Consider the following 144,179-nt stretch of genomic DNA (forward strand, 5'->3'; position numbering starts at 1 on the left):
CAATTTTTCTACATTCAAAGATTATATCTCAGTTTCTAATATAGCTACAGAGTTCGTTTTGATTTAAGAACACTCGCTGAAACACCTTCTTTCTTTCGAGTTTTTGATCACTTAAATCGGTTAAGTTGGAGAGGAGCTAGGCGCGGACATTCAATGTGGAGTTATGGATTTTTGTAGGTTTTTGGCAATTTTTCTACATTCAAAGATCTATATCTCAGTTTCTAATATAGCTACAGAGTTCGTTTCGATTTAAGAACACTCGCTGAAACACCTTCTTTCTTTCGAGTTTTTGAACACTTAAATCGGTTGAGTTGGAGAGGAGCTAGGCGCGGACATTCAATGTGGAGTTATGGATTTTTGTAGGTTTTTGGCAATTTTTCTACATTCAAAGATCTATATCTCAGTTTCTGATATAGCTACAGAGTTCGTTCTTTTCTATTATAATGATTTCTGATACTTATTTAATGGATTAGATGCGAGCGAAACCGCGGGTAAAAGCTAGTCACCTTTAATTCCAAGAACGAGAAATCTGAGGAATACCTTGATGAATAAGATCAACAAATCGATTTAGAACAGAGAGAAGACACTACTACTATAACCTAAGACTTAAAAGAAGAGAATTTTTGGAAGAAATACCTTTTTATTTTGCCTAACACTGTATACTTAATCCAATTATTTGACATAAATCTAAAAGTTTGGACGACTATTCTCTTTAAACTGAGTACCAGTTCAACTATTGTTAGAAACTGAAGATAAACGTCTCTGAAGACGATTATTTGGTTATCGAAACGTTAGACGGATACTGTGCAGACTCGATAATCCGAACTAATAAAAACCAAGGCGATTCGGATTAACAAACAATTCTCTATTTTTTATTATGAAACGCAAAAAAAACAGTAATTACGAATAAGTAACACTAAAAAATATATGTATAAAAAAGTAAGAATATGGTATGTATTAAAATCTAATGTAATTTGTAATTTTCGGTTGCTTTACATATCTTTGAGCAGTGTATTTTAGGGCCTCTAATATCTTAGTATTATATTTTATAATGAAATGCTGGCCAGATGTTAATTTAGTGATTGATTTAAATTTGCAAAATATGTCGAAAGTCTACACGTCAAATTGATGATGAGTTTAAACTGCTCAAAAGAATAAAATTGATTTTTAGATCGTACGTACATTTTTAGGAACCATTTGTACAAAGAAAAGCACTAAAATTGTTTTAAAATTATTCCTACCTGTCGATTTTAAACTTTTTCTGTTTTATGTCACAGATTGTAGATCTTCCAACATCATACTCAGCGGCCAAAACTTTTCCACTTTCTCCCTTGTCAAGTCTTTCAATAATTTCCCTTTTTTGTTTTATGTGTTTTTTTTTAAGGGGCATTTTTATTTAAGCAAATATTAAAATAAAAACCCACTTCTATCACCTAAAAGGGCATTACAAACATGGCAGCAAAGTATGTAAATATCACTGTTCAAAAGCGTATAAAAGCTGTGAAAATGCTGCACACCTGTTCAATGTGAGTCCCAGATACAAACAAAAGGGTAATTGGGGAAATCCCTGAACATCTAGTCATAATTTCTACAGGAAATAGTCCTAAAAGTACAGGTTCGGATTAGAGAGTATCCAATGTATTGAAAATGCTTGTTCGGACTTCTGAAGAATTCGGATTATCATTGATTCAAAAGAAATATTGAATAGATAAAGGTATTATTTATGAAAATACTCATTGAAAGCCTGTCTTCCTCTTGAAATCGTGAGATTCTTTAACAAATACCAGGACGATAAACTCGTAGCCTCGATTGGGACATCTCTTCACAGAAACTCAATACTTTATTACTAAATACATTCCCAACTTAAAATTACAAGAATTTTATATATTTTGTTTTGAAATATCACCTATAATTATCGTCATAATCATTGTTTTTCAAACCACAACTCACTCAATAACCATTATTATTATCAAAAACGAAATTGCGTGGAATCTCAAAATCCAATTTTATCTATAGGAAACTAACATAACCATAACAACCAGTGCCGGGAATAGGGTTTCATGCAGACTGCAAAAATTATTAGGCTAAACCAAAAATCAGAACCTTAAAACATTCTTGAATACAACGTGCTAAAAATGTGTAGCAATTTATTAACTACGTATCATTACTCAATAAGTCGTGTGACTGACACATAGATGGCGCTGCCATTGTTAAATCCATACGACGTTTATGAAGTACCAACTTTCAAAAGATTATCCGTCAAATTTCGTGATATTTCGATTAGTTACAAAGAAATTAGAGCCATTTATGTGGAGATAAAACCAGAAGTATGACATCTCTCAATAAGTCGTATGACTGACAGACAGATGGCGCTGCCATTGTTAAATCCATACGACGTTTATGAAGTACCAACTTTCAAAAGATTATCCGTCAAATTTCGTGATATTTCGATTAGTTACAAAGAAGTTAGAGCCATTTATGTGGAGATAAAACCAGAAGTATGACATCTCTCAATAAGTCGTATGACTGACAGACAGATGGCGCTGCCATTGTTAAATCCATACGACGTTTATGAAGTACCAACTTTCAAAAGATTATCCGTCAAATTTCGTGATATTTCGATTAGTTACAAAGAAATTAGAGCCATTTATGTGGAGATAAAACCAGAAGTATGACATCTCTCAATAAGTCGTATGACTGACAGACAGATGGCGCTGCCATTGTTAAATCCATACGACGTTTATGAAGTACCAACTTTCAAAAGATTATCCGTCAAATTTCGTGATATTTCGATTAGTTACAAAGAAGTTAGAGCCATTTATGTGGAGATAAAACCAGAAGTATGACATCTCTCAATAAGTCGTATGACTGACAGACAGATGGCGCTGCCATTGTTAAATCCATACGACGTTTATGAAGTACCAACTTTCAAAAGATTATCCGTCAAATTTCGTGATATTTCGATTAGTTACAAAGAAATTAGAGCCATTTATGTGGAGATAAAACCAGAAGTATGACATCTCTCAATAAGTCGTATGACTGACAGACAGATGGCGCTGCCATTGTTAAATCCATACGACGTTTATGAAGTACCAACTTTCAAAAGATTATCCGTCAAATTTCGTGATATTTCGATTAGTTACAAAGAAGTTAGAGCCATTTATGTGGAGATAAAACCAGAAGTATGACATCTCTCAATAAGTCGTATGACTGACAGACAGATGACGCTGCCATTGTTAAATCCATACGACGTTTATGAAGTACCAACTTTCAAAAGATTATCCGTCAAATTTCGTGATATTTCGATTAGTTATAAAGAAATTAGAGCCATTTATGTGGAGATAAAACCAGAAGTATGACATCTCTCAATAAGTCGTATGACTGACAGACAGATGGCGCTGCCATTGTTAAATCCATACGACGTTTATGAAGTACCAACTTTCAAAAGATTATCCGTCAAATTTCGTGATATTTCGATTAGTTATAAAGAAATTAGAGCCATTTATGTGGAGATAAAACCAGAAGTATGACATCTCTCAATAAGTCGTATGACTGACAGACAGATGGCGCTGCCATTGTTAAATCCATACGACGTTTATGAAGTACCAACTTTCAAAAGGTTATGTGCAAAATTTGATGACATTTCGATTAGTCAGAAAAAAGTGACTGTGTTATTTTCAAAACAATGGATTCAAAACAATTTCATTGCTTCTTGATGATAAAAAAAATACTGTACAAATATATATATCACATCAATGGCTTTATATAAAGGTGTTATCCGGACTCTGCTCCATCAAACAGAATCATTTGTTATTAATTTGCTGAATTAAAACGAGGTCGTACAGACACCAATCATGGTGAACGATCTGGTCATCCAATTACTTCAGAAAACATCGAAAAAGTCCAAAAATTGGTTATATCTTATCGTAAATTGAAATAGCGTGAAATAGTTGGGGGTTTAAAGATATCAGAAGGCAGTGTGTTCCCAATTATACTCGAATATTTGACCATGAGAAAGCTTTTTTCAAAATGGGTGCCGCGTTTACTCAACAACGTATTGTTGATTTAGAGCGGCTTTTGGACGTGTTTACACGTAATAAATCAGATAATGGATGAAACATGTATCAAATCATTTTACTCCGGAACCAAAACGATCATTATGTGAGTGTATTGCAGCTGGTGAACCAAATCTAAAGCGTCCAAAGGTATAGCAGTTAACTGAGAAAGTTATGTTGAAATGTATATTGTTCTATTATTTGATATAAAAAATACCGATTTACAAAAGTTGTTAAATTGAACGAATTACACTGTATCTAGATGCTCTAGACTTTTGTATCCTAGAAAAAAGAAATGCTGGGGACGTGACGAAATGGGTACATCAATTGTAGATAAAAAATAAGAATTTGATCTCCCTAAAATTGGTTTTATTGATCCGATTTGTTCGATAAGACGGTGCAGGTTCAATTAATGACGTTAATATTTAACCAGTTCGTGAAAATAGATACTTTTTGAGGAAAAAATGGTTTCTAAAAATAATAAGGATAATTTAATGTGAACACTTGTTCCACGTGCTATATTTGGATAAATAGATTATCTACATGACCACTGGTTTCACCGATTTAAATCCTGTATCACCTCGTCATGATAATTCCGAAAATCATAAAGCTACAAAAATTTTAAACATATTTAAAAATATAGAATAATAAAAATAAGAAAAAAGAGTTTAAAAAGAAAAAGATAAATGGAAGCAAGTGGTAAAAGTTGCTGCATTAGAAAGAAATGATCGTAGTAGCTGTGAATTAATTGGTCATCCAAATAGTGGAAGATTTCAGAATACATTAGTCTTTAGTAGAAGATAATATTAGAAAATATATAATGGGTTACATTAAAAAACCAAAATAGCAATAATGAAACATGTTTGTAATTATTCGTTCAAAAATTTTTCAAAAAAAATTTCATTAATTTACATAATAAAATAACAAAATAATTTATATCAATTTTTTAAAAAAGCAATTAATAAAAGCTACGTTATAAAATAATTGATACAATTTCTTACTGTTTCCTGTATTTACCTTCTAAATTACAAGCCGTTGTCATTCAATAATGTAATACAATAATCCTCGAAATGTATTCATTTACCCTACTCTATTTAGTTAGCTACCACAAATACTACGGACAGTGTCGTTTCCAGTTGTTCCAAAGAAAGAACTCGTTGAAAAATAAAAAAAAATCAAGACGAATTAATAACGTATGCAATAAATAAATAAATTTCTTGTAGTAACTAGTGATACTGGAAAATTATTATAATTAAAACATACCGTGTGGAATAGAGCCGCTTATTTACTTAGAAATTTGATAAATAAAGTAGTAGAGTTTGAGTTGCATTCCATTTTTTACGAGCAGATCAGTTGTCGTTTTCTTATTCTAGTCTATTGTTAATTTTTTGCCCATAGGTGGGGTGGAAGCTAATGCCTTCCTCACAACGGGCGGGTGCAAATGCTGTGAGTTTGTGAGGGGCTTTCACCCACTAAACCACCCTCCTCAATCCTTGGTACGCCGTACAACACTTAATCCTTTGGATTTTTAAGCTGTTTCTTAGCTTCACTCCTCTCCACCAGTCCGTCAAGACGGCACTCCATCAACTTCAAGGTCTTACAGCTCCCAGGAGTGGGGTCTATTGCTAATTAATCTCCATGCGATAATGTCCTTTCGATTTTTCAGATAGTTCCATTCAAGTATTTCTCTATTTCCTCGAACTACTTTGACCTAGGTTTTCTCCTTTAATTTCCTGACTAATATACTTCCGCTTGATCTTCTTTAATGTTCTAATCGCTCCATTCTTCGTGTTTTTATCCTTTTATCTTTCAACCTTTTTCTCAAGTTCCTCTTTTGCTTAATTATTCTATTATATGTTTCCTTATTGGACCCAATGCTGCTATCATTATTATCTTCGTTTCCGCTGTTCTTAACTTCTCTTTTTCTCTTTGTCTCTACACTAAATATATGTAATATCACTCGATAAAAACGATTTTATTCATCAACGTAATTAATCTCTTTCAAGAGTAATACAAAATCATTTCAACGCTTCTCTACTTTTTCCATGCCGTCCTTGTAGAAGAATTTACCTTTTTCCTCAAAATAGTCTTCAGTTTCAGCAATTGCTTCTTCATTTCAGCTGAATTTCTTATCGGTGAACATTTTTTTGAGATCAGCGACTAGAGCCAGTAGTTACAGGGGACCAGATCTGGACTATACGGTGGATGAAGAAGCTATTCGAAATGTAATTCGTTCAATCAAATTAGTCTCTCCCTTCTGTAGACAGTCGATGAGAATAATTCCGTGCTCATCCCAAAATATTGAAAACATTAGCTGCGGACGTGGTTCATCGACTGCAGTCCACTCAGATGATGTTCGTTTTTATTTATTGTCACATATCGACGCAAAAAATTTCATTTATCACGTGTAAACAAGTCCAAAAACTGTTCTAAATCAACAACACGTTGTTGTTTTTGATCGATTGTGAGTAAACGCGACACCCATTTTGAAAAAACTTTCTGGTAGTCAAATGTTCTTTCATAATTGTAAACGCGCTGCCTTTTTACACCTTTACAGCCTCAGCTACCTCAATTTACGACAAGATATAACAAATTTGTGGATTTTTTCGATGTTTTCTGGATAACCAGAACGTTCACCATCATCGATGTTTGTATGACCACGTTTAAATTCGGTAAACCAATAACAAATGGTTCTATTCTATGCAGCAATGTCCGGATAACACTTTTGACGCCATTGATGAACTTGTACAGTATTTTTTTTGTCTAGAGGCAATGATAAATTAACACACGAAGTTGTTTTGAAAATAACAGAAGTAGCTTCATTTAAATGGCTGTCATTTTTTACTGACCAATCGAAATGTCACGGAATTGGACACATAATCTTTTTAAAGTTGGTACTACATAAACGTCATATGAATTTGACAATAGTGGCGCCATCTGCTTGTGAGTCACACGACCTACTGACTGTTGTAATTTGTATATAATCGTTTTGGTCTTTTTAATAAGTATTTTTCTTATAATTTTTTCTTTTTTCGCTATTTTCTGCTATTTGTACCGTTTCCTTCCCCTCGTAATAATTGAAATTAGTGAGAAATGATGGTAACTTCAATAGATAATAAAATATTCCCTTAAACAACTTGATAATGTGGATTTTGAATAATACTTGAGGGATTTGAGAGTGTTTTATCTTATAGAAGATAAAAAAAAGTATGGGATGAAATAAAAACTCGATGCAAAAAACAATATAGAATAAATATTATGAAATGATTACATCATAATAGTCTTGGAAATCTTTAATTCGGAACCCACAATTCTTTATATACAATACTCCAATTTTGGAAAAGTACACCACTGGCATTATTACATTGTTTACTACCACCAACCCCAAACTGAGACTGAAATAATGTATATATGTCCGCAGCCGTTATGTAAAGGCGAAATCGTAGATAATTTTTCTTGTGTACTCGAACACATTTTTCTTTGTAAATTTGGCACAGTAGAATTTTTCGAAATGGCATAGGCTCGCTAAACGTGACCAAATCAATGAATGCTTGTTCCTTTTGATGTCAGTCTACTGAAAAAATGAATAAGTATTTTAGTTGCTACATATTTCAGGTTAAAATCATTCAATAAAAACTTTGAATATATATTTTCGCGTGGCGACTTGTCTCCCTCGGGTGTTTATAATACAACATAAAGAATTTTCTGATCACGATCACGATTGAACAAAACTTGGTGGTGAAACGTCTAACGATATAATTATAAACCATAATTCCATGAATTTATTGTTAACGACGTTAAGCTAAAGTAAAGAAAAATCAGTTATTTTGATAGTTTTTTTTTTCAATAATAATTTCCCTAGTATATAATTATTATTTCTCTATCGCTGCTATCTTCTATGGTAAAAATGCGTAGTAAATCCACCGGAATAGGTAATTATCAATTCTTTTTGTTGCTATACGTTTGAATTTTAACACTTTTTGTAGTTTTCTTGAATACCCAAACAAAAACTGTCGAATTGAATACGGCTTCGTGGTTTTCCAAAATATTACTCATCGGGATCAATACACTTTTGTATATGTTTGAAACATGTGATTTGAACGTATCAACCGCTTCTTCAGGTGTAGAAAAACGGCGACCTCGCAATGTATTTTTGATCTGCCGGAGGATTAGGCCCCTTTCACACCAAACGAATCCGAATCAATCTGGATCGCTCCGAATCAAGTTGAATCTGATTCGTCATCTCCACTCTTTCGCACCAGCTGAATCAACCTGAATAATTTTTACCTGGAATGTATAATTCTTCGCCAATAACAATTTTCCACGTGGTGGCCCGTCAAAGTTTCATGCAGCAAAGCGCAAGCGATCGAAGTAGAAACCCTTTCGAAGATTAAAATCCCGTCTTCACTGAACGAGTACGAACAAGTATTTTCTTTGATGTACCGCCTTCATCTCGATCTTTTTTGAACACGAACAAGAAAACGTTCGCTCGTACTCACCAGAAGATTATTGATGCAGAATGATCGCTCGCCGTTGTTCGCTTCTTTGGTGAATACGCACATTAAGAATTGACCGCTCTAAGATGCTCTAATGGAACGGATGTGACATGTCCGATTATACCAACTTTTGTTGAATTTAGCTCGATTTGTTCTTTAGTTTCATGTTCGTATGCGTTGATCCATGATTCGTCGCTCGTCACAATCTTATAGCCGCCGTTTGATAATAATTATTGTACCCTGTAATTTTAATTGTTAATAGTGTCGTTTTGCTTTTCGTATAAATTATCTTTTTAAATACTGACATTTGTAGCGGTAACTTTCATTTTTCCGTTGGTTTAATCCTCTCAAATCGATTTAGATCGTAAATTTTTTGTAGAACACCCGTAATTAGATGTTTGATTTCCCGTATTTTTCGACGGGGTTGTTTCTTGCTGTTAAATACCTCGAGTTTCTAAATAAAAGAATACTCCTACATTTTTTAATAGAAAGAAGAATCGGGAATATGGCCATCAGAGTAATAATAATAAGCCTCAGAAACAAATCCCTATTCCCCAGCTGTACTTCAGAGCCATCAACATCCTGCCGTCCTGCGTTTGCCTGTCAAACATCAAGAGGAGGAGAAAAGGACCTTCTATGAATGCACCCAGAATACTAAATCGATACGGATTACGTACATTAAATAGGAATGAGTATCTGATCCGAGTGATCTTGACTTGAAATTCTTTGAAATGTTTTCAATGACCCGACTCAGTTCGTACTCCGAAGGCTTGTTATACCATTTTCTTTTCAATGCTGGAATATATTTGTTGTTCGGTTTGGTTTTATATCGAAGCGGTTCGTACTTTTAAAACCCGGCATATCATTTGATATTATACGAGGGTAGTTCATATATAAACGCCTTTTCCATCTCGATATCGCATTACGAATTGGAATATTGCGTCGTTTTGATCAGTAGACACGTTTTTGAAGGTATAACTTTCGATTTAACTGGTGCGCCTTCATCTTTATTTTCCTACTCCATAAACGTGCGTTTACCTCTAAGAATGCATTGGTGTACCTTTGTCTCGTTTGTGGTGAATATTCATTACAATAAATTGTCTCCTTCCTCTCCATACCACTGCAAGAGATGCGCGCAAACTTCCCAACTTTATGCTCAATATTCAGATATTAAGTTACCTGGGCAGTTCATGGATTATTTGCTCAATACTACCTACGATGATACCCAACTCTTCGTATCATGTTCTGGGGAGCCTCGTATATGGCAAATTTGCATCCTTGCCTTAAGTATTTGTCCATATTGATGAATTCAGATACTTTATTCCTGCAAACTTCATATCTTTATATGGTAAGTTATGGACGACCTTTGTGAGGTTATGATTAATGTCTGTACCAGCAAAAACTTACCTATCAATCTATTTCTTTCTGTTATACAGGATGTTCTTTAATATAGGTACAAGAGGTTAAAGAGAAAAGACGATATCCAAGAGAGGATGAGAACCATAGAAATCTAACCTAACCTAACCTCAATTAACCTAACCCAACTTTAGAGGCATTGTTAAGACAAAGAAACACAAATTTGCCAATAGATTGAGTATGAGGTATTATGTAAACCTCATTAAGACGTTATAGGTGCTACATTATCTATAAATCGCGAGCAAATTTTCTCAAAAAGTGTTAATTAATTTGAGAAAATTGAAACAGACCTTTGTCTTTTTATAAAGTAAAATCATACTGTATTCGCTAAAAAATGAAAATTTGAATGAAGTACTTAGTATACTCAGCAAAAAAATGGATATAGCGATTAATTAGGCGGTAGAAAACAATCGTTATAAAATTTTACTCGATATAAAGCAAAATTTTCGGTAATAAGCTGCCACAAATTCCAGTTATACAGTTAGTTTTATAAATAGAAAAGAGTCGTTTCAAACGAAAAAGAGGCAGTATCTCCACCTCAACAAAAATTCCATAATATTTCTTGTGCATCTGGATATTTTTTTCTTTTTTCACCTCAATATCAGTACATCTAATACACCACCGTCTTTCATCTAAACTTGCTTCTTCACACAAATTGATTTACCGACCCAAAGTCGTATTGGTCGAACGGAGATCACGTGACCACGCAAGCGCCACATCTTGTGGGAGGTTGAGACAAAGGAGGGCGTGGTTTCAAGATGATGTAGCTTCAGATCGTTTCCAGCATCCAAAATGGCCCATGAAAGAAAAAAATGCTATTCCACCAGTGGTAGAAACATCGATTATGAAAAGACACTGTAAACATAAATATCTTTGAAAATCGACACAGTTATGGAATGTGAAGCCTAACAGAAGATGAAATATATAAACTATAAACAAATTAGAAAAAAAAAACTATGAAAATAAGACTGAAGATATTTAGGAAAAAGTAAAAATGTATTATGAAGAAAATCGCCACAAATTCCAAAGCGAAGACGATTACAACCACCGTATTGAGAATTCACGCTTCACGTGTGACAATAAATATTACGATTGTTATTTATTTAGTTTCCATCGTTAAACTTAAAACAAATGATACTACTTTCACTACCGTTGGCGCAAAATGTTTAGCCGATACTGATCCGGCTTCCACTCTATTAGATGACGATCAACTTTTTGTAATCGAAGATCATTGGAAAGTTTATTGAAAATTAGAATAGTTATTTAAGTATCGCGTAATAAATCTGCAGATCATTTCTTATTTACCTACTTAACAGATGGTTTTATTAGACGATAATAAATTCAGCGAGTAAGATAATTTGCAACTCTTCTTGTGGGTGTTATGCGTGATGCTTTTTGCTTGAATGTCTAGAAATTATTGGAAAATCGATCTAGGATTTATTTATGTTAACGCGTACATTTTGTTTTGAGGGTTTAATATACGAGGGGCGGCTATTAAATAATTAGAGTTATAACACGCATCTATTGTTGAAAAAGTATTGGAGGTCATCTTATATATTAAACTTTATCACGTTTTTATACGTTTATACTTCATTTTCCAGCAACAACATGAAATAGAAACAAGTCACAGGGGGCAACGACGGGCGAGTACGTTGGATGATACTGATTGGCAAATTCTCTAACTTCTTCGTCTTATAGATGCTTGAACGACGATTTTCTGGTCTTATGTGACTTTGCTCCTTCCATACTTAAACCTTTAGGTATATGTAGGATAAAGATTAATTCCAATAGGTAAGTACATTAATTTCAACAGGGGATGAGCTTCTTTAGTAGTTTAGAGTCATTCAATAGATTTGGTTGGTTTTACTAAGGTGACTTGTGGCCTAATTTACTACGACCTGTGTCTATAAGCTCCCATAGCTTTTTTCCAGTGCCTTTTTCACCACTAGTCTTCGTTAAACAATCATTTATGCTCTGCTATTTCTTTATATGGTTAATAGAATCGATGCAAGGAATCTTCTGTTAAACCCGTCAATTTTAGATGTCTATTAAGCAATAATTGTGACCATTTCTTGTCGTTATTTGGTAGTACTACCGTTGATTTTGGCGATTGTCTTTGGGCTAGTCAGTAGAAAGGTTTATGTCCCAAGTATAGCATTGACGAAGCTTGTTTTGAACTCTCGTCTACTTTTTAGTACCTCTTTTGACTTTCGTACCCCGATATCCAGAACATCGAGCGTGTTTAGAGCACCACAGTAGCTTACAGTTAATCTCTATACAATTTGATATTTAAATAATTTGCCGAGAATACCATCAACCCTGTTGTTTAATACTTAATACGACGGCTGCTCCTGAGGTTTTGGGATATGGAATGATATTTGAAATGTCAATATGAATTTATTAATTATTTGCAAAAAGTAATGTTGTTTGTACCTCCAGGACAATTATTAATATTTATTGGATTGGTCATGGTTAAGGTTATGCAAAATCATCGAACTGAAACTGTCAACTGTCAAAATTAAAGTTGTCTACTCCAGAGCGTTCCGAAAGTGTTTTGCAGTACGGAACTGTCACTTTCATTACATGGAACACTCAAAACGCAACTTTCGGTATGTAAATGAATACAGAACGAACAACTTTAAGATGGCGTTGTATAAAAAACATTTTAGTTTGATGATTTTATATGACTTTCGACGTTGATTAAATCAACAGCAGTTATGCCGATCAACTTCGATGGTTTCCGGAATTTGATTTTAATATTTCCCATACCATATACTTTTTAGTACGAGTAGTGTTTTTGGAAAATGGATGTTTTTCTTAATGTCTTAATGCAAATAGTCGACTTAGTTTTATTAATCATAGGTGTATCTAGCTTATATTTTTCAAAATATTTTTAATGTTACCGGAAACATCAAATGTTGGAATTTTTGAAAATTATACAAGTTCGAACTTTGAGTAGCGACAATTCTTTGCTTCCAAGAAAATTCTTCGACATTTCAGTAAATAACAGAAAATAACTGGGAATTTATTCAAAAATAGATTGAACTTTTGAGAAAAATACAAATTTTAGAAAGTTTTTTTTACCTATGAACCTCAACTTCACTCATAACGACCTAACCTATAAATGTTAATGTCATTCATGAACTAACCAATCATTCACACCAATTTAACATTATCTAACCTATAAAAATTCATTTTTTATACATGTATACATATTTTTATGTTGTTTTTGACCATAATTTCCTAGTCCTAGATGATGAATAAATAATATTATGAATATAATTTGAGTTTCTGTCAACCTTGTTCTCTCGTCAGTGCAACTAAGTTCATATTGGACTTTTTGACCTTCCGGGTTAAAAACCACCACAACGGCAAAGACGTATGTGACAAGCTAAATACCAAATACATAAAACCAAAGATAAACATTTAAGGAATACGTCAGAAGAGAAAGAACGAAATAATTGTTACAGAGCGTATTTGAACCTCTTGATAAAAGAATGAATATCCTAAACGAACAACGATGATTGGAAGTCGTTAAACTTTTTTTTGACCTACAGACTAATTACATCAAGTCGTGGTACCGCTAATGATTCGAGAAACCTCGGTTAGATATCAAATCGGAAACTGTCTTTGTCGTTACTTCCTCTTTCTCGATTAGTCGAATATATCTTGAATGCATTTCGTGTACAATGGAAATCTTAATGATTTGTCAACTGTCATCACGATTTCGATTGTATCTCGAGAGTTCAATATCGATTATTTCGATTGTAGGGTACAAGTAACTTTAGGAAGCAAAATGAATGTTACTAATTACGAATCAGAAGTTAGTAACGAAGATAACAGAAATGTCGAGTTATTTGTGTAAATACAAACTTATCGTGATGCATGTAACAAATTTGAAACCAGTTTTCTAGTAAAAATAAACAAATTGTATGTATAAACGATTATCATTATTTAAAATAGAGCTTTAAAAATCAACTAGTTCACAATATTATTATTTCATCTGTATTTATGTACATACTGAAATATTTACGAGAATATTATTTTTTTATGTAGTATAAAATGCGTTGTTGATGAACTATTTTATTTTAATAACACAATAAATTGTTACTATGGCAATATTTACATATGTAACCAATCCGTGTTATGTATATTTATAAATATGAAATTAACTTTTGATACAACTATTGCGAATCCTATTTAAAAATAGATCATTCTTTGTGCTTTTATTATTTTAACTATAATTTTTCCTCAAGTTCGTCTTTCGCTTCATTATTCAATTATGATTCTTTATTGGACCCAATGTTACTCAATAAGTCGTGAGACTAACTAAAAAAACACATTTTTTGCTAAAAAAACAATCATTTCAACGCATCTCTTCCTTCTCGATGCCATCCTTGTTGAAGAATTTACCTTTTTCCTCAAAATAATCTTCAGTTTCAGCAATTGCTTCTTCATTTGAACTGAATGTCTTACCGGCGAGCATCTTTTGAGATCAGTGAATAGCTGGTAGTCACTGGTGACCAGATCTGGACTATACAGTGGATGGGAAAGTGTAATTCATTCAATTTAACCATCGTTGCAATCGACTTGTGAATCGGTGCAATGTCTTGGTAAAACAGTTTTTTCTTCGACACATGAGGCCGTTTCTCCTTATTTTTGTATCAAACAATCCAACAACTCTATGTAGATTCCAATTCGTAGACTTATTTGATGTTTTCTGGAGTAATTGGATGACCAGAACGTTCACCATCATCGATGTCTGTATGACCACGTTCCAATTCAACCAACCAATAATAAGTGTGCCACAGAATGTAACCTAGACATATAAAGTATAATCTCCTATGTTCCCCTATTTCTACAATCATAAATTGGATTATTCCCCTAGTTAATCGAAATCGACGTATGAATTATTCCTCACTTCATATAAGAAAATGATTTTCTCTGTTTCTTAAAATCTGTGGTGCCTTTGAAACCATTCTAATTCTAGTAGCTTTATCAAATCTACTTCATTGGTGAATTGCAACTCTTCCGGTCACAAATCACATCCACAACTACCCATGTAGGAGTCTTCAGACGCTAGTAAATCTTGGCAAACCAATAATGGCTCAAGCCCTTTGAAATCTGGATAACTTAGCTCCGGCCAATCTATAGTCAGCCAAGCCGGGTTGAACTCTATGTAATCTTACCTTGGTTATCCCATCCCATTACAAGCAACCAGCCTGGCTTACGGTTGCAGACCAGTCTTGGGTTTATCTAGGCAACCAGGCCTGGTCCAGGTTTGCTAACCAAGCGATGGACATTGTTATCATCCCAGGGTCCCGCCAAGCCAATAATGGCTTCCAAGTTAGGGCCAGAGTTGTACATACTTGGCCCAAGTAAAATCCTATACCGTTTACGTATTGATTTTTGTAGCTATTTATTTTTTTGACATCGACATATTAGTGATTATATATCAGTAGTCGTTTTTCAATTACATTGTCTAAAGTTCTAGTTATTTTTTAATTTGAATTTAACCCAAAAGTTTTAAGCAACTATCACTCGGAAATAGATGGTACGCAAGTGGCTATTCAAATTTTGAGATATGGCAACACTGATGTGAATATGTCAATTCCATCACAAAGTTTGACATTTCCAATGGTGAACGTACTTAGAACGTGTTGTCATACAAGTGCTTTTTGAGTAAAATCGCGAACAACATCTTGCAATGATTCTTTATGACTTTTGATGTGGATTAAACCAAAAGAAGGTTTTAATTTTGGTGATGAAACGCCACCTAGAGCCATCGTGTTTTGCTGGCTTTCCGAACTCAATTGAGGTCGCACTTCGCTACAGACTGAAGGTCTGCAAGATCAGGACATAGCGTGTCATACATATGAACCCGAAATTTAACAACACTATGGGTATTTCAAGACGAACCAAATTCAATAAAAATTTATCGCGCGTGAAGTACTTCGAAGCAAAAAGACTGTACATAGAGCTACCGTTCCAATGGAGAGCAATGTAGAACGATCAATTGTTGAATGGTACACCAACATTTGTTTGCCAAAACATTAAGGATATCAATCGCAGAAGACAATGCGAGCTCTTCCATATCAGCTCAAACAAAAACGTTTTTGAACTGTCAAAACACCGAATTGATGTTCCATTCGAAGTACAGTCCTTGTTCGGCACCCGATGGGTTCCTCTGATCTTCTGACAGGTCAAAAATCTACATCTGAAGAAGCGATTGAAGTGTTCAAATCTTATGTTTTGGAAATACCTTAATGGGAATGGAAAAAATCGGCTCAATAGCAAGTTGTAGTAAAATTTTTTGAATGACAATAAAATTAAACACAATAATAATTATTTGATTTTATTATTTTTTTTTTTTTATTTATGAAGAAGTTGTTAGATTCAGTTTCCGACGCTGGTCGAGTTACTCGGGTATGGAGCGTCTCTAGATAGAGAGGCGGCAGCGACGCCTGTACCGGTGCACGTCGAGGTGCCGGCGGCTCTTCGGGCCGAACTTCACCGATATCAGCGCCGCCTGCGGGGGGGCGGGGCGTGGCTTATGTCCCGAGCCACGAAAAGTGAGGATCAATTCTACTTATTTAATACAGCTTTCGTATTAGGAGCGTGTATATAGTTAGGAATCCACTGTAAACCGATTTGCGCTTAAACTCCCGGTTTTATCTACACTAAGTACTAAGGCTTAACTCGGCATTGTGTTTGACTAAGTGAACAAATAGATGGAGTGATATATATTGACTTTTCATTGTGCTAACAATATCTCATCTCCTTTTTGCTACTGTTTGACTTTTTTACAATAACAAAAGGTGAGTTTTCGCTTTCTATACTCGATTCCTTTCCGCATTTGTCACTCGGATGATGTGAATTTTATGTTGCTCTTCGTATTTGTTCTTTACGATATTAATCATGATAATGTAGAATCAATTTTTATCTCTAATTGATTATGTATGTATCGGAATCAACGTTTTGTTGTTGTTCGTGAAAACATTGAAAGCTCAGAATATCAAATTTAAAATTACAAAACATCCTAGGTATGTACTAAACAAATTCTTAAGGAATTATTCGTCTAAATTAATTTCACCGAAGATTTTTGAAGAGTTTATTAATCAAATTATGCTTGTTCTAAGATATAAAATTCGCCAAAATTGAATGTACCATTTTTCGAAGTAGCGGGACACCTTAAGGCAGCGCCGGATTATGAATTATTGAGGCCTAGGGGGTTAAATTAACCCGGGGCCCACTCAAGAAAATCAAAAAATCTCGTACTATTTTAAATGAAATATACTAGTTTCAAATTATTAGTAAAAATGAATTAAAATATTATTTCATCAACTTTTTATTTAATTTAAGTTTTTCTCGATTTAGTTGTGGCAAAATTTTCAAATGTGTCGTCAAAATTCATATTCTGTAACAACTCATTTTCAATGCACAGTTTTGTTAATGTGCAGCGATGTATCTACATTTTTTTATTATTTTCACAAAATTATTTATTTTATTACTCAATTCGGGTTGAAGTTTGATTAAATTAAAGTTGTAGATCATTCAAATATATTTCTACTAGATTTTACTCCCACTTGTAATGCAAAATTTACATCTTGGAGAGATAGAAAACTGAAAAATATTTGAGGTTTGCTTAGTAAAAAATTTTCGTAACGCCATCCGTATTTTTACGATTTTGCCGCAACTACTGGCAACACTGTATTGAAATTTTATACGAATATGTTTTGGAAGTTGATACATCCAAGGAATTTGTTTTCATGTCTGATTCTCATAGAGGGCGCTAGTTACACAGTTCGTACCAAGTAATATTAAACACAACGTTTTCAAGTCTATACTTTTTATCTAAATTATCTTCTAAACGGTTGGGAATCAGCTATGAGGTCATTAAAGTCAAGTTGAATTGTGTCTTTCAATTCTTGAGGTGAATTTACCTCTGTGGCATAATTTTTTTCTTCAAGATACCTGCTGCGAATTCGTGCAATATCTGCTTTTAAATTAAAACTCTTCGGGCCTTATTTATCCCGATTCCTACAAATCACTGCTGCTCAAAGATGCTAAATTCCGTTTCCTTAACTATTTTCATGGTTTTGTCAAAGCACTCGACAGGAATTTATATGAAAAATGAGTGATAACTACGGGATTAAAGTTATAATAATAAAATTTTTAATTATCTCTTTCGAAGTTATTTAAAAAAAAAATACATTATACTGGCATTAAAATTTTCGTTCATGTATAAAATATCATTTGGTTATGATGAAATTTTAATCGATAAATCATGAAAACGCATATTCCAACGAATTTCATCATGGATGCAGTGAATCGAGCGACTCAGAACTTTCGGAATTAATATAATCCTTTCTGATTTATAGTTATTTTATTTGTTATTGTTTTGGTGACCTTTATGTCGTTGGACCGATGTCTACTTGCCTCGGCTGGTTTTATTTTATGTTATAGGTATTACAGAATAAATAGAAATACACACAAATTAGTTGTGACTTCGTTTTAGTTTCTATGAGTTTAAATCTTTAAGTTTACGGATACCAAATTATTCCTCTGACCCCTGTAGCTGCGTGCTGTGAAAGGATCCAACATATCATAGACGTCTTCACATCTGTTCGCAGGAAATAGATCTGGCATGTAGTGTGGATTATCAAATACCTCCTAGTAGAATTTCGTGAAAACGATAACTGTGCGTCGAACCGTTTGTGGACAAGCAATAAAAATGTTTTCGAATCTACCAGATTGCACATTGAATCACCCTCTTCGTTATGATGTAGCGCAACACCTGCAGTTAGTATTCCACGCCACGTTATGAATGGAAGAGTTTCATGCGATGCGTTGTGGGTTGAAAACTTCATCATCGACCGAACCTAGAATCAACCTAATGCAATACTAGTGTGGACCACCTCGTCAGGAAAACCTGACGATAAATTAATTTATTTCAAATATTTACGTTCAGGTTTGTCCCAATAAGGGTAACCTTGTTTTAACCTAAAAAGTGGGGAAGTAGGACTTGTCTGGCTGTTGAACAGAATTATTTTTTCTCTCCAATAAAGAAATAACTTCTTTTATATCGTCTGAGGACCGAAGAGACTAAGTACTAATACTTCATCTGATGCTATTCTGGTTAAGATTGAAGAAGACTGTGATTAAAATCGGTGTGCGACAAACAATAAAACCAACAACACTCCTTGAATCACTATATCCATGGGAATTGTTTAAGAGAGCGAGCAATAAAGGGTATGGGGTGTATGAGTATGTATGGGGATGGTTTTATTCAAAATATAACCTTTTTTCTCTTCTTCTTGATGTTGAGAAGGCCTAAGTTGACATGGCTATTCAGTCTGTTTTTTAGTGACTTAACTTCAATATTTTATATTAAATATTGTCTATTTTCAAGAAGATCAGTGGACAAGGGTTAATCTGACCTCATCGTATTTACAATACATTAAGCATATAGATTTATAAATTTCAAAATAAAGATCGTTCAATCCCTGCACACCACTGATTTCGAAGTAATTGTTCACCACGCAAGTAATAATCGCTGGTGGCTAAATCTGGAGAAAATGGCGGTTGTTCAGTTGATTCAAAGCCATTCTACAATGTTAGATCTGTGACTATACTGATACAAAAAAACTTTGATAGACATTTTTATTTTTGCGCCACACTTAACTTTGAAACTTTTTTTTTATTTAATTGCAAACTTACAATCTACTAAAAAAAATGCAGAGTAATAAGTAAATAATATGGTTTCTTGCTAAATAACTTGAGGCGGGCACCACTGGTGGGTCTTCGTAGATCCCTCTATGATGTCTTCTGACCAGCGTCTTTTCAATCTTCTCTGTTCCATTGGATCAGTGTAAAGCTTGGATATTAATGGACTTTGGTGGTCGAGGTCTGTGTCTAATGTGTGGTTGTTTATAAACCATGAAGCATTAGCTATTATGTGAAGTATTTTAGATTGAAAAGTTTGCAGTACTTTGATGTTCGATGATTTACTGCAGCCCCATAGTTCTATGCCATATATCCATATTGGTTTTAGGATGATTTTGTACTTAAGTATCTTATTTTCCATTGTTAACTGCGATCATCTGCCGATTAAGGTTTTGTTCATCGTTTTTTCCACTCCTTACTTTGCATTGTTGTCTTTATATCATAGTGATGGATCCAGATCTATTATACCGATCCTCATTTTGAGATCCTAACGAGGATTATTGTATTATCCTCGGTATTTTAGAAGTATACAAAGTTTCAGGTCGATTAAGTTGATGAAAATCGTATCCAAAATTTCTTTACGTAAACATATATATAAGATTAAACTAATACGACGTCAAAGCATAAAGACGACAAATTTATATGAACATAATCATTGATCAAAAACCAATTTTAAACTAGTTCCATACTCTCATTGATTAAAATGAAATGTGAGAAGTTTGAATTGGTTACTACAACTGCTTTAGTTAGATTGCGTTTTGCAGAATAAAACATTAATATTGAGATTTGTTCGGCGTTAAAAAAGTAATAAAAAAGATGACTGGAAATTCCAATCAGTCTATAATAATGTGTCAACTTTCTACGAATGGTATGAACGAGCTGAAAATGAGGGAATTCAGAACGAGAAATAATCGGGATGACTTTCAACCTCAAAAACAGCTTGGTTTGTACAGTAAAATTCAAATTTTATTGAGAAATATAAAGAAGAGCTCAAGCGCGGATCAAGAGGGGTATCATGGGGGTCATGACACCCACCAATCCTGATTATTAATTATCTTGGTTTAAAGTCGATGAGGAATTGAGGTTTAAAGTAAAAATTGAGTAAAATTCGTTATTATACTGTCAAAAACAACGTAATTAACTTAAATTTTGTGAGTAAAGGCTTGTGTTTAAGGGAGGACTCGTCCTAATACTAATGACCACCCTTTGTCAACATCCTGAATCCGCCCTTGGACTAACTAAGGGCGGTATTTAGAATGACGGTAGGAATATATCTTTCTAGAATAATTCGACGTATTTTCTAACACATCTCGTATCTGAACAGTACAAAAAATTACGGAATCGTATTAACAACTCATTAATTTAAACGATTTTTTACATATTCAGTGACAGCTTACATTTTTTCGCTTAATTTGATTGATAGTTATTAGAGATATACTTCAAAATTTTATTTGAAATTATTTAATTTTTCTACTTATGTCACCTTAAGCTGAGCTTTTAAAATCCATTACATCCATTATTATGTAAATCCTTTTAATATTCGCGAACACGCAACATTTTTTGATGTCTACATTTATTAATGTTAGGTCATGACCAACGAATGCTATGTAAAGCTGCAAAATATTCTTGATAGGTGCATAGAAATATATAATAATTGCGAATTTTGAAACAAAACGGTAAAAGTGCGATAAAATCGTCTGTAATTTATATACTAGATTTTAATTATTATGCAGGTGGAGAATGATACGATTTTTATTTTGTCACTTTTAATTAATGGGGAATTTTTAGTCCAGCTGCTCCTACAGAAATTGTAACAGATAAAAATTACAATTTTTTTTAGAAGGTTTCGCTTCCAGTATCTATTGTTTGAAGCATCAATTTTCAAAATACTCGTTTTATTAACTGAAAAAAAATTGTATTTGACAGATTGTATAAAGTTGAAAAATTATATTTCATCGAAAAAGCTGCGTTTCATACAAAAAGTAATTCACTCAATGACCCATCCTAGTACGAGAATGTTCCCATAAGCACCTGGCCTGATCTAGAGATGGCGGTAGTTGCTTTAAAATTACCACTGTATCAAAAAGTACACAGTAACAGCATCGTGAAGAAAACAATCAAAACAATGGACTAAAAATGGAGAACCGATTTCAAAGACGGCAAAGAACCGTTTTATCTGTAGTTAATCTCATGGGATGCTTATGAGATTATATTGAAAAAAGGAAAACTATTAACGGCGAGTACTATGGGAGCTCATTGAGCGAATCAAGCAAAAACGACCGCATTTGGTTAAGAAGAAAGTGTTGTTTCATCAAGACAATGCACAAAGAAATAAAACCGTTTCATAACCATGGATGAAGCGTGGGCTCATCACTTTACACCCGTAACAAAAAAAAACAATCAAAACAATGGACTGGAAAGGGAAAACTGGTACCAAAGAAGGCAAAGACTACTCCATCTGTCTGAATCCCGGATTATTCTCTGTTCAAAGACTTAATTTACCAACAATAATCGTTTTATCGACAGTTAATGGCTATTTTAAGAGTATTTAATGATATCGAACTTATTGAACATCGCTGGGAATAGTTTATGGAGCTTAAAGCAAAATTTTCATGTTATCTTTGTTGGGCCAGGGATCTTTTGCCGCCTCCTTTTATCGCCGTTGCTATAATCTACGGTTCTCTTCAGAAGCCAATCTTTTTTGCTAGGTGAGGTCCTAGAATTTTCATATGTCTCTTAATAAGAGCATGACAATTGTATTGTCATATCTGTAAATATCTGTGCCGTACCAAATTCTGTCAAGTAATTAGGCCTACCAAAGTCTGTGCATCTAGTCCATTCGTTTGGGAAATTTTTGTCTTTCCCAGAGCTTTCCCTTGCAGATTCCGGGTCCTGTCGGCGCCTAAGTAGCTCCAAGCCTTATCAGGTCGCCGATAATTTCATTGCTCAATATCAAGAAACCTAAATCAGCTCACAGAGTGTTATATAGCGTTCCATAATTGGTGCTTATTATCTTCCGTAGCAAACCAGACCATGGTCAATATGGACTCTATCTCCGTTTGCATAACTAAAGGTATTACGAACTCTCTTATTTCACTAATTCCCTCTGCTGAGAACTAATTCTTCAATCGAGCAGCGAAGTGAATGGATTTCGAACAAGATCTAAGTCGACTTTAGTAGAACTGCGTTGCTCCTAGAGGCAAAACACGCGCAGTTCAGCTCTACGATCCTCTCTTCCATCCTCGACCCTAAGACTCTCGCCCATAGACGTCATTATCTTAAAACCAGCTGACCTCAATTCCTTCCTGCAGGAAAGGAGATTCCCTCAGCCCTCGGCTCCTTTGGTCTTTTGGTCAGTTTGACAGTTATATTATGTCTTCAGTATGGAGTAACTTGTCGAACAGGATAATGAAACTGTATGTGTTTGTATTGTGGATTTATTCTAGGTTATTTATCTAGGAAATACAGATTACTTCGTTGCTTATTTATCTTTCCCGATCTCCATCTATGCTTATAATTTACAACTAAGAAATTATCATCTTATAGATTATCACTTAAAACGTAGTTTATGGTAATTTGAGGCACGTCTCTGGGTCACTGAATATCCCCAACGTAACCCAACGAAACTATAAGCATACCGCGTAACTTTGATCCTGGAATCGGATTAGAAAAAGAGGCAAAATTCACACATAAGACGATTAGTTAGTTAGCTAGTAAATCCCGGGATTCGAGTAAAGAGTATTATCATTATATTATGATTATATTGGATTTAGTTGTGCCGTTTCGAAATAGCGGGGCAGTAATTCAGTGCATGGTCGCCTTTTATACAAGACAGACACATGAACAAAATTAAGTGAAAAAAAAAAAAAAATAGTCCTGTCGCTTTTAAATATTTGTTAGTGTACATAAAGTATATGTGAGTTGTGAGGTTCGACGTATTATGTTAATTTATTGGTAAATTATGAATCTACATTTGTTGTTTCATGAATATGTTGAGTTTTAAATGAATGAAGAAATGTGCGTTTTCGCTGAGGATGTATGTAAGTAAAACATAAACTATAGCAGGTACTTAACACTCAATTTTTCTAGTGTTTTTGTCACAAAACAATTTATTTTCAACTTAATTAGTTACCACCAATAGAATCATCTCAATCAATTACGATCTAATATTTATCTTTCGAAATTTTTAACCTTTCCATTTTTTTCCTGGTCCACCAGGATGGGGGTTGAGGTATCGGGCCAACTCGTCGACGTCTGGAGGATCAGGATTTTCTATCGGAGTTTTTCCTCCTAGATACATTTCCTTTTCTACGGCTAAGGATCTACATCTGCCCTACTATTGCTTTTATACTATCCCTAAAAAGTAGAGCCTGAACAAGGTACTATCAGCCGGAACCAGCTGAAACTTGGTGTTGTACACCCCGATGTCTATAAGAAAGACACAGTTAATCAACGAACGGCGTAGCGTCGATTTAATCGTTTTAATAGTGGAGACTTGACGCTTGAAGATCCTTCGTCCTCAGATCGTCTAGCTGCCTATCTAAAGATAACATACGAGTATTGTGCCAACTAAGAAAACACAAAAAGTTCGATACCCTTTTTATAATAAGAATCGTTAATCTCCTCAAAATAGTCATTAACTATCGACATCACTTCAACATTGCTAGAAAATCTTTAACCACCGAACCATTTTTTCTTATAAAGCAAACTCAATTTATTAATTTTGACCATTGCAATAACGGTTGCTATAGATGGAATAGCCTTCTTTGGTGCCCATCTTGCGTACAGCTTTCAATATGCGATGTACCCCAATTTTTTAAATGTCTACAAGCCTCGCACTTTCAGTCGATCATCATCCCGAACTGCTTCGTGGTTTTTCTTCAACATTTCTGGAGTAATCGCCTCATTTGCTATCCAATATTTTACTGTTAATAACTAAGTAGTAGGCTTACCCAGACTAGAATCAAGTTAAGCTTTTATATTGATTCAGCTAATGCCTTTCAAATAAAAGTAATGTATGAAATAACGATGATTAATTTTTTTTTATGTTTACAAATTCATTAGAAACGTTCACTAAAGTCTTGTTGTGCGTCTTGTGGAATTGTGAAGGTTTAGGCTTTTTCCATCTAAGTCCAAATAATGGTTTACCCATGGTATCAGAGAACTTCATGGGGCTGGGTCAAAATCAAAGAATACTGTGGGTGACATTTCAAATTTTAACCCTCTCTTATTGTATGTTTATTTAATAAACAAAGCGAAAAATGCTAATCGACATTATATATGAGATAACTCGAGAAAGGCTGACCTATTTTCCTGGTGATTAAATTTCAAAAACCACTGAAGCCACTAATTATCAAACCAACAAATCCAAGTTTATAAACTCCTTGGATTTAGCTGATTTACCACCATAGAATATACACCTGAAGGAAGGCTCGTTATTCGAAATCCAAACTAACTAAAACTATTTAATAGAACTGAGTAATATGTTTCATCAACGATACTCAATTTAAATATGAGTTAGCTCTAGTTTCTGTGGTTCCAATGACCCCAACGCACAAGCCCCGTTGGTCTTGCCGATTAACAGTAACAAATTACAAGACCAGAATGTTTTCCATCTAAATCCACGTTTTTCTTACAGTCAGTTGTACATGACATGGTCACGAGGTGTATTCATTGTATTATTTCAGTTCTACTCATTTTTAATATAACTAGCTCAAAGTGTAATATTTAATAAAATGTTAGACCGAGCTATTAAATTATAAACCCCAATACAAAACCACAGGGAGTAGTCAACTAGTCCTTTGTACTCGAAAGCAGCAATCTTATTGTTTGTTCTGCGCCACATGAATACTTATTGCCACTTGAAAACTCAAAATTACACGATTCCGTTTTTATATGAGCACTTGTACACGTGCTCAAACCTCAAGTTAATAAACGAACAGAAAAATGAGCATACGATAGCTCTTGTGAAATCGCACTATTGGAAATTCATTCCTATATTAAATCGAAATACACATTGCGTGGAGCTTGAGGAGGTGAATTAATAAACATTATCTCTTACGATCTCAATTTATTTTTACACTATACGCTACACTAACTTATAATAATTCACTTATCACTTAACTAAGTTAACCCGAATTTTATAATTCCTCTAAATCCAGACAGGGCCGACTCTAGGGCGGAGACGAGTTTGTAGTAATAAGTATATTGAAGCGAATAAATCCATACATTAGTTAGTAACTTTTCAGAAATTGATAATTTCGTTAGTTTATGATTTTACCTATCAAATTCTACATAAACCTGATGGATAAATCTGTCTTAGTACTCATATATATAAAAAATATTATTCTTTATGTGGTAAAAAAGTTATGAATTCTTTTTATGTACCATATAATGATTCGTAATCGATTTTCTGCCTTTAAAAGAAGCCATATGTCAAGGATGATATTGGATATTGAGAACCGTCGTTTACCGTAATTACTCCAGAAATATTTAATGGAATCCGTGTTACGAAGTAAATATTCCAACTGAACGAGAAATATTTTACACCAAATGTTGGACATAAAAAAGGTAAAAACCACGATTGACTAATGCTGATCAAGAACTCTCTTGATCAGCCTAATCCAAGATGAAACTTGGCAACATAGTTATGTCCCAGAAACAAAAATACATTAGAAACAATGGACTTCATTCGAGGAATGTGTTCTTTGGTCAATGAAAGTTATACTTGATGCTTATTGATTATTTAGAAAACAAAAACGATAATTGGCCAATTTCTTGTTGATTTTTTGACACGTTTTTATGCTTGAGAATGACCGCATTTGTTGAAAATAGAAGACAGGTGAGATAAAATAAGAAGAATCAAATATAGAGCAGGTCAAAAGCTTAAAATACCTTGGCATAGCTCTAAAGCAAGATGGAAGATTGGAATAAGAAATAAAAGAGAAAATTTGAGATTATTCAATGCAATTCAGACAGTTTCTAGCCAAAATACAGAGCTGATATTTCTAATAATAATAGAGAATAAATCAAGATACGACAAAATAGAAAATAACACAATTCAATACAAAATCGAAAAAAGACAATTAGTATGATTTGGACAGAAGATATATGAAACACGAACTTACAAAAAAGGAAAGGAATACCGAGGAGGAACTGGAGATATAAGATGAGAGGGGAAAATTAAGAAATAAGATAGCAGGAAAATTGATAGGAAAGAAAGAAAACCGAGCTCATGTAAGAAGTCCTCAAGATTAATTAAGTAATTGTTGAAAAGAAAAGTTTTGTTTTAACATGACAATGCGTTTGGCCTGATATGCAAAGTACGTGACTATTTCCTGAGACATCCTCCATATTCACCTGGTGCATCATTATAAAAGCGATTTTTCAGTGAAAACACAAATTATTTCGTTTATACAAAACAGCGAACGGAACATATCTAGTTAAATTTTATAGTCTTAAAAAAAGCGTTTGACTCGATAAACCATAATGTGGAAAATTTTAAAAGTATACGGGACGAAAGCCAAAAATCAGAATCGAAAAAGGAGTAAGACAAGGATGTGTCCTGCCCCCAATCCTCTTAAACATTATAATAAAAAGGATAATAAGAAAAAAGTTGAGGAATTGACTGGAACCTATTACTACTCCAGGTGGTTCTTGAATTCGGGGTTAATATAGTTAATATACGAAGATGGTCTCCAGAAGTTGAAAAATATTTGACTACCGAGTCATTTTGTCAAATGTGGGAGCAGAAAATAATCCAAGGGGACTAAATCTGGTGAATAGAATGCATGATATAGAAATTCATTCATTCATTGATTGATTTTGGTCATTGCAATAAAGGATATTAGAACCGGTGTATTGTCTTGATGAAACGATGAAAATGAATGAAAAAAATCGAAGAGGTGCGAGAAGAGGGGAAAATAGTGACTAAATGGCAATGTTTGAGAATGGAATCGAACGAATGAAAAATGAAGTCACCTTTGCCCCAACAGGACAAGAATTTTATTGATATTGGATAAAAAAAATATCTGTAGGATAAAATAAATATAAGGTTCTGGAATGTGAGGAGCAGGAGCTCATTGGTCGTCAGAATCCTGAAGATACCATCGACTGCCATAGTGAGGAATGAGGATATTCTCAGGCGTATCAATAAAGACCGTGAACTCTTTAACATCGCGAAGAAACGAAAGATTGCGTATCTTGGCCATATAAAGCGAAGCCATAAATATCAATTCCTTCAGCTGATACTCGAGGGCAAGGTTGAAGGTAAGAGAGGATTGGGACGGAAGAGGATGTCATGGTTGCGGAACGTGAGGCAGTGGACGGGTATACAAGATATTCAGACATTGATCCATATCGCTAGGGATAGACAAGCCATGAAAAAAGTGGTTGCATGTGGGTAAGCATTAAAAGAAGAAGATTGGTTGTTGCTAATTGCTGGTACGTTTTGTACAAACATTGCTAATCGCGGGTAGATTTTGTCTCCCTGGAAATACTATGCGCACTATTGCCAATAGAAGGTAGGATTTGCTAATCAGCTGTATGTTTTATCTAAGTATGTGCACGTTCATTCATGAACTTGCTCATAGAAAACGAAAGATATGATAAAAGGAATAATACAGGCTTTATTCTTTTATTACTTATACAAAACATTTTAAATTTTAAAAAGCGAGATTTCTTTTCCTTTTTGCCAGTTGCTAGTCGACTGCAGATCGACGCTTACTGCCTCTAGTTACACCTGTGGTTTCCTTCTGGAGATGAACGTCGGATGAACTCTTATTGAAGCACCAGCTTGATTGCGTAAGTTAAAGGTACTACCGAGCGTACAAAACAATGTATCCCAACAATTTTTTTTTAGTTTATGTTCAAACGCATTATCATTTTTGCTTTATGGGACTGACAGTGTTCCAGTATTTTCATTTACAGCATCATAATTTAAACTTATTTCATTTAAATCTGGATTAATTGAGCAGCTGATGGACTTCCTAGCTTCAGTTTCAATGTTTCTACAAAACGTACCAGCGATTAGCAACAACCAATGAGAAACCTTAATTTATAGCTTATTGCTAATCAATAATAGATTCTGCCTAAATGCAGACCTAATAGACTTTTAGTATCAGGTTTTATAGCGATAAACGAGTTGCAAAATTTAGCAGCGGATTTCGAAGCCATCCCTGACAGAATTTATGAGTTGAGAATAATAGGTAAGTTTAGAAAACCAACTCTATTGAATGTATCGACATGGTTCTATAAAAACAGCTTTGCTCAAAATGATTATTATTGATTTATAAATCAATAATTATTGATTTTGAGTACACCTCAATTTCTGTAATGGTGCTTCTAATAATCCATAGTTTTTCTACAACATCGTGTATATAATTCCTCAATTATGCATATATTGATTTTATAGATATTTCAAGAAAATCAAAGTTAAATGTGGAATATGACTAAGTCTCCGAGTGTATTGAAAAAAGATTTTTCTCTGTACTTTATTTTTCAACAAAATTGAGACCCTAATCTCTTTATTATTAATTTTTTCTCGTATTTATCGATAACTTCATTAAATACATTCATACAGTACACTATTTGGATAGTAATCGGTTGGCTAATTAGACTGTTTAGAATGTTTTTAAACCCAGATTGGTTTGATTAGATATAAACAAGGCACGATATGCGACAATCCCTTCAGCTGCAACCATTGACTGATTCCAAAAAGTTTCTTTGAGATGTTATCGGTGTCGAAGAAATCGTGTACATCTCGAAAAGGGTCTCGCAAGTTTACATCAATTTTCTGGTGGTTTGCACACTCGGACGCAACCGCCCGGAAATTTTACTTTACCAAAAACGGTCTAACAATGCACCGACAATAGTCGACAATTTCCAAAGGCGGCTACACAATATGAAATCGTTAAAAGTACATTTCTCGTTAATATTCTTCGGTTTAACAAACCGTATATTGATTTTAGTGGACGTAGAAGTGAAAAAAAGCAATTTCTAGTACTATTGAATGATCCGTAATAATTTTTATTAAAACTACAGAATGATCGGTTTATTTTCTAATTATGGTGCACTTTTCAAACTTGTTTTTCTTACACAGAAGACAGTCAATTTGCAATACTCTAGAATCTTGACTTATTTTAAAACATTTAAGAACGCAAAAAAGGATACGTCTACGAGGTCTGGCTATTAAATAACGAGACTGGTTACGAAAAAAGGTTTGATTATAATATACTCCCCTTCCCTCGCCACATACATTCCGATACGAAAAGGACCCGATTTGAGTCGATGGGAAGCGGTAAAGCAAAAAACGGCAGAACTCCTGAAGACCCTCACCAAAGAAGACTTCCAGCACTGTTTGGATCAATGGAAAAAACGTATGGAAAGACGTGTGGTGACGGGAGGGGAGTATATTGAAGGGGAGCATTCGAATGTAAAATATTTTTTATAATAAAATCATTTTTGTTATTTAATTGCCAGACCTCGTTTGATAAACAAATTTAATAGTATCCCTACAGAATTCTTTTAATATGTGGTGCATGCGCTAATATTTCCAACCGCCAAATTATTATTTCCAAATCATTAGAATGATTTGGTAGTTTGGTTTACGGCAGTTACTTAACCTTACTTCTTAAAATTACATTTAATTATTTATTATTTATTCTGAGGCTGACAGAATATTCCCCGTGTGGGAATATTATCACCATACTACATTAATTTACTCTGTTCATATTCATATTTTTTATTTTTTCATTAATTTGCATTCATTGAATCAAAAATCGTAAAAAAAAGCGCAGTAACGTGTCATTTTTTAACGCAATTATAAAATTATTTTATCAAAATAACAGGCGTTGAACGCTTTCCTTCTCGTGGCGATTCGTTTCTCCGATAAACTTTTTTTCCTCATATTCGTTCAGAAAAATCCGTTGTGTGTCTAATTAAAAGGATTATTAGTGATGTTGATTCGCCCTAAGAAATCCAAGGAACAATATTTGAAGCCTTTTATTGAATAATGTACTGAAAAAGGCATAAACAGCTTCACAGAAAGAGTGTTAATAATAGCTTACTTTGAAACTAAATCCAAAATTTGAAAGTCTTCAATATTTTGGTCGACTTATTCAAAACAAAACATAGTTTTTAATCAATTATATATTTTCCATTTTGTTCAATAAAGCTTCATGATTCCGCGCAAGTTCATTTAATGTTTAACTAGTTTTTTGGACATTACAAACAATTTCAACGTAAACACAATGCACGTTAATACTCATAACAACGAATTTATCAGTTGATTATTAAAAATTAATAGTTCCAATATGACCAACTTTCCTTTATATTTCTATACCTATATGTTCATATTATACTTTAACTTTGTTATTTAAATCATTCGCGAAGAAAAATATTTACGCCAGAAAGTTCATTTTTTACAGTGTTTGTAACATGCCATTCGACTTTTTACGTTTTTCTTCAAACATTTTGAATTTTTGATTCAATAAAACCTCGGAATGTATTCGAAATCGTCCTCTACGTATCTACACACCAGTTCTTAAATTTGTGGTGGAGTTGGGCGTCTTAAACAAACCTAAAGTATCCAACCGGTGCATAACAACTGGGAATTCAGTTGAGGGCTGCAACCATCCCTGATGAGTTGTTTTCAATTTATAACTGCTTTTGATGGTTGTGCTCTTTTCGATACGCAGTTAATTGAACCAATCGCGGGTGTTTTAGGGGTCAGGTTATATTCTTGCAGTATTCGTATATGTATGTCCATTGAATTCGTACTTACCTTGTTGTACTAGAACGGTATTAAGGTGACGATTTCTTAATATTGTTGACACAATAAGAATTTAGTCTTCTTTGAAACGCTGCGCCAGTTACGCTGATTAAGTCCATTTTCTTTTATAATCACCATATAAATACGTCTCATTTCTTTACCGATTGCTAAGCATATAAACGATAAGCCATGCTGATAAATTTATGCTCATAGTAAAGCATATCAAATTGTCTTTCGAACAGCATATTTATTTTTTTGATCTGATGAATAATTTCAATAAAAAATAGTCTACAGTGGACTTCGTCGTCGAAATCCATTGTTTATCAATTAATGAGTGGAAAATATAAAACAGAAAAAAGAACACGAATAAGAAATCAAAATATATTTCATTATAACTTTTTTTAATAAAACATTTTTCGACTCGTATTTGCAATAAAGTTTATCACGCACGATTGATTTTACAAAAGGATTTTTAAACATCTGCAACGGTCTCATGAATAGCATCTCCGTGGCTGACGAACTGACGATATAAAAGGCCATAAGCGAGGGAGGAAGTAGGTATATTTGTATTTTGAGCAATATTCGATGAGATGTTCCAACGGATATTGGTTTCGAAGTTTACATCCTCTTTAATGAGCCTTATATTGGAAACTCGCTCGGCTGTAAATAACGCTGCTTGATTCTTGATTCGTTTAAATAAAAAGCTCTTAAAGTTGCCGACACGACTAAGAGGCATCTTAACTTTTTTTCTAATGTTCGCAATTTTTCCTTTTACCTGTTTAGGATTGCCAACTGGTAATTGATAAGAGTACGGACGATTTAACATTCGAAAGATGAGATGGCACTCAATAAATTAGAGTTCACAATATTATCACAGCGAATTCTCCATAGTTCAAATATTTTTCTCTCTCTTTTTTTTCTATTATATATAAGAACTTGACTTTTTAAACTTTGGTACGGTAAAATTACTTTATTCAATTTGATTATTATAAAGTTTAATTTTACAACAAAAAAGGACACACAGATTTATGATTGAGAAACCAAATTGATATAGCTTTGTTCATTAACTGTATTTTTAATTCCATTTCAATCTACAGTAGGTTGTGGTACAAAGAAAATATAGTAACTAGTGAGTTTATTTATCAAAAACTCGTTACTGTCTGCTAAGTATTCAATTGTTTTATTTAGTTCATGGTTCATCTTTATTTTCCATTTTTTCTGTAGCTACCTTCAAAATTGTATCGGGAACAACAGCTGGTTCAATTTTTATTTCTGTCCTCTTAATTGTTTTCTCAATTTTTTCAATTGTTGTAATTATCTTGGTACGACTATTTTGTCTTTTCTGTTTCACTTCATTAGTTTCGTCTTGTATATCTTTAATAGCGTTAGCGGTTAGTATAATTTTAGGCTTGTCTTTTTTGATAGAATCTTTCATTTCAATAAAAAGTTCCTCTTTAAAAACTGGCTCAGATTTTGATGTTAGATATTTTCTACTGGTATAACGTCGTGATATTTGTCAATTTCTTCTTTGAGAAAAGCGGTAGAATCAATCATATCTTTGATAACAGTATCTGAAAAAGCAGGTTTCTTTTCGTCAGCTTTGCTTATAATCTATAATCCCAAGAATTTTTTATCATCGTTAGATTTACTTCTAGTTCTCTTAATTTTAGTAGATTTTGATTAATCTTTTTGTACAGGATTTCCTCAGATGTTTCTTTATCTTGTTTTTCGATTACTTCTATCATCATCAGAATCGTCGATAGAAATTTTTCCAAATATACCAAAGAGTTCACCATTTGACTATCAGTTATCTTATTATTAATTTCTTTACCTTCTAGTTCTTCAGATGGAATAGAAAGTGGTTCGAATATATTCATGAGAGTTGTAACCTCTTGAGAATGTCTCTATTAATTCCATCATTAATTCCTTCCATATTTTCCTATCTTCAGCTTGGTTTGACGTAAAGAGGTTGTCGTGTGACTCTAGTTTATCTCATAGACAATTGGCCTCTATTTTTTCTCTTTGTATCTCTCATGCTCAGTTCAATCTAGAGAGGAACATTCGTAAACAGGAGATCCTACCTCAACAAACACCTGAAGATGCTACACCTAGCAGATAGTGCAGCCTGAGGAGTTTGTTCTTTGGAGTACGAAACCTCTATCCACATTCTTTCGAAATATGAGGAATTCAACATTTTAGAGTTTTTAAAAGGAGTGGGATTGATCTATCAGTTGACCCCAAATCAATACATACTTCTTCTATCACCTCGTTTTCTAGCTACGTGACCAAAATATTGGAAAACTTCTCTTCATGCTTGTTGAATGTTTGATGTCATCCATCAGCATTTTCTGGACCCATCTTGCATATTCCAAGCGGTCTCCATAATCTCGCTGAAATCCCGAACCGTCACCCTTCGATCTTTCAGCATTTCTTTCTCAACTACTTCGTCCGAAAACGATAGCCGGGCACAACGTTGTTCATCATGGACATCTTTGAATTATTAAGCCTTCAACTTTCATAACTACCAAGACAAGAATGAACGTTAAATATAGCTTGTTGGGGTGGGAACTGGAAAAAATGGAGCCAAGGAACACACCAAAATCAACCATAGAAGATAGGAAAAGGGACGAGTGGAGAAGCATTTAAAAAGTTATAAATATTAGAGAAGAGGTATCAAAACTGAAATGGTAATTCACATCATCAAAAGGGCGGAAGAAAATAATTATAAATAGAGACCCTGAGAATACAAAAAAGCAGAGAAAAACGACAAATAAGATTAGATTATAATAAGATACGAAAATGAAGGAAAATAAGGAAGATTATATTGAAAGATGTAGCCATCGAGGATAATGAACATTATATATATATAGACTCAGTATCAGATTTCATCTGCTTCATTTGGGTTTTTGTTTGGTTTGAAACATATCCTAGTTTATTGTTTGTTGTGAGTCATTCAATTAACTTTTAACATTAAAATTGGAAAAGAACTACCAAAAATAAGAAAAAATTTATCCTTTTTATAGTTACGGTAGTTACTAACAATGTTGTGCTTCAAAAATGGCGTTTATGTTTTGTAAGTTGAATTAAAATGTGTGTGATTGATTGCATCATATTAAACTTTAATTGCATTATATTTGTTTGTACATAAAGAATAAATAGAAAAATAATGAATCCAATTGGGGATATTAGTCAGAAATTATATTTTTATTTAATGTTACAGGGACCAAAGTAGATGTGGCCAAACAGCCTGACATCCGGGTAAGTAACAACAGAAATAATCAACTCGCTTTGTAACAATAATTTTCCACGTTCTACACACTTCTTCTTCTAATTTTTCCTCTTGCGATCTCTACAGCGTTGGAAATGTATTTATTATCCATTTATCCCGTTCTTTCATCTTTTTCTATCCTTTGATTCATTGTCTGTTGCCTTTGTAATTGCTATTTGTCCTTTCCATCCTTGCCAAATGTACAAATCCGTTTAAGATTCTCTTCTTGTGATGAGTTTTATTTGCTCTTCTTAATCTATTAATTTGACTTTATTCCTATTTTTGCTTTTCATTTGTAGTTTTTCTTTCTCTTCTATCCAAATTTTTGTTCTTCCATCTTTCCGTGATTTTCTGCTATAATTACGATGTCATCTGCATATATTAAGTTTATTGGGATCATGTCGAGGTATCCTCGTTCCTTTTTTAGTATTTCATCCATTGTGATCATCCACAATGAAATAAATAAACTAAAATTTAAGTGATTGCACAAAATAGGACGATCATTTCCGATAAATGACAAAATTCTCTATCTATATTAGAGATTATGTTTTCTAAAACTGTAATTGAATTTATACCAACCCCCAAGTCGTACCAATAACATAACAAAAACTTTGGAGACAGCGTGGTACCATCTTGAATTTCATGATATAATGAAATTGATCATCTATGTAGAAAATACTGTTATTATGTTGGATTTAGGACGGTGAATTTCTAAAGATAAGTACACAAAAAGCGGCCTAAGCTTTGTCTAGCCGACAAAATATTAAACTGAATGTTTGTACGTGATTAACTTAAAAAAAAATGTCTCGTTGGTGAGATATTCTTAAGATTTTCGATATTGAATAACAACTAAAAGGAGGTATAGCTATAGAAGGGGGTAGCTGAAGGATAATCACCAAGAGGTTGCGACAAACCTTCAGGGATCATTCAAAATTTACACCTGTACATAATTCAATTTAAAAGGTACTTTTATTAGTTCCGTCGAAGAGTTTTTAGTAATTTACTATATTTTTAAATAAATATTAAATATTGTCTACTGATAACCAAATTATCGTCTTCTGAGTGATGTGTATGAAATTAGCTGTGGTGATTGTGACGGAACGTATATTGGGCAGACTAAGAGATCCGTTATTGTCCGGTTTTAAGAGCACATAGCTCATTTGAAATATGGTTAAATAATAATTTGTTGCATAAATAAATGCATTTGAAACCATTGAAATTGCTAGATGTAAAAGCTAGTTATATACGGACAAAGGGCCAATTCTTTACAGCCCACTCAATAGTTTAGCAGTTAAGAAAGATTTCCGCCAAGGAGTTTTTTCCCGCTGGAATTAATTTTCGCGAGAGAAGGTTTATTGATGGGAAAATTTTATATAAAACAGGAATGTCTAATCATTACATTTTAGTCATATTACATACAGTCTTTGAAGACGATAACTTGATTATCGAAACGTTCGTAAGACATAGTAATCGTTAATATTGGTGTAAACAGTGTATGAATATCTCCAACGGAAATTCCAGCGTACCATTTGAATATCTATTAATATAGATGAGAAACGATTTATCGAAATCCCATATTTAACTTTTCGAATTTGCAACGAATGTGTCGAAGCTCGTTAAATCAACTTTTCTAAAAACGAGATAACTATGGTCGAAGTTTTGTTGCTATCTACACTTGATAAACAGTGTAATGAATAGTAACTGAAAATAATGATTTCAATTCAAGAGGCATACTTGTCAAAATTTTCGGTTAATCAATCGTTTTAACAATCTTACAGGTATATTATTTTGGTCAGCAGTGGTTGTGTTGTCTTCGATATTAGATTGAATCATCATTATAATGAAACAATGGATAATTAACAGCTATACCCGCACTAACTTTGTGATAAACTTTTTGAAAAGGTAGGAAAGAGTATTAGAACGAACTTCCACTAAATAAAATAGTATTACGAAGTCGCGAAATGGGTCCTTAGGCCGGCCCCATCCAGTGGAATTTAAAAGTTGGGCGAATTCGCGCAGCGTCTTTCATATTTTTCCTAATTAATCGTTAACTCTAGCAGTTGCCTTATATTGCTTAAGGTAATTGGTCCAATACGTCTTGCCGTCGAACGTTGAGGCCTTATCTCTTCTGTTTTGAGTTGTGCTTGTATATTACTTCTCTTCTATTGGAATGTCTTTTGTTCTTAAATCTACCATCTTTTTCTTCGACTTTTTGATTTTCTCGTTTAACTGATTTTTCATCGTTGTCATCGCATTCTTTATTTTCGACGTCAGCGTCAATGATCTTCATAGTCGAAATATCTTGATATATTGACAAAAATATCATTGTTCAGAGTTGGAATATCTTCTTTAAAGCTGACAGGCATATCGTCTTTCATGGTTGATTGATCTTCTCGTCAATACTAACCTAAATGTCGTTCTTCATTTCAGAAATTGATGAGATTAAATTGGAAGAGTCGTTCCTGGTACCCGTGGTATGACTTTTCCTGTTGAACGTCCCATTCTTTAAAGTTTTGCTTAGTATGCATTATAATTTCCACATTTTCATAAATTCTTCATTCCATCATATATTGCAAATTTTTTGCGAAAAAATAGATATGGATGCTTTCCTGAGAATAAACCAATTATATTTTGGCATTTCAATGAAAAATTTTGATAAATCTAATTGATACCATGTAATGAATAATCCTTATTATGTTGTTAAACCAAAGTAGTTACTGCATCGAAATTATAACGAGTGGATAAAAAATGTCAAACGGGTCCGTTCCTCCTTGTTCGCTTTGCGCGTGCGCTGCGTCTCGGCGGGTACTTTTGAAATAGTGTTTGTTCATTGGTAGAATATTATTTTTATTGATCAAAACATTTCATGAAATTGAAATTTATTCGAAAAAACTTCAAATATAGCTTTGTTCTCATCTATTTTTTGTATATTATTCAGTTTGATTTTGATATTAATTTACAATAACATCCTTCGATTACAATTTGAATTAGTTGGTGATTAATTTTGTTTCATTAAAATGTCGATATCAAAAATTGATATTTAATCAGAAAATTTTTTCGATAAAATTTGGATGGACTTTTGTTCTATGCACTATTTTTTTCTAAAATCAATTCAAACTGTTTTGATATTACTAACACATTGACAACATTCCCTTACAATAAATTGGATTTATATTCATTTGTTAGTTTTGGAATTATAAAGTAAAGTATTAAATAAAGAAATTTGTGTATATTACTATTTTTTTTTTAATTCAGATTGTATAAATTTTTACAACAAATAACTTTTCCTTAACGTAACTATTTTTCTAGACTGTCATTAAAGTAGTATAGCCCTTGAATGAAAATTTACATACGAAAATATTCGAAAACTAAATATTTTCACACAACTCAGCATTAACCACGAAAATAGATTTGGAAAATTTGTATTTATTAATTAGATATTGAATTTGTATATGTACATAGAAATCTGTAATACATACAAACATAACATTTAACAGAAATTACTTAAAAATCAGAATAATTTAGTTACAAAATACAAGTAAAATTGGTTATAAATCAGAAAGAATTAGTTATAAAATTGAAGTAAATTAGTTACAAGCCAAAATAAATTAGATGTAAACATTTGCATGAATTAAAATAATGCAGAACTTGTTGTCCATTTGTGATAAAAATAAATATTTGCATGATTAAACTTACTCTAAACATGTTTCAGATTTTCCTTTATGTTTTATGTCTAATTAAATTGCTATAGAACGAGTTAAACATTCCTGATAAAGTAGGCATAAATTTGTGAGTTAATGTCCATTTTAGAATGCACTTCATTGCAATGCCTAGTTAAATTAGTCTTGCTGACGAACTTCCGATGACACTCAGGACAATTAAATAATCCAGTCTTCAATTCCTCTTAATTCCCACTTTCCATAATAAATAATTCTAATTCTTCTTTATTCTACTTTGAGGTTATAAAAAATTATATTTTAGTTAAGTAATATTATACATACAAAGTTTCTACCTGGGGCGTTTGACATTTGACAAGTGTTGACCGCGCAGACGACGTTACGTTCCAGAGCATGCGCAAGCGAGCAAGGACGAACGGACCCGTTTGACATTTTTTATCCACTCGTAAATTATATACCAGTTTAGAGAAATTGTATAAATGAAATCAGCGATAATCAAATTAATAGCAAAAGCTATTTTCAACCAAACAACTAATTTATTTACGGTATCATTTTTCTCTTTATACCAATCTTTCTCTGTTGATTTATTCACCAATTAATAAATCTGAAACAACTATAGCTCCCCCATCCAATTTAAGCCCTTAAGCCGATTTATATTTTTCTGACTATTATGCAAAATCTCGCAGATAAAGGTTCGCGGACGGGGGTTTGTCTAGTTAACGGCAAACGGTACCTAACCGATAAAAGCTCGTTGTTGTTTCCATTGATGATACCAGATCAAACATCCACACGTGTCTGTGTTTGTTTGCTCTAATGATCGATATATCAATTGGAATAACGATAAGACTTCTTCATATGAGGGTGTTTTACCTTTACTATTATTCATTCACCAGGTTAAAGAAAAAATTTTAATTACCGTAATAGCATTCGGGAAAAAACATTTTATTTTATTTGAGATATACAAAGGAACTAAATCGTTTTTCTTGGTTTGAAATAGTTCTTAGACAATCGTCGTGCAAATTCTGATTTCGCAGATTTTTAAAGGATTTAGAAACCGGTTTCAGACAGTTCACTCAGTCATACGAAATATGGAAATGGAAATATATGTATGTCAAACTGATGATTGGTGATTGATGATGACATTGGCGTTGGTAGCAGTCAATAAACAAATAATCAATAAATAAATGGTTTAAATGCATCAATCGCTTCTTCAGGTGTAGAAAAATGTTTAGCTCGCAATGTATTTTTGATCTGTGGAAATTAGAACTCATTAGGTACTAAGCGAAGTACTGTACGTCGAATGAAACATCAATTAGATATTTGGACTGTTTTGTTTGACATGATGTCGTGGTATAGAACACGGTGGTTCGAGATGATGCTCCATTACCTAAAGTCGAAGCTGTTGGTTTCATCCACGTCAAAAATTATCGCACGAAAATTTTTTTCACGTTTTTGACGGTTTTGATTGATGTTAAAATCAATAGGATCAAATTTAGATCTAGTTAGCTATCGACTATTGCAACCGGAGGGCAACCAAGTTTTTCAAAAATATAATCAAATATTTGAAAAATGTATTAAGTAATTTCAAACTGATGTCCATTCTTACCGAGGTAAGTTAGCGTCTTCTATCCACTCATTTCTGATGTGTGGTTCGATTTTGATGAAGTTTTCTTAAAAATCTTCATTTTTATGGTGAATTTACGAAAAAAATTATGGGAAACATCTCACCTGGAAATTTCATATAGCTTTATGATTTTAAATATCACCATAAACGTAATTCTTTGCAGTTCATATAATTTTTTTGTGTTAATCTACACAGATAAACAATATTTTGTAAATAAAAAAAGGAAAAATGTTTTTTTATTCATTTTTTATCTCAAACAGTCAACCTCAGTGAGATAACATTTTTTTAATGGTGAAAATTTTCAATTTTTCAAAGTTAACTTTTAAGAAAATTTTTATAATTTTAATAATCACGTTTCTAAATCTTCTTGATTTTAGGTTTCTTCTGTTTCAAAATTAGTTTTTTTTAAATAATTTTTGAAAAATAGTTATAATTGACGTTTCGATTTTTGATAAAGACTCAAAGAAAAGTCGAAACGACAATTTTATCTATTTTTCAAACATTATTTAAAAAAATTAATTTTGAAATAGAAGAGATCTAAAATCAAGAAGATCTAGAAACGTAAACATTTCAAAAGGTTTAAGAAATAAGAAATTAAAAAAATTTAATGATTACCTAATAAAAAACGATTATATATGAGAAAAGGTCATTTTCAAGAGAAATTGTTATTATTTTTAATTATGAAAACAAGATAAATCATCATTTTTGTATAAATTTTCTATAAATTTGTTTGTTTTTTTGTGTAGATTATGAAAGAGAATATAACAACAATTATACTCGAATGAGTGCATTTTCAAGAACGTTTTAAGCAATGAAACCAATTTAAATTTTAATTTTTTTCTTAATCCCATAATTGTTTTCATAAATCCGCCGTAAAAACAAAGATTTAAAAAAAATCATCGAAATCGGATGATTTTTCAATTTTCTAGAGTATAAAATTACAAATTTATGATAATTTTTACACATCCTGTAAAGTAATTTTTAGTAATTTTCTAATATCCTATCTCAACAAACTGAACCATTTGTCGAGGCTTTTATAGTATCTATATAACCTAAAAGTTATAAACTAGAAAGAATTTGCTCTCAAAACCTTTTTTTTTTTTTTTAATTGTAAAACTATCCCTTAGAGCACAAATTTCTCAATCCAAAAACAATAAACACAGAAACTCGATGTTCTACTAATAGAGTTGTCTAGTATTTTGGTGTGATTGAAGGGCTACCCTAATTTTAGCGGTAGCACTTCAGCCCTTACGGTTCTTATCACTGTTTGCACTCAAGTCCCTTGATGGCCATCACGGTTATTTTGCCTTTGCTTCTGTAGTCTTGAGATAACAACAAATGACTGCTCACCCTTATTGGTTGTCTCTCCCTTCTGTTATGGGTTTCTTAGTCGACAACGACAAATTACATCTTTTTTTTCGAAGGGGATGAAATAAATTCATAGAACGAGATTTTATTGTTTCAAGATTATAATTTTTTCAAGAACTGACAATAAAAAAACAGAAAAAGTAAATATGTGATACTGAAACGTAATTTACATTTTTAATGATGCAGTCAAAATTAAAGGTTTTAAGTTCAATGAAAAGACATCTAAATGCGTCTAGGAGGATGGTCCCAAAAAAACCTGGTCTGACCTAAAGATGATGGTGGCTGCTTGAACAATACTAATGTATTAGACGTCGTTTAGTATTTGTTTGACAGCCATCAATAGTGAATTTGGTAAACATGGAAAAAATTGGACATCGTTATATGATACTATACTTTTATTTGGAAGGCTTTAGTCCAACCAATATAAAAGTTGAACCAGATTATCAAAAGTATAAGAGAAAATCCATGAAGAGGTACTGAATGATCTTCGACTGAAAGTGGCATTTCCAAAAGGCCATATTAAATGAAAATTTGGACATGAGAAAGCTGTGCGCGAGATGGGTGTCGCGTTTGCTCACAATTGGAAAAAACAGCGTCGTGAAGATGTTCCATCGAATGTTTCATAACATGAATGGAACGTGGGTCCATCATTTCACACCAGAAACAAAAAAAAACAACCGAAATAATAGACTGAAAAGGGAGAACCGCCTCCAAAGAATGCAAAGACCGTTTTATCTGCAGGCGTCGGTTTTTTGGGATGCGCGTGAGATAATTTTCATTAACTTACATTAACGGCGAGTATTATGCAACATTTGAGAAAAGAAATCAAGCAAAAAAGGCCGCATTTGGTTAAGAAGAAAACGTTGTTTCATCAAGACAATGCACCAACTCACACTTTCGTTATAGCAATGTCAAAAATTGTTGAATTAAAGTTTGAATGCTACCTCATGCACCGTATTCGCCAGATTTAGCCCCACCGAACTATTTCCTGTTCCCAAAATTAACAGATGGTCAAAGATTTTCCAAAAACGAACCTAAAAGGAGAGTACGTTGAAAAATTTTTGTTTTTCTTTGTAGTATATCGTAGAAATTTGTTACCAAATCTAATAAATATTGTCAAGTACTGGTGTGGATTATTTTCTATATTAATCCAAAGAAATAATTGACTTAATACTGAAAACAATAACAGGAAGATGTACTCGATAATAAAATTACAGTGATTGGTTGAGATTTTGAAATATTGTTTTTATGTAGGCTGCAATTTCAAACAATGAGTTTTTTTATAGTCAGCGAAAATGAAGAGACAAGTTTAAAATGTACATAAATGAATATTTAATCCCACTTTACCGATGAAAGAGACAATGGGGTTTTGTTTCATCCGGAAATAAATTTTTATCGGTGAGACAAAAATTAAATTCATAGAATATAATCATATAATAAACAGTCATTACTCGTTTCTTCCATAAAGATTCACAATATTAAAGATAGAGAGACCAGCAGGGCCGGATTAAGCTAGGGGCTTGGGGGGGCTATAGCCCCAGGTCCAAGAGGGCCCCATCATTTGGAAATCATTCTGTATTTTTTGATGTGTTGATACCACAAATCTAACGTATTGATATTATTTTGTGAGTTTTTCCGGGTTTCCGAATTCCTTAAGGGGCCCCCGTCATTATTTTAGCCCCGGGCCTTATATATCTTAATCCAGCCCTGGAGACCAGCATTACACTATTGGAAGAAAAGGAAAGGAATATTTAAAAGAAAATTTGTTAATTTCTTCTATTGCCGTCTCCATCACTCGAAATTTCAACATCATTGCGATCAAATCTCAAAGCTACCTCGCTATCTCTATCTTCAACATTAGCTCTATGGGTTCTTCTCGCTTATCTCCACTCAAATATGAAAGAATAATCTAAATTCAAAATTAGTGATGAAGAAGATGAAGACGAAAAACTAAACAAAGTTGCACGTGCCGAATTTCTAGAGCTGCGTAGCTCCGCTAAGATCTATAAGCTCGACATCCGCTTGTTTCGCTAACCCGAGAAAGAGTCAACTCACAGATCGATCTAACATCTTGCCTGGGTTTGTTTATTCGGAGGCGGTGTCATCAAATATCCAAAATGGAATGTAGAAGGACGTAGTTATGTTGGTTTTTCCTAAAATGTGCTAAAAGATTACATTACATGATTTTAGAAGGTTATGAAAGAATGGAGGTCAGTCGGGATATCTGTATTAAGTATTTATAAATGCGAGGGCATATGGAGGGGTCGCCCCTAACCTAACCTAACCCATTTTGATAACTTTGAACCAATCGAATTCCTCGATCCGAACGCCGAAGATCTTGCTGTTCCTTTACGAGGAAATCCATCAGCTGTAGTTGGTTATCTTCAGACTGCTGTAGAAGGCTTAGCACTTGAATTAAACGTTGGGATGTCATTAAGTACGATGCAAACTTTATTATATTGATCTTAAAAGTTATGTGTTTTGTCCAAACAGTTACATTTGATCGAGAAAGTGATAAATCATCTAAAATATCAAAACGATTATATGTTTTCAAAGCTTCTATGGTACGAATCTTCATGATTGCTTTCCCAAGGATTTAAACAGCATAGAAACACTTAAATTGGATTCAATTTCTGAAAAATTGGTTCCCGTTTTTAAGAAAGGCAAGCTAAAACTCCTAATAGTTGACGTTAATCTTAATGGGTGTTTTGCTGCTTTCCTATCGCTGAGGAGAAAAACTACCACCTGTATATCTAAGGGTTATAAATAGAACAGGACTTCGATCTTGTTTTTTCATGTATCACAAATCTTGTTCTAACTACATTAAACAGTGATTTGTGATTAAATTGTAATGATTGAATCATCAAATTCAAATGATATCTTATAGTTTACAATGCTCCGAATTGTTGTTGGGGAGAATAGAAGAAATGGCAGTCTATTTAACTCTATGGTTTATAACAAAGCAATAACTCAAGCTAGTTTTTGATATTTACAAAAATGACACTAACATCATTTTATCGTCGATTAATCCTTTCAATAAAAAATCTTCCTATAAGCTCGTTCATCGTAATCCAAAGGACGTTTTCCATTATTTAATTTGCGAAGAGTTAATACCCAAAGATCCCTAGCGTATATGCCAATTAGCGATGATGTGATTTAAATCAAGAGTTTTTGATGTCAGTTCCTGTCCCTGCTGAAGCCTTATTAGGGTTAAGCAGAGGGTGGCAATCGAATAAAGATGATCGCCTTGATAATATTAATGACGGCCCATTAGGCTGATTGCCAGATACGCTATCTTGTCAATTAGTAGATGCGTATTTTGGTATATGTTTTAGATCAAAATATCAACAGTCTCTCATCGTATAACGAAGCTGCCATTCAAGATGATTTTGCATTTTGTAAATGTATTATATGAAAAAATACAATGACACTTCAACTACAGCTAATACTCAAATTGATCGCATATTAATGACAAAACCTAGGACCTAATACTAGTTGAAGTGTTGATATTTTGACCGGCTTATTCACCAGATATACCGCCGTTAGATTTTTTTGTGTAAATATTATAACTTTAACTTTTCCTCAAGATGGAAATTGGAGGCCACCTGATTTTTGACGAAACGAAATTTAAAAGAAAAGAAAAATTTGAAATAATTAAACTAATTAAATTTGCATTAACTTCATATCCAAGATAGCGCAATTCAAACTTTTCCAATCAATTTAGACTAAGTGATAGATGACACAGAATTAATTAGCAATTTTATATAATATCGTCGAAGACTTGGATAAACTAATAAAGATTGTAAAGATTTTAATGACAAATATAATAAAATATTCATTATTAAGTAAGGCTCTAATGACATTTTGACTTATACTGACTTTTTACATTTGCAGATTTGTTTTGCATTGATTTGCATTTGTTTGAGCAGATGGTGAACTGATTTCATTCATAAAGTTGATTTAGAATCCCGTGCTTAGTGTCTAATATATACATTCTGTTTCCTGAGGAATTTTGACCACGACGTGTATTAGCAGCTAGATATTTTAGCGAAGATTGTCAAACTTCTTGTCTTTTCATCCGGAGTAATGATCTACAGGTTTTTCTGTCGGCTTATTTGGTATTTGATTTTGTTCAATCAATGTTTAAAATTGTAGTATCGCTTTCTATGTCTTTCCCTTTATTCATCAGATGATCGGTAATATTGGGCTCAATTTCCTCCTCCTCATACAACTACTTTCGTCTTCATTTAGACAGTAGACGGTTCAACTAGCGCTGTACAGCCAAGTACAGGGCATTTTCTTCACGTCTTGGTTCACTCTTCCAACAAAACCTTTTGATTGAGAATGTCGAAGCATAGCATGTTCGATTTTTGATTCTGGTCACATCGCACAGACTTTTTTGACCACTTCGAACTCACTCCCATTATCACTTTACAAGAAACTAGGCGGTTTAAATGTCAGCTTGTGACTGCATGTCTATGAGGTCAGCTTGGCACCTTGAATTAAGCTTGTTACTGATAATCGGGTTTACGATTTAGGTAAACTTTTTCCTTACAAGATTCACATAGCTTCAATAAACTATGAAGACTTCAGCTATAACATTTTTATATCTTAATTTCAAATCTTTCTTAATTCTGATTCTACCAGCGTGTCCAATACTAATAAGACAATTGTGGATTAGCTTCTTCAAAATGACCATGGTAGAGAATGAGACCCGGAATGATTAGTTTTTCTGATGTTCCAATTTTGACGACATCATATCTTGTCAGCTGCTGGCCTTTTTACTAATTTTGTTCTTTGATTCTTTCACTTTTATAATTAAAGACAAATCTTGATCATTTGTGACCAATAGATTATTTTTCCCTTTACTTGCCATATTTACGGTGATAGTTTGGTACAAACGTTTTTTATTTCATCTGCCATCATCAGATATCGATATGAACGTAAAATATCGGAATTAAGAATTTATTACATTGGCTGGCAATTATTTTGTTATTATATATAATGACCAGTCTTAATGTGTAAAATGTGTAATAGCTGTTTAATCACAATAACTTTGATAGGATTTGCAGCTAGCTAAGCTTCATCTATATGTTGGTTTCTTTGTTTGTAACTCTTCTTTGTACTACGATCAAGTAGTTTATCACTGTTAGTATATCCCACTACTTTAATTATGTACTTTAGCCGAGCGGACTAAGTCGTCAACCTCTGGATTCGCCGGTCGTGGGTCAAAATCCCCTTTGACAATGAGATTTAATTGAATTTTTCCAATTGAACGTGAGGTCGGCAAAAAACTTGAACGACACTAAGTAAATAACGAAATAAGAAAGATATTTGAAGAAAATTGTCTTGTTTTCAAGTACCTACAGCAAAATAATAGGAAATTGGTATAATTGAATTATTACCCCAATGGAAGAATATACAAGTTGTCTCATGAAATTTTCGAAAACGATACCATGTGCTCTGAAATTTGACGTTGCACTTTTGCAAATTTGTAATGACAACCACGGTTTATAACTTAATTATAATATCGTAGTTAAGGATATTTCTACTAATCGAATTATTCGAACTTTTTGGAAATAAGAGATGTCTTTAGAGAAAAAATTAATAAACCTCAGATTAAAATGGTTTTTTGAGATTTCTTTATTAGAATCTTTGAAAATGTAGTAAGCAGTGGATCCATCTCATTTTCATTGTAGGTGCTAAAGAAGGAAAAGGAAATCAAGTTTTTTTCCAAATTCCATACTAGTAGCATGCTTGGGATCAATTAAAAAAAGCTACAGATAAAAGTAAACAGCTACAAGAAACCATAAAGGAATTTAGGAATTTTCTTTCATAACTTTGGGCGTAAATCTTAATAAGTTTAGTGGAAAATTGAGTTGATGACATCCCAAGAAGATGTGCTGCTGGAATGGAGGTCATACAATATATTACCTTTTGTTTAAATATTATTTTTAGCAAACAGCAACAAACTTTGATATCTATCGTATGTTATGAAGGAGCTAAATTGAAAAAAAAACATTATCTGATAATTGTAGTAGATAAGGAATAGGTAATCAAGTTTTTTTCCAAATTCCATACTAGTAGCATGCTTGGGATCAATTATAAAAAGCTACAGATAAAAGCAAACAGCTACAAGAAACCATAAAGGAATTTAGGAATTTTCTTTCATAACTTTGGGCGTAAATCTTAATAAGTTTAGTGGAAAATTGAGTTGATGACATCCCAAGAAGATGTGCTGCTGGAATGGAGGTCATACAATATATTACCTTTTGTTTAAATATTATTTTTAGCAAACAGCAACAAACTTTGATATCTATCGTATGTTATGAAGGAGCTAAATTGAAAAAAAAACATTATCTGATAATTGTAGTAGATAAGGAATAGGTAATCAAGTTTTTTTCCAAATTCCATACTAGTAGCATGCTTGGGATCAATTATAAAAAGCTACAGATAAAAGCAAACAGCTACAAGAAACCATAAAGGAATTTAGGAATTTTCTTTCATAACTTTGGGCGTAAATCTTAATAAGTTTAGTGGAAAATTGAGTTGAAGACATACCAAGAAGATGTGCTGCTGGAATGGGGGTCATACAAAATATTACCTTTTGTTTAAACATTATTTTTATTAAAAGATTTTGTTATAGTTTTCTGTATTAACTTTTAATTCAATTTTCACTATTTCTAGATAAAAAAAAAAAGATTTTGGTACGATTATGGTGTTCATTAACATTCAATAAATATAAACCATTTAAAGAAAAATCATAAAAATTTTTCAGTCCAATTATTATAATCAAAATTAATCAATATGCTTCTTAACTTATAAACATTTGTTAGTTTTCGAAATATACACTTAAGGGACGACGTTTATAATTTCAGATATAACACTTTTTATAAATATTAAAAATTTTTGAATTCAGAAACGATTTTTAAACATGCAGAATAAATTAAAACGTTGACCAGACCATCATATTCTTAAGTGATATATGTTATCAAAAGACAGTTTCCCATACTTAATAACACAATGACAATCCCTATAAAACGTTTCATTCAATTTCTAGACGAATAAAAAAAATTTAGATAAAACATGTCAAACCCAGATAACAGAATCCGAATAAAAAAAATATATAAGAGCTTATTCGAAATAAAAAATAAAAGAATGTTGTCATCGAAATTTGGGTGTTCGTTTACAAACACGCAGACAGAGAAAAAGTTGGACCTTATTCCCATTGATGGTAGGATCAAATTTCTTGAAAAGTTACCCAAAGGTGTTAGTTGCGACATAATCCTAGGACACAAAAGGAAATTGTCATGGCCTGCCGGATTATGTAGGATTAAAATACGTTTTAAACAACTAATATGCGGGGTGCAGTGTTTTAATTCTCGAGTGACTGGACTTGTCTTGAGCTCGTTGGAGATAGTTCATACGACCTTTGTTTATTTAAGCTGTGACGCAGACTTAAAGAAAGAGAAAATGTAGCCCTAACTTTTAACTATTCCACAGATAATATTTTAGTAACGCTTAAATTGTAACGATGGTCGAAATATTTAAAAATTATATCTGAAAAATAACAACAAACTTTGATATCCATCGTATGGTATGAAGAAGCTAAATTAAATAGAAAAATCAACATCAAAAACTAGAAATTGAGACCACGACTGCCAAAATCAAAATATCAATTCTTTTCGACGTTCTATAAACAAGTACTATATACGAGGATTTTTTAAAAACTTTTCATAATCATTTCTATTTTCAACCTTCACTTAACTATACACTCAGTCCAACGATGCTGCATCCTTCTTAACTCTTCCAATAGTCCTCTGTAATTCTCCTCAAATTAGGTATTTACCTCTGCGTCTGACAAAAATCTAGAAAACAGGTAGAATCGCCGTGGTTCAGGCCTGGTAAAAATAGTGAAAACTCAACCAACTCGAAATGTGATTCATTGTTTTATCCTTTTGAAGATAATCGATGTTCACAATCCCAAAAAAAAACGGTCATCATCAATTTCCAACCGATAAAAGTGGTACAATCTAAACAGTCATCGCAAGAGTTACCACCCCAGGGCTCCATTTTCGTACACTACCTTCCTCATATTTCTGTTTACAAGCTTAGAGGATTCGGATTTGGGATGTAGGGAGAGTTTGGAAGCGTTCCAATGTTTCTACTTGCCAAAAATTGTTGATCTCCCAGTCATTGTTCGTTCTTGTGGTAGAAGCAAATGAATATGGTCTTCATTTGCGACCACGACATTCTGTATTTTTGAGAATCCACAAATTACTCTGTCACCGGCATCCTGTGTCATATAGGAAGAACCAACTTTCATCACCATCTCCGTTCATCAGGTGAATGCGCTCACAACTCTTTTGTTTAACATTTTTCCACCAAAAATCATTATAAAACATTTACGGGCAGTTTCTATATTAATATTGAATTCGGCAGCCAACATACAAATTATAAAACAAAGGTCACAATGGAATGACCCTTTTAAGCGCTCAACATCTTCCGCTTTGCCCTTTCATATACATGGGGAGTCGCAAGCTTTCCCTTCCGTCCACTTCTTCCATTTTTTCAAAATTAGTGATGTATTCTTCAATAATTTTGTTGAAAACGAAATAATTTTTTTGCTGGTATGAAAACTAAATAAATTTTACTCATCGAGTTTCTGTAGCGGACGAGTACTGTGCGTTAAACAACTGTAGTAGTTGCTTCCAAAAAGCATCAGTGCTGAGGAAGAGAAGAAATTCGCGTTATTTAATCTTTGATGGCAATGAGATGGCAATGTCGGCCACACTTTAAAGGTTTTCCTATCTATATGAGGCAAGTTTATCTCGTTAGGATGTCTTCTATTATCTCTATGGATCAGTAATTCTGGTATCTTCGAGATTCAGGGGCGTCTAGACATTATTAGATGGCCATCCATAACTGCTGGATATCAATGAGACCTTTGCCGCCATTTTGTAGACCAATTTTGTCTCTCTATTGCAGGTTATTTGTTGTAATTGGTTTGCTGTTATTTCAAAAACTGTTGGTGATACTGCACAACTTCTCTGTGTAACAAGAGTTTCTAAAACCAAGTTATCGTCTTCAGAGAGTTTACCTTTAGCCTCTGGTGATCGAAAAGCGTTGGTGTGGTGGTAGTATGAACAATTGTGTCGTTGTTATTTGCAATGTTTTTAATATTTAATTTAGAAATATAATAATATGCTTAAAACAGCAATAGATAGGAAGTAACGGATTCCATAAATCAATCATTCAAGATGTTTCCGATTTGTTTCCAGATGCAACCCAGAAAGCGAGTTATCATTTCCGGGATTTGGAAGCGGTTGCGGCGGAAGCACTTCCAGCATGGCCTACTTAAAGTCTACACCTTATCCTGTACCCGGACTCGGTCTACACGGATTACCAGTGGACTCGCTGCATTCATCAATGACAGGTTATCCAGGAGGTAAAGAAACTAAAGTTTTTTTTTTATTTTCCTTTAATATATCTACTTCAAAATTTTGTAACGTAGTGTTAACTAACGTAACAACAGGTTTTATCGGTTTATTCCAATATAGAAAAACTTGAACATTATAGATTTCGTTTTATGTTCAAGGCCAGCTTTAGAAGCGAGTTCCAGCAAAAATTATTTTAGTAAAATTTTCTGAATGATCTACGTTATACAGGGTGAGCTATAAATTTTTTTAACTTCAGTAACCGATCTAGCTTAGGAACCGCGTGGAAGTAGAGGTCGGGGCTACTCTTTCTCGTGGTTCTTAACCTCTTGGAAATTCGGTCAAAATGGATCGTTTCATGAGAAAAATATGCTTTATTTTCAAACAATTTTACGTTCAGATGCTTTAGCGATACCCCGAACAATTTTGCGTCGATTATAGAAGTCAGATTTTGGACTATAAAACACGAAAAAATTCCTCGAAAAGTGACGATTTTGGTAGCAATATCTTCATATTTAGCCCGTACTTTTTGAAAACACAAGCAGCGATTTGGTGACTGTTAACTCTGCGGAATACAGGAAAATGCTAAGAGATTGTTTTCAATCAAAGTTATGTCATTTTAAGTGTTGCAACAATAGAAATGCAGCAAAATTGTGCACAACCTATCTTAGTTTGTCGAGAATTTACTCATTGTTATAGGAATATTATCATAGCCTCAATGCAGTCCAGACCTATTTACAGCTGATTTATTTCTATCAAGCTTTTTAAATATCGGGTTTACGTGAATGAAACAGAAATAATAGTCCAATTAAAGGAGACTTTTCGTCAAAAAATGGGAGCTACTATCTTTTTCTCATACGAAATACAGCTAAATTGGAAATTACATCTCTATATACTTGAATTTTAATCACACAACGATAATTAAAACTTTATTTACATAAAAGGAAATAAATATTGACTAAAAATCGAAGGTAGATGTTTTAACTTGGTCCAGTTGGCTTGTTTATACTATAAATTTTACGAGGATGGTCCTAGAAGGACCTGGATAACACAAAAATTTTCACAACTATGTTCAATATACCCTTTTTATAGATAATAATCGTTATGGTCCTCAAAATAGTCATTAACTGCCGACATCACCTCTTCATTGTTGTAAAATCTTTAACCACCAAACCATCGAGGCTAAATCTGGCGAATGGGGTGCATGAAGTATCAATTCAACCTTTTATTAATTAATTTTGGCCATTGCAATAACGAAAGTGTGAACTGTTGAACTGTCTTGATGTAACAACAACTTTCTTCTTAACCAAATGCGGCCGTTTTCATCGTTCAAATGTTGAAATAAGTTCTGATGATAATTTTATCTTTTTCAAAATAAACAATGGAAATTATCCCACGCGCATTCCAAAAAACCGACGCCATGACAATCTACAGATGAAACGGTCTTTACCTTCTTTGTTTTGGGTGTGAAGTGATGGACCCACGTTTCATCCATAGTTATGAAAAGGCTTTATTTCTGTGAAACATTGCCAAGCACTCGATGGAAGCCTCTTTACGACACTGTTTTTGTTTCATTTTGAGCAAACGCAGCGCCCATCTTGAGCACAACTTTCTCATGTCAAGTCCAAAATTGATATGTGATGTACCCCACTTTTTGAAATGCCTACTACGTCTGCTAGATCGTTCAATTTCAGTCTGGGATCTTCCAGTACCGCATTTTGTATTTTCTTCAGTCAACTCATTGTAGTATTGTATCAAATAACGATTTGAAGTAGTTTTCCATGAAAACGTTCGTTATTGATAGCTGCCAAAAAAATATTAATGAACGTGGCGTCTTCAAACTTCTGTAGGTTCCCAATCTTTCATAGTAGAGAATTGAGCTTCGCTTAACACTTAGGATTTTCCCATATTGTAGCTGATGGTACTTAGAATCTCTTATGCAAAAATAAAAAATTGCGGCTGGTGTTTTAGTGTCGAATACTGTCATTTCCTGTTGTGTATTAAATTTTAAAATTATATATTAAATTCTAGAGTATTATCGTTTTTTAACACGTCGTAACATGGTGCGGTCCATAGGCCCGCAATTAAACTTTCCCTACAACCCAGAGCGATCCCGTGGACCGTACGACATATTTCATTCCAAACCTCCCCAACGCCCCAAGGAACCGTATTTAAATGTATTTTACAGTTTGGTTGGATCGTCTTGGGTCTTTGGAACATTATCCTACCCTTGGTTCAATTGATTTTGTTTTGTGGTTTTCCAAAACAAGTAATCATTTTTTTTATTTTGGATTTCAGAACAATTTTTTTTCACTTCACCCTACATCATATAATCTCACCTTTTGACCTTCATTCTTCACTAGGCAATGGGTTTTTTTGGCGTTTTTTTTTCTTTTATGAAGAATATGGGAATTTACCAATGCTGTACCATAGAAATGCTCAATACCCATTTTCCTATACAACATCAACGTCTTCTCAAAAAAGTGTTATAATAAATTTTTTATCAGATAGATGTATAGAAGATGAAAACCTCACGATCTGTGACCTGGGGAAAGTTTGCCTATGAACCGCACACAAAAAAATTTTTTGGGCCCAGAGAAAGGTTCATAAATTTTGATTGGGGCTCAACGTGTTATTAATTATTTATTTCAGGTAACCAAAGGAAGCAACGGAGAGAAAGAACAACATTTACAAGAGCTCAATTAGATATATTAGAAGCGTTGTTCGGAAAAACGCGATATCCGGATATATTTATGAGAGAAGAAGTGGCCTTGAAAATTAATTTACCGGAATCTAGAGTTCAAGTAAGTTAATCCCACAAATTATTACCAAAACCATTATGAACAAATTCTATTTGTATGCAGTTAGTAATGGAAATGTCTGTAACATGATATTGAACAAAATTTTTCTTATTTAATAAACTTTGAACAAATAAATAACACTGTTGAACAGTGTGTTCGTCACATGAAGATTGTGAGGATTTTTATTTGTTTTGATGTACTCTCGTTGAAAAAATATTATTTTTATTTCGCATATTCATTAACTACAGATACTTATAGATATTATCGTATCGTATCCATTGAAAAATCAATAAAGGAGATTCTATATGCCACATTACATGATAAGTCCTTTATTGGATGGATGAATGGACTCATAATCGATCCTAGAGCTGGATGGATAGCACGTATCCATTGAAAAATCAATAAAGGAGATTCTATATGTCACATTACATGATAAGTCCTTTATTGGATGGATGAATGGACTCATAATCGATCCTAGAGCTGGATGGATTGCACGTATCCATTGAAAAATCAATAAAGGAGATTCTATATGCCACATTACATGATAAGTCCTTTATTGGATGGATGAATGGACCCATAATCGATCCTAGATCTTTTGGCTTGCCAGTAGATCGAATTATTATCATTTTGTTTCACTAAAATCCAGTGTTTTTGTGATATATTGTAAATATGCTGCGAAAATGTTCTAATAACCTGAAGAATTCTTGTTATGTGTGTGGAGAATCAACTCTTGCATCTTAGTATCGAAAATTTACGCCATTGATTGAAAAGTGCCATTATCGTTTTCCTGGGCACCATCAAGATAAATCCCGGGCTCCACATATATGTTACGTAACGGGTGAAGATTCCTATTAGGTTGGGCTAAGCAAGAATCCAGACATTTGCCTTTTGGTATACCAATGATTTGAACGGAACCAAAAGATCATGTAAGTGATTTTTATTTTGTTTGATTGAAACAAAAGGCGTCACAACCAAGTCGTCCAAACACAAAGTCACTTCACAAAGAAAGTGTGGCCCAACAACTTACTCCAGAGCAAAAGAATATTTTAAATGATCCTTTAGCGAACCCTGAAGACATCTTTCTACTACCGTTGAAGCTGATAAAATATTTTGTGATGGACAAAAATTGAAGAGGGAATAATTATTGGACCACAAATACGAGAACTATTGAAGGATACAAACTTTCAAGGAAAGGAACAAGTCAGTCGTTTGGGGATGTTTTGTGAATATTGTCCAAAATTTTCTAGGAAACTATTGAGCGGAAAATGAAGACTTATAATTTCAGACAAAGCTTTGGGATATAATATGTAATACTGTACTCTCATTTGGATTGCTACCCCGAGAATTCGGGTCTGTGAGTGATGAACAAGGAAAAAGATTTCATCAGGACATTTCCTCAATAGAAAAGCGCTATCAAGGGAAAAAAGTTCAGATGCTATCAGATTACTGTTGGGGATCTACTTGAAACCAAACATTCACGAAAATCAAAACTATTTATTGTACATTAAAGAATATTTTTTCCAAGTGTTATTGATTTCTGTACTGTTTACAAAAATATAAGTCTTTATGTCACAAAGAAAACTGAAATGTCAATTTGATATTTTATTGTTTACTGGACGTAGTACATTCAAAATTTGGTACATTCAAAGTTTTAATACAAATATAAATATACAAATATACACCATAGAGGCACGTATCCATTGAAAAATCAATAAAGGAGATTCTATATACCACATTACATGATATGTCCTCTGTTCTCATTTTCCACATTCGTAAGGATTCTTTTTACGCTAGAAATATTCTCGTCATGAGGCTTTATTGATTTTCTTTTTAAACAGAAGATCTAGGATATACATTACACGTAGCTGAAAATCACGCAAGAAAATTTATACTTATAGAAAATATACTGTGGGCATTCACAAGTGGAAATCTGGCGTCGAACACTTTGTTAGGAAATAAATGCCTACAGGAAATTAGGGGATATATTGTGAGGTTATTTTATATATCTTTTCGATAGATAGAAATATCAAATTTGGTCGATTAGCCCATTCCCATATTCCCAGTCACACCACAGAACATATACCAATAGCAAGAAGAAAATCAAAATTAGTTGCTATTCATGGCGGATTTTCGATGCCAGTGCCCTCGATGGTACGTGGTAGAACTAATCAATTTTGGCGGTTTATTTAAATTTAAACTGTATTCGATGTTATTAATTTCCACATAGTTATGATTTCACAGTTTCCTAAACTTTACTAAATTCGTCCCATTTAGAATACATCTAATAAACGCCTCTAAAATTAAAAAAAAAAACGTTTATTTATTTTGACAATTGACATTGACAGTAATGACACATGTTAATTAAACTAGCGCAACGATTAATAAGTGTCAGAACTAAATTAGTGTTGCCAAAATTTACATGCAAGTTGACCCTCTTATTAAGTATGTTTTGTGCGTCACGTTATTTTTATGTAATTAACTTGTACTAATTGAATTCTTTTGGTACATCTCTTTATCTCAAGGAAGTCCAAAACCTTTGTCGCAGCAAATGAACTCATGTATTTTTATCGTGGATTATCTAAAAGAGGTTCAATAGGAGTTTCAAGGTATCTCGTTATATCATTAATGCGTTGCTTTATAACTGTAGACGAAATTTGGGTCAACTACCTTGAATCTAAACGAATCAAACAACTCCGCTGCCAAAGAAATCCTTCTAACCCTCTGGCAAACCAATATACGGTCTATCGGCTCTCAGCTCAATAGGAAACTAAAGCGCGTTACACACTACCTTATTTGGTTGGGCCGACAGGATAATTTGGTCAGATCAGACGTCATATCAGGTCGTGTGTAGACGTGTCGTCTGTCTTTAATCCTGTCGGGTCTTGTCAGGTGGCCATACCATCTGATCCTGTCGGCCCGACCAAATCAGGTAGTGTGTAACTCGCTTAACTCCCCTATCTGCTTCTCCGGCTGCTAGCAACGACATATGAAGACCTTGCAGGTTTTCTGCGGTTTCCCTGTAGCCTGGTGATCCGGTTTACTAGCCAAATGGTCGAAGATAAGGAAAAATGCAGCGGCAGCTTACAAAATATCCCCAAACCGAGAAGAGTCGTTTTTTCTTACATCATCACCCTCTTTTTGTCTTATTCTGGCGTCCTTTTCAGCCAGGACAGCGAACACAACCCCAGCTCTGCAGAGGAGTAGCTCCTATATCAGGGCCAACTCCAAAAAACCTTCTTATATAACAAAATTTCGCTTATTCTACCTAAAAACTTTCCAATAAATCTCTCTATCTCTATCTTTTGAATGTGAAAGGATTTTTCCACGAGTGATGGTGTCTGTGAACTCTCACAAATAAAAAATGATTTAGTCATAATATTTTTTATATTTATAAATAATACAATAAAATATAATTTTTGTAATCATAAAAAGCAAAGATTTATTATTTCTTTGATATACTATGAGAGCTTTAGCATTAAAATTAATTAATTGGATGAAAAATTGGGCATCAAAACAACCCCAATTTGTCAACGTCAACAAGGTTCGTCAGAAGTGAAAAATATATTAATACAGGTCCGGTTTTTCTCGGATGTAATGATTATGAGTTTCGTAGGTATGTCTTTACAATGTTGAGGATCGGAGAGAACTAACTACCTATCACCTAAACTTGATATATTTTGGGTTTGTATTATCGATTTAATATTTAAAAAACATTAGCCCTTAAAATGGACTCTGTCTCGTTTAACTTCCAGCAATTGAACTCTTCCATTGGTATACCGTCTAAGTATCATATGCGGCTAAGTGCTACTTCATAAGTGAACACCAAAAACTTGAATAAACACAGCATAATTCACCGTATAGTTTGCATCTAATATATTTAAGATATATTCAATGTTTCCAGAATGGAATAGTTAACAATCGTTGGTGCTTTTGAATTCATTTTATCGTTTAAATCGATTTCGATTAATCCGATGCTTCACTGTGCTCAAAAATCGATTCCGTTACATATTTACAAGCGAAGTTAATAATACTGAATTAAAAATATTCAGAGAATCAATAGAGTTTTTTTTTAACTATCAATACTTAAATTTTAGCGATTTTCATCTTACAAGGTGTAACAGATTTAATGTCCAAACATAACCTCTCTATTACGAATTCTTGACTATGTAATATGTTTATGTCGGTCAGTTACATGATAATCTTTGAATATATGTACAGAATTATACGTTAAACTATTAGTGAGAATAAAAAGAAGCTATTGAAATAGTTAGCTGTACAGGAAGTATTATATCCCAATCGTTATCTTATCTTAATAATGCATGGTTCATCGCGAGAATTGCAATTACAAGATTTAATGATTAAATATTGTTCTCATTTGCGCACAACCACAACCTAACCTAACCTAACCTAACCTAACCACGTCAGCGCAGTGTAAAAGTTCTACTACACTACTCGTTCCAACGCATCGACGAAGTTAACTGAAGTTAGAAACGTTACACCAACGAAACATACCCAATGAGAATGTAAATTTCGGTAACACTAATTTAGTTCTGCCATTTACTACTAGTGGCGCTTATGTAATAAAAGTGTGTCATTACTGTCAATGTCAATTGTCGAGATAAATAATTTCAATTTTCTGATGTGCGTTCTGAATGAATTTATGAAACTCACTGTAATGCTATAAATATAATAAATAAATAATGTTAATGCCTTAATATCAGGCAATAGATCGCAACACAAATTTAGTTTTGACACTTATCAATCGTTCCGCTACTCATTACTGTCAATGTCAATTGTCAAAATAAATAAACGTTTTTTTTTTCAATTTTAAAGGCATTTATTAGATGTATTCTAAATGGAATACATTTTGTGAAATTTAGAAAACTGGGAAATCAGAACTGGAAATTAACAACATCGAATACAGGAGATATTCTGAGGTGTAAATTTGAATAAACCGCGAAAACTGATTAGTTCTGTCACGTACCATCGAGGATGCTGCATCGAACATCCGCCATGTTGCTTCCACTGAAGTTTGCTTTAATTTTATTGGTTGATTTTAATGTTTCGCTTTCCATTAATAGAGCTCTTAATCTCAAAACCAGATACGCATTTAAGAGAAGCAAAATGAAGTAGGCCGAGTAAGCTTCGTGCTTGAACTTCGTTCCACTTCGAGTCCTTTGACGATGATCCCTTATTAGTCTGGTTCCAGTTCTACCCAATATAGAATTCTAACAGCTAATGAACCGTTGAAAGCTTCATATTCTAATAAATATGAGCCAGATATCATTAGAAAAATAAATGTTCAGAATTTTTAGTAATGAAATTAAGTCCAACTTTTCGTGAACCCGATCCTGGCTACATACGCCCTCGGGAGCTACCGTGTTCGCTTTTCCAAACGACCCAAAACGAGAGGGTGTCAGAGCAACCAAGTATCACAATAGCCGTGGGCGAAACGTGTTGCCGCATCATCCTTGTAGGCTAATAAGGTAACAATCCTGCATTCAAGTATTCAACGATGAAATGGATCGTTTTCTAATGCCTTCTTGTTTCTTGTATACGTAGTTGATTTATTATTGCGCTTTCTGTTGTATTGTATAGTTTGTTCTCGAACGGTCATTCAGCAGGTATTTTAATGTTTTATTGTTGGCACGTTTGTCTATTGTTCAGATAATGATGTAGGTACACCCTCCGTTTTATCGTGAATTTATTGTGGTTCGTAATTATTGCCTTTAATCGAGGTTGTTTCGCAATAATAGTTTCGATTGTCGTCTTTAGCGGTTTCTTATAATAGAATCAGAAAAAGCCACCGCAAATAATGAAATTACATTTGGAATTTTCTGTCAGTTCCTTCACGCGCCCCTTTTTCATTCACATCTTCAACAGACTCAAATATCCTCCCTCTTGATGTTGATTTAACCTTAGGACAAAGATAGAAGTGGCATGACGCAAGATCCTGTGAATAAGGTGGGCGGTCTAACACTAGGATGTGGTACTTGGATAGAAACCTCTATGGAATGAAGAAGAATCTACTACGGCTTCTTCTTCCCCAATTCGTGACGTTTTTTTCCCTTATGCGTTCAGTCATAATGTGAAGATGATATTGTTGGTTCACAACTTCACCTTCAGGAAGCTAGTGAAGGTATATAAATCCATCAATATCAACGAAGAACAATCTTCATTGCTTCAAATTTTTATTTGATTTGTTTCCCTTTTTTGGATCTTTGTTTTAGGATAATAGATAAAAAATCAAGATTCGTCACATGTTATTACTTCGAGTATGAGTCATTTTGAATCGCATTCAAAGTTTCAATACAAATATTTTTTTCGAATTTCTCGTCGAATACACTGTTTACACCCACACTCACGATTACTATGTCTGACGCGCGTTTCTAAAACCAAGTTATCGTCTTCAGAGGCTGAAGGTACATTAAATCTAATGACTTCTGGTTTTAGACTAAAGTTTCCCACCAATAAACCTTCTCCCGCCAAAATTAAGTCCAGCGGGAAAACCTCCTCGGAGGAAATCTTCATATTTATTGCTTGACCTCTAAACTATACAGTGGGGATTAAAGAATTGGCCAATTCCTCTCGCCTACCCACTGGAATATTTTCAAAATTTTTTGTTGAGAAGAGGATAAAGGGTCAATTTCTTACAGCCCACCGTATAGTTTAATAGTCAAGGCACGAATGTGAAGATTCCCTCCGAGGATGTTTTCCTGCTAGACTTAATTTTGGCGGGAGATTCAACAATCGCATGAATTCGGATCAACTTTTCGATTTTTTCATATTTTAACGAATAATTTTCAACATCTTTCGGCCATCTTAAAAACGCTTAAGCCACTGAAAAGCACGTGGACGCGACGAAAATTATTTGTCATATATTTGTCTCAATAAATTATAAGTTTGAATTGTTTGCATTCAAGGTTTCATGTGAAATTTCACAACAAATCGTTTCTTTATTTTTACGTCGATGATTTTTAGGGCAAAACGAAAAAAAAATCAGTCCCTATACAAACGAAGGCAACAGTCGTTAACCCTTAACGCAATCTAGAGATAATATAGGGTTTTCCAATAAGAGGTGTTATTTTGAACAGCCCGCTATTTCAGTAAATGTCACTTTTGAAGCTGTCATTTTTTGACATTTGACAAGTAGAAACTACGCCATTAATGAAGAACGATACACGTTTCAACAACGCATTGAAATTATTAAAATTCACTATAAAAATGGTGAAAGTTTGGCAGAGACGGTTCGTAAAACTAAAACATTTTTGGGTCGACGTGAAGCACCTTCTCGGATCGCAATACAGAAATTGGTGGAAAAATTTGAGCTGTGGGGACAAGTTATTGATGTGAAGAATAAAACCCGTGCACGTCGCTCAAGAACAACTGAGAATATTGCTGCTATAGCTCAAAGTGTTGAAGAAAACCCAGGTTTGTCCATTCCTCGTCGTTCTTTGGAATTAGCCATTCCACAAACGTATTTTGCATAAAGACTTGGATCTTAAGGCACATAAAGTTCTGTCGTTTAGTACAACTCTAGAACTGGAGGATGAACTGTAAACAGTCTAGCGAGGGAGTACACAACACACTGTTAATGTTGTTAATGCTACCAACTAAGTTATCTTAATCAGAAAAGCTTAACTTCTTAAACTACACACACCTAACGATGATGTGTATTTAGAATGAATTGGTTGCAGAAAATCCAACTTAGATTTCGTGGTACTCAATAGAATTTTGAGATATAATTCAATTTAATCTAAATGGAAAGTCAAATATTTCACTTAACAGTCATTGAAAGTCTATATAAACTACCTCCATAGTTATTTTTCTTTTCCGTAGAATAACTATGGGAATTGTCGACGCTATCTATCATGAACCACCAACCACCATAGACCATGTCCCTCACGCGTGTGAGGTGTTGAATGTCAAACTTTCCCTCAAACTGGAAAATGTATCAAAGATAATTTTGTTGAATTTCTAATATGTGTTAAGAACCATTATTTCCAAATTGTAAACAACGAAATATTAAAACAATCCGTTCTACCTACCTGTTGTCGTTGACGCTATAAAATATTTCAGGTGTGGTTTAAGAACAGACGAGCAAAATGTCGCCAACAACAAAAACAACACAACCAGCAGCAAAACTCGGAAAAAACCACCAGATTAAAAAACAAAACTACCACCAGCCTCATTACTAAGTCATCTCCAACACCAGTTTCTGTTTCAAGCAATAATAATACTAGTACCAGGTAAGAAAATCCATATTTATGATCTTATATAAACGCTGCGATTTTAGCAAGTTGATTATAAACTATACGGGGCGATTCAATGTTTTTGTTGCGTATATTTAAATTATTCAAAAAAGTGAATGTCCACGGTTTACATATACAATATTATCCAATGTATATTGGAATAAATACCAGTTGAATGAAGATTAATCGTACAAAAGTAAATAATGACAATATTAGTGAGATAATTACTATTTTACCTACTGAAACCATAAGATTCATTCAGCTTGTGTAAAAACAATTGGTTAACGAATTTTTGTGTCATATAATAGAACCAATATTCACGTCCATATTTATGCTATGCTCCTGACATATTTATATACCAAAACAATTATTTTTCATCATGTCATATTATAATTAATATGAGGTAGACACATGCTAGAAACTATCAAGTTTGTGTGCTTACGTTAGAACCATGAATTCGAAATAATATCAAAATGGATTGTATGAAACAACGCTCGGTGATTAAATAGTCACATTTAGAAGAGATTTACTCCAATGCAAGTTCGCAAAGATTTTACGGATACATGAAAAATAGTATCGTTTAGCATCGACGTTTGGGATGCTAAAGTTGCGACTTTAGTAGAATACCTGCAGCATTGAATGACAGTTATAGGTGCTTATTATGTCAATTTAGTTTCAAAATTACGTGGAACGTTAAAAGAAAGAAGTTGTGTAAAGGTTCTGGGTAATAGCCCAGGCAGCATCCCAAATTAGTTGAGTTGAGCATCCACCATACTCTCAAGATTTGGCTCTAATCTTTATATAGACTGCAGAAGCTCTGACAACTGCTTTCAAATTAGTTATGTCTGGGTAAAATTGCAATAACTGCAAACATTCTTTGTCTATCGCACCAGGATGTCAATTTTTTATTGCAAAAATTAGAGTCCATCCTTTTTTTTGTATCCTTAAAATATTCTCGTAGAGTAGCCAAATATAGAATAGTCTAAAACACTTAGGAGTACTCTACAAGATTCGATAATTGCGGAAAGAAGTCTCGTTGAACTTTGTATAAATATTTTGAACTCACACAATCTGAGTATCTTAAATATGAATATATGAATTTATGTGTATATTGTAGGTTTGTCCCAAACTAGTTTGGACCATTCTTGAAACAATATTTGCTATCTACCAAGTATTGAAAAGACCACAAACGGTTGGAATCACAAAATACTAAATCTTTATTGCGCAGAATCGTCACGGTACCAAGGAAGGTTTTTTGATCGGTTGGAACGAACCTTATATCATATATTTAACGTCGTTTCTTGGCTGAAAAGTTGTTCTCTATTATATAAAAATACTTGAACTTTTTTCTTTTCTTAAAAAAGAGCTAGTTTTTTATTTTCGCCAATATTCACTCCAAATCAACATCTTAAAACTGTTGTGAACTTATAGTTTTGAAAAAAGACATTTACTGTGATATTATGTTTAATTATTTTCTTTCTAGTTCATCGGGAAGTCCACCTTCTGTACCTACAGCGCTACACCTTAGAGACAGTCCGAACTACGTCAAATCTCAGCTACTTCCAACATGTGGCAACACTAGTTCACCAACGGTAAGCTAAAGTTAGTCTGAAATACTAATTTCCTTTATAAAATAACGGCGAATCTAAATTTAATTGTTGGCGTGTAATTTAAATTATTTGAAAGTTACATATTTTGCCATGTTAGAACTAATAAATTTCCAAATTCATGTTTTTGTTTATAATATTTCTCAAAAGTTCATATTTTTAAAATACATTTATAAAGGCCGTTTGACATGGTGAAAGAAATTGCATGGAATTTTTTGCAAGGTCAAAATATTGCACGTCACACGTCACTTGTCATTGCATCATTGCTGCCACTAACAAAAATTCAATTAGTGAATTAAACAGTAACTAGATTTCTCCCTAGAATTGCAGCTTGCGCGCATTAAAAATGGCGCTAAATTGTAAGTGCGAGATCTTGCATGAAAAAATCAGCTGAACTTCATCCGCGCATGCTTTTAATCAAGAAATATTGCACCTGGCATAGCATTGCATGGCTTTAAAGAGACCCAGAACTTTGTACTCAAGGAAGTGAAGATTCTAGTTTCTACCGCCCTAATCAATCTTTACACCCCAATTGTTCCAGATGATTTAAGCTTTTTATTCCGCCATAAGATATTTATCGCTTATGTTTTCTCCAAAAAGAGGAAAGAAACTGAAATAACGCATTAGTGCATACAGTGCACAAGACTTTTGATTTGATAATTTTGAATAGTGATTTTTTGGAAAAGAGACTTATAACTGTGTTTTATATTTTTAGATTCCAAGCTCCACTTATACCAACTCGGCAAATTCCAGTATATGGTCTCCAGCGTCTATAGATTCGTTTTCTTTAGATCAACATAGATGGTGTACGTCTACACAACCTTCAGTATTAAGTAGTACCAATTCGTCAACTAACTGTTATAATAATTACTCGTACTATTCTAATATGGAATATTTAAGTTCAACACCGATGAATCATTCACAATTTGTAGTAAGTATAACATTGAAATCGATCGATCTAAATTTTGGGTACAGATCAATGGTGGATTTACACCATAAAAGGCTAAAACCACACAGTAACCCTTTACTCCATCCCCTCTTAGAACCCCCAGCTGATAGAAGACTCAAAAGGAACTGGCCAGCTTATCTAACAAACGAATGAAGAAGTCTTATCACTGGAAAAGACCTCATCACGCCAAGAGGAGCCCACATGGTTTTGATTGCTATTGCCGATCTTTCCATAACTGAATAAGATAATTTTAAGTAGGTAGCTGTTTCGAAGAACAGGTCATGGAATTAAGCGTATATGGTAAGAATACACCAAAGAAATGAAAAAAGACACCGAAGAAGGTTTGATGAAGCACCTGATGAAGATATTGGATTGGCTGCGAATGACAAAATCAAAGTTAACACGTTTATCATTGTCATAGGTAGACTCAGGATTCAAGATATTTATTTTATTGTTGTTAAACTTTCTTCGTATTTTACGGGGGTTGATACTCAAGTTCTAAGATATGGCAACAATGATATGAATATATCAAATCTGTCAATAGCATGTTTGGCAGGTTTTCCACAGGATTAATTGCGTAACCGTCATCGTAAATCGACTGTTGTGTCAGAAAACATCGATGCTATGAGTAAAGGCGAATTCACACCAACGGACACAGTCAGATCAGGTCACGGTCAGAGACAATCAAGTCAAGATCGCTGCCTCGGGATCTCAATGACAATGCTTTAACTGGCGAGCACGGTACGGGCACAATCAGATCTACCGCAGCCACAGTCAACCACCTGTCTTCAATCTCTTTATTACTGACATTGCAAGATCTCCATGTGACATCCCATGTGATTGAGACATGAATATTTTGTTGTCAAAAAGATTTGTTCGCGTTGACAATGCTGAAAAAAGACGAGTTGTTCGCGCACAAAGCGTTCCAAAGCAAATAGTCTTCTGTTTTTTCGGAATCATTAGACATGTCGTCACCATTCCATTAGAGCGCTTAGAACGGTTCATTCTGAATGAATTTATTCGCGAAAAGTCAGAGAAAGGAATCGCAGAAGACGTAACATTCTCCACTACGACACTCGCGAGCTCTCGCAAATCAGTTCAAACAAAAAACGTTTTGGAACAGTTAAAACTTGGAATTTGTGGGTCATCCGTCGTACAGTCCTTATACCTGAAGAAGTGGTTGATGCGTTTTGGAGGTAGGTACCTCAATCGGAATACTTCGACAATTATTGGTTCAAACCAATTCAAAGTAGCAATCCTCCTGTTTATAGTATTAAATAAGTTACTTGATGATTTTTCGTTGTAATTAAAGTTTTTTCTGTAGAGGTAAGTCTGTAAATCCGCCACTGGTCCAGAGAGTGTTATTTTTACAAGCTATAAAGACCCAAGTCCAAATATTTATGGGACTCTAGATTAAAGATTCAAGTATTGGTTGGGCTCTAGAGTCTCCTTGTAAATATAGACTTTCTAATGTCCAAAGGTAAAATCTCTCATACTGAATACAGTTCGAATAATACCGGATTAAGTTCTTCATTACTATGGAGGTTTCAAGCTACCCAATTAGTTTCTCAAACGTTTTTAAAAGGAAAATTGTTGGTATTTGTCTCAAGATCACAAACGAAAATGACAGATTATCAGGATTGTGCATCCTCAAATTGCAAATCTGTGCAGAAATATTTCTGCGCCAATTTGGAAATGTGGATAAACTACGTGGAGTTTCTTGTCGTATCACTGAATCGTTTCCGTTGAGATATCGGACCATTCATAGAAGATTTAAGACACGCTTAATAATTATGACGAAATAGATTCAAAAGTCATCAAATATGAGTTTCATGAAACTGGATGTTGATTTTAGTATCTGAAGCTGAAGTAAACTGTCACCATATATGTGAACAATATTTATAAAAGTTTTGTTACTTTTTCACATTGCCTTCTAGTTTTACTTTTACGCCATTGCTTGTAAGGATCTCCAACATACTCGGATCTAATTGGCTTTTGTATAAAAATAGTTTCATGTATAAGCTTTCTTCTTTTCAAGAAATCTCTATGCCCTTCTTTTAACCATTTTTTCCACTCTTTGCTACTTCATTCATCTGCTCGATTGTTTTTCCTTGTCTTCCTAATATTACATGTTGTTGGATGTTCTTCTGTCACTTTTCTTATCAAACTTTGTGGCGTTTCTCTCTTTATGTGTCCTTACCAGTTATTCAGTTTTCTGTTTAAGCTTTTCTACAATTAATTCATTTCTTATATACCCATCGTCGTTTTTCCTGCTATTTTCCTTAGTTGTTCCATCTCTTCTGAGACTATTCTGTTCAGTGTCTTATTGTCTTATTAAGAGTCCCCTAGATAGTTAAAAGTGGTTGCTTTATGATACCCTCTTTTTTTTATCCACTACTATCCCTTTGCTTTTCTAGATATTTACTTCCATTCTTGGGTGTCTTTGTCTACCTTTTTCCAATTTTCTTGAACGTATCTGCTACGGTTTGTGCGAAATATATAATATTAATATTTTTCTTTTGATTTATAGGATAATAGTTTGGAAAACAGTTGGTCCAAATCTCGGGACGAAGCGTCGTGGTTATACAACAGTACCTGGGACCGAAAATGAAATATCATCAAGGTCAAAAAACTTGGAAAATATTTCTGAAAAAACCCAAATACTCATCTTCTATCATTTTCCAATTATAGAAATAGATATTTTTATTTTAGAATAACGAGATCGATCGATAGATAATGATTCGTTTTTAATTACTTCTATCTATCAGTGAAAAATTAGCTAAACTATAGCTATTTTCCATTTACCTCTCAACTCACTCAGTTCCTTTTCAGTCTCACGAGTGAGACTTAACTGAGTTACTACCAGCACAAGCTTAAGACCTTTTGCTTCGATGAGTTTTGTGGGCCGAGATTGAAAGTGAGGTTAAGGACAACACGTTGGCTTGTCATCAAAATAAGCAAGTTCACAATATTAAATTATTGATCTCTTCTGTATTGAGTCGAGCAGCTTCAGGTCATGCTTGAGAACCGACCAAATCCCGAGCCTCATTTGGAAAAACAGCAGCCTGGATTCCTGGGTATTACCACCCCATTCTAGAATGTTTTCAAGATCTGTATTGATGGTAGTGATTTCTTATACTTAACAAATTATTATCTGTCGATTGATCTACAAATAATACTCTTAAGTAACGATTTTTAAGTACCTAAAAGTTTAAATGTGCAATGGGAAAATATCCATATCAAAAAAAAGGTTCTCCACTGTATATACGTCTAAAAACTCTAATTTTCTGACCAATACAATAATTTTATCGAATTTAAATTTTAGTACGTAAAGGCTCTATAATATACTAGTCAAATTTTATGTGCCAATAAAAAAAAAATGAAAACCAACGAAAATATCTTTAAATAATTTTGTACAGAGTTATGTATAAAGTTTAGAATAAATGTAAATCGAAGATACACGATTCGTTTATTTAATTTCCTTAATTCCCAAACTCTTTGATTGAACTTTACTTCCAAAATTTAGGTTAGGATTGTATTGCTTAAACGCAGCTATTGGAAGAAGCGCGTGAGGTATGTCAATTGTTAGCGCCATCTAACTGTTAGATACTACAACTAGGCGTCGGCCATATTGTTGTTGCGTTTTTCTTAAACAAATCATGGTGATCATAACATCATACCTTCATCTTGAAAGCAATGAAAGTGGGTAGAAAAGTTAATCGGACATAAAGACAAAATTTGATAAAACTTGAATCCTGATTCTAGACGAACAAGACCTACTAACCTAACCTAACCTTACCAAGCACTATCACACAAAGAGGAAATATAAAGTTAAAGATGAGGAAAATGTTATCTAAACTCTTGTAATTCTTCATAGCTCCTTTGGTACTGAAGTTCGCGCGAAAAACTAAGTACTGCAGTCTATAGGAGGTAGACTGACCGGCAATAGAAAGATGGCTAAGGAAAGGACATAAATAAAGTGACAGGAGAGGTGCGTCAAAATGGATTCCAAGGCCCAAAGAATTAAAATGTTAATAAGAGACATTAGAATCTGGGTAAACTGTTAACACAGGTCCACTTCCTATTTCAACACGAAGAAAAGGGAAACAGAGAAACGGATCATGAAAAATGTGAGGTTCGACGATGATATGACATTCGATATTCTCCCGGTGTACATCACCCCCTTGGAGAATTCAGAAGGGGGTGGTTTAGTGAGCTGAAAGTCCTGCACGAGCTCATAGCATTACTGCCAAGAAAGCATAAACTTCCACCCTACCTCTAGGGGCAAAAAAATAGTTCTTTATATCTTCGTACCGTAGCTCAAACGTGCCACAACCACACTCCTGAACTTTTTTCTGGTAGCGCTTACGGTCATGATTATGAGTAGATTTCTCACGCATCAACAACATAATCGATTCCTCGTTTTCATGAAGTTCAATAGATATCGCTCGCGTCGCCTTGCCGGGGTTTCATGCACCTCAAGAACAGAGCGTTTTTAGAGAGCGGACTGTGCGTGAGTTTTATAAAAACGGTAATTCGGCGCCTCTAGCGCGTAAACAATTCTGAAATATTCGCAACGTTCGTCATTTAAAAGATTGGAGAATGAGTCGGGAAGTTTGAAAAGACCCGATCAACAATGGATAAATCAAAATACGAATATGTAAATAGTATTACTGGATATGACCTGATTTGTCTATTCGAGACCGTGATTTAAGGCTGCACTTTCACAAAATTCAGTTGGTGAAAGAATTGTACCCTCAGGAAGCTAATTGTAGGTTTGACTTAGTGAACCAGATGATTGAACGCTATTCAATATTTATAATTTTCGGATGAAGCTCATTTGCATCTTAATGGATACGTCAATAAGCTGCTATTGGAGTACAACCAATTCAAAACTTAATCATACTTCTACATACGCCTAAATTGAGAGCATGAGCTGCGATACTTTTTTGGAGATGAAAGTTACAGTGAATTTAGAGCGTTATCTGCAGATATAAGACGTGCCTGAACGGCAGAGGTTTGATGGTTCCATGGTTGCCGTGAGCGAAATTTTTCCCGGCAAATTGATCTTTTGGAAAGGTGATATAAGTTGATTTCCGCGCATTTCCGATTTAACACCTATAGACTTTTGTCTGTGAGGTTATGTCAAATTTGAAATTTGAACTTTTTTTGGATTCATCGCATTTGCCGTAAAACGTTTTAACATACAGTGGATAATATTAGACGCTATTTTTTGTTATAATGTAATAATTTATTTACAATGACAGTTTTTTCTGCAAACTAATTTACTTGATTCCTTTTAATATTAAAAACATTTTTTTTTTCAATTTACATTGTATAAAAGATATTCTACAAGTTCTCTTCGTTGTTTCCTATCAAAATTTTCAACAATTTCCAAAGCTTCTTCCGGGTTTTGGTCATCTCTTCTGAAAATTTCACTCATTTTAACAAGATCCGGTACAAATGTTGTACAAGTAAGTTCTTTAATCGGGAGATCGTAATAGATGATAACCTAAAAATGTAAACAAATTATTTAGACAATGGATACTTGCAACGGTGGATTAATCACAAGGCTGAGTAGGCTGTTCTCTTCTCAGACGAAACCTGACTGGCTTGCATAGTAGCGATAGAAGAGAACGAGCCTATATAAGACCTGGAGAAAGTTTCGCGTAGCGATGAATGGAAGAAAACGTGGCTTTTGGATTATATTGCTGGATGGTTTGGGCGGGCATTCAATTTCGTTTGTGGCACATTAGTCACACTAGTATATTCACTGGTATGTTTTTCTTTGCTTTTTTTATTGTGCACACAAAAATTCCTTTTGTTTTAATCTGTGTTCCCGGTACCTTCATCATTTTATTTTTTTTTCACGCAGTTCTACAGCTGCCAGGTTGGGAGTTTCAGCCACCAGACTACAAATTCAACTCATTCCAAAAACTGGGAATCTAGTTCAGGGCTGCAACCATCATTGATTTCCATATATAAATTTGTCGCTGAAATTTTTTTAGCAATAAAAAATATTAAAATGAATAATCGGGGATAGTTTTAGATTATTTGTCATGAGGTGTTTCTAGTTTTTTCGTCTTTTTTATTAATTTTTAACGTAGTTCGTTAAAAAGCTAGTGGTGTCCAATTTAATATTAATTATTCACCCCATCTAAGTACCAGTTATTTATATACCTTTAACTGAGACTGTATACCACTTCCTGAGGAAATCTCCTGCTGGGGAATTTGAAGTTATAAATTGAAGCAAAACCGAGAAAATGGCGGTCGAGCGGGGGGATACAAAGAAAAAAAACTTTAGAGGATCACGCCAGTCCCAACTCGTTTTATCCCAACGACAATGACACATAGCTTGAGAAGAATTGAAGCTACAAATTTTTTGATAGACAGTCGACATTATTCAATATTTATAATGTCATCTCTTTCATTATTAATTATCTTTTTATTTTTTTCATCTCCCATCTTTTTGACTTTTTTTTTCTATTGAAATGTGTCCAAGTTTTGTATTTATGAATGGACAATAAATACTAATAAATCCCACTTTCTTGAAAAGTACATGAAATTCGCTGGTTTCTAGAAAGACAGTCACAACTCGAAAATCGCATTTTATTATAGGGTCTATTAAACTCCATTTCCCATAAAATCGACATAAACTTTAAATAACAACCGCTGCACGTCGCTTTTGACGCGCAAGATTGTCCTAACGTTTATTTTGAAGAAAACAGTCGCATGTTGAAAAGTACCGAGAAAACTTGGTCCAGATTTCGAGGAATAACGTCATATCTCTCGTTTTGTAGTAAAAGTTTTCCGGGTGAATTTAATTTCGGATAACGAAATTGTTTTCGGAAAAAAAACACATTTATCTATGGTTTTTCAGCTCAGATTCACGTGGTGTCGGTGTCAGAGGGTGAAATTTCAAACCAAGCATCCAGGTTACGGTTTTGCAATGGTAGAAGCAAGAGAGTTGAAAATTGAAACCAAGTTAAAGATAAATTTGATTTGATTTTATCGAAACGTGGTGGTCTTTTTCATTTTTTCGAGATGTACTTACAGTATTTTTGAAATTTACATAAACAAAGCAAGTAACATCGGGCGCATTTAGAGTAATATTATAGTATCCGCTATGGAAAGCTTGTACAGCTTCACCTAAATGAAACCTAACGGAATTTTTCGCTTGGTCTAGTATGTACGTTTCACCGTCCCAAGAACAAGCAACTATATCATCCGATCCATTTCCTGTTACGTCTAATTTTGTTAAAGCGAAAAGTTGATGGTCCACTGCTATCGCCCTTAAAAAAAATCTCACTAGATCTGGTAACGAAGCAAATTCCTTAAATCTTACCATAGAATTACTTCATCTTGAACCAGCATAATGGTGCCATCGAGAGTTGCTAAAGCGTAAGGTTTTCCTTTGGCAGTAGAACCTTCCTGGGATGTCTCAAAATTTTCGACATTATTATACTGGGAACATTGAAGATCTCCCAGAATTTCAGTGGATATATTTTGATTTCGCATCCGAGATATTCCAAGAAATTGATAATCAATGGAACTAGAAATATTTTCGGTAGTAGAACTGCTAAAAATTGAAACAGAATATATAACAACCCTTAAGTAGTTGAGACAATATCAAAAATAAACCGGAAGGGATTATCTGCCTTTTGGAGTGGTTAAAGTGTATAAAAACTTCTTTCGATTCCTGGAAAATGAGTTTTTCTTTGCAGCAATTTCGTTATCAAATTTTTTCGGCAGGAGGGTTGCCAATAAAACATATTTGAATCGAAATGATCAGAAAAATATGTTGGCGAAACGTCTCCTAGGGTGTAACTGGACCTCAGAAAATTTTGCGAGAAATATTAACCCTGGGTCCGTGATTTTTCGATTCTTGGCTTTCTATATTTTGAAAAATCACGGACTCAGGAAGGAACAGTCCCGCCAACATTTTTTTCTGGTAAGTTTGAATAAAATTTTGATTGGTTTAGTTCGCAGAAATCGAAAAAGCACAGAAAATCGATGATTTTCCTTGCTTTTGCATATATTTCAACCATTGAAGCATTTTTCCCGTCAAAAAGAATTTGTTAATCAAATCTATGATCAAATATCGTTCTATGAACAGAAATCAAAAAATTTTTTTGGAAAATTTGATTTTCCCAATAAAAACTCAATAGGAGTTTTCCACGAATCGTAAGTACTTTCTATACTCTTTGAGTATACAAAATCGCGAAGAAACTTCAGCCTAAAAGTGTAAAAATGAATAAAATGCAGTAAAGTAAGACTAAAGAACCACAAAAAAATCAACTTGAAATGTGTTATTGAGAAAAAAGACAAAGAAAATATGGGGATATGGGGAAACAATCCAAAACATGCATGTCATAAAAAATTGATACGCAGATGAAAAATAGAAAACAAGAAAAGAGATAAAAAATGATATTGTAAACACTAGCCGATAGAAGAAGGATAGGAAGCCAAAAAGAAAGGAGAAACCATAACTTGTGATAAAGAAAAACAGGCAGTAATAAAAAAATTAAACTCTATTAACGAAACAGATTTTAAAAATGCTGTACAACTCAGTAATACAAAGACAAGGTAGAATAATAACACACAGTATATATTTTCAAGTACAGTAAATATTAATTAATGCTATTACATATTAATTAATTAATGAATAGATTTTTCAATCTTTCATCATAGTTTGCTATTTATTCGTAATCCATAGCAATGATTTCACTTTATCTTGCAACCAGGAAACATTTTTGCGTAACCACTGGATCATCTTCGTGATTGGTGAAAAATTAGAGGAGGATCCCAGCTGCCTCTTGTCTGGATCTGGAACAAATTCTTCTTGGTTACTATCTTCCTCTTCATTAACAACTTCCACTGAAACTGCAGCTGTGCTGTCAACTGCTTCATCGACGGTTTCATAATCCTGCAGCTTTTCAGATTCATAAACACTTGGAAGCACAAAGTGTTGTGCGCAAACTCATAAAGTCAAGTCATTATCGTCATCTTCTTTTGTCGCTTGGTTCTCCATCAATCTTGATCGAATGTTTTATCGTCTTTTCTATCACCCCTTCCTCCATCATGTTCTACGGTTAAAAATCTTCTTCGGTTCAAGACTTTCTTTGACACTTTTGGTTTATTGGTTCCACTGGTGGTGTTGACTAGTAAGAAACAATGTTCTACCTTTTTGAAGATCGACGGTTAAGCTCAGAATACCATTCTCTTATTCCTTCTTCAAGAATTTGAGAGGTTATCCACGCGTTGTGTTTTTTTTACCAGTCATGTTTACATTAAAGTTTTGTTCAGTATCAGTTTCGACAACATTGAAGATTTCTTTTGCAGAATATCAGGACACACTTTCTCCAACTAGCCATCTATAACATCACGAACATCTCCACTAACCTGACCATAATTTATGTTGAAACGTTGCTTCCAAACTCTGCTTTTGTTTTGAAAAGTGGTCGAGAAATTTGGATGAAGTTCATTCGCTACTGTTGAAACTAGCATAGAACAGCAAGACCTACATTTTTGGTCTGTGATTGACGCATTTTCTTCTTATCGCTCCCTTGAATCAGGCCACTTTTTTCTATCTTCTCAAATCGTAGCCACAGTGGATTGGGGAAGTCCTGTACGTCGAGAACATCAGTCTGCTTCTAACCTTTTTCTATGGCTCTTAACAAAGTCACTTTTTCTTCAACAGTAAGCACGTTTTATGGAAAGTAAGCACGAAAAAGCAAATGCACTGGCAGTAGCGAACATTGACCTAATGGAAAACTGAAAAAACGTTTTAAACTTTTGCAAATGTAAAATTAGTTTACCTGCTCGAATTACTACGAATTGAACTTTCCAAACATTCTTCCGCTGTTATATCATCGAACTGACATTTGATTCTCATGAAAGTTCCTCCTGGTTGAGCAATTAGTATTGATGGTGTTCCATCTAACGCATGGTGTAAAGTTATGGACCCTATTTGATTGGCGCACTCCCATTTATTCACCGCCACAAATTTTCCTTCGAGAATATATCAATGAGAAAATAAATAATGATGAGTTGTATAGAAATTTTTTGTATCTCAAACATCTCCTTCTACTAGGGAGAGGAACTCTCCTTAGTGGTTACTGAAGGAAAAAGAATCGAATTACTTTTTAGGCAATTCAAGTTATAGTTGTCAACATCACCGCAAATCCGCTGGTTAAGTGTTGAGCTGGGAGCAATATGTCCAATTATGAATTAGCTGTGGCAGCTTCAGAAAATCTTGGAGCACTTTTTGAGACCCAAAAGCTACAGACTACACTTCTAATCCTTATAAAAGGCTTAGATTCGACTTCGACTTATAGGCTATCCAGAATTGACCAGAAACTTAGCTTAGACCATAGAAGAAAGGTCGCTGATCTGATTTTGTTTCACTGATACTACCACGGCAGATGCTCTGAGCTATCCAATATAATTCCACCTAGAATGGAAGCTACAACCTACAGAAGTTCAAGATCAATATCCACAGGCATCACTACATGGCAAGCACCTTTCATAAAAAAAATTATCATTACAACATGTTTATATTGAAAAGTCAGAAAAGAGAAGAGGAATATAATATAGAGAAGACAAAAAGTTCATAGATAACAAAGAAAAGGAAACAATAATAGAGATTTAAGAAGAAGAAGGAAGACAAAACGGACAAATGACAAAAAGGAATCTACTAGATGCAACAAATGGAAAACGGTAAAGATCAAAACAAAAGAATAAGAACAAGGGTAGAAGCAGAAAGACTGATAAATGAAGAAAAAAGAAAGCGAGAAAATCCAAAAATTAAAAAAAAATGGCAGATGACGAAACACAGTAGAATATGAAACAGCTGATACATAACAACAAAGATCCAAGAATTAGTATTATTACAAAAACGCGCAAATGACAAAATAAAATCACAAAAAAAAGAAAGACGATAAAGATGACAATAAAAGTGGGAAATATATGAAATACACAAAGAAATAACGAAGACATACTATAATGGAAGAAACAGAAAATGAAAGAAAACTGATTGAAGATAAAAAGAAAAACTACATTCAATAGAAAGCATTGGAAAACGACAAATGTGATGAAAGAAATTGTTAAAAAATTTATTAAAGAAGCAACAAAAGACGGAAACGTTCATAGATTATCAAAAAGAAGAAATGAACACGACAAAGGATAACGAAGAAAGACAAAACGAACAAAAAAATTGATGAATGATGATAAAATAGAATCAACTGATGACATAATTAATATGAAACTACAAAGGATAGAAAGATAAAGAAGTCAACATTGGAAAAGACAAATATGACGTTAAAATTGATAAAAAAAAATATTAAAGACACAACAAAAGACGAAAACGTTCATAGATGATCAAAAAGAAGAAATGAACATGACAAAGGATAACGAAGAAAGACAAAACGAACAAAAAATTGATGGATGACGATAAAATAGAATCAACTGATGACATAATTAATATGAAACTACAAAGGATAGAAAGATAAAGAAGTCAACATTGGAAAAGACAAATATGACGTTAAAATTGATAAAAAAAAATATTAAAGACACAACAAAAGACGAAAACGTTCATAGATGATCAAAAAGAAGAAATGAACATGACAAAGGATAACGAAGAAAGACAAAACGAACAAAAAATTGATGGATGACGATAAAATAGAATCAACTGATGTCATAATTAATATGAAACTACAAAGGATAGAAAGATAAAGAAGTCAACATTGGAAAAGACAAATATGACGTTAAAATTGATAAAAAAATTTATTAAAGAAACAACAAGAGACGAAAACGTTCATAGATGATCAAAAAGAAGAAATGAACATGACAAAGGATAACGAAGAAAGACAAAACGAACAAAAAATTGATGGATGACGATAAAATAGAATCAACTGATGACATAATTAATATGAAACTACAAAGGATAGAAAGATAAAGAAGTCAACATTGGAAAAGACAAATATGACGTCAAAATTGATAAAAAAATTTATTAAAGAAACAACAAAAGACGAAAACGTTCATAGATGATCAAACAGAACAAATAAACATGACAAAGGATACGAAGAAGGTCAAAACGAACAAAAATTGAAGGATGACAATAAAATAGAATCAAGTGATGCCAAAAAAAATATGAAACTACAAAGGATAGAAAGATAAAGAAGTCAACATTAGAAAACGACATTATTTATAAGACACTCTCTATATAGGGGCCATTCAAGTATTACATTATTACATCACTAGAATTACTCACTCCATCTTTCATATCAGTCAAAGTTAACAAAGTTTTTATCCACCAATCAGTGGGTTGTTTAAAGTTCAAAAGGTTATAATAGAGCCCTAAGCTCAATGACAATATTCTGCACTTAATCAGCTACCACTACCCCAACAAACCAAGAATCAATACCTACAAAGAGATATTCAACTTTTCAAATTAACATGTCATACCAGATCCAGATTTTCATCGGCTTGCACCAGTCGAAGAAAGGTTAACATATTTTTATTATGACTTTTTCCAAATTAACAAAAATCTAGTTCGTTTATAAAAATTATCCCCTTTTATTGTGATATATTTTTAGTTGCTCAACTTTTTTATTTCATCTTTCTTCTGGAAAAATAAATCGTATTAGTTTGAATAGACAGATCTGATCTATAAAGTGGCTGGAATATTAATTATGTCACGAATCGACTGTTTTTTAAGTTTTTTAAAATTGTAAGGATCGCAGAAAACGAAGACAATCAAATTGAACTAATTAAATTTTTTATATAACTGGCAGTTCAGAGTACATAGAACCATATACAAAAGATGAAATTACTTGATTAACTATTAAAATAACATACCTAATATTTTATGAGAAGGATCGAATTGACCAGTTATTCCACTTATATTTAGTGGCGACAAATTTTGATTTGAGATCCATTTGTAAGATCTAACAACGCGATCAGTGAGTCCTAGCACCATCTCCACATTACCATCACCATCAATATCTCCAATTACTATATCCTGTAATAAGAGTTTATTAAGCTACTGTGTCATTTTGGGAGGTAGTCCAGTGCTGGTCCCTTTCTCTTTTTTATTTAAATAAAAACGCTACAAGAGATGAATGTAAAAAAGCGAAAACTAAACGATTTGTCGTGTTTGTTTTTTGATAAAGCGAAAGCCCAAAAGTACAAATGTATATTAGTATTGTTACGAACAAGTTCGCAAAATGGTTCCCTAGTTCAGCTCTCTCCAGCTACTACGGAATTTTTTTTTTATAAATGGCGGAACTCATTTGATATTTATTTGTACATAATTTTTTTTAATATCAGGCGGTTTATTAACATCATTTCTTTTATTTCTTTTTGTTCTAGAGCTTTGTAGAATTTTATTTAGGTATATAAATGATTTGTGTGAACGCAGTTAGTAAGTTTTAAATAGTCAGTTTTAACAAATATTTTTTCTAGTTCCATTATTTTGACAACTGAAAAAAGATAAATTCATTATTATGAATTATAAACTTGTTATTAATTAGAATAGAAATGAATATAGCGATTTCTATTTAACTATTTTTTTTTCGTAGTTTTAAAGATTCCAAATCCTATTTTGTTGAACATCTTCTATGTGAAGAGCTCAGGTCAGGATGATGCTTCCATCTACCAGTATTTGACAAACGTTCAACTCCAAATTTCGACTCTAAGATTAAGATGAATAAAAGTTGCGAAATAAAAGCGAGATCCTTGCATGCTCGGTCTTTCAATTTCCGCGGGGCAAAAACTATAAAAAAAAAATGTTTGTTAAATTTCGCGCGCTTTCTTTGAGTGACCGAAACAATATGTCCGTTTTCCTAATTGCCACTCAGTTACCGGATCCGCACTGAATTTTTAGCTACTAACTCAGCTATAATGACTGACACCATTAGAAAGATTAATTTCTTACCAATCAAAACCATATACTCATATATCGGGGAAATTCCGATGTTATTTGTAGTCAAAAAATTTATCCATGGTTCCCTTAAGAACCCACGTTAAAGAAGAATTCTTCTCAGATTTCTTTAGATTTCGATCGATACAGTGTTTATATCTCTCATATCAATCACAAATAAAAAAAAAACATAATTTGAAGCTATAAGTACTATAACCTTTGTATTCGCAGGAATCCTTTGTTCATGGATACAAATAAGTTCAGCCTTCTCCTTTTTATAGGCCGGTGATGGAGTAGAAGACACATAAACATTTCTAAAAGCTTCAGTACCCTCAGATACAGATAAAGACTGAAGTGGACCATCGACCTAAAGGATAATCACGGTGTTTATTTCAAGTCTATAGGATTAGTATTAACAAAATTACGAAGTTTATAAGTACAGTAAACTCCCGGTTAACCGAGCCTGTCATTCAAAAATAACAAACATAAATAAAGATCTTAACATCTACAGTAACAAGAGCCGTCGAGTCGTAGACGCGTCTACTGGATGTTGCTAGGTCGAGCTGTCATGTCGAGGGAGGGGGAAGATGACACATTCTATACTCAGTTCGCTCTGAACTCTGTTGGTGTTAGTCGCACTCGCGCTAATTGTGGTTATATTGGTGTGTTTATGTTTGCATACTTTTTCCACAGCAACTCTTATGCGCATGCGTCTATCATAACTTTTCACACATAGATAGATCTTGATCAGATCTATCGAACAAAGTTATCCATGGTTCGATATCTGTTGGCATTCCTGATATAATGGCCACTGCCGATATTTCCGGAAGTAAATGTTGTTATTAAACTATTGGACAATAATGAATCGATCAAAAAGGTGGCTGCTGATTTGGGGAAGTCACTGTTGGCGATTGGAGACGAAAACGCGAAGAAATCGAAAAATATGTTAACAAAAGTTTGGATATATTTTATACCGCATGATATGCGTTCCAAATAGGTAACTACGTCATCAGCGCCGATTGTGTAAGAGCCCGACGAGCCTGTTTGACAAAATGCTACTGGCTAGAGTAAACTAGTCGGTATAGTAACGACAAAAATTGATTTCTTGATAAAAATGGAGCGAGGCTTTCTTCGTGGTACTTCAGACATCTTCCCCCAAATCAATTCCCTAGTTATTTTGTCCCAAATAATGATTTTTTGACTGTAAAATCCGCAGCAAGGGCCCGAGAGGACTCTAAATATGTCGTGCGATCCATAGGACCGCTCTGAGCTGTGGGAAAAGTTCAGTTGTGAGTACAAGTGCTCAACGTGTTAAGCATAAAAGATTTTCAATATATCCCACTTACTTCTTCTACTGCTTGGTCCGTATTATTTGATGATGTTTCTGGATAAGCGTATAGGTAACACCAACCATCAGCAGTTATAATTATCAATACATTTTGATTCTGATTCATAATATCTCCAACAGCTACACAACTTATGAAATTCAGTTTAGAAATAGTTTGTATTTTTTCTTCACCCTAAAAATGAAACGCCCAAGGTACTTGCATTTGTAAATCTAGTCAAAACTTGAAATTTCAAAATAAAATTATTCATCTTCCACTTCGACTGTAGGCAGAATTAGGTGTGATAGAACTATCCAATTAGGACATTATTTCCCTTCTAAACAAAAATATTTGTATGGCTCTGAGTAATATTTTCAAAATTTTCTGTTCAGTAGAATCATTAGTTGCTAAGTTATCGTCTTCAGAGACTGAAGGTAAACTGAAACCTAATCACTTGACTTGACCTGTTTTATACTAAATTTTCCCACCTTCTCCTGCGAAAATTATTTCCAGTGGGAAAACCTCCTCGGCGGGAGGAATTGGCCAATTCCTTATGACCCACTCTATAGTTCAGTAATCAAGGAATGAATGTGAAGACTCCCGCCGAGGTCTCTGAAGACGATAACTTGATTATCGAAACACGTGTCATTCAAGTGTAGCTCATTCAATTCTAAGTCACATTTAATTTTACTCAAATTGGATGAATCGAGATATTTACCTCCCCCCTTACCATTGCAGCACCAACTTTTGTTTTACAGAAATAACTCACTTCAATTATAAAACGAATGATAGAAAAGATTTGCGAATTTATTTTACTTTTACATTGACAACTGCATTTTAATTTATAATACAATGAACTGAATTAATGACTCAGTTTGTCATTCTATTTGACCCACCATATCAAAGTAAGAACAGGTGATCTGATTCTATCAGTTCAATATGAAATAAATCAAATTATTCACAAAAGGAAAGATATGATTATATCATAGTGACCACGTACAATTTGAGCTTAACAGAAAAAAATTCTGGTTTTTAAGTAGTTCACCAGAGGCTTTCGATTCAGATGAATCTCTGAACTTCTCAGTGACACTGGAAATGAAATTGGTCCATCTTTGCCGAAACAGAAAAAGATAATTTTATGTGGCTTCAGATCTTTTTGTTAAAATTTTTGTTTCAGGTTGTTATTTGGGGTAAATCTGTTTATGATACTGGAAAGGTAAATTTATGTTACTTGAGATCCTTTTCTTAAAATTTTTGTGGCTGACTTTTTTGAGAAAATTAACCAAAACCATCGTCTTCTTAATATTTTTGCAGCTGTATTTAGTATGTAAGTTATTTCTATGATGGTATTTTCGAAGTTTAATATATATTAAGAACAGAACAGCTTTATATTCAAATCTGACTTGTGTCCGTTTTTCCTTCATTCTGGTTTGTTCTTTTTAGAAGATACAAGATCAAACTATTCAAAATAATAAGATAACAGAAAATTGGGTCCCTATAGACAATAGCGAAAAGAAACTACAGAAGCTACAAGAATAAAGCTTAATGGTGATCCACTGATCAAAATAGACAATTAACAATATATAATGCCCCTCTTCTATTAAATGGCAAAAAAAGAGAGGACCTAAAAAAGTTTTGCCTTTTATTAAAAATTTTATGGGGAGATATTTAGTAATGGTGTTGACAAAGAGCTTACAGAAAAAAGCATAGACCCTGTATATCCATATAAATAATATATATGTAGATTAATTTAAGCGCTGTATAATTAATTTAAAACATGGGAGGAAATTCACACTATTACACTTTTTGCAAATCTCATAGATAAATAAATCTAATTTTTTTTCAATATTTTGGAAATGTGGAAAGCACTTCATTTTATTCTCTAGAATGTCTCCCCCTTTTTGTTATACATACTTTAAATATTGATACAACACCATTTTGATTTCCTACAATTAATTCATTATATCCATCATTATCAATATCTCCTAAAGTCAAAGCTTTCCTTGCTATATTGCCAGTAAATTCAAATTCTATTCTCTTTATAAATGTAACAGCTCTCATTTTTGGTACTAAACAATTCCTATAATACTCCTTTTACTTATGGAACGTTTCAAATTTAAAGGTTTCCTAGATTCGGGAATTAAGGGCTCAATAAACTGCCACCTTGAAGGAGGCCACACTATACAAGTTGCTTTAGCAGTAATAAGACCTAGAGATACTGGACCGAAATTATTTGAGTCCATAGAGTGACCTGTATGGTCACCTTCTATCCAACAATGTCCTTCTGGGATTCGGACAATATCCTTTTTGTATCGCAATGTTGCTATTACATCACCTAAAAATATGGAAGTGGTAATATTGCTGTAAAAAATATCCAATAAATACATACCTTCTAATCCTATTACCCTTTTAATAATCTTTTGAGAAGGATCTTTAGGTGATATTAACGAGATAATATCTCCACGTTCGATTTCATATCCTTTAACTGCCCACCTATTTAAATATACATAATCTCTTTTATTCTTATCAGGATTTAATGCTGGTTGCATGGAAATTCCATCCACTCTAGCTATATAACCAAAGGTATCTACAATTGTAATACCCACTGGAATTCCATATAAAACACTTTTTAAAAAATTTGGAATTTTCATTTATTGTTTTTTACAAGATAACCTCAAATTTTGATAAGCTTAAGGATGACATTTGTTTATGCTTATACTCATCTGTAGATGGCTCTATTAAAACCATAGATGTAGTCAAGAGCGTCTTTTCATGTTCAAACCATAGATTTAGTCAAAATTCCAGATGCATACTTATCAGGTAAATAAATGTGTTTAGCTAATTAATAGATTGTTTTCTTGAATTTTAAACATTCTCTACTGCAAATAAAAAAAAAGAAAATTCGAGCACGTTATCGATCACATTCGTGCACAATATTTCGGAAGCCTAGCAATTTATCTGCTACATTCATATTTTACTTTTTATCTAAGCCAGCGCCATACTGGAAGGTTTTGAATTAGGTTAGGTTAGGTTCTCCCTACCATCCATACGTTAAAAAAACTTTGGAAGCTGATAGCAATCTCGTCACAATTAGGATCAGTTGATTAAGAATCATAGTTTCCGAATAATTTTAAAGGAAAATGGAAACAGGATTCTTGAATATAATTGCAATTATTTTCTTAAAAATATAGAGCTACAGGGAAAGCTTATATCTTCTTCAACATAATTTTTGTTCAAATGTAGTTTTAAGAAATATTGCATGGATTGTCAGGCATTACCTTCGTTCACTCGCGAAAAAATGGTTTGAAGCTACGACATACGATTAGATTCAAATGAAATTTGTGAAACAGGTAGTTGAGTCTTTTGAACGTTATATTTAAAGCACAAAATCGTTTAATATGCCTCTCATATCTTTGGTCGATATTTTATTCCCTTGTATAAGCTATACTGAAAATGGCTGAAGATAAAGCGAAAGAAGATTTTGGTCACATTTTGACTAAATTAAACCGAAGGTTCGAAGTTCAACTTGTGAAATGGGAGGCAGATTCGAAAATTTTCGATATCAAAATAAGAACACAAATACCAAAAGACAACGAAGACTTCAACACGTTATGCGATGAATGGGTAGATTTATTTTCACAAATTACGGATACCGTTTGGGCCAAAAAGACTTCAAATACTGGACCAAAAATCAGATTTAGAAAATTATATCAATGTTGGACCGGAGAAGGGAAAATTATAAAAAAGGAGTTATTATTTGATCGTACTAGGTGCAAAGGAAGTTTAGATTTAAAAGTTTTGTCAGACAATCCTCTCTCGAAAAGAAAAAGTAAACACGTCAGAAATGGAATGAATCTAGTAATTAAAGTAAGTAGCTTTCAATACATATATATCTGGAATTAGGTTCTCAATTAATACAGTTTTATTTATTACCTGAATTATTTTCTTACTATATATAAATATATGTTTTTTTGTTTGTATACTTGACGATTAATTTTGAATATGCTTAACAAGGAATCAAATGTTACAGTAGAAGAATAGCTATGAATAAACAGTTGAAATATAATTTTTTCATAATGAAAAATCATTTTGTTTCTCTCTTCAAATATATTATTGTTAGATGGGACTTTAGAAGAATTTCATAATGGAAATTTTGGAACTTATTTTGCAGATTCTGTCCTTGTAAATGAACTCCAAGAAATATAATATTAAGTTTACATTCTCATTTAAGTTTAATTAAACTTAGAATTGAAATAAAATTGTTAACAAATATTGAAATTATTTGAAATAGATCTGTAACTAGAAATTGTACTTAAATTTCAATTATTGAGATATTTTTCTTAATGTTGTAAATGATATTCAATATACTTTTGTAGGCAACTTTTCAACATCTACACTCCGTGGATACATCAGCTACAAATGCGTTTTTTGTACATCAGTGCTGCCCTCAACAAAATATTCCTCCACCTCCTATTCAGCCCAATATTAGACTTCCTCAACTAGTAGCGAATATGTTGAATAACGGACCCGAAGTATCTAGAAAAGCAGCTGAAAAAGCTGAAAAAATAATGGCAAAACTCAATGAAACAAATTCCTCAAATACCGAAACTCCAAGCCAACTCATAGTAAACTACGAGGGAAATATTCAACAACAAAAAACCCAGCAGCCTATTTGTATTGAGGTAGTAGGTAATACTACCACCTTTGACCAGGCAGAACCCGTAAAATTAGAATCTCAGTTAAATGATCAGCATTACACCCAGTATGTTGTTAATGCCCCACAATTTGACGTAACCGATCAAGTTCTGATGTATCAGCCTTTTTTACTAGATGTACCACAATTTATTTCAATAACCTCCCCAAATTTAGCATCGCAATATTTGCATCTACCTCCAAAAGTTGATATTAAGAATCACAGTGGATCTGCTTTGTAAACAGTGACTGGATATGTTGTGCAATTTATTTTTTATATTTATATGTGGAAAATGGAAAGATGAAGAGGAAAATGGAGAACAGAAAATAAATAATGATATTAGTTATAAACTAGTCCATGAGATAAAATTTTTCAAAAAGTGAATACTGAAACAAAATCCAAAGTGATAGCATGATTATTAACACATTGATTACCAAGGAAATTTTCACAATTTAATTTAATCATATCAAATCATTGAAAATATTAATTTAAACACAGAGTTGTTACTGAAAGGTATAGAAAATGAAGGTTTTTTTTTGGAGTTGTTGGACCTTTTCTTCTTCATTCGTTCCCGAGACTCGCCAAGATTGGTTGTTTGCAACTCATCCATGTAATGACAGTTCTACCACAAGCAGTAACAAATCCAGCTCTTGAGCGTCGTGTCTCAGGGTCGTTTGCAGAATCTGAATCAGTGAAGTACTTTAACACCAGGGCTACACCTCCACAATACAAAAGACCATAATGTGAAGTATTTAAAGATCCATTTTATGGCTTCCCAGTCAGATACTTTTGGACAATCCAACACCTCTGAAACTATACTGACAATATATGATAAGTCTGGATGAGTAGTCATAGTTAGGGCTGGGCAACCTACAGAAGATATTTGGAAGTAAGATTCTGATATTGAATTATGTTGAAATAATTATTCAGAAAATAAATTTTTCAATCGTTAAATTGATTATTATATTATTTGATTATTTTAACGATTATATGACAAATAGTGTGTATTCCATAGCCGCGAAACTCTTTAACGACCTCAAGATTATCTTGCCTCGGCCGTTTTAAAATGGCTTCAATAACTCTGTGTGTGTACATCGCATGTCCATGTATTCAACTCCCAACAATTCACAGTTGGCATAAATCTGGACCCATAATTTTATAATTAAAAACAACTACACGTGCAAATAATAAATAGATACAGAAACGTTTCCATAAAATTCTGGTATTGAATTTTTCACGGGTGGTTATTATTCTAATAACAAAAAAGAATCATTCATTCTGAATTACAACTTGAACTATAACTTGGAAGGCATTTCGTCAATAATATTAGAGATTATTTGATTATATATTTGTTGTTTCCCCAATGGTGACATAATTAACACGTTGGTGGCTATTATTGTCATTAGTTTATCATTGTCAATGAATCATTTGATTTTTGTAAGGATTTATCAATAATTACATACCCAGTTTGGAAAGTGATACATTTAGCATTCGTTACTGTTTTGCACGAGTGCTAAAACGAGTTGTATACACTATTTTTCCCATGATAATGTGAAAAATTCTTCAAAAAAACGTATTTTTTAAATAAGAAAGTCAATTAAACAATATCACACATGTGTTGAAAAGTACATAAACACGTGTGCTGAAAAGTTAAAAAATTTTAGAAAATATTTTTTATTTTGTAATAGTAGAGATGACAAAATGAATAGAATGATTATGAAATAATTTATAACTGAAGAACAGAAAAACAATAAATGTTTTGTAACTATATTAGACACCTAACAAGAACTAAATAATTTTCAATGATTTTGTTTTACTTTTTTCTTGGACGTTATAAAAGTTAAATGTAAAGTTGTTATTATAATAATTACTTAATTGCAGTGGATTTTGTAATATTGCATTATTGGTGGTATTTGTTGCCTCTTGTTGATTTATAGATGAAGCACACAAACTTGCATTGTTTTTGGGTTGTGCAGTGTCAGTACGTTGTACAGCATTTAGTTCAATACTATATTCAATGTTTCTTTTTGCAACTTCTTTGTTAAATGTGCTCGTAGACACTAATATAACCTCAAAAAATCATATTGTCTACTTCTTCAGTCTTCTTAAATTTGGCCTTTTGCCTTTCGGCACCCAGCCAGATTCATGTTGTATTCGCCTATTCCCTCTATCGTTCGAGACCATATATAACATAAGAAAAAGAATCATTTCAATACATGTATGTTTTGTTATTTTTTAAATATATGTAATTCTCCTATATAGCAGTTGGTATGCCGAAAATATTCATTTTCATTCGTACTCATACGCACAGGAAGCACTTCGAAGCAATGATTGGTCATCCACATGTTTTGGAGGTACCTCAATCGGAATGGAAAAAATGTTTCGACGTTTCAGGGAACGAATTACAACAGAAGTGGTCCTAAGAAACACTAGATTTTTAAAATTAACACAATTAAGCGGCATCTAATTATGCAAAAAATTCTGCGCATTTTGAATTTCACACGTTTTATTAGATCTCTTTAAATAAAAGATAGGGGAGAGTGGGAATCGTGTTATGAAAAAATATCTGTAATTCTAGTTCTGCTTAACCGATTTTTATAAATTTTATATTGTTTCAAAGAGATTTTAACCAGTAATACAGAATCTTAAAATTTTAAGCGATTTAATTAGCAACACGAATGCTAGAGGGCGTTGTTTTATATATTTTAGATATTGTGATTTCTTTTAAGAAAGTTTTATTGGTCTTCTAAACATATTGGCATTTGAAATATAACATTTTAAAAAAAATATTTATCTCCTTATTTCTTACTGATTACTAATACAAATATTTCAATTTCTCTTTATATAACGAAGTTCTCACAACTTTAAAATTTGTTTTCGTAATTCACATGTAATAAAACAAAAGTATCTCGTATGTATTATTATCTTTGATGAAACTGAAAGTAGTGAGAACCACAATTGCATTCATGCACTTTAGAAAAAACAACATTTGATGTTTTTATTTAACCGTTTAATCGTTTGTGATAGTTATAAGCAGTCAATTGAACGGAAATATTATGGTAAGTGTCTATTTTTATTTATTTTTTTTAAGTTATAGTCAATTACAATTAACCCTAAACAATTTAAAAAGATTTATTATTAGAAACAATTTTAACGTTTTTTAAATTACTGAAACGTATTTATGTTTTACTAACAAAAGTGTCCTAATCTACTTTGTAGATTCGATCTAAATTTTATAGATTTTCTTCAAAATCCTAATATAATATATTCGTGATTCTGAATTATTTAAAAAAAATTAAACCTCTGTTCAATTCTTTAAAGTGAAATTGTATACATACAACATCACTTAATAAGTCATGTGTCTGACACACAGATGGCACTGTCTTTGTCAAATCCATATGACATTTTATGAAGTACCAACTTTCAAATAACCAAGTGTAAAATTTCAGGATATTTTTATTAGTCAGTGAAAAATGACATCCATTTAAGTGAAGGTACTCTTTTATTTTTATTTTCAAAACAATGTAGAGAAAGAACCATTTATTATTGGTTTGCTGAATTTAAACGTAGTCGTACAGACAACGATAATTGTAAACGTTTTTGTCGTCCAATTGAGGTGTCAATTTTACAAACCAGGGTAAAACCGGAGATTAAACTAGAGTTTAAACCATTGCTTAACTCTAGTTTAAACCAATAATAAAAGAGGTTGCTCTATTTCAGAGGTTACAGTTACACAGACATTTATCTACCAGTACTTGCCAATATAACCTATTTAGATAGTTTAGGAAAGTCTTATAAATAAAAATAAACAAAGAACAGAAAAAATCGTGTAATTTCTTAGGTTAACCTCGTGAAGAAATACAAAGAATCAATCGAATCTAAAAAAAGTGATACGGAAACTTGGTTGGAAAAGGAAAAAATTATAAGAGTTGGCAAGGGAATTTATTGATAAAAATAACATAATCATGTTTTCGATAGAACCACAACAAATTTTAAAAACAATTTGAGAAAGTTAGGTTAGGTTAGGTTAGTTTTATGTTAAACTAAAGTTTAAACTACCCCTAGACTGCTGGTAGCGTTTAAGCCGAAATGTGTCACTAATCGCCATTAATAAAACGCGAAAAAACAACGGTATCTGTAGTTTTAAACGTCGTTTGAGGCTTAAGCTTCACTTCTAACTTTTACCTCAGAAAACATCAAAAACATCTATAAATTGTTTATATCTAACCTTAAATTGAAATTGTATGAGATAGCTGAGGCCGTGAAGATATCAAAAGACAGCGTGTTTACAATTATGGATAAATATTTAACCACGAGAAAGCTTTTTTCAAAGAGGATGTCGCGTTTACTCACAGTCGATCAAAAACAACAACGTGTTGATGATTCGGAGCAGTCTTTGGTCATGTTCATGGTCATCACTTCACTCCGGAATCAAAACGATCATCATCTGAGTAGACTGCAGTCGGTGAACCACGTCTGAAGCGTTCAAAGGCGCAATAGTCAGCTGGGACGGTTATGGCTTCAGTATTTTGGAATATTGTTCATCCAAAAGGTAGAGACAATCAGTATCGAATACTACATGGAGTTGTTGGATCGTTTGAATGCAAAAATCAAGGAAAAACTGCCTCATATGTCGAAAAAAACCACTGTTTTACTAAGACAAAGCACCGATTCACTAGAAGTTGGAAACGATGGTTAAATTGAACAAATTACACTTGGAATTGCTCCTTCATCCACCAGTTAGTCTAGATCTAGCCCCCTGTGACTAATGGCTATTCGCTGCTCTCAAAAATTGCTTGCCGGTAAGAAGTAAATATGCGATGTACCGCACTTTTTGAAATGTCTGCTAGCTCGCGCTTTATGGATTTTCTTCAAAATAACTGGAGTCGTTTCTTCATTTGAGACCATCCTCGTAAGTAATTAGCACTTATTAAAAAATGGAAAATTCTCAACCGCGATCTTTGGAACGAGAAAATTGTGTTTAGTAATTTACAGAGTTGACTCTGGAATAAAAATTAGGTACTGATCAAAAACCAATAAAAGGTGGGGGAAAATGAATCATCTGCTGAAGATATTTTTTCATAATGCAACCCAATATATTAATTATATAGATAAGGACAACTGTAATTTGTTTTCCACTATATTTTATACTTTCTTAAGTAAACAGCTCAATGATTTCCATCGCGTTTTTCATTTTACCAAAAAACGGTATATTTTTTCTAATTTGAATTTATTGTTTCAGTTTTACAAAATAATTTTATTCTGTTCACTCCACTGCGTTCTTTCAGTTGAAAAACCTGTGCGAGAGCAAGATTTAAATCCTCATAATTACAATCAGCACTCATATCAAAGTCCCTCTGATAGCAGATCGGAAAAGTTCGGTCCTGTACTATTTCTTACTAATGAAGATGTTAAAACTGATCCCGTCGTCAGTTCTCCAAGGGACAACCGCATACAAGACGTTCCTTACCAGAAAGTTAAAAGGAAATATAAAAAGAAAAACATAGGAAGAGTAGATATTCAGGTACATTAGTCAGATGAAGTCGCTTTCTATTTCTGTATTGCATATTTTCTTTATACAAAGTGTTTAAAAGGTGAAAATGTGTAAGATAGATGGAAAACTGAAAAATAAATGTGGGCTGCTCAGTCAAAAATTTTCGTAACGCCATCCGTATCCAAGATAAAGGGCTTTATATAAAAAAATACTTCAATTTCTTAGACCTATAAATTAATGCTTCTATAAGTTCTTGATTTTAGGTCTCTTCTGTTTAAAAATTAGTTTTTTTAATCATTTTTGACGTTTTGACTTTCCTATTTTGATAAAGACTTTAAAACAGAAACTGATACATCCCTTGAGTCCGTTTTTATATCTAATTCTTATAGTGGTTGCTAGTTACACAATTTGTATCACAATTAATTTCAAGATAACGTAAAAATCAATTATCCAACAATTATTATCAATAATTAGAATGCATTATGCGAATTTAAAATTTTTTGTTGCTTGATTGAGACCTTATCGATATATGTATTTATGTTAAAAATTGGGATTAAGGGTTTTCGTTTCTTCTATGGTTCCACAAAAATCCATTCATCGATATATTTTGTTTTTGTCATGGGAATCTTTCATTTATTGATAGTTATGAGGATAAGTCAGCTCTAAAAAATTATGCTCAATTCTATTGGAAATTAATATTACGAACGACTTCACGCAACTTGTCTTCACCACAACCTAGCCCCGAGTTACCCTTAACTTTGTATGTCCGTAGATATGGTGGTGTCACACACCTACACCGCGACCCAAAGGATCTATTAAACCCACCTTTCTTGTTGAGATACTGGGGAACCCAGTGTTAACTGTTGATCTGTTAATCTCGCTCCTTTTAGAAAGTTCAGAATCTTCGTCTTCTATTCCATACACTCCCAGGTGTAGTGCTCTGGATTTCCTTAGTGTTCAACACTTCGAGAGAATGTGGATAGAGGATTCCTCTTCTTTGCAACAGAATCCGCACGCCGAATTATCAGTCTAGCATCTTCAGGTGTTCATAGAGGCCACAGTGCGTCTTTTGGTGTAAGCTGGCTAACAGAAGTTGCAGCTTTTACTTGCACATACCAATTTGATATAATTTTTCATAAAATATTATCATTAATATATATTTTTTTGATGCATTACATTTATTATGTTTGTTATACAATAATGCAACATTAGTCTTTTCAAAATTTTTGCCTTGCTTGATAATATGAAAAATCAAAGTCTCTACATGTTGTGTCTCTAAATTAAACAAGGTTTATTGGACTAAAGCGACGTTGTTGGCACCAACGACATTGATCGATATACAAGAAAAGTTTTAATCACCAATTTCTGAACTTTTTTTAAAGGATAGCATGGAAAACAGTCTTCAGTAATTGATTTAATAATTTATTCATGTAACTAGTGTGTAAAATAGCGTTTTTTCGACGAATGTGAATATTATGACAGTCAAAAAAATACCTTTACACACGAATTGTATATAATATTTTTTTAACCATCGAAAATTTTATCAAAATATAGAATACAGAAGGAATTTTCGTTATAAAATTTATTTATTAATATTTTTAACATTTTAATCAAGATTAGAACAAATTAACGAAACAACATACAAATTTGTGTTATTAAATTTATCAACTCTTCTCTTCGGCGTGTATAAATTCCACCTGAAAATAATTACTAGTACATAAGTAGAAAAATTACATCAGCGAGATTTGAACCTGGGACCTCCCGCATATGCGCCTCGTTCTCTACCCACTACAATGCTTATAAAATGAAAAATTTATTAACAGATTTAAATACGTCTGACCTTATTTAAGGCAACCGAATAGAAACCTTTTTCATATCTTTAAGGGTATCCTTTTAAAAAAATAATTTATAAGGGTTTGCAACGATCAAATTTTTTACAAAAAAATTAATGACTCAAAAAGTATGCATTTTTCGAGAAAAGTTTTATGACAAAAGTATACTAAAATTTTACGTAAATTTCAAAAATGTATTAATATACAAGGTGTTCTATTCAAAATAACGAATTTACAGTCGATTTCCGATAGAACCGGAAGTCGTCCATCTTTTACGTAAAAAGATCGTATCCGAAAACTCAAACGTAGAAATTTTCATGATTCTACTATAAGTATTTTGCCTTATACCGATAGTTTTATCTCGTCGTGGGACACCCTGTATATTAGTTGAGATTTTGCAATTATGTCCACAGTTTGAGATCGCAAAAAAAGGGAAAATTGATTTTCTCGAATATTTGTTCACGATAGGCTAAAAGCATTTAATGCTACTGTCAATATCGAAAAATTATTCACGGGCCAATTTAAAATTGCATCATTGTTGTTTCCCACTGTAAATTCACTCTAATTCTGATTATTATCTACGATTATGAAAATTATATTGCAACCCTTTATTTTTCATTCAAAATATTTCGTAAAAAGTTTAACAAAGAACAACGGAATGCTGGTACAATTATAACGAGTAGACGTTTACGTATTCGATGTAATTTTCTTTTTCATATTGCATTCGAAGTTGATGTGTGAATTTATTCTCTATTGTAGAAGATGAATATTCATGCCATGCAGAAATTAGTCAGTTCATTTTGTAAGAATCGTAACATGGTGTGAATTCTTCGATCACATAGTCTGCTATTTGAAATCTAGACACGTTTCATCAAGTGGAGATTACTCAATGTTGTTTAAATGTTTACCGAAAAAACACAGTTGAAAATTTCTTTAACCAGATTTATTAAAACATTTATATAATTATTTTCTACTCCATTGTTGTTTTTATCTTTAGCTGTATCAATTTATTACGTTGAAATTACGACATTTTGGATAATAAATATTGTCAAGAAAATAGGTTTCTTGTAAAACTATCCGGATTTAAGGAGATTTGATCTCGAAACAAACGACCATAAAGGTATATTTTATGTGTTCTAATAAGTGTAACAGACACCAGAAGTTTACTATGAAGAAATTCGAAATCAATTTATATTGCACACTCTTAACTTAAAAGCAACCATAGTGATATAATAAAATAAAGGATTTCTACTATTCATTCCTGAAATATTTCAATCAATATTTCGAAAATGTATTCCGCCGTTATTGAAAAGGAGAAAACAACTACTTTCCTGGCTAATACCTCGACCTTGGCTCGCAATTGGAAGGAGAAATTGTCATCAGAGTAGTTTAATACCCCTCGTCCGGACTTGCGACCCGAACTGTAGACAACGTCGAGTTTGCTATATGTAGTGAAACATTTTCCAAAAAACGCGCCAGTGTGGCGTCATCCTCACTTCCAACTGCGAACCATTGGTCAGGTAGAAATCTAGCGTAGTAGCCGATAATACGGATCTCTACTATTAACTTCTGCATTAATCTTCTTAAACTGTTCTGATGAGACGTAATAACGTCGAAACTAGTCAATAGTTATAATTACGAACCTTCAGAGGTGTTGTGAGTTAATATTCGTAGAGGGATTAGCCAGGAAAGTAGTTGTTTACCCATTCGAAGAACGGCGAAATACATTTTCGAAATTATATATGGCTACAACAAGATGGTGCCCACTTCACTATGCGTGTGGGGTGAGATAATACCTAAATAATGTGTTTCCCAGAAGATGGATTAGACGGCGTGGTTTTATCTAATAACCCCCGAGATCACCCGACATGAATTCTTTAGACTATTTCCTGTGGAGTCACTTAAAAAACATTGTTTATAAAACAAAACCTGCCAATATACAAGAATTAACAGATAGGATATGTACAAGACGTTTCAGAGATAATTGAGACGTTCCATACATTAAACTCACTTTGTATGAGTTTCAAATTTTAATTGATTGAATGATAATAAATTTTGATTGTTAATTTTCATCTCCAGTTGAAATTTTGGTATTTTTGAAATCAAATTCATGATTTTCGTTTTGTTCATGTTGATGTAATGCATTTTTGGTATATTTGTGACCATTTATTCTATATTCTAGATATTACATAGTCATTCCCATGTAATTTATTGGACAATTTAAGCATGGTTTAGAGCAGGAGTCGGGGCTATCTTTTTTCAGCGCAGATTAAAATCAACCAAAATAGGAGTATTGGGTCAGAGATATTTTCGTATTAAAACTTGTGACGTTTAAATTTTTCTTTTTCTTCGAAATGTTCACTTTAGATAGTGAATAATATAAAGTTCTTTGATTTTATACTATGATTATCGTCATCGTTGCCTTGAATATTATTACGTTCTTAACGAACGAAACTTTTATCGTTTCAGATGCAAGACGAAACTTATTTAATTAATTTACTTCTTCATTTTTCGACCATGTACTTGGTTCAGTACAAAACTTTTAAATATCCATTCAAACTTAAAAGTGGTTTCGTTTATGTTGAGCAGGAACCGAGAGGTTCATCACTATCAAAAGAAATTACATTTCTTTTAGTAAGTGACATGATTTAATTGGAGAAATAATTTTTAAGAAAATAAAATATAGCTGTCAACTAATATAAATTTTAATAACGATTTAATGAAAAGCGAAATACGATTTTCATTTATTTAATAGGGGCTTCTTTCATATAAGGGTGGAAAAGTAATTTAATTTGCCTCTTTGGACAATATTGAAATTAAAGGAAGTTTCCGTACGACAATCTTGAAGCACTGATTTTCCGAATGGGTGAATTTTGCTTTTCAAACATTCATTAACACTGTCAATATTAGTTTAAGAACTAATTTCATCCTAGGAAGTTGTTCTTCTCAGCATATTATATAATAACACAGGGATACTGTGTGAGGAGTGATGTAATGACTTTTTAATTTTTGTCCGATAGTGTTTACCAACGTCTTTGTGGTTATAAGTTGTGCTGATAAAAACCCATTACCATTTTATGAATCTCTATCAGACGATACTACAATTTTTATTTATGTACCAATACATGGTAACCAAATCGGTTCTTCTTCTTCATCGTACGTTCATAGTCCAATGTTTGCATCAATGGTTGCCCAGCTGCATCTGGGATGATGAAGAATAGCTTGTCTTCAAATAACCAAAGGGGGGCGTGGAACAAAAAAGCTTGGGAACCCCTGGTCTACATTCTGATCGTATATTGCGATTTTACATCTTCTCGGTTCTCTGGATACTGTAGAATATTCGGTTTTCTTCTTATTTGCTTCACCAAATCGGTTCTTGATTCCAATTCGGTTTGAATTTACTTAGGCTGAAGCTCAGAAAACAGAAACTCATCTATTGACTTTAAATTTTTATGAGACACTCTGTATCTAAAAGGATTTTTGGCGTCTTAAAAGGAAAAATACGTGGTTAGGTTACATAAATTTTTATATTGACGCTTTGAAACAAATGTAAACAACTGATAATTTCGGTAATTATCTAGATTAGGTTACACCCCTTCGATTTTGTTAAAATTTTAGTATGTTATAGAGAAAATTATGGGCGCGGAAATCATCCCTTCACATAGTGTTTCAGCTTTGAAGTTCCAGAGAAAGAAAAATAATTTATACATCATGATGACATCATGTATCATAAAGTTTGCAGAAAATTTAGTCCAATTTGTTTCCATACGACTATCGTTAGTAAATCTATCAATATTTGTTTTTTTTTATTCGTGTTTGACCATGAAAAAGATAAAATTCTATGAATTTTCGTGTATTGCTGTTTATCGATTGATTTTCTATTCTTAATTAAAATTAGTGGTTAGGTTAGGTTAGGTTAGGTTAGGTTAGGTTAGGTTAGGTTAGGTTAGGTTAGGTTAGGTTAGGTTAGGTTAGGTTAGGTTAGGTTAGGTTAGGTTAGGTTAGGTTAGGTTAGGTTAGGTTAGGTTAGGTTAGGTTAGGTTAGGTTAAGTTGGGTTAGGTTAGACATGCGAAACTAAACTATGATGCATAAATTATTTCTCTTTTTCTGGAACTTCAAAGTTGAAAAACTATGTGAAGGGATGATTTCCGCGCCCTACATATATACATCAAATTTTTCAGCATAATTTTCTCTATAACATATTAAAATTTTAACGAAGTCGAAGGGGTGTAATATAATCTAGATAATTACCATATTTTCTATTGATATAAATATTGAACTCAAAATCCAGAACATTCTAAAAAGTAAAACGCATAAAGATCAAATTTCGTAAATAACTGTCAGTATTTTATTAGTATAAAAATGAATATTGTAAACATCAAAATAATGAATCTTGTTAATTCAATCGTAAAATTGTAAATTATAATTTTTGTAATAATAAAATTTTTCTTAAAAAAAGATTTTCAAAAGTAAAATTTTTAACTTCAGCTGTAGCTAGTACAAATAATTTTTTATGATGAAAACGACATTAGTAGGGGTAGGACAAAAGAGAAGTGAGGGATGATAAGATAAACATCAATTTCAATATTAATCCCTATATAATAGGGTGTTTTAGAAAAAGGTGATCCCGTTTCTAGGATAGATATGAAGCTGATACATCCAATGAATTTATTTTTATATCTGATTCTCATAGAGGGCGCTAGATACACGGTTCGTACCACGTAGTATTAACTTTGTCAATATTAGATTTATTAAGCAAAATTTCACATAAACTCAAACATCATTTAATGTTATACCAAAAAGGTACTCTTGATAAAACTCGATACTGTGTAATGTTTTCGAAGTATTTTGTTTTGAAAGCCCCAGTCCAGTATTTATTTTAGGTCAACTTTTTGGATACCCCCTTTCAAATGTTACTTCCTGCTCCGCCTCGAGTAGCTCCTTTTTTAATATCAAATGGATTTATGATCCAAGATGGTATTCCCATCCACAGAATATTTTCAAATATGATTTTAAAATCATCATACAGGTCAATGTATTAATTTGTACGTCTGAACCAACGTTGCGAACCGGATGGCGGCTGGCGCGGCAATGGCAAGTCTCGACTTGTTGTACTGAAGATAAAATTTGCAAATTTCACAAGTAACAGTGGCTGAGCTAATCAAAATAGTATCTGCCTATATTGATAAGAGAAGTCAAGTCAAAATTTTAGTTTTTCACTATCGAAAACAAATAAATTTTCATGGATTCCCGCTTACTCTTTTAAACCAAACTTAGACTTCCGTTGAGTTTCCCTTGGACCCCTGGTGGACCACTTGGACCAATTTGGGAGGCGTGGATAATATTTTTGAAGCTTGTGCATTATCATTTGATATACGAATTATCCAAATTCATTCTTAAATCTGACTTTTCCGCTAAGTTTCCATGTCCATCTACACACGATATTGTTGTACGAAACGCGAGACTTTATAAACGAGACCAATAAAGTTGTCGTTTCGTCATGTTCAATCATAGTTCGAGTTTCGTCTCTAAAGCGAGAAGAGACCATTTGAAACAAGACTACCATCTTTATCTTGAATCTTCAACAACCGTAAATAGTACTGAGGAATCAAGCTAAAGAAAAATTTGAAGAATTACCTTGGTTGTTATGTTACAAACCCCGTCAAATGCCTTCGATATGTCCAATGCGATTGTTCTGGATTCACCATATTTCTCAATAGCTTCAATCCACTACGTACGTTGATGACATAGACCAGGAGATTCATCAGTTGATCTATGATCACGGAAATCGATGATGATGTTAGCAGTCTCAAGATATCTGCAGATTTGCTGGTTAATGACTTTCTCCATGACCTTGTCAACGGCTGGGACTAAACCAATTAAACGGTTGTTATTGGGAACGGTCTTTTTTTCCTTTTTTTCTGTATGGGTTGAGGCCGAGCAATTTTCCAATCTGCATTTTAATATGATAGCCTAACGGACTTGTTAGTTCAGCTAAGCAATTCTTTAATAAAATTGGTGATATTACATTTGGGCCAGTCGCTTGCTTTATTGTTCAATCCTTTGAGAAGTTTTGTTACATTTCGGTATCGAAATTTTAGTTGATCCGAGAAATAAATTGATTAGTTCAGTATAATTACATATAATTTGTAGCATACATGCTTACTACAAAATACTGTAATTTTCACATTTTCATTTACATCTCATTTAGCTTCTTGTCTTAGTTTTTGACAATGTTAGTATAAAGTCTTTTTCCCAAAGATGTTTATCATATATCCATTATTCTTCAGAATTTCTAATAATACTTTGTGAGTACTGATTGTACTAAAAGTTATATGAAGTTGGAAACAAAGATTTTCGACGTTCATTTTATTAATCGAAATCATATTTTCTGGAGTTTCTTCCAAACAATCTTCGATAAAATTATATAACGTACAGAAATTTAACCTTCCTGTTGCACTTTGTGAAACATTAATCCTTGTTTTATTTTCAGGATGAAAAGATTAATTCCCAACTCGAGCAAGCCCTAGCAAAGCACGGAGCTAAAGTTCTTAAACTTCCTCCTGAAAAGTTGGCGAGAGGTCATATTCCATTTGTCCGGGATATTGTAAGTTCAAAATGTAACTTTTGATGTTTTAAGTTTCATGATAGATATTTAATTACTTCGACTCTAAAGTCAGAGGCGCTGGATTATGCAAATTTTGAGGGTAGATATAAATAAATGGCGTTTGCGTGTTATTTTAAAAACAGACATGTCTTCAATTTAATTCATTAATTATTTCCATTGCAATAACGGTTGTGTTAGCTGGTGCATCGTCTTGATGTTAAAACAATTTCTTCTTAGCCAAATGCGGCCGTTTTTGCTTGATGTAGCCTATGACGCGCACTCCAAAAAAACCGACACCATGACCATGCCTGCAGAGGATACCGTCGTTTCCTTCTTTGCAGACCCATGTTTCATCCATGGTTAATGAATAAGAAATTAACAGACGATATTGAAGAGGGAGTTGTATAAATCATCAAATATCATTATTTCAAATTTAACAAACTTAAATAACCACCATTTTGATCTAGTTATTGATTATTGTGTTAAGGGGACGTTTTCAAATTATGGCGCCGGATTATTAAATGGTATGAGTGCGTTGCTGCCGGATTTTTCTTAATCAGAATTGACTACACTGTACTGTGTAGGTTATAATAGAATCAATTGAATTGATTGTACAGTTCCAATTTTATGCATGATGCCACGAGAAAAAAAAATTCTAGTTCCGTCAAAACCGAATTAGGTAACCAGCGAACGGATCCCAATCTGACGATAGCAAAAAGTTATTTTATTCATTAGTTTCCCTCAGATTAAATTTTAGCTACGCTTTACCTAGTAATTGTCTTACTCCCGGTTACTGAAACATTGTTTTAGTGTTTTGTAAACTGTAGAGTTTCCTTTTGTGAATACTTTAAATACCTCACTATGAAGTATGTCAAGCGAAAAGTAATTAAACTTAACAAATTCTGTCCAGAGTAAATAAGACGCGGAATGCTTGAACAAGGGTTTTTCTGCTGTTCACTTTATCATAAATAGGGAAGTGCAGAGGCCTGCGTAAGATTATCGATTGTTTTGTGAAATTAAAAATCTTCCGTGGACTATAAATTTCAGTTCATTAGAGTACGAGGTCTGGTTATTAAATAATCAGACTGCGCGCCTAGAGGGCGTCCTAGACAGGTGGGGTAAAAAACGATTAGTGCGTTGGGTATCTAGATTTCTTGTCTATACACATCCCAAAAAACGTTTCTGTTACCATTATAGTATTTGTGTAGTAGCGGTTTGAAACGAACAAAAACAAATAAGCAAGTATTAATCTCAAATTTTTCGTAAAATTGAAAAAAACCTCAACTGAATGCTATAATTTGTTGCGAGAGGCTTATAGGGACAATTATCTATATCGTGCGCGTGTTTTTGAGTGGTGTAACCACTTTAGTGAGGGCTGAGAGAGCACTGAAAATGACCAACCCAGGTTTTCCTGTAACTGTTTCAATTCCGGAAACAATGATCAAAATCAACCAAATTGTGCGTGCAGATCGTCGAATGAGCATCCCGATGATTGCCAAGGCTGTAGACAAAAAATTTGATTACTTACCAAAAGCTCTTTGGACAACGGAACTGTTCAGATTTCCTAGAAAGGTTAGTAAAAGATCTGCTTTGAAAGAGACTCGATTTGAATCGATGGAAGCGGTAAAGCAAAAAACGGCAGAGCTCCTAAACGCTCTCACCAAAGAAGACTTCCAGCACTGCTTGGATCAATGGAAAAAACGTATGGAAAGGTGTATGGCGAGGGGAGGGGAGTATATTGAAAGGGAGCATTCGAATGTGAAATAATTTTTATGATAAAACCCTTTTTCGTAACCAGTCCCGTTATTTAATAGCCAGACCTCGTATCTTGGTTATACGATTTAAAAAATTTGGAAGCACGAAATTCAACATTAAAAATTATTCACAGAAGGATGTTGAGGTATTGATAACATTAGTTCTAGATGTCTTTGTATCTCAACGACTGTTGAAGTAATATCTTTGTTCTTGGCTCAAATTCCGAATTAGTTTAGGAACAAATCGTATGCGCACTTTCGAAATTGTCGATGGTTTCACCTCTTGCGAATGACAATTTCGAAATTGCGCATGCGATTTGTTCCTAAACTAATTCGGAATTTGAGCCAAGAACAAAGATCGCTCTTTGAAGTAGATGTAGCTTCAAATGTATACAGCGTCGAAGCTGAATAAGGTTTAGCTTATTTTTGTTTAATATTACTCGATATTGTCCATTTCTCAATTTTTTTCAAATATTCAAAAATGCTTTAAATAGATTTCCTCAGATTCAAAAAATATTTTGAAATCTATCTGAATATGAAAAGAGGGTTTTTCAAATTTGGGTGAGGTCCTATTATAAGGCTATATTACCCCCATAGCCCTTTGCAATAATTTATATTACTCAGTCGGAGTTTTTTTTTTCAATTTCAACGAGAAATTTGAGATTTATACGTTAAAACGTATTGAAACACGTTCGTTTCAAACCGCTACTGCACAAATACTATAATAGTGAAGAAAATATGTTTTGGCACGTGCATAGCCCAGATATTCAGATACATAATGCACTACTAGTTTCTTACCCCACTTGTCTAGAGCGTCCTCAGTCCCGTGATTTAATAACCAAACCTCGTATTTCAAAAACTTTAATTTATTTTGTTATTTTAATAAAAATTATGTGTAGTTAAGTTTATAAATATTAAATATTAGATATTTTATGATGAAACTTTTAAAAAAACAAATTTTAATGATGAAAATTAATTAAACAATTGATTATAACATTTTTTGAGCCTTTTTTTAAATTATTTTCTTACTTGAATTCTTCCTGAGCTTTTCAATTAATTAAGATTTTTTTGTTGTTAGATTGGACGAATACATATAGATCAGTGTTTCCCAACGTGGGGCTCACGCTCCACGGGAGCAGTTTTATTGTTAAGGGGGGCAATTCGAAAATCGCTTTCGCTTCAGACCATTTAAATGTAATGCTCAATTTTGGTACAAAATTCTTACGAGACCAAAATTTCAACTGGGTATTTGACGTCTACTTCTCTGCAGTAGACGGTAGGCTCCTCGGGGAGTCCCAGACATTTTACAACATCGCTATAGAATCTGAATGGCCCATGATAGCTTCTATAGTGTTTCACAGCATTCGGTTTGTGTTAATTTGAAATAAGTGTCCATAAATATTGAAGAATACTTAAGCAGTCGAGAAGAAAGCCACACATTAACTGGGAAAAATTGAACAAGCAGTAACAACCACCACGACAAAAATCTCCGACTAAAAAAAAAATACAAAAAGAAAAAGTTGGTTAGATGAGGAATGCAAAAACTGTTGCATAATAGAGACGAGAAAAGCATAAGTCAATATAACAACCAAAGAAACTATGTAGGAGGAAAAAAGAGAAACTTTAGCAGACAAAATTAGAAGATACCAGAAGTCAAGAGGAAAATATGTAGACTAAGAAATCGGTGGAGGGAAGTAGTTGTAGGAAACCTTATAGAGAAAAACATGTTTGTTACATAGGAACTTCCGAAAGACCAAGGCGGAGATGATACAAAAAAGTTTGGGAAATACTGAGACAGCAAGTCTAGGATATGAATATTTATCTTCAGTATTCCAAAATAGCGAAATTTTTTGTACATTATAACTATCGAAATCGTCAGATTATTCAAAGAGAGTTTAGATAAAATTTTTTATTTCATTTTCATCTCTTAGCGAGCGCCCTCATCATGCAAACAATCAGATTGACGTATATTAAAGAAAGTTTTATATTCTGATTCCCTTGGTCTGGTCTAGTGACCTACGTATTTAATTTTCCAGCAAACAAACCAACAAAACTACGCTTTCTCATACAAAGTATTGGATCATTCCTCCGGTGATGACTTTTCTCATTCTCAAGTTCAAAATTCCAAGGCGACAAATGGCGAATACCGAGTAAAATTGCCCGACGGGAGACTCCAAATTGTCTCTTATACGGCAGATCAAAACGGTTATAAGGCCGATGTCAAATATACAGATAGTGAGGAAAACACAGTTAACTTCTATCGTCAAGGTTGGTATTATTGCTCATTTTTCTTTATTCTTTACAATAAAGGCGGTCACGTAGGGGAAATTCCTGCTACTATCGAAATAAATTCATTTTAGTAGTGACAAGAGTAGAAGAAAAAATCTGAACAAATTTATGGTTCAGGAGGTGGGCCATAAAAAGATATTCTGACGAAAATTATCATAAATTGTTATTTGTTATTGAGAATACTTACGGGAGGAATTAAAATATAATCAAATATTTCTAATTTAACTGTTTATAAATGTAAATTATGAAACCGGCTCGTGTTAAACCAGCTTCATCAGCGAACAGTAATTTTCCAACAAATATATTATCAATAGTGGCTTGGAGAAAAAGTTATTTCGGCTTTGTAGTATAAAATTTAACACAGAATAGTTTTTAATCAATTATCTATTTTCCATTTTGCCCAATGACTTTTTGCCATCTTTCTTTCAGCTTCATGATTCCGCGCTCGAAAAATTTCTCGTTCTTATCAGCAAAAAACTGATCGTAGGTCATCGCCATAAGTGAAGCTTCGAAATAAATGATAATCAGATGGTGCCAAATCAGGGCTGTATGGGGGATATGACATCACTTCCCAGCCAAGCTCCAACAGTTTCATTAATTGTTGACAGTAAACATCAGAATTGATCGTTTAGCTTCTTGGAAACAGAATATTCTTGTGTGTACCCACCAAAATAACATCATGAGCAATAAACCATCAAAATTATAAAAAAAAATATAATGTAAAATGTACACTTAAAGCTATAATGAATGTTTGATCTGACCACCATGATCTTCCATGCACGGAGGCTACTGAGAATATTTCTTTGTACTTTGAAGATGATTTTCAGATTCTCTATTTCAATTTAATCTTAATAATCAACGTTTTATCTCTGAAAACTAGTATCAAGTTAGCGATTTTATCAATTGGTCCTTTCTTTGATTGTACTATCATCTATACTCGAGATGGTGTTGAAGAACGGCGGCACTAGGAGGCAGAAAGACGTCCAAACATATTCTGTTTAGATGTATATACACCATCTTTGAATCTTATCGAACATGTGTAAGATTGGATGTTGGAGGAGACTGTTAAATTTACACTAATCGTCAAACTATATATTAGGTTTAAAAAAAAAAAAAAAGAAATTTAAAAATGAAGGATGTAATACTCCGACATTTGTTCGATGTTCTCTAATGGATAGAATTTTTCAGATCCAATATATCGAATTGAACAGCTTGCAGTAAAAAAATTTGTACCAGTTAAAACGAATAAAAAATATCCAATTGATTATTACGATGAAACACAATCAAGCGGCCGCGGTGACGAGGAGGTCAAATTAAAAACTGCAATTCCAGCTAACTACGACGGTAGCTACCACAGGGGCTACGAGAATATCGTAGTAACGCCAAGTCCTGGATATTCTAATGGCGGTGCAGTTAGTGCCAATGCAAATTACCAGGTTAGTTAATTTACTGTAAATTGGAATGTAATTGGTCGATACGTCTGTGAGAGTAATGTATTAGGTATATACCGTTTGTGTTGATGGTCATTTACATTTTAAATTGAAAAAAAAGTGGTTTTATTTTAGAAAATATGATTTATAACAATTGAAGTTACCTTTTTTTAATAAAAAATTATATTTATGTGATGTAAAATGCGATTGTAGTAACGAATACAATTTAAATTGTTATCTATATAATATTTTATGTACCAATTCCCTTTCCTATCTACTATCTATTGCCCTTTATAGCTCGGAGTATCCCTCCTATTACGGCGCCGAACAACCCCTCGGTAAATAATCAACGTGTGTTACTTGGAAACAATGAAATTTTATCAATCAAATTTACAGCACCTCATTCCTCAAGGGATTTGTCGGTACCTATGTGAAAATAATGGCAGGGCTTGGGCTCTTCTAAATTAGAACAAGGGAAAGTCTCTTCGCGCGTAGTTACTAGAGTGGATCGGATCTGTCAAGTTTTACGTGTTATATATACTTACCTTCTGAGAGAAAATTTTTGTTATCGAAAATTTTCTTTTTTAATTTTCCTCAACAAAATCGTCACCACAACTAAAGTAAAGAAAACGTTGAGACAACTTTAAATATATAAACTAAAGTACCACCGCAGTATGTTTACTTCAATAGGGTTGAAAAATACCAGGGTAGAAACTTTTAAAAATAATAAAAAGGGAACAAAATAATAGTAGGATGAAACCTATTGGAAAAGGAGAATAATGTAATAAAAATGAAAGGAAAAATCTTTTACGGGTGATTTGAGGTGAAGGGGGTAGGATTTTAAGGGTAAATCGTAATTTCTGGAAAAAATCCTATAAAAACAAGTCAAATAACAGATTTTTATCCATACTGTTTTCACGTAACCTCAAAATTTATGTGATAAATTGAGTTTTTCGTTTTTAATTTTTATCTTTTACAAAAAACATTTTTTTTTCACGAAATTTTGTGAAAAGTTACCTTTTCAGGTCCCATATACACTGTAATTTATTTGACGTGGAATATTTATTTTTTCATGTTATTTTGACATCATATCGAAAAAATACCCTAATTTTGGAACGTAAATTATCCCGTCAAAATATCACCTTTTTCGAAAAAGTCGGTGAGAATTTTATTCTTTGAAATTTCTATGTCTTGATGGTGTGAAAAAATATTACCATCACCATGGTAAACTTTCTCAGAAAAGGCAAAAAATAAGACGAAATTTTTTTAATTATTTATATAATTACGTACAATTTTTAGATATTTATTAAAATTCTAGACTCTAATTACTTATATACATCATTGTAAATTGGAATCTCACATTTTTCGTGTAATTGGAGTGGAAAAATTTAATAAACAAATAAAAATTGTACGTAATAGAAGAAAAATTTAGGATGCTAGTTTTTTTGTCTAGGGATTTCAAGGGGTCCTTCTCGATATTATGTGAAAATAACGTGAAAAAATAAATATTCCAAATCAAATAATTTACAGTATAAATAGGACATGAAGAGGTAACTTTTCACAAAATTGTTTTTTGTAAAAGTTAAAAATTAAAAACGGAAAACTTAATTTTTCACATAAATTTTGAGGTTACGTGAAAAAAGTGTGAATAAAAAAGCTGTAGATCTACAACTTTAGTATTTTTTCTCATCAAACTTTTAGTTTCACCAGTAATTAACTTTTTTTACCCTTAAAAACTCAACCCCTTCTTCTTCTTGACCTCAGATCGCCCGTAAATTATTTTTATTTTCATCATATTGTCCTTTTGCAATGGATTTCATTCTGCTATTATTTTGTTGGGTTTCAAAAATTATCGACTCTGGCCTATTAGAGGTGTAAACATTTGGAAGTCAAATCCTATTATTGATCTTTCTTTGTCTACCTCTCTTTTTGAATTTTTCTAATTTTCGCTTTCCATATTCTTCAGGTCGTTTTTCACTCATCCGTTGTAAGGTCGCCACCATTGTAATTGTTTTTCTTCAATTAGAGCAGCAGCAACTCCCACGATTTTGGAGTGACATTTGGTTTTTCTTAATACTCAGAAAAACCACAAAAACTTTTAAGGTTACTTAAAATTCGAAAACTTGAATTTTCTCTCTCCAGTATCAGGAACATTTTGTGCCACATATCAACATGAATTAACATCCTCATGGATTCGCAATTCTTTTGTATGTTAATTGCAGGAATGGAAAAAGCATGGAACAACTGTGGAGACAAACTAAAGCAATACACTGGCCATTGTTTGAGGAAATCGTCAGCCAATGTATTAGTTGATGCAGAAATTGATGCATTAAAGCGACTTGGTGGATGGCAACCATCTACGAGGAGATTACAAATTATCAATAATCATCTTTTGTTCTAACTTGCAGTACTTCAATTATAGACAACCGTTTATTAAACGCGTGGAGATGTATGTGGTTATTGAACTTATGTAGACACTCCTTGGTAGCTGATTCCACAAGCTGGCACTTCTCCAAAGAAAGGAGTCGTCTTTTGTGTCTGTAGGTGAACTCGGTGTACTATCTGTAGAGTAGATACTAATGTATTGCCTTACTCTCATAAACATTATCTTGGGGTTCTAAAAAGAGTAATACGAATAAAAGTAATCAATTCTTGATGTGAACCTCTTAAAATCACTAACATTTTGTGCTGTTTTAAATTTATGGAATTTTTGACGCTGTTGCGTCTTCGTCCGATTGTAACCAAAGATTTTCCGACCGTCGTACGCGCCAAATTTTCTTCCTGAATCGTGGTTGTCGTTTTCTCAGAAGTTATGAGCGAGAGAGATCATCTAGAGTCAAAGAAACCATAATAAACGGCAAAAACCTAACCTCACTTCTTTAATGTAGCTTGTAGTTACAAATGATAATTTAATAATTATGGATTTTTCCATTTGAAAACTCCATGACAAGAATTGGTGACTAGCTTCCGGATCTAATCGACGTTTAAAATTTTTTGTTAAATCTCTCTCCTGGACTGAATCTATACTCCTTGTTGTGCTGTGTCGTTACTTTCAATTGGCTACAGTTCTTCAGATCCTTTCCCATTTCCACTATTAGGTCTTTTGTTCTTTTATGCGCAATCCATATTCATTAGCTTTCTTTTCAAATGGTAGGAACATTTTTTCTAGATAATTTTTCATTCTACTACATCATCTGCGTAGGCAAGTCCAGGAGTTATATACCTGGGAGTGACAGTGACAAACGAAGGAAGTGAAACCAGGGAAATATGACAAAGTTACAAGACAGTTATACAACCAACGGTGCTGTATGGCAATTGGTGTTGGATCAATAAAAAAAAGAAAGATACAAAATAAATATGAGATCAGAGCGAAAAGATTCCGTTGTATATAGCCAGTATGGACGAAGACAGTTGGGTGAAAAGATCCTCGTTAAAGGGAGAAATAGCGAAAAGGAAAAGATGGCGTCCACGAAAAAAGTGGATAGAAGTATGTAGAGAAGATTTAGGAAGAGTAGGAATAGAGAAATGGCGTGAAGCAGCCATGAACAAAAATAAATGGAGGAAAGCGGTAGTGTGATTCCAAGCCCCGATTTATTCGTCTGTATACATAAATGTACTTTTAAGGTTATGCTTATAAGCTAATCAGCGTCGTGTTCATGTTCATTCGGTGCATCGCTTTAGTTTTTATTTGTAAACAAGCGAGAACGCGCGTTCATGGCTGCTGTTCTCCGATCGGAGTTGAGGCGTCAAAGAGTTCGCGCCTGGTTCGCGCGTAGCTCAACCATGTACATTCACGGCCACTTCCCATACTTACAAAGTACTCAAAAAACTTCACAAAGACAAAAATAAGGTAAATGATGCCTGGAAGCGGATGAGTACTGAAATGATTGTAGATATAATTAAAGGAGCGAAAGTTATTGCAGCAGAAGCTTCTAAGTACGTTTCGCGTCGGATTTCATGACTGATTGAAAGCATAGCATGATTGTGGATATGGAATTAGATTCGCCACTATTGAAAAATCTTAAGATTAGAATCCATAATATCAATCTCGACCCGCCAATTATCAATAATGCCTTTAAAATGCAAAGCTCTTGGTTTCTGATATTTGGACTTAATCCATTTTAAGTACCCAGAAATTTTGATAAAGTATTAATTTTGAGGTAATAGTTAATAATTTAATTAAAAAATACTTTTTTATATTGTAAATTTCAAGTATTGATTAATGTTTCTTGAATATTGAAAATATTGTTTATGTTACAGCTTCCTGTTCCAATAAATGTTCAGATCTATACGACAAACGCAAGAGATTATCAGAATGCGGGCAGTTATATTCCAACTATAGTTAGTACTCCACTTACTTACCATTCGAAAAATATAAATCATTACCGACAACCGGCTGTATCAGCACAAATAATAAATAATGGAGATCAGGGTATATATCTACCATTATCAACTCCATCTTCGTTCGTTTTAACCGATAATCACGGACAAGTAATTGATAATATTGAATTAGTGACTAGTACAGCTGCGCCTTTCGTTTTGTCTACTACTTCTTCGCCTCTTAATTTCGTTACAGCACATTCGACAGCTGCGACACCAACAACGTATGACTAGTAAAATCCGGGTTCGGGACTTTCAAATTTACAATTTTTTCCAATGAAATTGTGTAATTTGGGGGTTTTACCGTTTTTCTTTTATAACTCGGGAAACTTTTCAAATTTTTTCTTCTTCGATCGCACCACGTCTTTTTTTTTGCGGTTATAATCTTTTCTCGGGTTATAAGAGAAAAACTATTCGAAATTTTAATGTTTCATGTATATATTTTCAGTTTTAATTCACTTATCAATTTTTATACTCATAAATTATTCTCAATAAATTTTTTGTTATTAAAAGAATTGTGATTTCAGCCCCATTTTTACCAACTCTCTTATTTATGTTATTACCCTGCTGCAAAATAGTCAAACAACAATTAGGATTCTACAGTCGAAACATTCAATACTTAATCCCACGTCACTAATAATAAAAACGAGTACAAACAAATTGTTTTGTTCTTATGACAGCAGATACTCATGTTTGTAATAATGTATAAGGTAGTTGAGGTTACTAAGCTCCTATCTCTTCTATCTATCCACTCGTTTTCTTGGATAGCTCTGTCTTTTATATCTTGTTCAATTCCTTTCCTCCAGGTCCTTGAGGATCTTCCTCGTCTCCTTATATTTTGCGACTGATACATCAATGCTTTCCCCGGCTACCAGTTCTTCTTCATCCTCATCACATGTCTGGACCAGAGCACCAACAACAACAACAATAGCAACTAAATCAAGTAAGCTTTCGGGTTGATATGTTAGCTATTGCCTCAATGATATCCAACTGCCTGAACGGGAGTGTATGAGTAACTTTGAAAGACAATCTAGAAGCGAAGAAGATTTCTAAGACAGATCCCAACTTGTCTTCACATTTATTTACAAAGATGGATCTAAGCAAGGCGTGCTGAATCGAATAAGATTTCACAAGCATCTGCAATTTGTCATGTGGACCGAGCTTACGACTGACAGGACCCGAATCTGCGTAGCGAATCCCTCACTCGCAGAGGCAGCTTAAGTGAGTTAAACCAGATTTCAGATCTTCAGAACAGACGGTGAATATATTAGAGTTAAGCAGAGGAGAGGCAAAAGGAAGATCGAATGGAAGTTTTGAAGCCAAGCTATGGCTTGAAGATCCACCAGACTTGGATTACCTAGAACCTTCCGAAGAAGTGTTTCGGAATAAAGAAGATGCAGGTGCCATTGAAGAATATTGGTATTCTTGATTTTTCAAACGTTATCCTTGCATTAGTAAATAGAGGCTCAACAAATAAATCATTATCTACCAAATTGAATGGAAATTTTCTATAGTATGTAATTTATCAGGTAAAGGTGTGTTTAGGTATTAAGAACACTGCTGGGATGAAGAGTTTTAGGACTAGAATCAAGACTGATGGTACAATCAAGATGGGTTCTCAGCAGCAGTCACACCAGTTTTAATAAGGTTTAATGTAAGATTCAGAACTACCGGTATTTTCCTTAAGTACTATAGCAGCAAAAGCAATTGCACAATCCACGTTCTAAAATGTAAACTTCTCAAACAATATTCTTCTTCATATTCTGATGACAACGATTTGTCTCTTCTTTTTTCAAAGAAGAACCTCCAATAGAAACGATGAAATGGAAAACACCATAAAACAACTTCAATTTTCTAGCCATATAATGAAATAATTGATCGATATTTATACATTTTGTGACTATAATTTAGGATTTTTCTTAGACCGTGATACTTTTTATATCGTTTATTGATTAAATAAGTATTATACTGGAAATATACGCGTGGTGGTGATCTTATGTCAGATTCCGTGCTTAGAGAACACAATATGATGCATTCATGCTTGAAAACAAGAAAGAGAAAAAAATTTTTCGCAGATTGGTGTACTTAGTTCGGAGAATGAGGCCCAGATTTTATTTTTTTTTATGTAGCAATAGCAAAAAACCTAGAAAAAGTTTTCATTTATGTATTTAATTTAACTAAATCTTCCTCGGCTCGATATAAATACTTATTACTTAGAAACCATTTTTCTCAAGTATAGACTAACACAGATTATTCATTAGTTTTTAGAAATTTTTCACTGAAATTCGATCTCACTATTTGCAAATACTAAATCACTCGACGCGTTATATTTGCATAAATATTTTGGACGATACATAAAAGCGTTTCAGATATTCTGATTTATGCTACTATACATTTGTCCGATACAAAATTTTCATTATTGTATCGGTATATTTATGAGCTGGACCTGCAAAAGTAATTAGGTATGTTTAGTGCGGTTATTAGAATTAGTAGGCTGCAACATACCCAATGAGCTGGGAGATAATTATCCTGTGTACGGGGATTGTTCTATTTCCGATTACCAAAACAAAATTTACGCGAAAAGGAACACTCTAATTTAAAATTTATACAAATAATAATAAAAATCAATAGATTTACTTAAAACGAGATGATTTCATTTTTTTAACTTGATTTTATCTAAGCAAAACTGCAATGTCAGTTCCAAAAAAACTAACCTTGTACAAGTTTTGTCGTACATTGTTAAAATACGTCTTTCCCATACGAGGGTTGCTATTTAAGTTTTCAGATATGGCGACACTGATGTGAATATGTCAAATCTGACATTGCCATCATAAAGTTTGACATATGTAATGGTGAACCTACTCAGAACGTATTGAAGGCTATTTGGGTTGATTTTTTATGACTTTGGAAATCAGTTCCATTCGCATGAATATTTGGATGTCAAAAAAATTTGTTCATATTGAATACCGCATAATTTGACAATTGCCGAAACAAAACTCGTGTCAAAACATCGAATTGATGGATTATTATGCTCAGTACAGTCCTTGTTTGGAATCCAAATATTTTTTTATATTTCCGCAGATCAAAAATAAATTTTGAGGTCTACATCTAAAGAAGTGGTTGATGCGTTCGAATCATATATTTCAGATTTAGAGGTACTTCAATCAGCATGGAAAAAATGCTTCGACAATTGTTGCAAACGCTTAATGAAGGATATTTTGAAAAACGATTATATTATAAATATTAATTTTCACTTGTATATCTCAAAACTTAAGTTATCACCCTCGTACTTCACTTTTTTTCAATTTGAAATTTAAAAAAATGTTCTTCATTAGATTCAACACTTCTAGTAACTTAACGATGCTCAGAAATTGGTCATTAAACTAAGGACTCAGGTACTTAGAGTTGCAGCTAATTAAACTGAAAGTCCAAGAAGTATACCAGGATTATTAGTACAATTAAATTCGTGCGTTAATACGAAGTCTGGCTATTAAATAAAGAGACTAGATCAGCCAAACACCTTTCCATACGTTTTTCCATTGATCTAAGCAGTGCTGGAAGTCTTCTTTAATGAGCGCCTTTAAGAGCTTTGCTTTACCGCTTACATCGACACGAATCGGGTCCCTTCCAAAGCAAATCTTTTTCTAACCTTTCAAGGAAATCTAAGTAGACCCGTTGACGGTTTTGGTCACTAGTAAAATTTTTTGGCACACACTTTTGTCATGTGTAATTCCTCGAATAAAATTTTTCTAATCGTTTTTTTATCGGCGTTTACAGCCTCGGTAATCTTCCGGATCTTCATTCGACGATCTTCACGCACAATTTGGTTGATTTTGGTCATTGTTTCCGGGGTTGAAATAGTCACAAAGCCACCTGGGCGCTGGTCATCTTCAGTGCACTCTCAGCCCTCACTAAAGCGCTTACATCACTCAAAAACACGAGCAAGAGATGGAGAATTGTCCCCATATGTCTTTTGCAACAATGTATAGCACTCAGGCGGAGTTTCTTCTCAATTTAACGAGAAATTTGAGGTTGATTCGTTGCTCTTGCAACTTCGTTTCAAGCCGCTACTGCACAAATCCTATAATAGTAACGGAAAAGTATTTTGGGACGTGCATGCGTCCTCTGGTTGTTTAATAGCCAAACTTTCGTATTAGTAGTTTATCTGAATGATTAAAGTTATAACGAATTCTTCATGTCATGTTGAGATTCATTAAATTCGCCATTATCATGAATAAATACAAAAATCAGTCGTTTTTTCATTAAAAACGATTTTAAACGAACTTTAAATAACACATGAAAAATAATTATCCTGCAACATAATAAATCGAAATTGTTTTAAACGCCATTTTCCTCTCCATAGTAATTCGGCTCTCCTAATGCCTCTCATAAAGACAAAATGGCATCAAGTATTACAGACATTCAAATTTGAATTTGCAATTTAAATAATTAAACCATGGAACGGACGTAATTGTATGCATTTGAAATCCCCAAAGGAAATTTTTCTTTCATTATTTTTCATCAAAGGCGTACCCATGAGAGGATCAGACCCATCTACTTTTACCTGCGAAATTGCTTATAAAGGGCCTTTTAAGGCTAATTAATGATAGGTGTGTTATTAACAAAATTAAGTATCTCCGTGCTCAATATATTTTGTATTAAACGGATACATCAAAAGTAATCGAGACCTTAGAAAATGGATCAATTATATTAGAAAAATAATATACAACAAATCGTCGATAAAAATACGTGTATTTTTAAATACAAAAATAAGAATTATTACTGTCAATCAAGTTGTAACTTAATATTTAACACCACACGTGAAAATCAAGTGGATTCAGCTCTAGATAGATAATTATGTGACTACTACTTCCAAAAATATATCTTTTGTAATTTATTTGGTGTTATAATAAAGAGTTTCTTTACTTTTTTTTATATATTCAATTTTTTAATTTTGGACGCAATTTTTACTCAAATGATTTTCTAAGAATTAAATAAATTTTCATTTAACCCTTGTATATAAAAAAATGTTTATGGTTCTAAATGCTATTGATTTTAGGTCTCTTCTGTTTATAAAACTAGTTTTTTTTTAAATTATTTTCGAAAGATTCATAAAAAATTGACGTTTCGATCAATTTTATATCTTAGACTTAAATTAATCGAAACGTCAATTTTTTATAAATCTTTTAAATATTATCGAAAAACTAATTTAGAAACATAAACATATCAAAAGGTCTAAGAAATAATAAATCAAAGAAATTTGAAGAAATATTTTTCTTCGAGTTATTTTTTATAAATTAACTGCATTGGATTAGACTTAGTATAATGAAATTTCCTAGATCTGAATAAATATTATCGTTCTACTAATTGGAGTTTACTCCTTAAGAATGGATTTGCATATATAAGGGGCCCGGTATGAGAAAAATGTGGGGAGTAAAATCTATCGATGAATGACCTCGTTACGTTTTTGGTGCGCACCCTATGATGCGCAACTTTCTAATTTGTCAGTGTCGACATACTTATATTGCTGTTATTGTTACGTTTCAATTTTTATAATTGTGTTCCGCTAAAGTGAACTGAAAGTATTTTCAAATAACTATGGCAGAAAGAGGTGTAGATGATATTGCCGGAACATCTAACAAACACGTGGTTGCAAGGTACGTTATAATTCATGTATTATATTTATGAGCATGTGCAATTTGTATTTATTAAATATTTTAATAATTATCGATGTAGTTCATATAAATATATATTTGAAAACAACACATAAAATTAGATAATCAACCCAATATGAATTATCGAGCGCATCTACAAATAGAATAGAAAATTTCTAACCTAACCAAAAATTAATTTTTTTGTCGATGTCTATAAATTCTTCCACGTTATTATGATTTATTTTATAAATAATTTTTAAATATAATAATGTTTTTATATAATTTTCTTTCGAAAAGTTATTTTTTAGCTTATTTAAATAATTTTCATGTACTATTTATTATTGTATGTAAAAGATTTAGTGACATAATTATCTTTCTATAACCATTTTTGTTAATTATTAAGATAATATTATATTTTAAATAAAAAATTAATTATAAAAATTTAAAAAGAATGTTTATAAAAACCTTTTTTTATCAATTTTCTTAAAGTCGGTTAAAATTTTTATAATTTTCTAAATTTTTTTTTTATTTTTTGACTAGGAAAAAATCTAAACCTCCAAAAACTCCAGCCGAGAGACATCGAGCTTACAGATTAAAGAAAAAATTAATGAACGAAGCCCAAAATATTCTGGCAATCAACCAATTTTTTTTAAGTTAAATAAACTCTTTTTGCGTCTGGTTAGACTATCGAACTTAAGGAGTAAACTCCAGTCGTGCGTCGGAGCTGACACACACAATTTTTGATTAAATTATTTAGATATGCGTAATGGTTCATTTCAAAATTTTAAGTTACTTATCCAAACATTTGTCTTGTTCTTTATTTGTACCAATAAAGAAAGTCCACTAACTTTTAGTTTATTTTTTTCCTCTCGTAGAATTTGTAAATCCCCCGGTTGTTCTTCCTCCAAAACAAACACATAAACTACGCAATCAACGTAATAGAGCGTCAGAGACTAAGAGCATTTTCCGCTTCTTTCTCGAATTTATATGTTCCTGTCAATCATCCCCTTGTAACTTTCTCATGTCATGAAAACCATCGAGATTTACACAATAACAATTTTTTTTATGTTAATATAAATATTTTTGAATATTCATACACTTCCCCTCCAAATTTTAATACAGCTCCAATTTATTCGAAATTTTAATATATGATAGGTGTATATCCCAAAAGCGAAATCTACATGGTGCCGAGGTGTGCAACCGGGGGGATGTGACCCTTTTTGGGGGGTGCAAAATTTTTCACCCAAAATAACCCCAAAAATCGAAAGATCAGAAAATTTAAAGTAAAAAATGTTGTATAAAGTTTTTTTGATATATCAATAGTTTTTGAGTTATTCGCAATTGAAAAGTACGATTTTTTCTCAAAAAAACCTCATTTTTCAATAGCTTTTCACGTATAACTCTGTAATGATGCATTTTATCGGAAAAAGTGTTATTAACAAAAATGAAGATTATAAAAAAACAAAGAAATTAAGCTATATTTTAAGATCTTAATGTTCTACCTAAAGCAAGTTATAGATACTTGAATAGCTTTTGTTTTACGTAATTGAGAATTTAACCACAAATAACGGAAAAAGGGTACATTTTTCAACAAAAAGTCATTAAATACATTTTAAAGAACTTAAAAAGACCTTTCAAATCATCATTGATCAAAGTCGTTTCGACTGAAATTTCAGTGAGATATGATGTAAAATAGTTGAAGCTAAAAACAATTGTAGTAAAACTAATGCCATTTCATTTAAAATCAAAATTATACTTATTTCTGGTACCAAATACTTTATTTGGATGTTATTTACGACATTTAAAAGCTTGGCTGATTAGAAATGCATAATTTTGAAACAAAATGAGCATTAAATAATACTTTTTTTTGATTTTAAAAAAATTTTTTTGGCTCCTTTTTTCTCCATCACTATAAAAGATACAAAAACAAATAAATAATCAAATTAAAGAATTTTTTATGATGATTATTATGATTTTTTTATTTTTTTTGTAGCATACAAATTGACGGAGTTATAACCAAATTAATCTGTCACTATAGTGCGAGGTTTGCCCTTTGACTCTTTATTAATAAAATGTGGAAGGTCTCAAACCCTTCTAACATATATAGTCCTGAAAATTACCTTTGTAACAGTTTTTTGTAAGATGTGATAGCTTCAAAAGTAATGGAGTTATATAAAAAATAAGAATTTGAAAGTTTTCAAAATGAATTTTCATTTATGGAAAATTATAATCAAAACATTGAATGTTATTGAACACTACTTGTTCATTATATTTTTGGAAAAGGGATGGTTCTTAAGTGGTGTCAGGATGTAGAGAATGAGAAATGTTTGGAAAATACACTTGTATACCGAAAGAAATCAAAATCAAAACATTAACAGTCATTAAAAAAATTATTTTTCTATTTTTTATCAAAGGGGTGGTTCTCAAGGGTTGACGGGGTATAGACAATAAAAAAATACTTTAAATATAGACAGGAAACTTTAATATCAAAAAGAATGCAGCGTCTAAAAGTGGCAGTCATTAGATTTATTTTTATTTTACTCTCTTCAATGGGGTAGATTTTAAGGGTTGAATAATAAAAATAAAAATAACCAATTAAATTTTATTAAAATGTTACCAATTTTTTGCAATGCAATGTTTTGAATCGTCAAAAGATTTTTTCCTTTATTATTTTCATCAGAAGGGTAAAGACTTTCAAGGGTTGATACTTCAAAATATATGAACTTTCTATTATATAATATGTTAAGATATTTATGGTGCATAAATGAGAAACATTTGAATTGAAAAAAAGTAGGAAAAACTATAATATTGGTATTTTTCGATAAGGGGTGGTTCTCACCCCTTAAAAACAAACTGCACCACTTGCGACCATGTAGATCTTAATGTGGAGGGTGAGATGAGCTTAATTCTGAATTTTCAGAAAAATCGGAGATGCATTGAAAAATTCGGAGGCTTGACACTATTTTGAGCTTGAATGCCTACACTAATCTACTATATAAAAATAAGTCGAGTTTTCCTTCCTGACGCCATAACTCCAGAACGCACGAGCCGATTTCCACGGTTTTGCATTCGTTGGAAAGGTCTCGGGCTCCGTGAGGTTTATAGCAAAGAAATTTCAGAAGAATGTCGGGTTTTCCTTCTTGACGCTATAACTCCAGAACGCCCAAACCTATTTCCACGGTTTTGCATTCGTTGGAAAGGTCTCGGTCTCCGTGAGGTTTATAGCAAAGAAATTTCAGAAGAAAGTCGGGTTTTCCTTCTTGACGCTATAACTCCAGAACGCCCAAACCTATTTCCACGGTTTTGCATTCGTTGGAAAGGTCTCGGGCTCCGTGAGGTTTATAGCAAAGAAATTTCAGAAGAAAGTCGGGTTTTCCTTCTTGACGCTAAAAATCCAGAACGCACGAGCCGATTTCCACGGTTTTGCATTCGTTGGAAAGGTCTCGGGCTCCGTGAGGTTTATAGCGAAGAAATTTCAGAAGAAAGTCGGGTTTTCCTTCTTGACGCTATAACTCCAGAACGCACGAGCCGATTTCCACGGTTTTGCATTCGTTGGAAAGGTCTCGGGCTCCGTGAGGTTTATAGCAAAGAAATTTCAGAAGAAAGTCGGGTTTTCCTTCTTGACGCTATAACTCCAAAACGCACGAGCCGATTTCCACGGTTTTGCATTCGTTGGAAAGGTCTCGGTCTCCGTGAGGTTTATAGCAAAGAAATTTCAGAAGAAAGTCGGGTTTTCCTTCTTGACGCTATAACTCCAGAACGCCCAAACCTATTTCCACGGTTTTGCATTCGTTGGAAAGGTCTCGGGCTCCGTGAGGTTTATAGCAAAGAAATTTCAGAAGAAAGTCGGGTTTTCCTTCCTGACGCTATAACTCCAGAACGCACGAGCCGATTTCCACGGTTTTGCATTCGTTGGAAAGTTCTCGGGCTCCGTGAGGTTTATAGCAAAGAAATTTCAGAAGAAAGTCGGGTTTTCCTTCTTGACGCTATAACTCCAAAACGCACGAGCCGATTTCCACGGTTTTGCATTCGTTGGAAAGGTCTCGGGCTCCGTGAGGTTTATAGCAAAGAAATTTCAGAAGAATGTCGGGTTTTCCTTCCTGACGCTATAACTCCAGAACGCACGAGCCGATTTCCACGGTTTTGCATTCGTTGGAAAGGTCTCGGGCTCCGTGAGGTTTATAGCAAAGAAATTTCAGAAGAAAGTCGGGTTTTCCTTCCTGACGCTATAACTCCAGAACGCCCAAACCTATTTCCACGGTTTTGCATTCGTTGGAAAGGTCTCGGGCTCCGTGAGGTTTATAGCAAAGAAATTTCAGAAGAAAGTCGGGTTTTCCTTCTTGACGCTATAACTCCAGAACGTCCAAACCTATTTCCACGGTTTTGCATTCGTTGGAAAGGTCTCGGGCTCCGTGAAGTTTATAGCAAAGAAATTTCAGAAGAAAGTCGGGTTTTCCTTCCTGACGCTATAACTCCAGAATGCACGAGCCGATTTCCACGGTTTTGCTTTCGTTGGAAAGGTCTTGGGCTCCGTGAGGTTTATAGCGAAGAAATTTCAGAAGAAAGTCGGGTTTTCCTTCTTGACGCTATAACTCCAGAACGCCCAAACCTATTTCCACGGTTTTGCATTCGTTGGAAAGGTCTCGGGCTCCGTGAGGTTTATAGCAAAGAAATTTCAGAAGAAAGTCGGGTTTTCCTTCCTGACGCTATAACTCCAGAACGCACGAGCCGATTTCCACGGTTTTGCATTCGTTGGAAAGGTCTCGGGCTCCGTGAGGTTTATAGCAAAGAAATTTCAGAAGAAAGTCGGGTTTTCCTTCTTGACGCTATAACTCCAGAACGCACGAGCCGATTTCCACGGTTTTGCATTCGTTGGAAAGGTCTCGGGCTCCGTGAGGTTTATAGCAAAGAAATTTCAGAAGAATGTCGGGTTTTCCTTCCTGACGCTATAACTCCAGAACGCACGAGCCGATTTCCACGGTTTTGCTTTCGTTGGAAAGGTCTTGGGCTCCGTGAGGTTTATAGCAAAGAAATTTCAGAAGAAAGTCGGGTTTTCCTTCTTGACGCTATAACTCCAGAACGTCCAAACCTATTTCCACGGTTTTGCATTCGTTGGAAAGGTCTCGGGCTCCGTGAAGTTTATAGCAAAGAAATTTCAGAAGAAAGTCGGGTTTTCCTTCTTGACGCTATAACTCCAGAACGCACGAGCCGATTTCCACGGTTTTGCATTCGTTGGAAAGGTCTCGGGCTCCGTGAGGTTTATAGCAAAGAAATTTCAGAAGAATGTCGGGTTTTCCTTCCTGACGCTATAACTCCAGAACGCACGAGCCGATTTCCACGGTTTTGCATTCGTTGGAAAGGTCTCGGGCTCCGTGAAGTTTATAGCAAAGAAATTTCAGAAGAAAGTCGGGTTTTCCTTCTTGACGCTATAAATCCAGAACGCACGAGCCGATTTCCACGGTTTTGCATTCGTTGGAAAGGTCTCGGGCTCCGTGAGGTTTATAGCAAAGAAATTTCAGAAGAAAGTCGGGTTTTCCTTCCTGACGCTATAACTCCAGAACGCACGAGCCGATTTCCACGGTTTTGCATTCGTTGGAAAGGTCTCGGGCTCCGTGAGGTTTATAGCAAAGAAATTTCAGAAGAAAGTCGGGTTTTCCTTCCTGACGCTATAACTCCAGAACGCACGAGCCGATTTCCACGGTTTTGCATTCGTTGGAAAGGTCTCGGGCTCCGTGAGGTTTATAGCAAAGAAATTTCAGAAGAAAGTCGGGTTTCTCTTCCTGACGCTATAACTCCAGAGCGCCCAAACCTATTTCCACGGTTTTGAATTCGTCGGAAAGGTCTTGGGCTCCGTGAGGTTTATAGCAAAGAAATTTCAGAAGAAAGTCGGGTTTTCCTTCCTGACGCTATAACTCCAGAACGCACGAGCCGATTTCCACGGTTTTGCATTCGTCGGAAAGGTCTTGGGCTCCGTGAGGTTTATAGCAAAGAAATTTCAGAAGAAAGTCGGGTTTTCCTTCCTGACGCTATAACTCCAGAACGCACGAGCCGATTTCCACGGTTTTGCATTCGTTGGAAAGGTCTCGGGCTCCGTGAGGTTTATAGCAAAGAAATTTCAGAAGAAAGTCGGGTTTTCCTTCCTGACGCTATAACTCCAGAACGCACGAGCCGATTTCCACGGTTTTGCATTCGTTGGAAAGGTCTCGGGCTCCGTGAGGTTTATAGCAAAGAAATTTCAGAAGAAAGTCGGGTTTTTCTTCCTGACGCTATAACTCCAGAGCGCCCAAACCTATTTCCACGGTTTTGAATTCGTCGGAAAGGTCTTGGGCTCCGTGAGGTTTATAGCAAAGAAATTTCAGAAGAAAGTCGGGTTTTCCTTCCTGACGCTATAACTCCAGAACGCACGAGCCGATTTCCACGGTTTTGCATTCGTCGGAAAGGTCTTGGGCTCCGTGAGGTTTATAGCAAAGAAATTTCAGAAGAAAGTCGGGTTTTCCTTCCTGACGCTATAACTCCAGAACGCACGAGCCGATTTCCACGGTTTTGCATTCGTTGGAAAGGTCTCGGGCTCCGTGAGGTTTATAGCAAAGAAATTTCAGAAGAAAGTCGGGTTTTCCTTCCTGACGCTATAACTCCAGAGCGCCCAAACCTATTTCCACGGTTTTGAATTCGTTGGAAAGGTCTTGGGCTCCGTGAGGTTTATAGCAAAGAAATTTCAGAAGAAAGTCGGGTTTTCCTTCCTGACGCTATAACTCCAGAACGCACGAGCCGATTTTCACGGTTTTGAATTCGTTGGAAAGGTCTCGGGCTCCGTGAGGTTTATAGCAAAGAAATTTCAGAAGAAAGTCGGGTTTTCCTTCCTGACGCTATAACTCCAGAACGCACGAGCCGATTTCCACGGTTTTGCATTCGTTGGAAAGGTCTCGGGCTCCGTAAAGTTAATAGCAAAGAAATTTCAGAAGAAAGTCGGGTTTCCCTTCTTGACGCTATAAATCCAGAACGCACGAGCCGATTTCCACGGTTTTGCATTCGTTGGAAAGGTCTCGGGCTCCGTGAGGTTTATAGCAAAGAAATTTTAGAAGAAAGTCGGGTTTTCCTTCCTGACGCTATAACTCCAGAACGCACGAGCCGATTTCCACGGTTTTGCATTCGTTGGAAAGGTCTCGGGCTCCGTGAGGTTTATAGCAAAGAAATTTCAGAAGAAAGTCGGGTTTTCCTTCCTGACGCTATAACTCCAGAACGCACGAGCCGATTTCCACGGTTTTGCATTCGTTGGAAAGGTCTCGGGCTCCGTGAGGTTTATAGCAAAGAAATTTCAGAAGAAAGTCGGGTTTTCCTTCCTGACGCTATAACTCCAGAACGCACGAGCCGATTTCCACGGTTTTGCATTCGTTGGAAAGGTCTCGGGCTCCGTGAGGTTTATAGCAAAGAAATTTCAGAAGAAAGTCGGGTTTTCCTTCCTGATGCTATAACTCCAGAACGCACGAGCCGATTTCCACGGTTTTGCATTCGTCGGAAAGGTCTTGGGCTCCGTGAGGTTTATAGCAAAGAAATTTCAGAAGAAAGTCGGGTTTTCCTTCCTGACGCTATAACTCCAGAACGCACGAGCCGATTTCCACGGTTTTGCATTCGTTGGAAAGGTCTCGGGCTCCGTGAGGTTTATAGCAAAGAAATTTCAGAAGAAAGTCGGGTTTTCCTTCCTGACGCTATAACTCCAGAGCGCCCAAAGCTATTTCCACGGTTTTGAATTCGTCGGAAAGGTCTTGGGCTCCGTGAGGTTTATAGTAAAGAAATTTCAGAAGAAAGTCGGGTTTTCCTTCCTGACGCTATAACTCCAGAACGCACGAGCCGATTTCCACGGTTTTGCATTCGTTGGAAAGGTCTCGGGCTCCGTGAGGTTTATAGCAAAGAAATTTCAGAAGAAAGTCGGGTTTTCCTTCTTGACGCTATAAATCCAGAACGCACGAGCCGATTTCCACGGTTTTGCATTCGTTGGAAAGGTCTCGGGCTCCGTGAGGTTTATAGCAGAGAAATTTCAGAAGAAAGTCGGGTTTTCCTCCTTGACGGTATAACTCCAGAACGCCCAAACCTATTTCCACGGTTTTGCATTCGTTGGAAAGGTCTCGGGCTCCGTGAGGTTTATAGCGAAGAAATTTCAGAAGAAAGTCGGGTTTTCCTTCTTGACGCTATAACTCCAGAACGCACGAGCCGATTTCCACGGTTTTGCATTCGTTGGAAAGGTCTCGGGCTCCGTGAGGTTTATAGCAAAGAAATTTCAGAAGAAAGTCGGGTTTTCCTTCTTGACGCTATAAATCCAGAACGCACGAGCCGATTTCCACGGTTTTGCATTCGTTGGAAAGGTCTCGGGCTCCGTGAGGTTTATAGCAAAGAAATTTCAGAAGAAAGTCGGGTTTTCCTTCTTGACGCTATTACTCCAGAACGCCCAAACCTATTTCCACGGTTTTGCATTCGTTGGAAAGGTCTCGGTCTCCGTGAGGTTTATAGCAAAGAAATTTCAGAAGAAAGTCGGGTTTTCCTTCTTGTCGCTATAACTCCAGAACGCACGAGCCGATTTCCACGGTTTTGCATTCGGTGGAAAGGTCTCGGGCTCCGTGAGGTTTATAGCAAAGAAATTTCAGAAGAAAGTCGGGTTTTCCTTCTTGACGCTATAACTCCAGAACGCACGAGCGGATTTCCACTGTTTTGCATTCGTTGGAAAGGTCTCGGGCTCCGTGAGGTTTATAGCAAAGAAATTTCAGAAGAATGTCGGGTTTTCCTTCCTGACGCTATAACTCCAGAACGCACGAGCCGATTTCCACGGTTTTGCATTCGTTGGAAAGGTCTCGGGCTCCGTGAAGTTTATAGCAGAGAAATTTCAGAAGAAAGTCGGGTTTTCCTTCTTGACGCTATAAATCCAGAACGCACGAGCCGATTTCCACGGTTTTGCATTCGTTGGAAAGGTCTCGGGCTCCGTGAGGTTTATAGCGAAGAAATTTCAGAAGAAAGTCGGGTTTTCCTTCTTGACGCTATAACTCCAGAACGCACGAGCCGATTTCCACGGTTTTGCATTCGTTGGAAAGGTCTCGGGCTCCGTGAGGTTTATAGCAAAGAAATTTCAGAAGAAAGTCGGGTTTTCCTTCTTGACGCTATAACTCCAGAACGCACGAGCCGATTTCCACGGTTTTGCATTCGTTGGAAAGGTCTCGGGCTCCGTGAGGTTTATAGCAAAGAAATTTCAGAAGAATGTCGGGTTTTCCTTCCTGACGCTATAACTCCAGAACGCACGAGCCGATTTCCACGGTTTTGCATTCGTTGGAAAGGTCTCGGGCTCCGTGAGGTTTATAGCAAAGAAATTTCAGAAGAAAGTCGGGTTTTCCTTCCTGACGCTATAACTCCAGAACGCACGAGCCGATTTCCGTTTTGCATTCGTTGGAAAGGTCTCGGGCTCCGTGAGGTTTATAGCAAAGAAATTTCAGAAGAAAGTCGGGTTTCCTTCTTGACGCTATAACTCCAGAACGCACGAGCCGATTTCCACGGTTTTGCTTTCGTTGGAAAGGTCTTGGGCTCCGTGAGGTTTATAGCAAAGAAATTTCAGAAGAAAGTCGGGTTTTCCTTCTTGACGCTAGAACTCCAGAACGCCCAAACCTATTTCCACGGTTTTGCATTCGTTGGAAAGGTCTCGGGCTCCGTGAAGTTTATAGCAATGAAATTTCAGAAGAATGTCGGGTTTTCCTTCCTGACGCTATAACTCCAGAATGCACGAGCCGATTTCCACGGTTTTGCTTTCGTTGGAAAGGTCTTGGGCTCCGTGAGGTTTATAGCAAAGAAATTTCAGAAGAAAGTCGGGTTTTCCTTCTTGACGCTATAACTCCAGAACGCCCAAACCTATTTCCACGGTTTTGCATTCGTTGGAAAGGTCTCGGGCTCCGTGAGGTTTATAGCAAAGAAATTTCAGAAGAAAGTCGGGTTTTCCTTCCTGACGCTATAACTCCAGAACGCACGAGCCGATTTCCACGGTTTTGCATTCGTTGGAAAGGTCTCGGGCTCCGTGAGGTTTATAGCAAAGAAATTTCAGAAGAATGTCGGATTTTCCTTCCTGACGCTATAACTCCAGAACGCACGAGCCGATTTCCACGGTTTTGCATTCGTTGGAAAGGTCTCGGGCTCCGTGAGGTTTATAGCAAAGAAATTTCAGAAGATAGTCGGGTTTTCCTTCCTGACGCTATAACTCCAGAACGCACGAGCCGATTTCCACGGTTTTGCATTCGTTGGAAAGGTCTCGGGCTCCGTGAGGTTTATAGCAGAGAAATTTCAGAAGAAAGTCGGGTTTTCCTTCTTGACGCTATAACTCCAGAACGCCCAAACCTATTTCCACGATTTTGCATTCGTTGGAAAGGTCTCGGGCTCCGTGAAGTTTATAGCAATGAAATTTCAGAAGAAAGTCGGGTTTTCCTTCCTGACGCTATAACTCCAGAATGCACGAGCCGATTTCCACGGTTTTGCTTTCGTTGGAAAGGTCTTGGGCTCCGTGAGGTTTATAGCAAAGAAATTTCAGAAGAAAGTCGGGTTTTCCTTCTTGACGCTATAACTCCAGAACGCCCAAACCAATTTCCACGGTTTTGCATTCGTTGGAAAGGTCTCGGGCTCCGTGAGGTTTATAGCAAAGAAATTTCAGAAGAAAGTCGGGTTTTCCTTCCTGACGCTATAACTCCAGAACGCACGAGCCGATTTCCACGGTTTTGCATTCGTTGGAAAGGTCTCGGGCTCCGTGAGGTTTATAGCAAAGAAATTTCAGAAGAATGTCGGATTTTCCTTCCTGACGCTATAACTCCAGAACGCACGAGCCGATTTCCACGGTTTTGCATTCGTTGGAAAGGTCTCGGGCTCCGTGAGGTTTATAGCAAAGAAATTTCAGAAGATAGTCGGGTTTTCCTTCCTGACGCTATAACTCCAGAACGCACGAGCCGATTTCCACGGTTTTGCATTCGTTGGAAAGGTCTCGGGCTCCGTGAGGTTTATAGCAAAGAAATTTCAGAAGAAAGTCGGGTTTTCCTTCTTGACGCTATAACTCCAGAACGCCCAAACCTATTTCCACGATTTTGCATTCGTTGGAAAGGTCTCGGGCTCCGTGAAGTTTATAGCAATGAAATTTCAGAAGAAAGTCGGGTTTTCCTTCCTGACGCTATAACTCCAGAATGCACGAGCCGATTTCCACGGTTTTGCATTCGTTGGAAAGGTCTCGGGCTCCGTGAGGTTTATAGCGAAGAAATTTCAGAAGAAAGTCGGGTTTTCCTTCTTGACGCTATAACTCCAGAACGCACGAGCCGATTTCCACGGTTTTGCATTCGTTGGAAAGGTCTCGGGCTCCGTGAGGTTTATAGCAAAGAAATTTCAGAAGAAAGTCGGGTTTTCCTTCTTGACGCTATAACTCCAGAACGCACGAGCCGATTTCCACGGTTTTGCATTCGTTGGAAAGGTCTCGGGCTCCGTGAGGTTTATAGCAAAGAAATTTCAGAAGAATGTCGGGTTTTCCTTCTTGACGCTATAACTCCAGAACGCACGAGCCGATTTCCACGGTTTTGCATTCGTTGGAAAGGTCTCGGGCTCCGTGAAGTTTATAGCAGAGAAATTTCAGAAGAAAGTCGGGTTTTCCTTCTTGACGCTATAAATCCAGAACGCACGAGCCGATTTCCACGGTTTTGCATTCGTTGGAAAGGTCTCGGGCTCCGTGAGGTTTATAGCGAAGAAATTTCAGAAGAAAGTCGGGTTTTCCTTCCTGACGCTATAACTCCAGAACGCACGAGCCGATTTCCACGGTTTTGCATTCGTTGGAAAGGTCTCGGGCTCCGTGGGGTTTATAGCAAAGAAATTTCAGAAGAAAGTCGGGTTTCCTTCTTGACGCTATAACTCCAGAACGCACGAGCCGATTTCCACGGTTTTGCTTTCGTTGGAAAGGTCTTGGGCTCCGTGAGGTTTATAGCAAAGAAATTTCAGAAGAAAGTCGGGTTTTCCTTCTTGACGCTAGAACTCCAGAACGCCCAAACCTATTTCCACGGTTTTGCATTCGTTGGAAAGGTCTCGGGCTCCGTGAAGTTTATAGCAATGAAATTTCAGAAGAATGTCGGGTTTTCCTTCCTGACGCTATAACTCCAGAATGCACGAGCCGATTTCCACGGTTTTGCTTTCGTTGGAAAGGTCTTGGGCTCCGTGAGGTTTATAGCAAAGAAATTTCAGAAGAAAGTCGGGTTTTCCTTCTTGACGCTATAACTCCAGAACGCCCAAACCTATTTCCACGATTTTGCATTCGTTGGAAAGGTCTCGGGCTCCGTGAGGTTTATAGCAAAGAAATTTCAGAAGAAAGTCGGGTTTTCCTTCCTGACGCTATAACTCCAGAATGCACGAGCCGATTTCCACGGTTTTGCATTCGTTGGAAAGGTCTCGGGCTCCGTGAGGTTTATAGCAAAGAAATTTCAGAAGAATGTCGGATTTTCCTTCCTGACGCTATAACTCCAGAACGCACGAGCCGATTTCCACGGTTTTGCATTCGTTGGAAAGGTCTCGGGCTCCGTGAGGTTTATAGCAAAGAAATTTCAGAAGATAGTCGGGTTTTCCTTCCTGACGCTATAACTCCAGAACGCACGAGCCGATTTCCACGGTTTTGCATTCGTTGGAAAGGTCTCGGGCTCCGTGAGGTTTATAGCAAAGAAATTTCAGAAGAAAGTCGGGTTTTCCTTCTTGACGCTATAACTCCAGAACGCCCAAACCTATTTCCACGATTTTGCATTCGTTGGAAAGGTCTCGGGCTCCGTGAAGTTTATAGCAATGAAATTTCAGAAGAAAGTCGGGTTTTCCTTCCTGACGCTATAACTCCAGAATGCACGAGCCGATTTCCACGGTTTTGCATTCGTTGGAAAGGTCTCGGGCTCCGTGAGGTTTATAGCGAAGAAATTTCAGAAGAAAGTCGGGTTTTCCTTCTTGACGCTATAACTCCAGAACGCACGAGCCGATTTCCACGGTTTTGCATTCGTTGGAAAGGTCTCGGGCTCCGTGAGGTTTATAGCAAAGAAATTTCAGAAGAAAGTCGGGTTTTCCTTCTTGACGCTATAACTCCAGAACGCACGAGCCGATTTCCACGGTTTTGCATTCGTTGGAAAGGTCTCGGGCTCCGTGAGGTTTATAGCAAAGAAATTTCAGAAGAATGTCGGGTTTTCCTTCCTGACGCTATAACTCCAGAACGCACGAGCCGATTTCCACGGTTTTGCATTCGTTGGAAAGGTCTCGGGCTCCGTGAGGTTTATAGCAAAGAAATTTCAGAAGAAAGTCGGGTTTTCCTTCCTGACGCTATAACTCCAGAACGCACGAGCCGATTTCCACGGTTTTGCATTCGTTGGAAAGGTCTCGGGCTCCGTGAGGTTTATAGCAAAGAAATTTCAGAAGAAAGTCGGGTTTTCCTTCCTGACGCTATAACTCCAGAACGCACGAGCCGATTTCCACGGTTTTGCATTCGTTGGAAAGGTCTCGGGCTCCGTGAGGTTTATAGCAAAGAAATTTCAGAAGAATGTCGGATTTTCCTTCCTGACGCTATAACTCCAGAACGCACGAGCCGATTTCCACGGTTTTGCATTCGTTGGAAAGGTCTCGGGCTCCGTGAGGTTTATAGCAAAGAAATTTCAGAAGATAGTCGGGTTTTCCTTCCTGACGCTATAACTCCAGAACGCACGAGCCGATTTCCACGGTTTTGCATTCGTTGGAAAGGTCTCGGGCTCCGTGAGGTTTATAGCAAAGAAATTTCAGAAGAAAGTCGGGTTTTCCTTCTTGACGCTATAACTCCAGAACGCCCAAACCTATTTCCACGATTTTGCATTCGTTGGAAAGGTCTCGGGCTCCGTGAAGTTTATAGCAATGAAATTTCAGAAGAAAGTCGGGTTTTCCTTCCTGACGCTATAACTCCAGAATGCACGAGCCGATTTCCACGGTTTTGCATTCGTTGGAAAGGTCTCGGGCTCCGTGAGGTTTATAGCGAAGAAATTTCAGAAGAAAGTCGGGTTTTCCTTCTTGACGCTATAACTCCAGAACGCACGAGCCGATTTCCACGGTTTTGCATTCGTTGGAAAGGTCTCGGGCTCCGTGAGGTTTATAGCAAAGAAATTTCAGAAGAAAGTCGGGTTTTCCTTCTTGACGCTATAACTCCAGAACGCACGAGCCGATTTCCACGGTTTTGCATTCGTTGGAAAGGTCTCGGGCTCCGTGAGGTTTATAGCAAAGAAATTTCAGAAGAATGTCGGGTTTTCCTTCTTGACGCTATAACTCCAGAACGCACGAGCCGATTTCCACGGTTTTGCATTCGTTGGAAAGGTCTCGGGCTCCGTGAAGTTTATAGCAGAGAAATTTCAGAAGAAAGTCGGGTTTTCCTTCTTGACGCTATAAATCCAGAACGCACGAGCCGATTTCCACGGTTTTGCATTCGTTGGAAAGGTCTCGGGCTCCGTGAGGTTTATAGCAAAGAAATTTCAGAAGATAGTCGGGTTTTCCTTCCTGACGCTATAACTCCAGAACGCACGAGCCGATTTCCACGGTTTTGCATTCGTTGGAAAGGTCTCGGGCTCCGTGAGGTTTATAGCAAAGAAATTTCAGAAGAAAGTCGGGTTTTCCTTCTTGACGCTATAACTCCAGAACGCACGAGCCGATTTCCACGGTTTTGCATTCGTTGGAAAGGTCTCGGGCTCCGTGAGGTTTATAGCAAAGAAATTTCAGAAGAATGTCGGGTTTTCCTTCCTGACGCTATAACTCCAGAACGCACGAGCCGATTTCCACGGTTTTGCATTCGTTGGAAAGGTCTCGGGCTCCGTGAGGTTTATAGCAAAGAAATTTCAGAAGAAAGTCGGGTTTCCTTCTTGACGCTATAACTCCAGAACGCACGAGCCGATTTCCACGGTTTTGCTTTCGTTGGAAAGGTCTTGGGCTCCGTGAGGTTTATAGCAAAGAAATTTCAGAAGAAAGTCGGGTTTTCCTTCTTGACGCTAGAACTCCAGAACGCCCAAACCTATTTCCACGGTTTTGCATTCGTTGGAAAGGTCTCGGGCTCCGTGAAGTTTATAGCAATGAAATTTCAGAAGAATGTCGGGTTTTCCTTCCTGACGCTATAACTCCAGAATGCACGAGCCGATTTCCACGGTTTTGCTTTCGTTGGAAAGGTCTTGGGCTCCGTGAGGTTTATAGCAAAGAAATTTCAGAAGAAAGTCGGGTTTTCCTTCTTGACGCTATAACTCCAGAACGCCCAAACCTATTTCCACGGTTTTGCATTCGTTGGAAAGGTCTCGGGCTCCGTGAGGTTTATAGCAAAGAAATTTCAGAAGAAAGTCGGGTTTTCCTTCCTGACGCTATAACTCCAGAACGCACGAGCCGATTTCCACGGTTTTGCATTCGTTGGAAAGGTCTCGGGCTCCGTGAGGTTTATAGCAAAGAAATTTCAGAAGAATGTCGGATTTTCCTTCCTGACGCTATAACTCCAGAACGCACGAGCCGATTTCCACGGTTTTGCATTCGTTGGAAAGGTCTCGGGCTCCGTGAGGTTTATAGCAAAGAAATTTCAGAAGATAGTCGGGTTTTCCTTCCTGACGCTATAACTCCAGAACGCACGAGCCGATTTCCACGGTTTTGCATTCGTTGGAAAGGTCTCGGGCTCCGTGAGGTTTATAGCAAAGAAATTTCAGAAGAAAGTCGGGTTTTCCTTCTTGACGCTATAACTCCAGAACGCCCAAACCTATTTCCACGATTTTGCATTCGTTGGAAAGGTCTCGGGCTCCGTGAAGTTTATAGCAATGAAATTTCAGAAGAAAGTCGGGTTTTCCTTCCTGACGCTATAACTCCAGAATGCACGAGCCGATTTCCACGGTTTTGCTTTCGTTGGAAAGGTCTTGGGCTCCGTGAGGTTTATAGCAAAGAAATTTCAGAAGAAAGTCGGGTTTTCCTTCTTGACGCTATAACTCCAGAACGCCCAAACCAATTTCCACGGTTTTGCATTCGTTGGAAAGGTCTCGGGCTCCGTGAGGTTTATAGCAAAGAAATTTCAGAAGAAAGTCGGGTTTTCCTTCCTGACGCTATAACTCCAGAACGCACGAGCCGATTTCCACGGTTTTGCATTCGTTGGAAAGGTCTCGGGCTCCGTGAGGTTTATAGCAAAGAAATTTCAGAAGAATGTCGGGTTTTCCTTCCTGACGCTATAACTCCAGAACGCACGAGCCGATTTCCACGGTTTTGCATTCGTTGGAAAGGTCTCGGGCTCCGTGAGGTTTATAGCAAAGAAATTTCAGAAGAAAGTCGGGTTTTCCTTCCTGACGCTATAACTCCAGAACGCACGAGCCGATTTCCACGGTTTTGCATTCGTTGGAAAGGTCTCGGGCTCCGTGAGGTTTATAGCAAAGAAATTTCAGAAGAAAGTCGGGTTTTCCTTTCTGACGCTATAACTCCAGAACGCACGAGCCGATTTCCACGGTTTTGCATTCGTTGGAAAGGTCTCGGGCTCCGTGAGGTTTATAGCAAAGAAATTTCAGAAGAAAGTCGGGTTTTCCTTCCTGACGCTATAACTCCAGAACGCACGAGCCGATTTCCACGGTTTTGCATTCGTTGGAAAGGTCTCGGGCTCCGTGAGGTTTATAGCAAAGAAATTTCAGAAGAAAGTCGGGTTTTCCTTCCTGACGCTATAACTCCAGAGCGCCCAAACCTATTTCCACGGTTTTGAATTCGTCGGAAAGGTCTTGGGCTCCGTGAGGTTTATAGCAAAGAAATTTCAGAAGAAAGTCGGGTTTTCCTTCCTCACGCTATAACTCCAGAACGCACGAGCCGATTTCCACGGTTTTGCATTCGTTGGAAAGGTCTCGGGCTCCGTGAGGTTTATAGTAAAGAAATTTCAGAAGAAAGTCGGGTTTTCCTTCCTGACGCTATAACTCCAGAACGCACGAGCCGATTTCCACGGTTTTGCATTCGTTGGAAAGGTCTCGGGCTCCGTGAAGTTTATAGCAAAGAAATTTCAGAAGAAAGTCGGGTTTTCCTTCCTGACGCTATAACTCCAGAACGCACGAGCCGATTTCCACGGTTTTGCATTCGTCGGAAAGGTCTTGGGCTCCGTGAGGTTTATAGCAAAGAAATTTCAGAAGAAAGTCGGGTTTTCCTTCCTGACGCTATAACTCCAGAACGCACGAGCCGATTTCCACGGTTTTACATTCGTTGGAAAAGTCTCGTGCTCCTTGAGGTTTATAGCAAAGAAATTTCAGAAGAAAGTCGGATTTTCCTTCCTGACGCTATAACTCCAGAACGCACGAGCCGATTTCCACGGTTTTGCATTCGTTGGAAAGGTCTCGGGCTCCGTGAGGTTTATAGCAAAGAAATTTCAGAAGAAAGTCGGGTTTTCCTTCCTGACGCTATAACTCCAGAACGCACGAGCCGATTTCCACGGTTTTGCATTCGTTGGAAAGGTCTCGGGCTCCGTGAGGTTTATAGCAAAGAAATTTCAGAAGAAAGTCGGGTTTTTCTTCTTGACGCTATAACTCCAGAACGCACAAGCCGATTTCCACGGTTTTGCTTTCGTTGGAAAGGTCTCGGGCTCCGTGAGGTTTATAGCAGAGAAATTTCAGAAGAAAGTCGGGTTTTCCTTCCTGACGCTATAACTCCAGAACGCACGAGCCGATTTCCACGGTTTTGCATTCGTTGGAAAGGTCTCGGGCTCCGTGAGGTTTATAGCAAAGAAATTTCAGAAGAAAGTCGGGTTTTTCTTCTTGACGCTATAACTCCAGAATGCACGAGCCGAATTCCACGGTTTTGCATTCGTTGGAAAGGTCTCGGGCTCCGTGAGGTTTATAGCAAAGAAATTTCAGAAGAAAGTCGGGTTTTTCTTCCTGACGCTATAACTCCAGAACGCACGAGCCGATTTCCACGGTTTTGCATTCGTTGGAAAGGTCTCGGGCTCCGTGAGGTTTATAGCAAAGAAATTTCAGAAGAAAGTCGGGTTTTCCTTCTTGACGCTATAACTCTAGAACGCACGAGCCGATTTCCACGGTTTTGCATTCGTTGGAAAGGTCTCGGGCTCCGTGAGGTTTATAGCAAAGAAATTTCAGAAGAAAGTCGGGTTTTCCTTCCTGACGCTATAACTCCAGAACGCACGAGCCGATTTCCACGGTTTTGCTTTCGTTGGAAAGGTCTCGGGCTCCGTGAGGTTTATAGCAAAGAAATTTCAGAAGAAAGTCGGGTTTTCCTTCTTGACGCTATAACTCCAGAACGCACGAGCCGATTTCCACGGTTTTGCATTCGTTGGAAATGTCTCGGGCTCCGTGAGGTTTATAGCAAAGAAATTTCAGAAGAAAGTCGGGTTTTCCTTCTTGACGCTATAACTCCAGAATGCACGAGCCGAATTCCACGGTTTTGCAATCGTTGGAAAGGTCTCGGGCTCCGTGAGGTTTATAGCAAAGAAATTTCAGAAGAAAGTCGGGTTTTTCTTCCTGACGCTATAACTCCAGAACGCACGAGCCGATTTCCACGGTTTTGCATTCGTTGGAAAGGTCTCGGGCTCCGTGAGGTTTATAGCAAAGAAATTTCAGAAGAAAGTCGGGTTTTCCTTCTTGACGCTATAACTCTAGAACGCACGAGCCGATTTCCACGGTTTTGCATTCGTTGGAAAGGTCTCGGGCTCCGTGAGGTTTATAGCAAAGAAATTTCAGAAGAAAGTCGGGTTTTCCTTCCTGACGCTATAACTCCAGAACGCACGAGCCGATTTCCACGGTTTTGCTTTCGTTGGAAAGGTCTCGGGCTCCGTGAGGTTTATAGCAAAGAAATTTCAGAAGAAAGTCGGGTTTTCCTTCTTGACGCTATAACTCCAGAACGCACGAGCCGATTTCCACGGTTTTGCATTCGTTGGAAAGGTCTCGGGCTCCGTGAGGTTTATAGCAAAGAAATTTCAGAAGAAAGTCGGGTTTTTCTTCCTGACGCTATAACTCCAGAACGCACGAGCCGATTTCCACGGTTTTGCTTTCGTTGGAAAGGTCTCGGGCTCCGTGAGGTTTATAGCAAAGAAATTTCAGAAGAAAGTCGGGTTTTCCTTCCTGACGCTATAACTCCAGAACGCACGAGCCGATTTCCACGGTTTTGCTTTCGTTGGAAAGGTCTCGGGCTCCGTGAGGTTTATAGCAAAGAAATTTCAGAAGAAAGTCGGGTTTTTCTTCTTGACGCTATAACTCCAGAATGCACGAGCCGAATTCCACGGTTTTGCATTCGTTGGAAAGGTCTCGGGCTCCGTGAGGTTTATAGCAAAGAAATTTCAGAAGAAAGTCGGGTTTTTCTTCCTGACGCTATAACTCCAGAACGCACGAGCCGATTTCCACGGTTTTGCATTCGTTGGAAAGGTCTCGGGCTCCGTGAGGTTTATAGCAAAGAAATTTCAGAAGAAAGTCGGGTTTTCCTTCTTGACGCTATAACTCTAGAACGCACGAGCCGATTTCCACGGTTTTGCATTCGTTGGAAAGGTCTCGGGCTCCGTGAGGTTTATAGCAAAGAAATTTCAGAAGAAAGTCGGGTTTTCCTTCTTGACGCTATAACTCCAGAACGCACGAGCCGATTTCCACGGTTTTGCATTCGTTGGAAAGGTCTCGGGCTCCGTGAGGTTTATAGCAAAGAAATTTCAGAAGAAAGTCGGGTTTTTCTTCCTGACGCTATAACTCCAGAACGCACGAGCCGATTTCCACGGTTTTGCTTTCGTTGGAAAGGTCTCGGGCTCCGTGAGGTTTATAGCAAAGAAATTTCAGAAGAAAGTCGGGTTTTCCTTCTTGACGCTATAACTCCATAACGCACGAGCCGATTTCCACGGTTTTGCATTCGTTGGAAAGGTCTCGGGCTCCGTGAGGTTTATAGCAAAGAAATTTCAGAAGAATGTCGGGTTTTCCTTCCTGACGCTATAACTCCAGAACGCACGAGCCGATTTCCACGGTTTTGCATTCGTTGGAAAGGTCTCGGGCTCTGTGAGGGTTAAAACGAAGAAATTTCAGGAGAAAGTCGGGTTTTCCTTCCTGACGCTATAACTCCAGACCGCTCAAACCTATTTCCACGGTTTTGAATTCGTCGGAAAGGTCTTGGGCTGCGTGAGGTTTATAGCAAAGAAATTTCAGAAGAAAGTCGGGTTTTCCTTCCTGACGCTATAACTCCAGAACGCACGAGCCGATTTCCACGGTTTTGCTTTCGTTGGAAAGGTCTCGGGCTCCGTGAGGTTTATAGCAAAGAAATTTCAGAAGAAAGTCGGGTTTTTCTTCCTGACGCTATAACTCCAGAACGCACGAGCCGATTTCCACGGTTTTGCATTCGTTGGAAAGGTCTCGGGCTCCGTGAGGTTTATAGCAAAGAAATTTCAGAAGAAAGTCGGGTTTTCCTTCCTGACGCTATAACTCCAGAACGCACGAGCCGATTTCCACGGTTTTGCATTCGTTGGAAAGGTCTCGGGCTCCGTGAGGTTTATAGCAAAGAAATTTCAGAAGAAAGTCGGGTTTTCCTTCTTGACGCTATAACTCTAGAACGCACGAGCCGATTTCCACGGTTTTGCATTCGTTGGAAAGGTCTCGGGCTCCGTGAGGTTTATAGCAAAGAAATTTCAGGAGAAAGTCGGGTTTTCCTTCCTGACGCTATAACTCCAGAACGCACGAGCCGATTTCCACGGTTTTGCATTCGTTGGAAAGGTCTTGGGCTCCGTGAGGTTTATAGCAAAGAAATTTCAGAAGAAAGTCGGGTTTTCCTTTCTGACGCTATAACTCCAGAGCGCCCAAACCTATTTCTACGGTTTTGAATTCGTTGGAAAGGTCTTGGGCTGCGTGAGGTTTATAGCAAAGAAAATTCAGGAGAAAGTCGGGTTTTCCTTCCTGACGCTATAACTCCAGAACGCACGAGCCGATTTCCACGGTTTTGCATTCGTTGGAAAGGTTTTGGTCGATCAAGATGTGACATAGCTTTGGCGTTAGCATCATCTGGAATTGCGGCGACTCTTCTAAATGGCGGTCGTACTGCACATTCTGCGCTTAAGTTGCCACAATTGATACTCCAACATGCAATATTTCCCGATCCAGTACAATGGGAAAATTGTTGATGCAATGCAAGCTCATTGTTTGGGATGAGTGCACAATGGCACATAAGAAATCACTTGAAGCACTTAACTTCACACTTAAGGATCTTCGGCGAAATAACAGCATCTTTGGCGGCTTGATGATATTGTCGACAGGCGATTTCAGGCAGACGTTGCCAGTAATTCCCCGTGGAACGCCTGCAGATGAATTGAATGCTTGCCTGAAGGCATCACCTTTATGGAATAACGTAAAAACATTATCGCTAATCACTAATATGAGAGTTCAACTTCAAAATGATCAAAGTGCTGCACAATTTTCCAAATAATTGTTAGCTGTTGGAAATGTAAAAGTCCCAGTTGATGCAACATCTGGATTAATTACTCTTACCAACGACTTTGTCGATTTGTAGACTCTCAATTAGCTCTTATTGAAAATGTTTTCCCAAACATTAGTGAGAATTATCAGAATTATGCTTGGTTAAGTCAACGAGCAATTCTTGCCGCAAAGAATAATGATGTACACGCACTGAATTTCACCATTCAATCAAAAATTGCTGGCGATTTGGTGACATACAAATCCGTTGATTCCATAACAAATACCGATGATGTAGTAAGTTATCCAAAGGAGTTTTTGAACTCTCTGGAGTTACCAGGATTTCCACCACATAACTTGCAACTCAAAGTTGGTACAGTTATTATGATATTGCGTAATTTGAATCCACCGAGACTTTGCAACGGTACTCGACTTTCGGTAAAAAGACTTATGCCGAATTTGATTGAGGCAACCGTTATTAACGGAAAGTACGCAGGTTAAAATGTATGTATTCCTCGAATACCAATGATTCGCCTTGCGTTCGCAATGACAATTAACAAGTCGCAAGGCCAATCGCTTAGTTTTTGTGGGATAAATTTAGAAAATAATTGTTTTTCACATGGGCAGTTATACGTTGCGTTGAGGAACCATCCGCTTTGTTTGTGTTAACATCAGACCAAAAAACAAAAAATGTGGTTTACCAAAGAGCACTTCAATGAAACGGATAATTTGCGGATACGTATAACGTTTCAATTCAGTATTTACCTTGGATGAATTCATTAGATAATGTTGTGAAATGAAAAAAAAAATTCACCAAACGAAATGTTACATAAAACGAAGCCATCTAGTGGCGAAACGGAGTTCACCTAGTAGTATATATATATACAATCACAAAATTAATTTATTTTCTAAATGTTCCTTTGATACATAATTTATAATTTTTGTTGACTCATAGTTTAAGATCCTCGCGAATGTTACAATCAGCTTAACTATAATTTTACAACATAAATTACAAATTTATCATATGTAACCAATCTTATTCATATTTTTTCACATCAAACTTAACAGTTATTTCGATATAAATTGCAGATAATAAAAATCCCTTGCCGATAATTTTGTTTAATCTACCATAGGCATAGATAACTAATTTTAAAACGTAAATAGACGAGTAAAATGTTTGGGGTTTGGTTTAAACAGGGTTCCAGACATGAACTGAGCCCTTTTTGTACCCCATTCGTTTTTTTTCCTGAAAAATGGAATTTCAAAGCAAACACCATGAAGCAAAATGAACTTTTTACATATAAAACAAGAGAAAAAAAACATTTTAGATGAAAAGTACCTTTATAAATAATAATGGTAATTATCTTCCGAACAAGAATCATCACTTGTTGGCTACACGTTGGAACGCGAAGGTGTTTATAAATCACTTTCAGTGATCAGTTTATTTTAAGTTGAATGCGAACGAGGGCGACAACGCTGGAGAGGGTGCGTAAAAGTTTATAAATTAACCTTTACTTGTGAAAATACTATTTATGGGGTCATATTCTGATTCTTGAGTCGAGGAACCGCATTCCCTGCATCTCCATTATTTTATCTCTGTTAGACAATTCGCTTCATCAGATGATTATGTCTCTTCGACTCATGAATAGGCCCTATGGACCCTTGGATACTGAATTTTTTTTCTTGTACTGTTTTTATATCAGTGGTGTTGCCAAAAATTAGAAAAATGTGACAATAAGAACCAATATCGTGGGATTGAACATGATAAATCGTGAGATTTGGCAACTCAGCTTTTAAGACGTCTCCTCCAACTTGTCAGCGTTACCAAAATTTCTAGCGACCTGGAGATATTTCGCGTGGTCCAAATTTTATGGTTACATCAGTGATATATCGGTTATTTCTACTTATAAAAAATTTGTAACTTTTTCATATAGATTTCATATAATTCTTCAATAAATGGATTGATAATTGATCTGAATATAACCTAGTGATTTTAAAAGTTCTTATAGTTCATTTAAAACATACCTAAGGGCACAAATGAAATGATAATGGCTGTATTTCCGTTTAATTTCCTGATGATATTAATAAAATGATTAATCTGTCGAATTAATTATACGAATTAATAATAATCCAACATTACTAATTGAAGCAATACTTTTTAAAATTATTTTCTAATAATAGGACCAATTTGATAATACAAAATTCATTCAAGCATCATTAATGGAAAATGCCGCAATTATTGAATTGTAATTTTGTAGTATAGGGTGTTTAAAAAAAGGTGATCCGGCCTCTGGGATTGATAGAAAACTGAAAAATGTTTGGGGTTTGCTCAGTAAACAGTTTTCATTCAAGATAAATATAATCTATTTTATATAATTATATAATATGGGAAAAGAATAAAATTATAATCGCAGCAATTAAATGTTTATAAAAATATTCAGATAGAAATGGATGAATCAAAATAAAAGTTGATAACATAAAAATAAAGAAAACGCGTTTTTAGAAAAAATATATTTCCTTTTAGTTATAGTCCCACGACCAGTTAAAACTGTATATGACAAATTATTTATAATAATCACGAAAATTTCTACGTTTCGGATACGATCTATCTAAGTCGACTGTAACTTTGTAATTTGAAATAGAACACCCTATATATTAATACGTTATTGAAATTTACGTCAATTTTTGGTAAACTTTTGTTTAAAACTTTTTTCGAAAAATGCATACTTTTTGAGTTATTAATTTTTTTGTAAAAAATTTAACCGTTGCAGGCCCTTACAAAATTATTTTTTTACAAGGATACCCTTATGAATATGAAAATAGTTCTTATTCGATTGCTTTAAGTAAGGTCAGACGTATTTGAATCTATGTAGAAAAATTTTTCATTTTATACAGGGTGTGTATAAAAAGTGTTCAAAGTTTAATTTCATAAATATCAAATTGAAGGCTGTCAAACAAATTTAAAACAACTAGGCTTGTTCAAGCTTCAAACATTGCTGTATAGGTTGTGTACTTTCCAACATAAACAAGCAACTACCACCATCTAGAGATCAGGCCAGGTAGTTCTGGGAATATCCTCGTACACTAAGTGATAAAGGAAGCAAAACACTCTGTATCACTGAATTTATTACAAAAACTTTTTGTATGAGTGCGAATTGGGGACGACAAACTTGTCAACTATCTAACAAAAATCTAACATTTGTAAAAGTAGTTTTTTTCCTATCACAGAGTGAGTTCGGGGTATAATTAGGTATAATTTTAAAGATAATCGTCTAATTGACGACCTCAAGCAAGAGCTCGCTGCTGGGTGTAACAGAGTCACAGACACATGTGTTTTAAGTTCACCCAGGCAACCAGCAAAAGACAATCCCGTTCGTATTGTTTTCCGAAAAAAGTCTGAATTTTTTTGTAGATGTAGTTGAAAAGTAGATACTCTAACGAGTAGAATGCACATTCTTTTGTGCTGATAGAGCAGTTTCTTCTTCAGTCGGGGACGTTATTCCCCTCAGACTCTACGTGGCGCGAAAATTTTTTGGTAAGGCGCGGCCCCGAAGTTTGAGCGCATTTTAAAAAGAAATGACAGCTCTTAAGGAAAAATTACAAGGAATCTTTTTTGTAGAAAATTTCTTCAACTACATATTTTTTCCGAAATTTGGCGAAAATTTTGAAAATTTATGTGTTCGCTGGACTAAAACGGTTTACAAACATAGATATTCGCTCCACATGTACGTTTATTTCGTGTTTTTATATGATTTTTTATTCGCGAATTTAATAACAACGTAAAAGATCATAATGTGCTTGTTAAAGTATATTTCCTAAACAAACAAGTAGCTAAACGAATAATGTCTTATATAAACTTCAGACGTCATCTGCGTTATTCATTTTTATTTTTGTAAAATTTGTTCCAATAATATATTCCATTATACGTGGAATATAAATTGAATTACTTTGTTAAAAAAAAACGATGTTTTCATATGCTTACTTGGTAAACACTTTTTATTTGTTAGCAATTTCGGGAAGCTTCGTATTATTTCGAAGTTTTTATCGAACTTCATTTTAATCAGAAATTTTCTCTTGGGTCAAGGCTGTACAATGTTATTAAAAACTTTTTTCAAAGAGATCAAATTACACTAGTGAACAAAAAATTTTTATTTCTGTAACATGAAGCTGTATAGCAAACTATAGTATAGTTATGTTGTATAATCGTTAACAAATCAAAGATATTTATTTGTAACAAATTTTAATTTTCCTTTTCAAAAACCCATCACTTTACTGCATCCCATAGCATTCTATGAGTTTAGGGGTACTCAGAAAACTGATTTCTAGTTGCCCTACGCACTACTCGTTTTTAATAACCAGAACTCGTACATTCCGAAGGTTTTCGGTGTCCCTATTAGTGTATATAATTCAACTGAAGAAGGTGGGTGGAAATCCAACACAGTTGCGGAGGGTTGCGTAGACCATGTTTATGATGCTACCAACAATCCAATAAGTACTAATACAACTCCAACGGATTCAAGTGAAAAAAAAGTCGAAGAATAATAATGTGTATCATGCCGGTCAATTTTTTGGTCCATTTTTTTACGTTCTCTTTTTTTATTCCTAATGGAAATTTATTAAGTACATGATATAAAATCATTCTAATAATTATTTTCGTAATAATTTATAGATTTTTCTGATTATAAAAGTGAGGATGGATCCTTAAATAAGAAGAAAAAAAAAACAAAAATGAGAGTAATATTTTTTTTCTTATTAAAATAATGAAAGTTATATATGAAAAACCAGCGATTTCAAGCATGAATGTACTTGAAGTAGATAAAAAATTACTCATTTTTATTTTGACATTATATAATGAAATACAAAAAAAAAATAGGATTTTTTGCAATTGCAAGACGTAGTGCAACAATTTGCACTACATTTACATGGTGGAATCAATGACTCTAGTAAAGACGGCTTCGTCCTTAGCCGTGGACGTAATTCACCTTTGAGCTTTTCCTAACCTAATGAACAATAATCAATGTGTGGTTATTGTGTTCAATGAACATTTTTCTAACTATAAAAAACATGTCATCAAATACAAATAATGCTCAGCTTTTGATTTTTTGTATTAAACCACGCTTGCAGAAAACTTTCTCATGTTTGTGACAATTTTCCGTTTTTTATCCACTAGGTATTGAGTTTGTTCTTAATAAATCTCGACAAAACGCTTTTGCAGTCTTCAATGATGTTTGAAGTGATGCTCCGAACATGTTCTATTATTTCCGTCAATGGTATATTTCCAATAAACGTACAAATTTCGAATTCAAAAGAATGTATTATTGATTTGTCTTCAATTTCTTCTATTAGTTTGTCAAATGCATCGATAAGTATTTCTTTAGGGAACCGATTTGAAGGCTGGCATCTGAGAACTCTTCGATTATCTCAAAAAATTAAAGTAACGATAACAAATAAATCTTCAGGTCGTAGACAAGTACTAAGTTCAGTGAAAACATGATCTTCTTTGCTACGTGCAATACTCAAAATTTTTGCTGAAATTTCGGTACATAAATGTAGCTGCTTATCTTCGTTTCTTGTACAAAAAATGCATTTAAACGATTTTTTTAACGCTGCTGGTGTCCTTGAAGATTAACGAGATTTTGGAATAAGCTCCTCCGCGTTTACTTTGGAAGTTGAAGCAGACACTTCTTCTTTTTCTTCTTTATACAACGCAATTTTTTAACTAAGTATTTTCTCCTCAATAATATAAATGGATAAATAGTCTTGGTGGACCTTGGTTGTTTCACTAAATCACTTGAATTATTGCAAAATAAGCAAAATTGTTCGTTTCCAACGCTTTTCAATACAGTACGTTTTAAACATACACTAAGAAAAAATACCACTCAACAAAGGAACGTCCTTAAATCGATAGATGTAGAGACACACTAAGGGAAGGGGGAAAGGACCATCACACCCGGCTTCAAGATGTGTTTTATCATGATTTAGAACCTCTGGTACAAAAATCCGCTCATAGATCTATCTTCCGATACAGTTGAAATCATTCCTATCTTCATTTTAAGCTGTTGGTTTTGCTTGTTTCTTTTCATTCACACCTTTTTTTATCAAGGCTTTTGCGATGATTTTACTACAATCTGAAACTTGTTTCAGTAATATTGTATGCGTAGTTTTATTTATGTCGGTATGTCCGTCAGGCCACAAAACACATTCATCATATTTAACTACAATTTTGAATCCCTCCCCAAGTCGATAGCTACGATGGTTAAATTGGACGGTGTACATTTTGAAACGCTTCTTCATCCACCGTTTATTCCAGATCTGGCCGTCAGTGACAACTGGCCCATTTTGAGAAAAAACAAATCCTTTCACAAGCACGTTGAAATGCTTGTTTTTCTCTTGAAAGTATTTACATTGATGAATAAAATCGTTTTTTAGCAAAAAAATGTTTTTTTTTTTATTTTTTTTAGTTAATTACACGACTTATTCAAGAATGTCTTAATTATAAATCTTAAAATGAAAGTTTACATTTTGTAGTTACAGAATTTACTTCTTGATTATCTAAATTATGAAAAATTGTGACAGTTCAAGTATGAATTAAAGATTACTGATATTATAATAAACAACCGAAGGAACAAGAGAGAAATTTTAATAATAATAATAAAAAAAAAAAAAATTATTTGATGTACAGTGTACAAAGCTGAAAATCGATAATTCATTTTTCTTACGATAGATACTCCATCATATCTGGAAAGAAATGAGAATTTTGCTGACATTTTCAACAAGGCATTATGTGATATATTTTCAGGATATGTTTGAACAGAGAATGTTTGAATTCGATTCGTAGACTCAACAACTTTTAATAAGATTTCTGGAAAATGAAAACGAATAAAACACGAAAAGTTTATCGTAGATATTTTATCGATTTATAAAAGTACCGCTGGGAGGATTCTTGTCAGGATATTTTTCTTTGAGCGTCAAATATACATACTTAATAATTGAATTCAGGAGGTGATAACGCATCTTTTCGTCGCTACGGGGCGGGAAATTTTTTCAAATCAGTTTTTTCGATTTTCCTGGAAAACTATGCATTCTAGAGAAAAACTTATTCGAAAAGAGTTGTAGATAATTAAATTTTCCACATCTTTGCTCGTCAACATTTGTTGTACGTTGCATAGTTAAGTCGCTAGAGGTTTTCAAAATTCGTTTCCTGTATTCACGGGAAAACCATGCTTTTCCGGGAAAAATAGATCATAACAAAGTTGTAGTATACCAAATTCTCGATAACTTTTGCCTGAAACTTTTTTCTAAATAACGCATATTTCCGCCACTATGGCGTGAAAAAGTTTTTCAAAAATAAGTTTTTCCGATTTTCCGGAATAACTATGCAGTTGTGGATAACTGAATTTTCTACGACTTTGCTAAGGAACATTTCATGGTACGATGTATAGTTAAGTTGCTAGAGGGCGCGTAGAAGATTTCAAAAGTCATTTCCAGCATTTTCTGGAACACCATGCTTTTATAGGGAAAATAGTGTGTAACAAAGTTGTAGTATACCAAATTATCGACAACTTTTGCCTGAAACTTTTTTCTGAATAACACATATTTTTGCCGCTACGGGCGGGAAAGTTTTCCAAAAATCGGTTACTCCGATTTTTCGGGAAAACTATGCGTCCCAGAGAGAAACTTATTCTAAACAAGTTGTAGATAATTCATTTTTCGACAACTTTGCTACGGAATATTTTATCGTACGATGCATAGTTATGTCGCTAGAGGACGTTCAGAAGATTTCAAAACTCATTTTCTGGAGAACCATGCTTTTCCGGAGAAAATAGTGTGTAACAAAGTTGTAGATACCAAATACTCAACAACTTTTGCAGGAAATTTTTTTCTGAATAACGCATATTTTCACTGCTAAGGAGCGGAAAATTTTTTCAAAAATCGGTTTTCCGTTTTTCCGGGAAAACCATGCATCCAGGAGCAAAAAGTAACTTAAATAAGTTGTAGATAATTAAATTTTCCACAACTTTGCTGTGAATATTTTATGGTACGATGCATAGTTATGTCGCTAGAGAACGTTCAGAAGATTTCAAAACTCATTTCCTACATTTTCTGGAGAATCATGTGTTTCCGGAGAAAATAGTGTGTAACAAAGTTGTAGATACCAAATACTCAACAACTTTTGCAGAAAATTTTTTTCTGAATAACGCATATTTTCACCGCTAAGGAGCGGAAAATTTTTTCAAAAATCAGTTTTCCGTTTTTCCGGGAAAACCATGCATCCAGGAGCAAAAAGTAACTCAAATAAGTTGTAGATAATTAAATTTTCCACAACTTTGCTGTGAGTATTTTATCGTACGATGCATAGTTATGTCGCTAGAGAACGTTCAGAAGATTTCAAAACTCATTTCCTACATTTTCTGGAGAATCATGTTTTTCCGGAGAAAATAGTGTGTAACAAAGCTGTAGATACCAAATACTCAACAACTTTTGCAGGAAATTTTTTTCTGAATAACGCATATTTTCACCGCTAAGGAGCGGAAAATTTTTTCAAAAATCGGTTTTCCGATGCTGCTGAACATTTTATCGTACAATGCATAGTTGCTAGAGGGCGCGCATTCTTGCGTTTGCTGGAAAACTATGCTTTTTCGAGGAAAGTAGTGAATCAAAAAGTTGTAGCATTTCCAATTTTGTGGGCAAACTATGTGTCTTAAAGATGAAAATAGCAGCCTTATATACATAAAATTTCACACAATTTTTGTTTAAAACGTTTTTTCCAGTTTTCCAGTTGGTTAATTTTCCCGTTAGAGAGCTTGGAAAAATCGTGTTGTTGGGTTTTTACGTTTCTTTTGACCTCTTGGCGAATAAATTAAGATTTTTTGTGAAAAATGGATTGAAAAGTATATAAAAATATAACGGGAACATATCATTGGAATACCAAGAATATACGTGAAC

At 34.7% G+C, this 144,179-nt stretch overlaps 4 protein-coding genes across 8 annotated transcripts; 2 read left to right on the top strand and 2 right to left on the bottom strand.

Moving 5' to 3' along the window:
• The first annotated feature begins 16,452 nt into the window (after positions 1 to 16,452).
• LOC130441418 (homeobox protein OTX2-A-like) lies at positions 16,453 to 67,903 on the top strand. 2 transcript variants are annotated; one of them, XM_056775096.1, is made up of 8 exons: positions 16,453 to 16,785; positions 34,684 to 34,721; positions 50,682 to 50,848; positions 53,490 to 53,641; positions 61,718 to 61,887; positions 63,374 to 63,482; positions 64,213 to 64,428; positions 66,977 to 67,903. In XM_056775096.1, the coding sequence occupies exons 2-8, from the start codon at positions 34,696 to 34,698 to the stop codon at positions 67,055 to 67,057; spliced, it is 921 nt and encodes a 306-aa protein (XP_056631074.1). In that variant the 5' UTR covers positions 16,453 to 16,785; positions 34,684 to 34,695; the 3' UTR covers positions 67,058 to 67,903. The 2 variants fall into 2 exon arrangements, with proteins under 2 accessions (XP_056631074.1, XP_056631075.1); XM_056775097.1 differs by lacking the exon at positions 16,453 to 16,785 and adding an exon at positions 23,500 to 23,733.
• A 1,777-nt stretch (positions 67,904 to 69,680) lies between these two features.
• LOC130441411 (KICSTOR complex protein ITFG2-like) lies at positions 69,681 to 81,753 on the bottom strand. Of its 4 annotated transcripts, none has more exons than XM_056775083.1 (8): positions 81,607 to 81,753; positions 79,714 to 79,887; positions 78,585 to 78,734; positions 77,305 to 77,467; positions 74,265 to 74,457; positions 71,792 to 72,022; positions 71,501 to 71,738; positions 69,681 to 69,958 (listed from the first exon to the last, which is right to left on the bottom strand). In XM_056775083.1, exons 1-8 carry the CDS (start codon positions 81,751 to 81,753, stop codon positions 69,770 to 69,772), a joined length of 1,485 nt encoding a protein of 494 aa, XP_056631061.1. In that variant the 3' UTR covers positions 69,681 to 69,769. The 4 variants fall into 4 exon arrangements, with proteins under 4 accessions (XP_056631061.1, XP_056631060.1, XP_056631063.1 ...); XM_056775082.1 differs by having other exon boundaries at positions 71,792 to 72,025; XM_056775085.1 differs by lacking the exon at positions 78,585 to 78,734.
• An 8-nt stretch (positions 81,754 to 81,761) lies between these two features.
• LOC130441412 (mitochondrial inner membrane protease subunit 2) lies at positions 81,762 to 82,412 on the bottom strand. The gene is made up of 2 exons (XM_056775086.1): positions 82,082 to 82,412; positions 81,762 to 82,027 (listed from the first exon to the last, which is right to left on the bottom strand). The coding sequence occupies exons 1-2, from the start codon at positions 82,341 to 82,343 to the stop codon at positions 81,762 to 81,764; spliced, it is 528 nt and encodes a 175-aa protein (XP_056631064.1). The 5' UTR covers positions 82,344 to 82,412.
• Positions 82,413 to 83,119: 707 nt separating this feature from the next.
• On the top strand, positions 83,120 to 85,339 carry LOC130441413 (uncharacterized). Its single transcript, XM_056775087.1, has 2 exons — positions 83,120 to 83,559; positions 84,069 to 85,339. Exons 1-2 carry the CDS (start codon positions 83,146 to 83,148, stop codon positions 84,624 to 84,626), a joined length of 972 nt encoding a protein of 323 aa, XP_056631065.1. The 5' UTR covers positions 83,120 to 83,145; the 3' UTR covers positions 84,627 to 85,339.
• The last annotated feature ends 58,840 nt before the right edge of the window (positions 85,340 to 144,179 follow it).

The sequence above is a fragment of the Diorhabda sublineata genome, chromosome 3 (genome assembly GCF_026230105.1).
Source record: "Diorhabda sublineata isolate icDioSubl1.1 chromosome 3, icDioSubl1.1, whole genome shotgun sequence".
In the NCBI taxonomy this organism is placed as follows: domain Eukaryota; kingdom Metazoa; phylum Arthropoda; class Insecta; order Coleoptera; family Chrysomelidae; genus Diorhabda; species Diorhabda sublineata.

Bases quoted from the DNA above. Each gene is read 5' to 3' on its own strand.
- LOC130441411 (XM_056775082.1), bottom strand. From the start codon at position 81,753: ATGAGAGCTGTTACATTTATAAAGAGAATAGAATTTGAATTTACTGGC. The intron at 79,888-81,606 runs GTATGTATAACA...TTTCATTTTTAG, and splicing joins GTGTTGTATCAATATTTAAA to GGTGAAGAAAAAATACAAAC. The intron at 69,959-71,500 runs GTAAGTACATCT...TTACATTTTTAG, and splicing joins ATGTAAATTTCAAAAATACT to GTTATCATCTATTACGATCT.
- LOC130441413 (XM_056775087.1), top strand. From the start codon at position 83,146: ATGGCTGAAGATAAAGCGAAAGAAGATTTTGGTCACATTTTGACTAAA. The intron at 83,560-84,068 runs GTAAGTAGCTTT...ATACTTTTGTAG, and splicing joins GAATGAATCTAGTAATTAAA to GCAACTTTTCAACATCTACA.
- LOC130441412 (XM_056775086.1), bottom strand. From the start codon at position 82,343: ATGAAAATTCCAAATTTTTTAAAAAGTGTTTTATATGGAATTCCAGTG. The intron at 82,028-82,081 runs GTATGTATTTAT...CCATATTTTTAG, and splicing joins AAGGGTAATAGGATTAGAAG to GTGATGTAATAGCAACATTG.
- LOC130441418 (XM_056775096.1), top strand. From the start codon at position 34,696: ATGTGGCCAAACAGCCTGACATCCGG. The intron at 53,642-61,717 runs GTAAGTTAATCC...AAAATATTTCAG, and splicing joins TACCGGAATCTAGAGTTCAA to GTGTGGTTTAAGAACAGACG. The intron at 63,483-64,212 runs GTAAGCTAAAGT...TTATATTTTTAG, and splicing joins GCAACACTAGTTCACCAACG to ATTCCAAGCTCCACTTATAC.